Source organism: Dermacentor andersoni, chromosome 3, assembly GCF_023375885.2.
Source record: "Dermacentor andersoni chromosome 3, qqDerAnde1_hic_scaffold, whole genome shotgun sequence".
NCBI classification, from domain to species: Eukaryota; Metazoa; Arthropoda; class Arachnida; order Ixodida; family Ixodidae; genus Dermacentor; species Dermacentor andersoni.
In genome coordinates, this window is record NC_092816.1 from 70,822,083 (window position 1) to 70,961,528 (window position 139,446).

The following is a 139,446-nucleotide window of genomic DNA, read 5'->3' on the forward strand; positions in this document are numbered from 1 at the left end:
GGACGATTTAGAAATCACTGGCCTCCTTGAAGCCATTGGGTTCAGCGAGAGCAGGGGAAAAGTAAACATGTCCGCAATAGAGATTATAGTGAGAGGCGATTGAAAGATTGGTGGAAGGAAAGTAGGGAAGCGACCAACAACGGAGGTGTACAAAAACAAAATTCACAATAGGGGTTCAGAAACATTTGTTATGGGAATTCATCGTGGTGTTTTTTTTTTCTTTCTTGTTTTTCTTTTTAATATGGGTAGGACATTAGGCAATAAAATAAGAGCTTCGTGGTGCAACCGACCACCCCGTTCCAGAGAGGATCCTTCATAACATCCATCCATACATCCAGCATAAGTAGGCGTACAAGCTAAATAAAGAAATCTTAGGGAAGAAAAATATTGTGGAGATGCATAAATGCTGTTCTAATGAAAGACATGTATGGCATGCCTGATTAATTCAAGCAGGATAGGTGACTGTCTCACCATCCCGTTTCAAAGGGAATGCCAATAAATCATCATCATCATCATCATCATCATTACCATCGCATCATGTCATTTCACAAATGCGCTGCATAGTGTCGATACGTACAAACTTTGCACTGCAGTTCCATTATATTTCACCTACATGTAGCAGTTGCATATAGCAGTTGCACATAGCAGTTGCATGCTGCATGTAGCTGGACCTGGGTAAGTCATCTAGGCTAGGTGAGTATTTGTCATCATCCCGTTTGGAAGGAGCCGGATGCCAGTAAACCATCATTATCATCATCATAATCAACATCGACGTAGCGTGCCATGGATCAAAGGATATGACATGTGCGCCGCGTAGTCGGATACCTGTGGTTACACTTCGGTACCCGTTATGGCGCCTTCTCGCAAGGTAGAAACCACTGCTGAAGAGGCGAATCGTAGAGCTACACGCGCATGGCTGCAACCAGGCACCATCGGGCTCAATGTACCGCTGTGCAGAGAGCAAGTCAACCCCAGTACAAGCTGCAGCTCGCCGTCGACGTTAAGGCAGTTAAGAGCGTTCTCATGAATACGGCGCAAAGAGACTTCGCCGCGAAGACCTTGTAGTGCGTGGTGCCGGAAATGAAGCTCCTATATAGCCTCTGCATTGTGCTGCATGTGCCGCTCAGGCCTGTGACTTTTTATTCTACCATGAGGTCCTTATTTAAGGAAATTCAATGTTTTAATCCCCACCCTACCCTTTGTTTTTCTGTCGTTAATGATATAAATTTCAGTATGTTGAAGCTCTGTTCCCTCTTGTTGGGCCAGATTTGATCTTATATTTAAAATTGCCTTTAAGAGAGTTTGATTTCGTCATCTTAGGCTTTCTTCTATTTTGCCTGCTAAGTTTTTATTTGGGTTCGTCGTTCGGCTTCACCTCACATGAAATTCCGAAATTGCGGCTTATATTTTCACTAAAAACACCGGGCTGACTGTACAAGAATGTCCATATAATAAGCGCGGTAACTACTCGTAGTTCGCGTTTTCGAATGAGTGCCGGCGGCTTTGCTTTAATAAAGAAACGCGTCTACTAACAAGCGTTTTCTAATACTTCAATGTTGGCAGTTCGCTGTCGATTAGTACTTTGGACCCTCTCATATAAACGTCTTCACAAGTCTTGAACACAACCAGGAATGGTGCCGTGCGATATAGACCCGTCTCGGCTTGTGGGAGCTTCCGCGTTCGGCTCGAGTGGACCGCCGTGTGTGAAGTGCGTGTGCATGTCTGTTTCCTTCCCCTTTGTTCCGCTGGCAAACTGAGGCCGCAATTCCGCCATTCTGTCAAATAAAGCAAATCAATAAATGATTTCTTCTTTGTGCTTTAGTTTTGCCACGTATGCACTTATTGGCTAATATGCCGTAGCGGCACCATGTCACTGCTCGGGCGAGAAGAAAAAAGCTAGCGAAGAGCGCGCGAGCCCGAGAACGAAGCAGAAGAAGCTGGAGCCCTTGCAACGCAGTAATCGTGCTTGTCAGGTCTCGTCAGGTGTAGCCTGGAGCTTTACTCACGGACCGAGACGGACTCGGCTAGAGGTACCGCCGGGCATCGGAAAATCCCGTTTACTTACTGCTGTCTCCTGCACCGAGAGACGGCCATCGGGAATGAAGCGTCCCAGTCTAGCCGACGGTTCCGTGGCCACGAGCAGCAGCCCAGTGACCGAGAGCACCGAACAAACGATCGAAGAGGGCACACCGAAAGGCGCCAGAGGGACCCGAAAGTCAACGGCTTCCGAGCATGCCACTTCGACATCCGCGCGCAGTTCCGGCAAGGGTTCGCCACATCCCTCCAAGGTACACACTCCTACGTACACACGAGTCAAGTCTATGAGTGCACTCAAAAAAAGAATTTCTAATTTTGTTGCACATAGGTTGCACAAAGTAAGGAGAGCATATATTCTCGCGAATGTAGCACTAAGTGCAACCTACGTGGAACAAATGTTCTTGAGCGTCGGCTTTTTCGTCTGTGGAGCTTCTTACAGCTGCTAGAATATATTATTCTGAAAAGCATGGTTCTACAAAAGTTATATTAAAAAAAGTTTGACATCTTAATTTCGTTCCACATATATTCCATGTAATGCACGGAACATGTGACCGAAATGTCCCACTAGCTTAGTGGGACATACGAGGAACGAGACTATAATATGCATTCATGTATACAGAGAGGAAGCTGCAACCACGCATAGCGCATGCAGGCTGCTGCATCAGATTTTGCTCTTACATTCCAGCAAATATTTGAACCTTGTAATGATGAGCCTAAAGCCATCAGCTACCGCTCTGCTTTATCCTCCGCCCTTTTCATTTTGTAAATGATGAAAAAGACTTATTTATGCACTTTTCTCAAAGTACGACATACCCATTTTCCAGGCTCTTTCTAAAATTTGGCGCTGCGCTTAGAGACGGCGTCTCTTCCATGTGACGCCTAACCAAGTTACTGCATATTAAGGCCCCGTCGACAGCCCTTTTAATTACTTCTTGAGAGCGCGAACTGAGTGACACAAGCTCCAATAATACTTTCTTTGAAGCGAATGAATGGCGTTGCCCGCACTGCAAAGGCAATACCTGCCACCTCAATAGGGCTTAAAAGGGCCTCTTTAATTACCAAGCTGCTGTCAGACAGGCATTATGGCACTCAGACACATAAAGAACTGTGCCTTGCAACCTACGTAACTCTCAATAAATCTAGCATTGAATTTCTTTCTAGTTCATCCAAACGTGATTTAAGCCGCCTCGTAATCACAAATTTGCCGTACAGCATTAGATGGTATAAATGTTCCTTTTGCAATCATTAGAAAAAAAAAAAGGCTTCTTGAACGTCTCGAATTCCTTGCAGATCATTGCTCTACTGCTCTATTATTGTGCAATTCTAGCGAGATGGGCACTTAACAGCCATGACATTAAATGCAAAAAAAAAAAAATCTGTAAAGGTTGACGGTAGGTTACCCGGGCATGGCGAACATTTGCCTATAGTGAAACGCTAACAGCGTAGACAGCGGAGTTCGTGTTACGCTCCGCTTGAAAGATATGCTATTCTCTCTATTGAACTATAATGTCACACTCGTACTGCACTAAGTGACATAGTAATCTTGGCTATTCCCCGACATTACCTATTTTGCTTGATGAATTTGGCTGATTATGATCATGAAAGATCACTCACAATGGCTTTCTAAAAGCTCACCGGCATGTAATATCTCTCAAACAAGGCGTATGATGTTTCAGATAGCGCTGATCGTCAAATCATGGCGAGTTAGCGCACTTCTGGCGTTCGCTATAAAATATAATTATGAGCTCCTATACTGAGCCCAATACTGAGCTCACGTGAGTGAGCTCACAGGCATCCCTGAGGCACACCGACCTCTTGGTGCATTATACCCAGTAACTTCTTTGATTTACATGAGTTTGTATTAATTGGCCATTTGGTGCGAACCCATTCTTGGCTAATCTTACAGAACGTCCGCGTGTCCCATGACACAACACATACGGAAGCCATTAGATGTATTTACATGTAGGTACCGATTTTACAAAAGCGATATGTAAGGTGTGACCTTATCAGTTTATAAACATAATTTTTGCGTGAGAATGTCCATTGCATAAGACCGAAGTAAAAAGACTTTTACACATCGTCCTTACTCGTACGGAATTTATGTACTCGCTTTACTAAAACTTCGGGTTTCTTTTTTAGTCTAGTAATAAGACGAACAAGAATCTCCCGCCATCATTACGCGCTCAAAAAAAAAAAAAGAACGGGAATGATCGGATGCCCTTTTACGAAAGTTTGCACCATGACGTCTTGCTCATGCAAGCAACTTTAAGCCTGCTTGCACAATGAACAAAGTACTTGAAAAAAATTCAATTTCGTTCATATGTTCTCATATGTTCTCATTCGATAGAATCAACAGTATCCTAAGATGCGGTTGCATTTTCCTGACGTTCACAACAAATAGCATGCATTTTTTTTTACTTATAGCCAACAAAATGCATTTGGATTGCCCAACTGCAGGGGCCGTATTCCGTACAACTATTCCAATATGTTTATTCCAATCTCCTGACGTAAAATTTACGTAACCGCCGACGCAAGCATCGGGGAGTCATCCGCAGCGTTGTCTTAACAAACCAATCAAATACTCCCCTCGTTCATAGGAGGTCACTTTTGTTTGCTTGAAAAACGAATAACATTGCCTGCACTGTGCGGCTTGTCTTATCTACTTGGCTCACAAGAGGCGAGGAACATGCTCAAGTGGAGAGGGATTCGATGGGTTGGAGCCACTACACTGAATATCGATAACCGGATTAAGAAGGTGGTGCCGGCGTCTGTGATTGGTCCGCTTTCTCTTACTTAGCTTGCGGTGGCTCGTTGACAATCGCGGCGGCATGCAGTGGAAGCTTAAGAATGACGCTAAAACGGATCATCAGAAAAGAAGAATTGGCAGAACGAGGTCGTAAACGTGCGGAAAGTTCTCGAAAACGTTACAAGCCCATGCAAAAAGTTTTATTACACGCAAATAAACCCATGCTATCCGGCAGGTGCGAGTAGCCAGTGCCTGAGCGATCTGCGGCAGCCATCTTTTATTCCTTTCGGAACGAGGCAGCCTGCGGCTATTCAGAAGAAAATTCCGTTTTGTTAGGCATAATAATGCCCTTAACGCATGCGCGTCATTTTGACGCGGTAAGTTTTCTGCGGTTTTGTGACGTCGGGTGAGAGGCAGGTGAAGGGGGTGCAGCCCGAAAACTTTTGACCAATAGCCGAGGGCTAATGGCAAAAAGGCGTCGAGTCATAAATGACTATTTTGTTGCGTTCGGTCAAGTTATGCATGATCAGTGTGTACACGTCATATCAGATTGGGAGCTGTCGCGGTTTTCGTGACGTCGTGTGACAGGTAGGTGAAGGGGGGGGGGGGGGGGGGGTCCAAAAAAGTTTTTGACCAATCGCGAAGGGCTGATTGCAGAATTGAAATAGAAAAGTTTGAAATATCTTTACGTAATAGCGCTCCAGACGAATTACTTCTCCAAACGGATATCCTTTGCAACCAAAAGAAAATGAGTTCATTTCAGGTAATTTCAGGTAACCTGTGCGTGTGAGAGAGGCGCATAAGATGAACAGACATTGCATTTGGTTCGTAAGAACACTGCTCATGTCTGGCACTGCGACAAAGTTTCAGTTCTTAGCAATGGGCCCCAAGTGATATTGAGGGAAAGAATAATGCTGAAAGAGGACGCATTGACAGCGATATCAAAGTATCCGAATTTTATTGGAGTAAGCCTTGCTAGTTTATGGTCAGTGAAGGCATTCGCTTACTAAAGAAACACGGTTGCTGTCACGTCTTCGAAGGACACACGTGAACAGAGTTCACAAGACGGCTCGGAGCCGTCGTCGTCACTACGCTGGCGGGAACGAGGTGCGTCGGAAGCGAAGAGGGCGTGTGCTCGTTAAGTGGAAACGCTTCGTCTTGCTGCTCCGCGGGGGAAGGAGAAAATAAGAGGGAGCCCACCCCGTTGAAATTAAAGCGTGGAAATGTCGAGCCGGCACATGGTCATTTCACGGTATGTTTTATTGTCTTCCATGGCCGGTCCCAGCTCATGCTCTTCTCAAAACGCGATGGGTATGACACCAACATTGGCCTGACGCGCTCGCACGGTGGCGACTGAGATTAGAAATATACACGTTACAAGAAACGACACAAAGGTGCACAAGCATATCGCATGGAAGTGTCGGCGGAGCGGTTAGCAAATCAACCGAAAAAGTGCGTATCGGTTGAAGCTTACCGGCAACTACACATACTCTGCTGAGTAAGCCGAATCTACGGACCTATTTTGGGCTAACGCTTGAATGCACGGGAGATAAAAATTTAAGTGGATGCCTTCGCCGTTGGCTATTACGTTGGCTAGACGGGTAGGCGCACGGACTTCAGCATAGTTCACTGTTTCTCCGCGTTGTGGTGCCTAGCATATCCGCGTCATCACAGCAGGAGTGACGCTGCAGTCAGGGGCCTATCGCGAAGCGCGCGTCGTCTGCTTCTCAATGTGTCGTTGCTGCGCACCTGTTATATCCACCATAATTAGTTTTCACCGTGAAATCTGAAAGAAAATTGTTGGGTTATGTTGAAAGAGGGCATAAAAGTGTGATTCTTCTTGCTGCAATGAGTCCTTTTTAGAAGCAGTCATTCATATCGTCTGTTGAAGGGCCCCTCAATAGGTCTTGCCGTTTTTAGCTAACAAGCACACTTCATGCGATGCGCGCTAGCGACCGTGTTTGCTAAGAAGTACTTTCCTACGTGCCGCGGAAAGAGGTTAAATTCCAAACAAAACGCCATTTGCATTTCTCGTCGCGGGCGCCGTGCTCACAACCGGAGAGTCGACGTATATCGCGCATGCGCGCCTTTGTAAATGGCAGTGCTGTGATGTAGCTCAGAGTGACGCGTGACTTGGAGAGTTATTCGAGGAAACAGCAGTCTTTTGTGTGACCTGTTGCTAAACAGTCGAATCAAATTTCAGACGTATAATCAAACCTACAAACCGAATGCCTGCGTGTCTTTTGTTTTACTTTGTAGCGTAGTAAGAGAGATGTACTACCGTTTTGTCTGCTTGTTACCACGTGCTGTCGCGCGCGCAGAAAACGAAACTATGTCTACTTCTACCGTGTTCTAGCTCTCGATCTTGCGCTAAGATCATCCGTTACTGAGGAAGATCCAAGCGGATCTGTCTCAGTGTTCGTGTAGCACCGACTTATACCGCTAGTCAGGTGTTCTCGTGCACAACGCGCAAAATCGCGCGCGGCGCGAAACGAGGTAAGCTCCCGTGCGAGACCGTCCGCTGAAGTGCGCCGCGAAGCAGAAAGCGAGAAAAATAAAGAAGGCGGGGCCTGTGACCTATGTGTCACGAGGTCCTCCATCCAGCTCGGATATCGAATAGCGCAGGGAAGGAATTAGCTTGCGGAGGCTAGACGGGTCAGAGTGTCCATTCCGGCGGTGGCGCTCGCCTCCTGAAATCATGGGTTCGAGGCACTGAAATATTTCTATCTCTCCTACTAACAGACTAATTTGAAAAAAAGAAATCTTGCGGTAGAATGCTCCCTAGAGCGCACGTAACAACTTGCAGCATATGACCAAACATTTGTGTGGCTCGGAGGGGGGGGGGGGGGAGGAGGAGGTGGGGGGGGGAGGGCTTTGGCATGCAGCTGGCACGGTGCTATGTGCTCGCAGTCGCGATCGTTCTCTGTGTTCCCGTAGGAGTGAAGTGAATACTGTGGGTGCTCTTTGTGACTACGAAGCTTTTTGTATTTCGAGACAGAACGAAAGTGTCCCTGCACGGAAGAAAACTAACCGGGGGATGGGGCAACTCTTGCTTTGCGTCGCATCGTAAGTTCGGCTGTAAACATGCAAACCACGAGCTGAAATACCTCTGGGTTCGACACCGTGAGGTCCAGAACTTTGCCTGAAACGTCCACTATTACTTCGCCGGGCTGAGAAACAGATTGAATCACACTATTCTATTGCGAGCACCACTTCGAGGAGCATTTCATTGGGCGTATTGTGTAGATTCCGAGAGCGTATCTGTGGCTATTGAGTTACACTGCTCCTTCACTAGCCGACGCTCCGGATTAAAGACTTAACAAAAAAAATTTAGCAAAGATAACAAGCAAGATATTGACGTGAACCAAACTTGCACACGACTAAGGTAAATATGGTATCGGAATGAAAATGACGCGTGTTGAATAAGTGAAGAATAATAAGTATTTGTATGCAAGTGATCAAGTGAACCTGTCTAAAGACTGTCGGCAAAACGATTCTTTGTGAGAAGCTTAAATATGTTTGCCAAGTAGGACCAGAAATATCAACAAGCAATAGCAGAAAAAATTGAGCTTCAAGTGCAGTGGCCGCAATATACAAGAAAACGACTTCTGAATACACTATATATATATATATATATATATATATATATATGGGCTTTCTAGCCCAATCTCGAACTAAAGAACAGCATCACCAATCTAATCTACTGCACTCCTGCATTTCCTTGCGTATAGCAATGACTAGGCTGCTAAGGGTACTCCAGAAAAGAAAAAGCAACTTACGCTGCGCGATGACATGGATTGTAAGCACCGTAAAGCAGTGGTGAGTTTCATTTAAAGCTTTTGCTTGCTGTACGAGCTTGGCGTTAGTGGTTTATGCGTGCGACAGAAGAATTAACCTATTGCATTCAAATATACAGCTACCATGAGCAACAGTCCAAACTATTATTTTTGATGCTTCAACCTACTATCCTGATGGATTTAATCATGCATGACTGAACAAACTTTTTTTTCACAACATCAAGCTTATTTCCATTGCCAAAAACAGATTGTTGATCCATATTGCAAACGAGTACAGCTTGACACAAATGAAACTGCATCTCTTTCGTAATAGAAACCATACAGGCGAAGAAGTTAGGCCAGAGAGCAGTTCAGTTTTGCGGTATTTTTTTCGATTATACTTGAGATTCCTTCAAACCAAGTCATTTCATTGTGCATTTCGGGATATACGAAAATTGCCTATAACGTTCGCATACAGCACCTACATACTGTTTTGCAAAACAAATTATAATTTTCTCGCTTTAGAAGAACTGACGAAGGGCTACTTCGTCCGCGCCGCACTTTTGCTCCTGTTCACAGACTCAATTCTCATTTATTACCGAATGGAATAGTGTTAAGTGCTTTTCATTTTAGCCTTTCAAACCGGGAAGCAAACAGCTGACATACGACGCAAGTACGTTACCTCCTCAATTGACAGAGGTCTACTGCAGCCAGAAATCTGTAGCTATCTATGTTGTCACTGTGCAGCTGGTTTTCAGTTAACATTTAGTTATGAATGCGCCGCAGGCCTATTGTAACCCGGTCACAGAAGCACGCGACCCACTCCGCTTGTGACAGCTGGCCCTCTGACCGTGGTGCCACATTTGTCGTGATGAAGGGGAGAATCGCTGAGCTACCCTTCATATTGCGCAGACAGCCCACCTACCAATCTAAGTACCGTACCTATATTGTTCACTTAACTTTACCATGTAAAGGCGGCAAAAAAAAAAAAAACGAACTTGGAAAGGAATACGAGTTCAGCAGTCATCTTTGGCAAGGTACTATTCTGGTACTGGTACTGTTCTCTCCATGCTCTTCCTCGTCAAATGCGCGCGCGGCGCGTGGAATCTTGGGGACAGCACGCAGCTCTTTCGAGACATACCGCCGCAAGATTGTTTTGTCCTTGACGGATTTCCGTACAACTTGGCACAGAAGTTGGCGTCACTTCACCCAGCCCCTACCGCTAGCATTCAGCTCGTCGCAAATGAAGCCTTTAGTTCTCTACGTGGTCACCAGGAGCGACAACTTCTTCTGGTGAGCGCTCCCACGATTAGCTTCGCGTTACAATTTCCTTGTGACGCAGCAGACGGACGCCAAACACAGCTGAGCCGCACGCTGAAGAAACCGCTTGCCATAGCGTGAATGCATGGTCGCGCGCTTGGGTGATTTCACCACGAATCTTCCATATGTCCTTCCTGATTGTCTTCAAAATTTTCACGTGAAGTCCCCTCTTGAATTCTCGTTTTTTTATTTATTTTTTCGTCCACACATTTTACTATTAGGAGTTTCTGAAGCCCACCAGATCGCGTGACGCTAACCTTGTATTGGGGGCGCGGTAAGACAGCGCTCAACAAGGCACAAGCGTTCTCGCCCTATGGCTTAACCAATTGCACCCACCGCAGATCACGTAACTTACGACACTCATCGAGCGTGTGATATCGCACTCAGGAGCTCACTTTCATGGTACTGCTGTACTTTGAGTGCCCCCATAAGTGTTATGCTTTACGCAAGCTGGTTATCAAGCGGTACACAGCTGTGCACAAGTTTACGTGCTCGTTGGTTCGACATGTTCAAGGCAGCATCGCAGGAAGGACAAAGTACACAACACGCCGTAAAACTGATGGTCACAAGCGCTGAGTGGTACAGATATGAAGACTGAACGGCTCAACTTCACCAATAAAATTATCATATAGTACTGTCCCATTAACTTGCATGCCGAATCGATCGTACGGAATCGCACAAAAGGCGTAGCGCGATAACAATGGTGCCGCAGGCGTTGCATAGATAAACGGATTTTACAGCAAGCTCTGACTGCCAATTTCCTTGACACCAACTGTTTACATTCTCGATCGACATTCTTGGGGTGATTATTTTTATAGGCGGCAAATTTCAAGCAATGCGTGCAGTCTCATGAAATGTAATCATCTCTCTTTGAACATTTTCATTCCATCGAAAAACACATCTAGGGCCCTATAACGTAAAGCTATTACAATATGTTTTATTCAAGTCTCCGGACGTCAAATTTGCGTAACCGCCGACGCAAGCATCGGGCGGTGACCCGCAGTGTTGTCTGAAGAAATCCATCAAATGCTCTCCTGATTTATAGAAAGGTCACTTTTGTAGGCTTTAAAAACGAATAACACTGCCTACATTGAGCGGCTTGTCTTATTTAATTGGCTGACAAGAGGCAAGGAGCACGCTTAAGGGGAAAGGGATTCAATGGGACCGAGCCAGTGCAGTGAAAATCGATAACCTGATGAAGAGGGGGGTGCCGGTGTCTACTATTGGTCCGCTTTCCCTTACTTAGCTTGCGGTGCACTGGTCGGAAATCGCGGGGGCATGCAACGGAAGGTTAAGAATGCTGCTAAAACGGATCCTCAGCAAAGAAGAGTTCGCAGAACCAGGCCGTAAACCTGCCGAAAGTGCTCGAAAACGTTACACGGCCATGCAAAAAGTTTTATTGTACGCGAATAAACCCATGCTCCCTGGCAGGTGTGAGCAGCCAGTGCCTGAGCGATCGGTGGGAGCCATTTTTTATACCTTTCCGAACGGAGAGCCCGCGGCTATTCAGAAAAAAATTCAGTTTTGTTCAGCATATTAATGCATCTTCAACGTGTACACATCACTTTGACGCGTTCAGTTTTCGCGGTTTTGTGACGTCGCGTGACAGACAGGTGAAGTGGGTGCAGCCCTAAAACTTTTAACCAATATCCGAGGTCTAATGGCGAAAGGCGTTGAATCAGAAAGAACTGTTTTTCTTTTGTTCGCTGCAATCATGCATAATCACTACGTACACATCATATCAGTGGGGACCTATCGTGGTTTTCGTGACGTCGCGTGACACACATGCAAATTGCGGGTGGTCCTGAAAAGTTTGTGACCAATCCCGGAGGGCTGGTTACAGAATTGGAATAGAAAAATTTGGAAGAGCTTTACGCTATGGGCACTCCTAGTCTCGTTTCCATCGCGCAATTTTGGAAATCGAATTAGGTTAACGACATGCACCAAATGACAATATTCAGGCTGCGGCAAACATTTGGTTTTCAGAATACTCACGTGCAAGAATACCACGGAGAAGGAATGCCCAGCGCTATCAAGCAGCACCGATCGAGCAAGCGTAAGCGGCAACAGGGGCAAGCACGGGAAGGCGACCACGCCAAGTCATGGGTCCACTCTCAAGCATCCACGGAGCTCATGGAACGCGATACCGAAAACCATGTCCAGGGGAGTGTGTCGGCGTGTTATACAACACCACCTCCGGTAATAACTGGAAGCATCATTGAAACAATATCAGTTGAAGGCTTATGTGCAGGGGCAGTCGGTTACAACGAAACAAACGAGGCGCACGTGTCTACTCCCGTGTGCAACATTTTGAGCCATCTAGTAGATATTTCTTTCACCAACAGATAGAATATCATCAACTAGCGATTTTAATTGCTGTGCACTTCTTAATGTAACATGAACGAGAACGGTTAAGCTCCGCAGTGTTATTTGAATATGCTTCATTAGCTCAAAATATATCAGTCAGTGGAAGCCACAGATTCTAGGTGAGGACGAAAGGTGGGTAGCGGTGCCAGCTCGATGTTCCCGTGCCATGATTAAACGGCGTAGTACCTGGCGATAGAACATGAAGATATTTTAAGGGGGGGGGGGGGGGGGGGCAGCAGTTAAAGTACAGGAAGGAGTATGACTCTAGCTGCGAACGACACCACCATGTTCGCAACTCGCCTTTCAGTCGAACACACATTAACATAAGGTGATCTAACACAGGAACATGCTGCAGCGCATGGCAGCGTTTCAGCCGAGGCGGTGGAAGCCGTGTGCCCTTCTTGCTTACCACATGAGAAAACTTCGGGCGTACTTTTGCCGCTATATCGCAGTACACATTTTTCTGGTGTCACAATATAAGGAACACAAACTGCGCCTGCAGCCATTTTAATACGAAGCTTCCCTTGCCTTCTGGCCAGTGGAGGATTTTTACATACGGCTTGTCTACGCCCTGATTCCGTAACGCCTGCATGACTGGGGAGGTTTCGACTGAATCAAACGCTTTCTCGTAATCAATGAAAGCTATACATAAGGGTTGGTTATATTCCGCGCATTTCTCTATCACCTGATTGATAGTGTGAAAATGGTTCATTCATGAGTAGCCTTTACGAAATCCTGCCTGGTCCTTTCGTTGACACAAGTCTAAGGTGTTCCTCATTCTACTTGCGATTACCTTAGTAAATACTTTGTAGGCAACGGACAGTAAGCTGATTGGTCTATAACTTTTCAAGTGTTTGGCGTCCCCTTTCTTATGGCTTAAGATTATGTTGGCGTTCTTCCAAGATTCCGGTACGCTCGAGATCATGAGACATTGCGTATACAGAGTGGCCAGTTTTTCTAGATCAATCTGCCCACCATCCTTCAACAAATCTGCGGTTACCTGACCCTCCACAGCTGCCTTCTCCCTTTGCGTAGCTCCCAAGGCTTTCTTTACTTCTTCCGGCGTTACTTGTGGGATGTCATATTCCTCTAGACTAGTCTCTCTTCCATTATCGTCGTGGGTGCCACTGGTACTGTATAAATCTCTATAGAACTCCTCAGCCACTTCAACTATCTCATCCATATCAGTAATGATATTGCCGGCTTTGTCTCTTAACGCGTACACCTGATTCTTGCCTATTTATAGTTTCTTCTTGACTGCTTTTAGGCTTCCTCCGTTCCTGAGAGCATGATGAATTCTATCCAGATTATACTTTCTTATGCCAGCTGCCTTACGCTTGTTGATTAGCTTGGAAAGTTCTGCCAGTTCTATTCTAGCTGTAGGGTTAAAGGCTTTCATACAGTGGGGTTTCTTGATCAGATCTTTCGTCTCCTGCGACAGCTTACTGGTACCCTGTCTAACGAGGTTACCACCGACTTTTATTGCACACTCCTTAATGATGCCCTTAAGATTGCCGTTCATTGCTTCAACACTAAGCTCCTCTTCCTGAGTTAAAGCCGAATATCTGCTCTGTAGCTTGCTCCGGAATTCCTCTGTTTTACCTCTTACCACTAACTCATTGATCGGCTTCTTATGTACCAGTTTCTTCCGTTCCCGCCTCAAGTCTACGCTAATTCGACATCTTACCATCCTATGGTCACTGCAGCGCACCTTGCCGAGCACGTCCACATATTGCATGATGCCAGAGGTAGACCGCAGAGCATGAAATCTATTTCATTTCTAGTCTCGCCATTCGGGCTCCTCCACGTCCACTTTCAGCTATCCCGCTTGCGGAAGAAGGTATTCATTATCCGCATATTATTCCGTTCTGCAAACTCTACCAATAACTCTCCCCTGCTATTCTTAGAACATATGCCAGATTCCCCCACTGACTTGTCTCCAGCCTCCTCCTTGTCTACCCTGGCATTGAAGTCGCCCATCGGTATATTTTATTTTGTTTTGACTTTACCCATCACCGATTCCACGTCTTCATAGAAGCTTTCAACTTCCTGGTCATCGTGACTGGATGTAGGGCACCTGTACAATCTTCAATTTGTACCTCTTATTAAGTTTCACAACAAGACCTGTCACCCTCCCGTTAATGCTATAGAACTCCTGTATGTTACCAGCTGTATTTTTATTAGTCAGGAATCTGATTCCTAGTTCTCGTCTCTCCACTAAGCCCCGGTAGCACAGGACGTGCCCGGTTTTTATCACCGTATATGCTTCTTATGTCCTCCTAACCTCACTAAGCCCTATTATATCCTATTTACTGCCCGCTAATTCCCCGTTTGCCCGCTAATGCCCTGTTTCCGCTGTTGGTTAAACATAATGATTAGATTTTGTTTGATTCTCTTTTGAGCTTTTGGTGGGTCTCGTGTTTTCAAGCAGGAAAGGACTACCAACAGCGTCGACGTGTGGCACATGGCCTTGACCAACCGCGCCAATTCGCCAGTGGGCACATTGCTGGTGCCACGCGACGTGGCCTTGACCATGCAGCCACATAAGGCGCGACAGTCCGTGGCATCAATGTCCGACGGCACCACCGACGTCAACGCGGGAGAGGATCCGGACTCGCTGGGCATGATGGATCGCCACAAACCAAACATCCTTCTATTTGACTCTGCGGTCAGCCATGACAAAATTGCGACGAGCACGCCATTCCAATGGCGACTGGGTGACATCAGGGACATCGCCACAAATCCATTTGTACCGGGCTCCGGGGGCCATACGGAATCAAACAGGATGCGGAATAGTATGTTATTTCCTAACCACTGCATTACTAAGAACTTAGGAGTTAATAGTATCTTTTTCTTTTGCAATTTATTGCCGGAAATTGTCGTAATTGGTCGCGCGTCGCTACCAATTACGCGACGCGCTACGCAATGACGCGACCGCTTCCGACCAGCTGTGCTACAGACATGACGGACTTTCTACTTCGTGACGTCAATTTAGTGCATGGTACCGCGTACCTATACCAATATGTTACGCTGAAATAAACTAGGCCGGACCTATTTACACGATATATTTACAAGAATGACAAGCACCGGCCGAGGTAGAAGCCAGTTCAAGCAATACACAGGACACGTCTTTTTCTTCAACCAGAGGCCGCTCTGTTGTTCTTCGAATGTCAAGTAGCCGTATAAACTAAAGCCACCATCACAATGATTTCAAGCATTAAAGCACTAAAAGATGTCACAAATACGAAGCGCATAGAACGTCAACTTATCAAGTATATATTAACTAGGTCATTCAAAGTGCTTTCTGACTTTAATCCTACTTTAAACAATGCTTTCTCACGCTTTGGCTGAAGTTACTGAGTCTGAAAAAAAGAAAAGCTGATTATAAGTCCCTTCATTTCCTATGTTTCTCGCCCATATAATCCGTCGACAGAAGTGATTTCTCGGGATTATTCCAAGTACCACGTGACTTTAGTTCCAGCAGCTACAGCAGATTATGAGTGAAGCCGGCTGGATTCCCATCACTTGCATTAAATGACCTATTGCACAAACCCGCCGCATTGGCGTTGGCAGCATGAATGGTGCTCAGAAGTCCTTGCGAATCCTATGAAGGTACGGAAATTAGTCATATAGTGATAAGGCTTAGATTTGTGAAATGGTAGCCGGGCTACGCTCGGTTGATGTTCTCGTCAAATAATACCAAGTGAAATACAGTCATGTTAAAGTTAGCATATTTACCCTTTATTTCAGCTAAGGATGCGCATGAATAAAAAGAAGTACATGAATTGTACCACCTTGGTCCTCCAAGCCTTGGAAAGATGTTGAGTTAATTATCGCCACATGTGTTTTAATCTCTGCGATTCTAGCGCCTTAACAAACATTACAAAGAAAAAGTTGTATAGAATTAATTGTACGAGTATTCCTGCTGTGGTGATTACTATTAGCTATATTTATTGAAGCACATATCTAAAAGGCCGTCGTTCATTTTTTCGTTCGCTCAATTCTTTCTTATTGTCCTGATTATCACTTTACGTTGTTGCTAACGACAGACACATTAGGTGAGAACAAAATATTTCTCATGCCGAATTGTAAAGCAAATAGCTTACCTGTGTGCTTTGACTGAATATAAATTAGTTCACATCCCACCAACATTACCATTACACACCTCAGGGGCCACAGCGAAGCTAACAAACACACGACTACAACAAAGGCAACTGGAATAAAGAACAATAAAACTCACTGTAATCTAGGAACACTTCCTTCGTTTTGCAGCAGATCAGTTGATGAAAGTTGGCCCATATTAAAAAAACGAATTGAGCGCATTTCACGCACATTTACGCAGTTGAGGGATGACATAGATTAGAAGCTTTTATTGCTTGTTTGTTTTCAATGTCCATTTGAATTGTTCCACATAAAATATCCATGAGCATTATACGTTGAAATTCTCAGCCTGTCGCCATATTCAACTGGTTATTTTACTTATCACACGTTTTGAATGTTCGAGCGTTATTTGTCTTTTTTCTCGAACATGTACTATCTGATAACGCTTGTATCTTCTATTGTGTTCTTACTTAAAACATATGCCTAGCATTTTGTCTATATTTATTGGTGCCAGTATTGTTAATATAGAGTTAGTTCAAGTTTCCTGTTCTTGCGGCGCGATATTAGTGTACCTGCCCCTCTTACACAAAGCCTCAAAAAGATGCCTATAAGGTACTTTGAAATAAATAAAATAATTTTCGTGACCCGTGGAAGATAGTAGTGATTAAATGGATGGAATCAGGATGTCTGCTTGGCTCAATTAGTCCTTACAAAAGCAGCAGTTAGTCAATCAGACAAGAACTTATTAGAGGAGTAAAACTGCAAACGCACCTGTAATGTTCGCTTTATTTATAACCAACAGACGGGGAGCTATATTCAGGTCTACCATCTGAAGAGATCTTAGGTGGTCTACCCGAAAACTTGTTTTATTAAAAACATTGAGTTTACCTATTTAATATATAGAACTGCGTCTTCAGCTGTCCCTAAGAACAAACGCTATTGCGTTCCAGCTGCCAGCATTCCGGAGAGCTTGTTCGACATCGCATCTCCGAGATACACAGAGCTAAATACCAACCTTATCATCTGCGTCATTGTCGTCGTCCTGCTGGTTACCCTTGTTGCAGTAATTCTGTTCGCGTGGAATAAGTTGCACTTCGACGGTCCTTCAACTGCTACAGATTTCATAAACGACAGCGCCTGCTTCAACACAGCCTGCGAAATGGTCGTCGCACTGCTCGGCAAGTCTCAAGATTCTAATGTTCCGCCCTGCACGGACTTCCACCGACATGTCTGTGGCCGGTGGCATGCCAAAAGCTCACAAAGGGCGAGCTATGCCACTGAGAACCGTAACGACTTCCAGAGACGCGTGCGGTACAATCTGCAACGTCTGGCCAATGCTACCGAATTTGCCGACTCTGCTGCCTATCGCATGGCACTTTTCTATTCAAGCTGTCGACGATTTGCGCAGGGACATCGACAAATTCGCGTCGAAGACGTTCTGAGTATCTCGAGGGTCGACGTTAACGAATGGCTGGCGGCTACTTCGTTCCATGAGCTCTTCGCAACCATCGTAGCCGAGTGTCTGCGCACTGGTCTCGTGTCCGTCATCAGCGTCAAGTGGAGCGTCGGGCGGCGAGTTTACATAGACACGGGTGTGACCTTCGCGAGTGTCCTGAAAGGTCATAGCCACGAAGCACCGTCTTTCGTCAAAGATGCGCTTGCCGCCCTCGGCGCGAACCACAGCGTCACCTTGGCCACCGAAATCGTGACTCTCGACTCTCTGGTGCAATGGTCCAACGCTACTTCGTCGTCCGAGTACCGCACCGTCGCAGTCCACGAGCTGCCTACCCAGAACATGGCCCTGGTCTGGGTCCTAGGTCTGAATCGTGGATTGCAGAACCGCACGGTGGTCGATAGTGACACGCTTCTCTTCGCCCGTGAACTTCACAAAATCAGGAGTACTATCTGGACTCTAAGCTCAGTCGATATGAACTTGGCGTCCTTCTACAGCCTGCTGTTGCCCCTAGCGCAGATAATAAGCTATGCGTTCACCTTTGATGTGGAAAACTACGGGGGTGAAAACGACGACACCGACTTGTGCCTTCGAGAGACCGCGGAGCGCTTCTTTATGCAGTTCCCTGCATGGGTCGCGCGGACAATGGAGACCCCCGAGGTGCATGGCTACTTCAGCGTCATGGTGGCCACGCTCGGAAACGTAGCGACCGAGTATTCAGATATGCTGGAGGGCCTCATGCTTAACGCCACGGACATCATAGAACTGCAGATGAATACTATGTGTAAGATTTTTCTTTTCTTTACGTAAATAGCGCTTTCATAGTGTCCGGCGGATCAAAGAGAAATAACGATCTCGACAAGACCGCGGTTGTGCCTTCAAAACAAACTTTTTAACATTTGTTGCTACAGGCCGATTGGTGTTAGCTCAAGGAGTCTAAAACAATTTAAGGCCGTCTTGAGGGCCGTGCAACCACACGTGGCCGTCGTTTTTTCTCATGTCTTACCTGATTGAGCTGTCAGAATCTGTCATTCTGACACAGCCTAGCAGATGACTTTGCCTGACATTCCTCTAAACAGTGCCAAATTTTGAGAGTCGCAATGCTCTATGTATGTCCATTAACAAGCATGAATAAATGGCCAGGTGAACAATTTCTCCGCTAGAGAGGCAGTGCGCTCGGCATTTACGATAGTTAAGTGTAGAACGATAAGTATATAAGACATAAACTGAAGAATATTACATGAAGAGCGCGTGATTTTCGTATACTCTCGTTGCAGATATTACCACCAAAGTAATTCCGCAGGTCGTGCCTCAAATGGACCCCGACAACTTCTTGGACAACCTTGTTACGCTTATGGGCCAGACGGTCATTGAAAGCGACAAAATCTGGAAGCAGCTCTCGTCGCACCAGTTGAGCGGGAACCTTAATTACGACGGCAAGGTGCTGTTGGTGCCCACATTGCACCTCATCGGAGACTTGCTACACGCCGAAGCTTCCGATCCCGTGCTCGATTACTCCACAGTCGGCGCCCGGGTCCTAGCCGAGTGGGCAAGCATCCTAGTGGAGCGGGTGCGTCTGTTTTTAATCGCGCTAAGGCGCATTCACATCGGCGATTGGCAGAGGTTGCGTTGCGAGAGTGGCTCGCGACCAAGGAGAGATTTGATCTTGGCGACCAATGGTCACACCGGCAGGCTCAACCGATTCGCCGCCACAGCAGAATGCCTCGCCGTCGGTACCATTATCGTGTTCTAACGTCCTACTGCTGCGCCGCTCATTTGTTTAGCAGGTTTGAGACTATAGTCGCGAACTAAGAAACAAAGCAGCGAGCCAATTGACTAGGAATGGTCATTTTACGACCAACACGATCAGTTGTGACCGTGGCTATGCGTCGCGGCATGGACGCCGACATATTCACGCTCCGGCGAATGCGAATGGCGGACGCCGTTGCCGGTTCATGAATGGTAGAAACCCTGGAAAAGGGGTTTATTTGACTGTTCGCGTGCCAGAATTATGTTTTCTTGTACGTTCAAATTACAATCCGGGAGCTAGCCATCACGTCTGTAGGTAGTATGTAAGCCTTAATTTACGATTTTTGAACGTATTTTAGCTTGAGAAATACGATTAGTTCTTGCGCCACATGTAGGGCCTGGGTATGGGTGGTTCGAAAATATTTTTGCCGAAACGACGACCTACGCAGCACACCGAAGCGGGACGCCGACGCCGGATAATCCGCGACACGTGGTCCTTAACGCTGCCGCATTAAAAGTGTAGGACCGCAAGTGTGTCATTTATCAGCCATCTAGCATCCAATGCAGTGATTACCCCAGTGCCACAAGGCACGCAAGAGAAACTGAGAGAACCTGCCCATGAAATTAATCAGCGGATGTTGATACACTGTCCACATTTTATAATATGTTTTATTTTCATTGAAAAGGATGCTTTCTAACCAAAAACTAAACGGGAAAAAGCATTTGAAAGCGCACGTTTTTTTTTTTTTCGTTCATGGTTTTAAAATCGCTTTACTTCAAGAAGTCGATCGTAGGGTATGAGTTTCATGTTCGACACTAAAAGAAAGGGCGGACAACGTGTCTCTTTCAGAGTCCGTCACTGAGTTCTGAAATGGCAGCGCGCCAGGAATGTGTGAAGGGCCGGATGAAAGCCATCGGGGCAGTGCCAAGCGGAGGAGATCTGTCCGAGAACAGCATACGCTGGATGCTGATCATTCCATGGGCGCTCGACGTGGCGCTTATCGCCGCCCGCCGACGCCTTCCTGCACACACGAACAAGGCCGCGGACACTCAGTCCAGGGAGCAGCTCTTCTTCCGCCGCTTCTGCCAGACGACGTGCGGAGACGCCCGAGCGGCTTCGCTGTGCTCCTACGGCACCCGACAGTCGGTGCTCTTCGCCAAGGCATTTGGATGTCAAGAACCTTCGCCGCTCGCCTGCTAGCAAGCCCGACACTGCTCTGGCATCATTCGGCGTAGACTTTCATTACAGGCAACAGTGACGGTTGCTGGGGAAAGACAGTTATAATTACTGCGGTTATGATTTTAGTGCTACTTACGTTGATGGTGGTTTGCTCGACTCTCTCAGTGCATTTATAGTGTTTGTTACTCTTTAGCTTTGCACGGCCTGTTTAACCGTGATCGCATTACCTTGCTTCATAGAGAAAGGTTGGTCCCTTTGCCAATGATATAACAGTTTTACGTACACATGTGCTCTTTTCTTTTGGTCAGCGCTGGGGATGTTTTCTAATCTACACTTGTAAACTATAGCAATTTTTAAAAGAAAGTGGCGTATTCCTTCTTTGCAGATTATTAGCTTAGTGCAGTCGCTCTTGCTTCCCAAACGCAATGGTGTACACAGGTGTTTGACGGCGCTCATGAAATATTTTGTGCCTCGAAAATGAGAAAAGGTCTACCGAAGTGAGACCGAAGTGAGACCTTCGGAAGAAAAGGTCTTCCGAAGTGAAAAGGTCTTCACATATGAGACGTGACATTTGAGGCGGAGTAGCGTGTCTCCGGAGAGCGGCGCTTTATCGGCGAGCTGATTGCGTTTCTCTTTTTACTTGCCGTTACATCTCGGTACTGCGTTTCGCGTAACAAAACAGTAATGTTTTTTTTTTTTTTTTTTTTTCCTGCGTCTGTCAACTCATTTTCTCTGATAGCAACCGGTTGTTGTCGCTGTCGCCTCAGGCTCACTGCAGTTGAATGGCCAAGAAGCAAGTGGCTTTCAAAGCATTCGTCTTTTTATTTTTTGGTAATACTAACAAATCTAAGAAATTATGCGAATCAAATGCATATGTCGAAATGTATTCGAAGCGAAGCTCTTGTTAAGCGGTTAATGAAATGCGGCGAACTCGCCCATTTCATTCCAGCCTCGTTCTTTTAAAGGAAACGTCATCAGCACCCATGGCGCCACCCCCTGCAGTAGTTTGCTTGCGTCATCAATTTATCTTGCGCCGCCGTCCGCAGCAGTTCGAGCCGCCGCAGCGCTATCGCTTATACTGGTAGAATCAAGTTGCATAAGATTGATAATGCCACAGGGCTGCGTGATGATGAGCAAGTGGCACAATGTTTACGCATACTTAGACGACTGGAGGAGTGTCTGCGTGATTGTCTTTCTTTTTTTACGGTGACCAGTAGAGCTTCTTTCCGAGAATGGTTACTTTCTAGGTGACTAGCTTTTTTCCTTACCTTCGTAGGTCTTTAGTTCTACTTCCAGCTTCAATTCCAAAGCTTTCTTTTTTCAGCGTATAGGGCGCAGTGATGCCGCTATAAGTCTTCGTTAATAACAGAGTGATGGCTGTAATTGGAAGCGACAGCAATATTGCCGTGATATCATGCACTGCCTAATATGAAGTGACATATATTGCGATATTTTTTAAATGTTTCCTTGGCAACCTATCGTAGCGACGGACATTCATTATACCATTCCTGCTATCTCAAATTCTAATCTTTATGGGGGATTTTTTACTCTCTGGTTTGAGGAAACAGCCTCATCGCTTAGTAAGTTTCTTTGCGTTGATGTGACAGGTCTAGCCAGCGTTGGCGCTGCTCTTGCTCGCCGAGCCGGCGTGGCTACTTGCACAGCAACATAAAGAGCAAGTTCACAATATGTACTTCTAGATACTCGGGCGTGGTGAGGAAGTGTTCGCCTATATTCGATATTTTATTTTGATACGGAGAATCACCTTCCTTGAAAGTATTGTCGATCTGAAAACTTTCCACTCGCGAGTGCTCTTCGTCTTCAGTAGGACAGCTTCGACGGTAACGTGTTGAACGTCACTATTTATGAGCATCTCCTTTTACGATGAGTTCGAGAGTAACAACTTGTTTGTGGATAAGGGCCCAAGGGAACGAAACTTCCATTTCTCCGCACGTTGTACATGCAGATGCAAAATGTTTTTGTGCCCTTTGAGTTCTTCGACAAACTACGCAAGAAATTATGCCTGCTTCAACTCTGACAACACTACAAACTGGTAGAGCTTTGATTCAAAAAAATTATGGGGTTTTACGTGCCAAAACCACTATATGATTATGAGGCACGCCGTGTGCTCTGTGCTAATTTTTATCATCTGTGGTTCTCTAACGTGCCACCAATGCCTGGTACACGGGTCTTTTTGCATTTCATCCACATCAAAATGCTTTCAGTGCGCAGCGTATGTCGCTAGTGAGGGGCTACCATCTCCTTGTCCTGCGCTGCACGGCACTCGAATTTTTGTACCCCATCGGTTGTGCGTCTCGACGCGATCAGGCTCATCGTGTTCTACTTACTTTTCTAGAATTAACTTAGGTTCATGTTTGTAGCTCAGACATTATTTCTTCTATTTAACATTCGGTAGTAGCGTGAGCTGCAGTGACCTGTACCCGTGTTCTACTTAGTTCTTCGACATTCGTCATCCTGCGATTTCTTTCCTCTTTTACCTCCTCCTTGCTATCTTCCATTTCTATTTTTCTGTCCCCTCCTTTCTGAACAGTAGGCAGGCTTTCTGCCCCTTCCGGTAGCACCTTGCCAGCCTGCTTCTCCCTTTCTCTTTCCTGTCAGATGTATATAAGTTGTTAAAAGCATCGAAATGCGGCCGCCGCGGCCTGGATTCGATCCCGCAACCTCGTGCTTAGCAGCGCAACACCAAAGCCCTTACGCGAACACAGCGGGTTAGAGTATTGCTTTTTAAAGGGATGTTTGCCGTTTTATATATTGTCTGTTTCATCTCATGCCTTTCATATGCCGAATTCCTTTGATATGCCAGTGCCTACGATGAATGTAATCATAATATCAGATATGGGCATTTGAAACGTCCGAGTTCTATAGTCTTCGCTGACCTCTGTACAAGTTTCATGTCCTGATATTCAAGAAAATTCCTGCGAATGGAATTCGTCGCTTTCGTTGTTCTTGAACAAGTCGTAGTGGCACACACTTTAATAAATAAACTGAAGCATTAGCTACGAGTGCAGGTGAAATTCCATAGCTATCATTTACATCGCAGGTCTTAGTCGCCCGTCCCTGCGGCGAACGGCGAGCGTTGGGGACGTAACCTGCAGCGAACGAACACAGCGAAAGATGAAAACGAATGTGGAGCGGGAGTTGCAAAGACGCGAGCCGCGAACGGCGGAGACCAATGATACCAGCCCCTTCAGTAACTTGCACTTGGGAAACTGGTGTCCCGACCTCTCGATGCCTACTTGTATCTGGTCTCAGCCGCACTGCTCGTTTCGCACTATCCTCTGCTCGCGTCTGCTTTCGCTCGCTCTTGGTTGTTTAGCTTTGTTTGGTCTCGTTCGCGTTTGCTTCGATCGTCATGCTTCGGGATGGTTTTGGTATCGGATTGTTTGCGAGTTCTGTAGTACTTTCTCACGTGGCACCAGTGATTACGCTGGAACCTGCAACGAGTCGTGCACAAAAGCCGACACACTTCGCCCGCAGATCAAATTTTCGATGATCGCCAACTCACTACATATTTATGTGAAATTCTTTGCCTCAGTATATCACGAAATGAAAACACGTATAGAGCTGCGCTCGAATTCCAGGACTGGCAACTCAAGCACTCCCACTGCGCTCAAATTTCGCATTAGGAGGTATCGTAATCGTAGGTGAATTTCTTTTAACGCATGGAACTGTCTGCATGCAGTGTCCAGCTGCTTTCCAGCCCGAAAGCATGTCTGTGTACCACCGCCGTTCCCATCATTGCGGCCCAAGGTGCCTTCGTTAGCATACTGAAGATGGTCAAAGGGTGTACTCAGTGGACATTAGTGCTCAATTTACTTAACAAAATTAGCGGGAAGATTAAGCCGTCAGTCAACTTACGAAGTGGTTTTTCAAGTTCTTTGCTGTACGTACTGCAGGACCTAATCTCTGGCGACGAGGACTTCTTTAAACGTGGACCACATGTGATCGGGCACATTCTTACGACGTGCGAGCACTGAACAGATACGAAAGTGACAGCGGACACTATTTATTAGAGGCAAGAAAATGCTTTACGTTGCGGGGAAGCTTGTTATCTTGCCGTTCTGCAACCGTTTACTTAGTCGTAGAGAAATGAGGGGCAAAGCATGGGCACTTTCTGCGGGAAACTTACAGGGAAGAAAAGGATAAAAAGGGCACAGGAGCATCACCGACCTTTATTCTTTGCAGGAATTATCAGTGATTTATGTTCCTCGGCGCTGCGTGTTATGACAACGCTAGTCTCTTGTCAAGAGATTTATATTCGATATGAATACATGAAAATACTTGCATTCAAATGTTCACTCGTAGTTTGATGCACAGACCTATATATACAATGCCCAATACAATGAGACACATCCAGTGGGTAGCCGGCTGCAAACGTTGGATGACACTCATTTAGGCAAAAAACGATTGTTTTTCCGCTTCCCGTGAAATGTATAGATACGAAGAACAACAGCTTTTCGGACACGTTTGCAGGCGCCAGGTGAGGTAGCCCGCACAAGTCCAGCAAAATAGATTCTTAAACTATTACCCGCATACCTGTAGAGCCCAGCAAAAGTGGTCCAGATGTTCTGTTGGGACCACGTGGAGAAGGGCATTTGGCTAGTTTCTACGCTCAGAAGACCGGAACAGACGACTGGAAGCCATTTCCCACCACCTGCGTTAGCCTTAATTGTTCGTGTATATGTTGCATTGAGAACACGAAAAACGGTTGGAGTTTGCAAACGGGCGGGCATTGTCGACTGTCTTGAAACTGCACGTCAGCGCATTTGTCGCAGGTACGCATTCACATTTGCGTCGTGCAGTCCTCAAGCGAAATGGTTCCGAATTGCTGAGAATTTGACGTTGCTAAAGTGCTACGACGGTTGCTACAACGTTGCTACAGCGATGCTACAACGGTTCGTGAGGGATCATGTATTTGAGGGCTCTGGAATAATTTCAACCAGCTTGGTTTCTCTATCGTGAGCCCAAAGTACCCGAGCAATTCTGTAAACCAATCTATCGGAAGGCTGCTGCCACCACTGGAAATTGAACCCGCGACCTCCTGCTTAGGAAGGCGACCAGCTTGGTTTCTCTATCGTGAGCCCAAAGTACCCGAGCAATTCTGTAAGCCAATCTATCGGAAGGCTGCTGCCACCACTGGAAATTGAACCCGCGACCTCCTGCTTAGGAAGGCAATGTCGTAGTCACTGACCCATCATGGCAAGTCAAGTGATATGGTGTCGAGCAGAGTTCAAGTGAAATGTATAACGTATAAAACGTAGCCCTGGTAGAAAGAAATGTAAAAGGCCTTTAGTCGGCAAGACGCCTTCACATTTGCGCAATATATATGTACAAAAAAGTTTTGCCTGAGTTATACCAGGGGTCTCCCCACATTTAGTCATAGAAAGGTGCTGTAAACCAGTGGCGGTGTCGAGGGCCGGTGCCTAAACAACTAAATTTGAATCAGTGAAAATAAATTGGTAAACCTAAGCAACTGCGCTCGGCGTAGACTAAACATCTTATTCCAATTAATCAACTTGCCATAGTAAAAAAAAAAACATGATCATCATCAACACCCACCCGTGGGGGTTATCGTAAAGAGATAGTTGACATTCGTACGATAGCAGTATATGCGCGATTGTGACCTGAGGGTTAGGAAAGCAGGCGCAGCAAGGTTAGAAAGGCTTGCCACAACTAAGGAGTTGTGCTCCTTACGACGTATATTTGATGCAATGAAGATATTCAGTTATTATTTGTTCGATCAAAAAGTAATTCCCCAGAAAACAAGGCGCTTAGACACCTACCTATAAGGATAGTACAGATGGTAGCGTTGTCCTGTGTGAGAGCTAGTCAGCAAGACATCAGCAGCAACCACCCAGCCCGCAGCCACGGCCAGTAAAGTTGGGGAGCGTTCGCAAAATAATAAACTTGGGAACGCTCCCCAAGCTACACAAGAACTCGGAGCTACAGAGGAAACTCGGACGCGAGAGACGCGGATGCGGCGAAATACCTGACAATCTCAGCTCACGCCCTCAATCTCATAGGCGGCACAGAAACAGGAAGAACAGCGTCCACAATCCTCACTAGGGAATTGGCCAGAGCCAAAGTTTGGTCATCACGACCTGCAGAGAAAACGCCGTTATCCTCACCGGCTCCCAAGTGGCTTGCAGAAACTACCAGAAAGGCAAAATCTCCGAGCAAGCGCTACGCTGTTACAAATAAAAAAAAGCTGTGAAATTACAGGAGCATCCTGCGGGACCTCAGCTGCATGAACGACGTACCTACTGCGTCGTGTAACGGGCTTCAATGGCTCCGAACCCGTTTTACAACGGTATCTCTTTTTGGGGTACGATAAGCAGTTATATTTAGTGCGACTGGTGTGGTGAGTACCGTTATTCTCTGCGATTGCCTGGAGGCCCATCCTATATCCATTTCGCTAATACAGCATTAAAACTTCAATCGAACTGTCTTTTTGCTCAGAACTTGTGCGACGACGACACTGCGAGGAAGAACACAGGCGGGCCCACGCACGCCTGGTTTCTGTGGTGGTTTCAAAAGTGCGCGCAGCGGCGACTTGATCTCGGGTTTCATCGTTTCCCGCGTTTTTCGCCACTGCAAGGTCCACCGGTGCAGCGTTGTGGATTCTCCGGCTTCTGTCAAAAGATTGCACGGTAAGTTGAAATGAGCTTGAACTCTTTGTTGTGTCGGGAAGATATTGATCTACGAATCACTGATCCACCACCTGACCGTGCGCCTGTCTTTCTATATAACACGCTTCCTTGCTATAGGTTAATATTCTAGACCTCATGTGAGTGGTCTCGTGACGTTCAGCCGTCGCTATACTTTCTGATCATGCAACTTAATGACGTAGTTTGCTCTATCGCCCTTGGGAATTCAAAATTAGTCGCCGAATCGCCGGCCGGTGGTTGCTTATCACTTCGTCTAGCCGTTCACAAAGCCGATATATGTAGTCTATGTGCCTGTGCGGTGGCTATTTGCACAGTGTTTCGTTGAACGTGTTTGTATTGGCGTTGACGGCGTGCTCATGTCTCCTGCGTATACGTCATAACTGCTACAATAATAGACAGATTTAGTTAGGCGTGCGCAGCAGCTCTGCGTACGCAGGGAACCTGCGGATGCAACAGTGCGCATGCGCAGTACGCAGGAAAACGCCCGGTCTCTTGAGTGCGCCGCAGCTTTCCAATAGCTGCGTATACTATAGCGTTCGCCGCGGGCTCTGTGGGCTTAGCGGGACGTTCTCGCGTGTTCTCGCATGTCCACTATAGCGCATTTCCTTGATATGGCACTTGCCGAAGATATGACTCCGGCTTATGGTTTGGCTTCGTGGCGGCTGATATTGGCTACACAGTTTCAGGAGCTGGCATATGGAGGCGCTGAGGAGCACACTACCGGCTCCTGCGCGTGTAGGTCAGCGATCCCCTACTTAAGTTTTGCGTCCGGCCAACGATTGCCGTTTCGTGCGCACGCTCTTCGCTACGCACGCACGACCTCGCGCGCTGCGTACGTAGGTGGTTGCGGACGCCCGGCTAAATCTGCCTAATAACGCGAGAAAGCGCGGCTAGAGATGCCACCCGCGCCTTACCCTGTGGGCGCACCGGCGTTAGATTACGCGCTGCTGCTCCGGACGAGTTCGACTAATGCTGGAAAGAAATCCGTAAGTCAGCTGTGCTTACCATATAGCACGATTATCTTTTGTTGAGGCATCACACATCGTTTCCAATGCTGGCGGCCAACGGGGCGCTGGTACGGCTCCACTACTTCGACAAAAACATCACTCGTATAGCCGCACGCCAACCGCCACGGATCAGATATTGTGCTGGCATCGCCCCTGCGGAGACGATACGGTGAAAACCTTTCGTGCGTGGGTCGAACACACCCTGAGCATGGTCGCGTCCGCCAGATTAAATTACTTTATGAACGCCGGCGCTCCAGTAGAAAGCGCGCATGACTTCTCTGGCCACTTGCTCGCATGAAGTGGTTAACAGATGTGAGGTCTGTACTTCTGCGTTCTTGAGAGGCTCGAGGAACTGCCTGTCTGGTCGTGAAACACTCTTTACGGATGTCGTGATGAGAAATCCGCGGTAATGGGCCCGAATCGACAATATCTCTCACAACAGATATTCGATGTAGAAAGTGGGCCCGTGGCGCACTTTGGTTTGCCCTCACTACACGATCCTTATGACAGAAAGACAACCTTATTAATTTAAAAGACTTGCATACGTTTAGGAATATTTAGAAAGTCGTTGTGCTCGATTGAACAATTAACGTACAACATACCTGCACTGTGCATCATCCATGCACAGGACAGGAATCGATTGAGGGTTTTCACGTAAGAACAAAAATACAGGCGTCTCGAATATATTTTACAGCCAAGCCCCTGTGTACATCCCCCAAAGGCGTTCCCACGGGGGTACCCCGGCCGGTTAACGTTCATATGACGGAGCGTGGACATGAATGCGTGGGCCGATCCCGGAAATAGTGCAATACAGGGTTGATCCGCGGCGCAGGTGAAGCAGGCTTCAAGGGCTCCGCCAACTTCGCACAATAAGTTTATATCTGGGGTCTTAATAGAGCTACGTAATCTCGACGTTGTAAGAGAAGCACTATAATAGAATGTTCACTTAGTGTAGCAAGTTGGCCTTCATGCGCTTTATTTGTTTTAAATCTTGCTTTACGAATAATTAGAAGGACAAAGAGTGTGGCAACGGCACCTATGCATTTTGCCTCGGCTTCTGTGGTTATAACGTAATGCGCGTCGAAGCTGCGGCAGCGGCTGCGGCATAAGCATGCATGGGGCGGTGACCGCGGCGGCGCTTGTGTCAGCGTAGTTTGGGACCGTATATAAAAAAAAACATTTATCATTTCATAACCCATGGAGCCCATGTTGTATCCCAAAAAGCTTCGCTGGTAAACCATCGCCACATGAATGTTGCGACCCCACGAGGAGGAGGAGGAGGAATGAACGTTTATTGTGTGAAACAGCGAGAAAGTGTTCTTTCTTCGCCCTAGGTGGGCGGCTCTCTTAGTCCAGAAAGCCGTTGGCTAATGCCGCAGCCCGGGCCCGGTCCACCAGACTTCGCTGATCTTCCAGGCTCTGTGCCTTTAACATTGCCTCCCACGTTTCTTCGATGTCTTGTAGCCGTTCAGGGGCATCATCTTGAGTGTTGTTCTCGCGGTGTGGGCACACCAGCACCATGTGTTGTAGGGTGTCTGGTACCTCACAATATCGGCATAGGTATGAGAATTCGGTGGGGTGCATTCGGTGCATGATAATTCCATGGACATAGGTATTCGTTTGTAGTCTGCGGAGGGCGGTGGCTTCTTCCTTGCTTAATTTTGGATGTGGTAGAGGATATTGTCTTCTTTCCAGTCGGTAATGTTGCAATATTACGGCGTAATTGATGGGAATGTCCTCCACCCTCGTCGCTTTCCGGAGACCATGTGGCAGGAAATCCCGGCTGGTATGCTCTCGGGCGACAGCGTGTGCTGCTTCGTTTCCTGCCAGGTGTTCGTGGCCTGGGGTCCATACGACGTAGGTTTCGGGCAGTTTTTGACGTCTTGTTATTTCTTTCAGAATCTTCACTGCTGCGGCAGAAATGCGGCCTTTTCGTAGGTTTCTACATGCCGTTTGCGAATCGCTCAAGATGATTGCTGTGTCTTTGCATGTGGCGATGCCGAGGACGATGGCCACTTCCTCCGCCGTTTCTGGATTTCTGGCCGGTATGGTGGCAGCGATTAGCTCCTTCCCTTGGTTGTTGGTCACGGTAATTGCGTATGCTCTTCTAGCTGGGTATTTTGCCGCATCTGTATATCTCGTGTTGGGGTCCTTTGAGTATTTCTCCCACGAATTCTCGTTCTTGAATCAAATTATATTAGATAAAAAAATGTCCACACCAAGGAATAGACTGTGCACATAATGCTACTCGCATTAAAAGACATTGGATGAGGCGCTGTCGCCTAAACATTTTTACAGGCCTTGTAGTCCGTGTCCTTTTACGGCCCAAATACAGAGTCCCATGCTGCCTACTAGGCCACCCAGCAGCCAGGAGCAAGATTTCCATTCGGGCACATGCCCATTGGCCCATGTCAGCTCGGCAAGACAGCAGCCAGAACATACCCAGTGGCCCAAGCTAGCAGGCAAATTAGGTCACTAGAGGAAAGAGGTTGTATCATCATCATTATCACCAACAGCCTGGTTACGCCCACTGCATGGCAAAGGTCTCTCCCATACTTCAGCTACCCCGGTCATGCACTAATTTTGGCCATGTTGTCCCTGCAAACTTCTTAATCTCATCCGCCCACCTAACTTTCTGCCACCCCCTGCTACGTTTCCCTTCTCTTGGAATCCAGTCCGTAACCCTTAATGACCATCGGTTATCTTCCCTCCTCATTACATGTCCTGTCCATGCCCATTTCTTTTTCTTGATTTCAACCAAGATGTCATTAACTCGCGTTTGTTCCCTCCCCCAATCTGCTCTTTCTTGCAATTGGTCCCCCGAGTTACTAAGCAAGGTATTATCATCAGCGAATCGCAAGTTGCTAAGGCATTCTCCATTAACTCTTATCCCCAATTCTTCCCAATACAGGTCTCTGAATACCTCATGTAAACACGCTGTGAATAGCATTGGAGAGATCGTATCTCCCGGCCTGACGTCTTTGCTTATTGGGATTTTGTTGCTCTTTTATGGAGGACTACAGTGGCTGTGGAGCCGCTATAGATATATTTCAGTATTTTTACATACGGCTCGTCTACACCCTCATTCCGTAATGCCTCCATGACTGCTGAGGTTCCGACTGAATCAAACGCTTTCTCGTAATCAGTGAACGCTATATATGAGGGTTGGTTATATTCCGCACATTTCTCTATCACCTGATTGTTAGTGTAAATATGGTCTATTGTTGAGTTGCCTTTACGGAATCCTCCCTGTTCCTTTGGTTTACAGAAGTCTAAGGTGTTCCTGATTCTATTTGCGATTACCTTAGTAAATACTTTGTAGTCAACGGCAGTAAGCCGATCGGTCTATAATTTTTCAAGTCTTTGGAGTCCCCTTTCTCATGGATTAGGATTATGTTAGCGTTCCTCGAAGATTCCGGTACGCTCGAGGTCATGAGGCATTGCGTATACACGCTGGCCAGTTTTTCTAGAACAATCTGCCCACCATCCTTCAACAAATCTGCTGTTACCTAATCCTCCCCGGCTATCTTCCCCCTTTGCATAGCTCCCAAGGCTTTCTTTACTTCTTCGGGCGTTACTTGTGGGATTTCAAATTCCTCTAGGCTATTCTCTCTTCCATTATCGTCGTGGGTGCCAGTGGTACAGTATAAATCTCTATAGAACTCCTCAGCCACTTGAACTATCTCATCCATATTAGTAATGATATTGCCGGCTTTGTCTCTAACGCATACATCTGATTCTTGCCTATTCCTAGTTTCTTCCTCACTGCTTTTAGGCTTCCTCCGTTCCTGAGAGCATGTTCAATTCTATCCATATTATACTTGCTTATGTCAGCTGTCTCACGCTTGTTGATTAACTTGGAAACTTCTGCCAGTTATATTCTATCCTGTCTAATGGAGTTACCACCGACTTCTATTGTACACTCTTTAATGATGCATATAAGATTGTCATTCATTGCTTCAACACTAAGGTCCTCTTCCTGAGGTAAATCCGAATAACTGTCTTGTAGCTTGATCCGGAATTCCTCTATTTTCCCTCTTACCGCTAAATCATTCATCGGCTTCGTATGTACTAGTTTCTTCCGTTCCCGCCTCAAGTCTAGGCAAATTCGAGATCTTACCATCCTATGGTCACTGCAGCGCACCTTGCCGAGCATGTCCACAGCTTGTATGACGCCAGGGTTAGCGCAGAGAATAAATTTTATTTCATTTCTAGGTTGTATACATACCGCAAAGCGAGTAAAGTTCCCAAAGGATGCTAATCGCGGTCAAATAATGAGACGAGCGTAAGCGCCGACTACGAAACTGCTACATGAAGACCAGAAGTTGGGAAGGGCAATGATGCCACGAAAGTTATTCATTCATCTGAAAGTGTCCGTTATGTGAGTTGATAATGGAAATGGTATTGCTATACTGGCTGACTAAATGAAGCATTCTTTTTTTTAAATGTAAGATGCATTTTTATTAAATTAAGAACGTTTTACTCTGCAGCAATGATCCCGCAAGAAAATAATATTTTGCTGCCCATTTTATCTCACAAGTGACAATCAATTCCTGCTTTTGTATAACTTGCTGGGCACTGACAACACGTTTACACGAAGTTGAAGAACGTGCGTAGGTGAAATGCACCGGAAATGCTGTAGGTATAAAATAAAGTCACAGAGTTGCAGCGCCATCTCGTCAACGTCACAGGAAGCAGTTTCTTTGATTCTCTCTTGGCGGCGTCTAGGGGGCAGTGCTTGTCAAGCCACATTGTCTTTCACCGGCTCTGCATGAAGATGTGTGTTGCTTCACTGTGAAGTTACGGGTTCCGTGACGCACCAAAAATGCAGGCTCAGGTAATAAAAGTGCATAGAAAGAAATTTTCTCTGGTATCAAGATAGCTGGTTCCATCTGAGAGAAAAATAAAAGCATCCCACCAATTAAACGAGTTCTAACACGCTTCTAACAAGCTTTTTACTAGACCACGTCACATTCCTGTAGAGCAGAAAAACTGATTTTTTTTTGTAAAGGAATAAAGAAATGAGAGTCAGTGTTCGGACTTGTACATCACTTGGAGGATCAACGTAACTTAGGCATTGGGACAGTTACGGTTCAACTGCAAACTACTCGTCAACAAACGATTGTCATCAGCCTGAAAGCCAGCTCTTTGAAGGGGCAAGTAAAACACCTAGATATCAACCGTGCAATTTTGCAACCAAATAAATACACATGTCGGCCTGGGACTGCTGGCGTAGCGAGACGCCACCTTTTAATGCTGTATATACATTTTTATGCCGTATATGCAAATGTTTACTCTTTCAATTGCTATTCGTTTGAATGCAATATTGTATGTATGTATGTATTATGTTATCACTGAATGGTGACAGCGTTTTGGTTTTTATTCCATGCATATACTTATATTGGGCTTTCGGCGCATTCAAGCTACACTTTTATAGCTTTTATTCTGTGGTCCTTCCCCCAATTTCGTTGTATGGGAAAAAGAAAGGCAGTTTGCGATTTTCAATTTTCAGTTACATGTAACCAGTTACTTTAATGAAGAAACAAGCTCTGACAAGCGACGCACCTTCGACAACGTGAACATGGCGGAAGGAACAGTAGAACGCCGGAAATCGTGCAAGACTGCAACCTCCCAAATGCGCCTCTACAGCTAGGCAAACCCGACGGCTCAGTTTTAGTCTCCTCGTTGAACTGGCGCTGTTACTTCTCGATAACGAAGGCTACTTGGGACGTTCGTGCCATGAAATCACATACCGACAATTTTTGTTAGCTTTTCATTGACTCGACCGGGAGCTTCTTTTCCAAGCCTTCGCCGTCACCTCTCCCTCTATATGTAGTCTAACCAACGAGCACGTCAGACTTACTACTGACTCCCAAGCAGCTTGCCGTAGGTACGCGAGACGCAGAATATCTTCCATCACCCGCCTACTCCTGAAACAAACCTCCCAGTTACCGGACGTTGACCGTAGTATGGACTGCAGGACACGAGTCACTCCGTGGAAATCAGCGTGCGCACGCTGTAGCCCGAGCTCATGCCTCCCGGCCGCCATACGGCCGCATCTATGGAGCCCGCACCTTTAGAGTACAACGTCATACTACAACAGCACAGATTGCACAGACCACAATACCCGCGTCCATACAAGACCCCCTTACACGAAGACGCCGTAGCGTGGCGACAATTACAAACCAACATATACCCCCATTTAAGCAGACTACACGCAATATACCCTATACTGTACTCGTACAAATGACCCCTTTGTAATGACTACGCCTCCTGATATCACACAACATGGGTGTTCCCCGACATAAAGCAGCCCGTCAAATACTTAACTCCACCCCCGAGCAGTGGGAGGCCGTGCTGACTAGCTCACATTCTCGTGACCAGCAGCAACTGGTGCGGCCGGCAAGGCAGACAACAAGAGCCGCAGCCATGTTCTGAGGGCTCCTCCCTGCTCAAGTAGAAAGACACTTGCTTGTCCTTTCTTTTTCAATAAATGTTTTTATGCGCTGCATATTGCAATCACTCAGTTCAGCCCTTGGGCGCGGCCGGGCAGCCACCATAGGGGGTATGAGCCATCATAGTGGCTCATACCCCTACACTAGAGTTTTATGCGTTGCATATTGCAATCACTCAGTTCAGCCCTTGGGCGCGGCCGGGCAGGCACCATTGACCTTTAGCGCAACCACGTGACGTGACGTCACGACAGCCGGAGGAAAAGCTGGGCCCAAACTCGCGCGCAAACGCAACGTATTCTTGGCTTAACCAAGCTAAGCCTGGCCATTTTTCTCCTCCTCCCTCTTTCCTAGTCAAAGCAACAACGGAGCGCTGCGATTCAAAGAGGACCCAGACGCTGAGTTACCGCAATCTCGCACCAATATCTGTATATGTTGCAGTACAACCCTACCCCACATCGAGTGAACCATAGTTCGTTCTGGTTCTCGGGACACTGCGCTCTCCAGCGCATCTAGTACGAACAACTTTATTCTTTAAGGCTGTGACAGCAAACGACTCCGTCGCTGCAGGTGATGAAAATATAAATGTAATAGAGTACCCGCTATCCAAAGTAGTGGCAATACGAATAATATTATACTGAACAAACAAATTTTAGTGTCTGCTCTAAACTAATGCCATCAATATGCCTCCCGGCTTTCTCTTGAAATACCAGTAGTCTTTTCAGGCTAGTTTTTGATCTCGTGAGCAGAACAAGTGACAGTAATCAACATGACATTGAAGAAACTACGTGATGGGATATTAGCTTCGGTCGCGTAGCGAAATCAAATCGACCTCTACAAAGAAAACCAACTGGCTGAAGCAATCTTTTAAATATGACTTCTATAATTTTCGATTTCATTTGGGAATCAAGAACAATTCGAAGAAATGTAAACCTTTTTTTTTTATATCCATTCTTAATTCTTTTGAAAAGGACCAGGTGGTTACGGAAAAAAAGTCCTTGAGTTACAGTGAACATCACCGTGTAAACAAAGTAATCATTAAAGTACAATATTATCGAAAATATAATTGATTACAAATAAATAATTACGTGTAATTCGTTAGGTAGAAGTCTGGCTATGACTCATTGGAGGTGGCGTCTCGCTACGCCAGAATTACCAGTCAGACATGCGAATTTATTTGGTTGCAAGATTACGTGGTAGATATTTCGGTGTTTCACTTGCCCCTTCAAAGAGCTTGCTTTCAGGCTGGTGACAATCGTCTGTTGACGAGTAGTTTCCAGTTGGATCGTATATGTCGCTATGGCTGAGTTGCGTCGATCCCCCAAGTGATGCACAAGTTCGAACACTTACTCTCCTTTCTTTGTCCCCTGAAAGAAACTGTTTCTCTGCTCTACAAGAATGTAATGTACTCAAGCAAAAAGTGTATTAAATAAACTAGAGCTCGTTTTATTCGTGGGATGCCTTTACTTTTCTTTGAGATGGAACAACCTATCTTGACAGAAGAGAAAATTTCCTTCTATGCACTTTTATTATCTGACGCTGCATTTTCGGTGCATCATGGAAGCGTACTTCACAGTGAAGCAACACATATCTTCACGCACAGCCGCTGAAACACAATGGGGCTTGACAAGCAGTGCCCCCTAGATGCCGCCAGGAGAGAATCAAAGAAGTTGCCTCCTGTGACGTTGAGGAGATGGCGCTGCAAATCTGTGACTGTATTTTCTACCCACAGTATTTGCAGTGAATTTTACCTACACACGTTATTCAACTGCATGCAAACGTTTTTTCACTGCCCAGCAGGTCAGACATAAGTAGGAATTGATTGTCACCGGTGAGATAAAATGGGCAGCAAGATATTATTTCCTTGCGGGATCATTGTTATAGAGTAAAACGTTCTTATTTTATTACAAATGCATCTAAGATTAAAATAAATGCTTCATTCAATAAGCCAGTATAGCAATATCATTTGCAGTCTCAACGTGCGATAAGGGACACTTTCAGATGAACAACTTTCCTGGCATCATTGTCCTTCCCAACTTCTGGTTTTCATGTAGCTGTTCAGTAGTCGGCGCTTATGTGTGTCTCATTATTTTAACGCTATTAGCATCATTTGGGAACATTACTCGCTTTGCGCTATGTATACAACCTCTTCCCCCCAATGACCCAACTTAACGCCTAGCTTGTGCCACCAGGGGACCGGGGTTGTTGGAGAAGTATGGGAGAGGCCTTTGCGCTGCAGTGGGCGTAACCAGGCTGATGATGATGATGATGATGATGATGGGCCACCAGGCATGTTCTGGCTGCTGTCTTGCGGAGAAGACATGGGCCAATGGTATGTGCCCGAATGAAAAACTTGCTCCTGGCTGCTGTGTGGCCTGGTAGGCAACATGGGTCCCTGTGTATGAACCGGAACAGGAAACTGACTACAAGGTGTCTATCTATCTATCTATCTATCTATCTATCTATCTATCTATCTATCTATCTATCTATCTATCTATCTATCTATCTATCTATCTAGCTAGCTAGCTAGCTAGCTAGCTAGCCATCCAGCTAGCCATCCAGCCGGCCAGCTAGCCCAAATTTTCACCGACCCACTAGCCCAAATTTTCTACTAGCCTAGGCCACTAGGCGTCGTGATGCCATCATGGTCGTTCTGTTCTCGTCGTTACGAATTTTTGTGATCTGACTATCTTCACGCCATCGTCATTACGCCATCATCGTCATACAGCCGTCAAACATTGGTTGTCACACTGCCATCGTGATGCCTTCGTGGTCTGGGGTAACTTCTTGGGCGAGTTGATGTTTAGTAACATCATATTCATCATAGTCATTCCTTCGTCATTTTAACTTCTTCATCGGACATTCGAAATGCCGTCATCGTTGCGCTGTCGTTGGACCGTCGTCATCGGTTAAGTAACATCATCCAGTTGTCGCCATACCACCTACGTCGATCCACCGATGTACTTCCTTCTGCGTCATTGCATCGTAATTATACTGTCGTCATTCAATCGTGATTTTACGCACCCTTGTCATGCCATCGTCCTCATTGGGTCATCGTCGGACACTTGCTATCATGAATTTGTTGTCATAGCCCTGTAGTAACGCGATCGGCGTCAGACACTCGTCTCCATCCCAATATGATCACGTCACCGCCTTCACTTTAGTGCCGTTATAGCATCGCCATTATTTAAGAATAGACATCTCAATATCGTCATGCCGTCGCGTCATACCGCCTTTGTCGTTCCATCGTTGTCATTCCTTTTTCGTGATTCCATTGTCGTCACAACGTCAGCGTCATACAGTCGTCTTCATTGCCTCCATGTTCATGAGCGACCTTGCCAAGTGAGTGCCATAGCAAAGCGGCATATTACCGGAGTATGTTGCATGTAGCCGAAGCAACGCAAGTCCCGTGATGACCACTATGCATGTTAAATAAACGTTACATCAGAAATACCGTGTGCCGCTAGCGCTGGAATGCTGATCGCATTGCCATCGACAGCCATTGTGAGATCAGTTCTGCCATATTCCTTCCCATTTGAAAAGCACCACTTTGTCATTGTCGAGAGAATCAGGCTTTGTGTGTGTGTGTGTGTGTGTGTGTGTGTGTGTGTGTGTAAGTGTGTGTGTGTGTGAGAGAGAGAGAGAGAGAGAGTAAGAACGCTCGTTATTGAAATGCAGAGAATTCTTGTTTTTCTTCGTGTTCTTTTTTTTTCGCCCTTCTCCTCCTAGTGCCTTTCTGTTCCCGATACCCTCCCCTATGCAAAGTAACGCGTAGACGCCTACGTATGCACCCGCAAGTGACGCGGGTTAGTTTTAATCAGGTTTTCGTTTCTACAAGGAACAGATCGAGTAACTGGCATTCAGTATCCTCCAAACATAAAGTACTCGACACCACGGAGAACAGTGGTGCTCCTAAAAAGCATGGCTAGTAACGTAGAGAGCAACAGCCGTAGTGGGTTTACACTTTCCCCTGACACCGGCGCGACAGATGAATTATTCGGTTTTTGTTGACCTGAAAAACACAAAAATCCATGTGCATGCGGCTGCAGGTGAGTTCTATAATAAATTTATGCATTGTCGCTGCGTTGAATATTGTTGGAGCAATGCAGTATTTAGAAAGTAGCCCAAAAGCACATGCACGAAAGAAAAAGACGGGACACAGCAGTAACTAACAACTGAGTGTTTATTGCACGAGAGCAGATAGGAACACTCAGTTGTTAGTTAGCGCTGTGTCCCGTGTTTTTCTTTCGTCCATGTGCTTCTGCGCTACTGTGTAAGCAATGTCATACCAACTAGCGCCCCAGTCTGTCCTATTGGAGTAATACAGGTCTCGGTGATATTGAAAGGATCTGCAACCACCGCTTCCTCGACTTAATACACATAATCTTCATCACACTATTTACGTCCACTGCAGGACGAAGGCCTTGCCTGCGATCATCAATTACCCTTCTCCTACGCATACCGATTCCAACTCGGGCCTGCAAATTTGCTAATTTCATCCCCCCGCCTAGTTTTCTGCAGCACTCGACTGCGCGTGCCTCCTCTTGGCACCCAATCTGTGACTCCACTTGTCTACCGCTTATCCATCCTACGCATTACATGGCCTGCCCAGCTCCGTTCTTTTCTGTTAATGTCAAATAAAATATCGGCTGTCCCCGTTTGCCCTCAGATCCACAGAGCTCTCTTCCTTTCTCATAACGTTAAGCCCAATATTTTTTGTTCCACCGTTCTTTGCACGGTCTTCATACTCATGGCGTGCTGTAAACATTCAGCTTTCCCTTCTTAAATTTAGCGCCGCTTAAGGGCACTTCAAAGACTTTCAGTTTAAGGAATCCTGTCGTTATGATGACCGCACGCTGTTTGTTACCATTACGAACACCGCGCCACCTCGCGCGGCGATCTTCGAATTGCCGGAGGAGTCGCGTTCTCATTCTCCAAACCATTCCCTCCGAGATCGCGCGCTAACGAATCTCGGATGCAACGCTTTAACATATGCCAGAATGGTTGTGTGGCGGCGCGTTCCGATCGCCGGCGGTAGTGTTCCTGTATATGCTCCCGCAGGGAGCAGAGTTGCGCATAACTTTTCCGGCGCCGCTCGCACCGCTATTGGCCGAGCGCGAAAAATGACGTCAAATGATCCGCGCCGCTGCGAAGCCAACTTTACGGGCACATCGCCGACTCATGCGAACTCGTCGTTTCCGTCAGTGCCATCGCCATTGCAATCAGCGGACCGTCGATCGTGTGTTCAGAGGAGCAGCTGCGGGTTTCAGGTACGGTATTCGACGATGTGAAGTCAAGGACCTTGGTGAAGTGATACGAAACACATCGAAATGGCACTTGTATTCCAGTATGACGGGGTGCCGCGCACCACACTACACAAACCGCACGGAAGGCGGTAAAACTTGTTCAATTAAACATGCTGGAAATCTACGTTGTGCTTTGGTGAATGCTGTTTCCTGTGGGCGGGAGTGGAGTGAATGCACTGTTGAATGACGTAAAATTTCCTTGCCTCGGATGCGATAGGCCACGAAGCTTTGTAACCTGGCTTTTTGGCCAAAGCCTGCTTCAGTGATTTCATTGACTTGATACAGTGTCTTCAACTACTGGCTCTTCTCTGAGTGGTAAGAGATCAAGAAAAATGTGTTGTCATATTACAGTCTGCACTGTGTGAATAATTACTCTGCAAGTTTGCCATCTTGATGTCATTAGTGCAATAAAGATAATCTGTTGTTACTCTTAATAGCTTGTTGCCTTTCCAGTTTCTTTGAATTATGCCCCCAAGGTTCCAAGAACCAGCACACTTGGCCTGCTGCCAGCAGCCGTTCATGCATTCCCTTGTATGAAATAAATTTGATCTAGAAGCTCTTGCATCTTGAATCTTTTTCTACTTGCAGATTTGCTGCTACTAAATAGATGATTAGTCTGCGGTATGAATGAATCGTAAAAGTAAGCTTTGCTTAAAATGTGCGCATGTGAACATTTGAAATGCGCTTAAATCTGAGTTTGCACCGAATGTATCGAAAACGTGCAGCTGTTGCAATGTGAACGATGGTTAGTGATAAATGACGCTCTGTTAACGGTCACTGACATAAATGCAGGCACGATAGCTCTCTTGGCGACGGTCATTAATCGGCTGGTTTCGGCAGCCAAAATGCGCTAAGTGTCCACCTTACGTGTGTGAAGTTTTCTTTAACACTCTTTAAAACATTTCTTGCCTTCTGACCATGATAAGACAACTTCATATGCATGCTGAAAATTATTGCACCCCTTTTTGTGGCAACGTACTAGGCGTTTGCGAGTGAACTTTGGAGCTGTTCGAGCCACGGGAGTATTTTATTTTGGGGAATTGAAGGCAGTACTACCCCCTATTTGTACGTTCGTGCGTGTGTTTGTATATGCGTGTTTACATAGGTACATACAAAGTTTCGGTTGGTTGGAAGCCCACCCCCTTCGGCTGCATGAATGACTCGTTCGAGCGTAGCCTGTATTAAGAAGTGCCCTTTGCTAAGCGCCTGCGAACAATTGGCGCTTGTAGCTCGCGACCACTAGAGAAAAAGGCGGAACTCCGCGCGGCATTTGGCTCCTGCGCGCGCGAGGAGTGGCTTCGCTGCAGAGCTGGAGCACGACGGCGGACCTATGCGCAACTGTGCTCCCTGCGGGAGCATATACAGGAACACTAGCCGGCGGTGGCGGCGCCTGACAATGCGTAGGGTGCCTAAGCTTTGAGACGCACGTGTTGTCGTATCAGAATTTTTTTGGCGTCCGAAGTAGTGTGTACTAGTCCGAAGGCACGGACTAAATCTGATAACCGGGTTCCATTGTTGGTGTTGCGAGCGGAGACTTTCTCCACTTGCTTAACAGATGGCGATACTAGGTGATACTCCGCGCCAGCCGATAGATTTGGCGCGTTCCTTGGGCTTCTGTGTCGCCAACAGCAGTCGCCCCGTGTCCTTCTTCTCTGGTCTGATTCATCTACCGATACAGACGCTTGCGCTGTATGACAATCGTCACATTTAGGTGGGCGTAAACATTTGCCCTTTGCTTCGGCTGCCGCTGCAGACTCTCGCGTGTCGACGTTGGCTGGCTACGATATTATAATCTTGGGTAAATGTTCTCGCTCGACAGTCGCTAACTGAATTGGAACGTACTGATGGCGCAAACTGGTTACGTTTCAACCCCCGCAAACTATTTACACGAAGCTCTCAATAGCTCCACCGCACCTTATGTTCACACAATTATTAGGAAACTAACCATTGGGGCTATCAATGTTCTTGCTATATTTTGTGGATGTATATCATGGCACAATAACTATTTAGGAAGAAAGTATGGATGCGTAGTGCCGTATGGAACAGCATTTAAAGGAGAGAGAAAAAAAACGGGATCAGAAATGCCCTGGTGACCAGAATGGAAACATTCATCTGCATTTCGTTTTGTTGCTATATTCTTAAAAACAGAAGAACAGCGCTTAGGAAAATTCGTACTCAGCTCCCAAGAGGAAGTTTTTCCTTTCCTTTGCCACACCATCACCGTTCTCCGAGAGCAAAACAGTTCATAATCTCTCTATTCCACCATCGCACGAGCTTAACTGTTCCAGGTGTCTGGAATAAGTTCAGATAAGCAGCTGGCAAATGCAATCAAAACCCCCCTTGCAAGAAGCAATTGTGACAACTTACTTATAATCCCAGTTTTACTCCGCATCACCAACTGAGCCTTGCATGTAATCTAAACATTTCTGAAGCTTTTCCCAATTTGTGACAGATCTCAAGTCGATTCCTTGGCGTGGTCGTTCTTTTTTATCTAATAAAAAAATTGTTCAAGAACAAGAATTCGTGGGGCCGCAACATTCATATGGCGATGGATTATCAGCGAAGCTTTTTGGGCTGCAAACATGGGCTCTATGCATTATGAAATCATACATACTTATTTTTAATACGGCACCACACTACGCCGACGAAAGCGCCGCGGTGGTCAACACACCATGCATGTATATGCCTGAACCGCTGCGGCACCTCCGACGTGCATAACGTTATAACCATAGAAGCCCAGGCAACATGCATAGGTGCCGTTGCCACACTCTTTGTACCTCTCATTTTTCGTAAAGCAAAAATTAAAACAAATCAAGCGCATGAAGGCCAACTTGCTACACTAAGTGAACTTTCTAATATTTTATAGTGCTTCTCATACAACGCCGAAATTGTGTGGCTCTATTGGGACCGAAGATATTAAACTTATTAAAAGCCTCCTTCACCTCCGCCGCGGATCGGCCCGGTATTGAAATATCTCCGGGATCGGCGCACACATTCCTGTCGCCCAAACGGATGTAAATCGGCCAAGGTAACCCCTCGAATGACGAGACCCGCTGGTCAGAGGCGGTTTCACTTATTTTATTAGTTCTGATATGATGGACAGTGCAGGTATGTGCACGGTAATTGTTCAATCGAGCACAATGTCTTTCTAAATATTCCTAAGCGTATGCTAGCCTTTTGAACCAATAAGGTTGTCTTTATATTGCAAGGATCATGTATTGAGCCAAAAGTGCAGCCTGGCGTACATAGAAGGCAATTGTTCCGCCTGGGCAGAGATTTCAAGCCATTCGCGATTTCCTTTCGGTAGAGCAGCCACGTTTCTAAAGCCAAATAATGTAGAAAGAAATTCCACACAGGCGCAAAGCACGCGCTGTGGGCGGCGCAAAGAGCAGCCCTGAGCTGATCTCCGTTGACAGACGAACTGTTGAGGCGAGCATAGACTTCTTGCATCATATATTTGCGTGTTCTTAGCGCGTGTGGTCTGTCGTTGACGTCAATGCAAACTTAAGCAAGTTGGCGTTTCTGTAGGAAAAGAATTCTTGTATGACTTTTAAACCGCAGTTTGGCAGCAGTGCTCGCAGGATTCATGGTACTAACGAGTATTCTTTGTATGCAGGTGAGGACTCATTCCTCCATTTTAATTAAATTTAGCCAGCTCCGCTGCAAAACACCATTGACCCCTTTAATGTCTCTTTATTGTTGTTTAGTTAAAAGATGAGTGATGAGCTATTGTCTTTCAGCGAGAAATACGGACCGAATTTCGCGACTTCAAGAAATTTGTGGACTATTGTAGTTCAGTCTGTGGTGACATATAAGCCGCACACGGAAGAGATAAAGTCGTTGCGAAAAGAACTAGCAGAAGTACGGAAGGCTAATGATATTCTCGTGATAGATAGAAACAAAGAAATAACGCATGAAAGTCGAAGATTTGGAGGGGTATACCAGAGCCAACAACCTTGAAATCAAGGGTGTGCCCACTCAAGGTGATCCTTCCGAAGTAGTCCAGAAAATGTGCACAGCAGTTGGGGAACCCATCACTTCCGCAGATATTGATGCTTGTCACAGAACAGGAACTAAGCATCCCGATGCGAAGAATATCATTGTACGCTTTGTTCGCCGAGAAAAGCGATATGCTATTTTGACTAAAGCCAAGAGAACACGTCTTTCTGCTAACCAAATTAGATTTCAGTCCACTGGTCGTTATATTGTCATCGAAAACCTAACTCAGCTTGGGAAACAAATTCTGGGTGCTTCTTTAGCTAAGAAGCGTGATGTTGGATGGAAGTACGTATGGACAAACAATGGCGAAGTTCTTGTCAGGAAAACAGAATCATCGGAAGTACTGTGAATATCTGAACGCACTGATTTGGACAAAATGTGTCACTAAGTATCAACTCGACACTCCTAAATGGCTAAATCTGCCACGAAATGACTTTATTTGATAGTTGTCATTACTCTGATGCGGACAGTTTTGACAAAAGCTTTTGTCGCCGCACAACAGATTTTGTGCGGCGACGAAAGCCGGTGGCGCGCGGTGGTGTAGTTGGTGGACCCGCGAAAAACCGTACGCCGGCGTTGGTGCCAAATCAACACGATGCAGAGCGCTAGGCGTAGCTTGCACAGCAGTGCCGGAGCGGTCGTATGAGCAGACGGGTGTAACGCGCAGTCGGCATTGGTATGACAGGCAGAGATTACAGAAACGCTGGCCTATTGAAGCATCGCTCTGGTGAAGCGTTTCAAATGACTGGAGTAAAGCAGAGAAATGCTGGCGGATATGATGAAACGCTAAAAAGGCTTTGGCAAGATTTCGACCAACGGCAGATTACACTAGGCAAGCCGCTCTAAGCAAACCACGGGACTAAATTTCGAAGGATTTGAGAACGGCCTTAAGCAACTTCGGTATCTTTCATAAAAAATGACTCGTATTTTCATGCATGTGCGAACAATATTATTTGCTTGTGTTAAGGAAGTTGGCGAACTTAGCCTTACACATGTAGTACACAGTAATGTATTTACAATCGTACACATGTAGTTTTCCATATTTTTGAACCGCGGGGTCTGAATTTCTCGTTATCTTAAACGGGCGTTTTATTGTTTCAATTTCGGGACTCGCCGTGGTGTTGTAATGGCTATGGCGTTGCACTGGAGATTAAATGGGGGTTAAATAAAAAAAAAACGCCTATCGTGCGCTGAAAGTGCGTTAATGTAACCCAGGTGGTTGAAATTAATCCGACGTCTCACACTATGGCCACGCTTCAAAATGCTCTCTTTGTTTTGGCAAGTGAAATCTGATAATATCATTTTAATTAATTCGTTTCCGGGAACTTCTGCGCGCTCTAATCACAGTTCCAGAGGCTTAAAATTCATACAAGAATTTTTTCCTTCAGAAATGTCAGCTTGTCGAAGAATGCATTGACGTCACCGGCAGATGCCACGCACTAAGACAACGAAAATATATGATACAAGGATTCATGCGCTTGGCTCAGCGGTTCGTCTGTCAAGATGGATCAGCTCACAGCTGCTCTTGGCGCCGCCCACCGCACGTGCTTTGCGACTGTGTGGAATTTTTTTCGACATTAGTTGCCTGTGGAAACGCGGCTGCTCCACCGAAAGGGAATCGCGAATGCCTTGAAATCTATTCTGAGAAGGAACAATTGCTGACTATGTATGCCAGGATAACCCCACTTCTGCTACACCACCAGCACCTGAAATGTCTGCTTTCGCATTGACGACGCACCTCGAAGAGGAGAGATAACTTTAGATTCTCTACTCTATAAGCACCAGCGCAGGGTCTGTCTTCCGGAATACCGATGATACCACTCTATTATTGACTTGGCAGTATTTTTTTTTTTTTACCAAAGATGAAAGATTGCATCTCCGAGCCGTATACGCAATGTTTTAGTGTGTATGTGTGGGTGCGAGGAGACCATCGAGCACCTATTGTGTACCTGCCCCCACTGCGATGTACAACGCCTCTCTCTGCGGGAAACATTACACCGACTGGACTTCAGACCGTTCACCGAGTCAAAGATACTCGGACCGTGGCCACACCCGTCACTGGCACGAAAACCGAATCGTGCATTAGTGCAATACTTGAAGTGCACCGGCTTAAGAGACCGTTTATAGTGTCCCTGTGCATAGTGTCCCGCCCACACGCACTCAGTGCTCATTTTCTCCCCTTAGAAGTTAATTCCATAAAGTCACAATTCTAGGTGGCTCAAATAGGACTGTAGAGTCTGGTAAATGTAAGCAGGTAAATCTACTGACGCAGCAAAAAATGCTATGTCTTCAGCGTATACGTACGCATGCACATCCTGTTGTAAAGGTACAGCACTCAGTAAAACCTTAAACGGCAATGTCGATAGGAGTGATATTTGTGGTAGACCTCTTCACTTTTGATACGTTAATGAAGTCGATCCGCGTAAAGAGCAGTAAAATTCCGTGCCGTTTAAAAATTTATAAACACACGCTACAAAATAACTTGGTAGGCCTGCATTGTGAAGCACGCTTAATAGGCTTACATGTTCTACACTGTCATACGTACGCCTTAATAATATCCAAAGTGATTGAGGCTGCATAGTTTTTCTGACATCGAGCTAGTTGAATACGACTTTCTAGTTCGACATGGATACACCAAATCGAGCACGCTCGTCTCAAGTCAATTTTGCATGGGCTCAATATCATGTTCTCTCTTAGCCAATTATCTATGCGGTTCTGTAAGATTCTTTTGATGAGGTTTGCTAAGTTAAATGTAAGAGATATTGGCCTCATGCTAGCTAATTCGTAACAGGCACTTAGCTTTTTTAATAATGAGATAACTTTTGCAAGTCTCCGTTCCGGAGGAATCCAAGAATCTTTAATAGAATGGTTTACTATGGTATGTAATGCATGCAACGCTATCTTAAATAAAGTTTTCATTATTGTCACAGTAATGCCACCGGGGCCTGGCACGTAATTAGGCAGCTGGCTTAGCACATTTTTCAGCTCTGAAACTCTGACTTCTACGAACTCTTCACCATGAGTAGGTAGCGTAGCGTGATGGGGCAAAATTGACTCAAAGCGACATTCTAGACCTTTAGCAATATCTTCCAGTAATTTGGCGGATTCGCAGGCTGCTTGAACCACGGAGTCGACGTTTATGTGTGCAGGAAGAACCTTAGTATTTCTCTGAAATCCAAAGAGTGCTCTTATGTTGGTGGCCTCGGAAAGAAAGTCGAAGGGCCTACAATCAAAGCTATCTTTTGCTTTTGCAAGTTTGTTTTTAATTGTTGCTGCCGCGAACTTATATTCTCTCAAATTGCTAGGATACTGCTTATGAAGTACTCCTTTCAACACTGCGTTCCACCAAAGGTTAGAAGAGCCACTTTTAGTTGAATGCACAGTGAACTGAGACTTTCTTACAGAATATTTTAAAACATAAAATAAATTTATGGCCTAAAAATAATTTATAGCAGCGGAATAAATGGAACTGAAATTCCACTGTAATATTTTAAGCGTACCTGTGATCAGCTCAGACTGGCATCAGAATCTGCATTGCCTAGGATGCTATCCAGCAAAAAAAAAAAAAATCTTTTTCTTTTAGAAATATTCTCCTTCGGGCATATTTTTTGTCTTCATCTTATGTATCATTGTAGATCTCTACGCTACAAGACATGCGCGGCGTTTAAGAGCACTAGAGCCAAGCTCCATGTGCGTTTCTTGCTGGCCACAATCTGAGCGCCAATTTGATTTCTGTGCAGCATGATACACAGTGGAGGACTGTGTATATGTAACCCGGAAAAAAGGACTACGTGAGACGTATCATAGAGAAAATAACTCGATCGGTGGTTCCTGAAGGTGCTCTACAAATCTGCGTATCATACTTGGGGTACTCAGCCAATTATTAAAAATCTCGGTATAAAAACTTAATCAGTGACTTACGGGGAAAACAAAAAATTGTCTAAATTACTATATACCAATGCAAATAGTATGCGTTCTGTTCAATTCGCTTCCGACGTGCCTTTCATTTTAACATCTTGGCTATAGCTACGTGGGACAGCCTGTATGTATTTGTTTACAAAACAAACAATAGGAATAGTAATACTATTACGAATAACTCGTGAGGCTACTACTTCGTGGAGCTTTGACAGTTTCTTCACAAAACGTATTAAGGTACACAATGGCGTTCTGGTTGATATTTTCTCCGAAAAGCCACCCTCAATCAATGCAATATAACATTAGCTGTGCATTCGACTAGTCTCGTCCCGCTCCAACTGAATGCACAGCTCTCTGGAGAATGCAGCCAAGGAAATCCCGCATGATCCGAACGTTCAGTTGCTCCTAGTAACTCTGGAGCCCTGTTTCTGGTATTCTGCCGAATTTCGCCGGCGCTTCCCGCCACAACATGCAAGCTCCTCCGAGCTTGACCGCACCGCTCTGTATGACCCGGGCGAATGTGTTCTGAGTACTTAATTTCGACCAGCCGTATGTAACGCGCGCCGGCAAAGCACTTTAGAGTGCTCGAACGCAGCCAGCTGAAAGTATCACTAGTACCAAATGTGTCATGAGCGTGATGGTAGTTCGTGGCACGTTGTGGGAGCGATTACATTAAAGGGATCCTGAACCACCTTCGTTGGAAGCCTAAAAAGCCCCACGCAAAGAGTGTGGTCGTATATGTCGTCAACCTTGATTGAATAAATGTAGCTTCAAAATCTAATGAACTTAACTTGTCGGATAATTGGTTGAAGAGCTTGAACTAGAGAACCGCGCGAAAGAGGGAGAGGCAGAAGCGGCAGACAACGATTCTCCTTAATTCTTCAAAGATTATTTGTATCCATTACCACCTTACACTTTTACCAATTTTTGTATTAATGGCATCGTCCTAATACCACCCAAATCCTCGGCAATGCCCCGCAGTCGGTACACGCCATCGTAGAAGGATATCCTATCCTATCCTATTCTACCCTATCTTATCCATGCGTAGTGTGGTTCCTGCTCGGTCGCTGGCCCCACCAAGCTCTTCGACGGATCCTCGCCGTTTGACACTGCGAACCGTTTCACTGGAGAGGCTACTTCCCGGTGACTTGGTGTATCCTCTCGGGAGACGGCTGGATATTGAGCGGTGATTGATCTAGGCACACCAGACTGATGTGTACGTCTTCTCCCGGCCAGGCAAGCACCGCCTGGTCGACTTCTCTTGCGCCTCATGATTATCCGATTGAACTTCTCTTGCGCAGCCGACTGACCAACGATCCTGTGGCTCAGATACCGTCTAATGGAGTGTGAATTCGAATAAAAAAACTCCAAATTCATTCAGGAAGAACTTCAGAAGGCGACACCTAGCTACCAACTACTCAGCGAAGTAAGGCAGATTGGTCGCGTTCGCATTCTCTGGTGTTCGCCAGACCAGGCCTGTATCACTGACCTTCTCGAATGTACAGCGTTTCCCCACAGATCTGGTGAACTCCAGAGATTTTAGAAATGTTTACTGTGGCCCGAGCCGTGTCCATATTTCGTCGCTCTCGCTTATCTGAGAACAAGAAAATTCCTACAGAATCAGTCAATGTTACTTTCCCTGAAACAACTCATCCGACAGAGATCGAAGCATGGCCACTCGTTTACTTGGTTGAATCGCTATCTCCTCGCCCCCTTCAATGTAGTAAGTGTTGCCGCTATGGGCATAGCATTAAGGGATGGCGATCGGTTCTTTGCTGTCGCAATTATGGAGAAAACCATCAATTAAAGGTTATGCAGATTATGTCGATAAAAATTAGTGAGCAAAAGAGATGCACAGGACGGGAAGGCCGTTTTATTGTTGCATAGCGATATCGCAGGAATGCAGGCGCAGCAAATCGCCTATCTCACGCAGTAGACTCATCCCTTTCTGATGTCATAGGTTCGGCAGTACAGACGGCCATGAAGAAGGCAATGGCAATCGAAAATGTCTTTGTGAGTCTATCGGAGTCATTGGCACAAATGGTTTCCACAAAAGACTCAACTTCTTCTGGTGGTTGCCCGCCCAACCATCGCCTCTCAGCTTGCAGTGCTTTCAGATGCGAATGAGGCTGAAAGAAATACTCCAGACCCTTCTAAGATTATGCATGTGAACAAGGTCGGCTGCATCGTGACTAGCGACAGGGAAGCGGCAGGGCGTTATCGGCAACTCTCGGCCAGCGGCATGCATTGGCGCCGTCATCGGACGAGACCCGACCTTGTCAACCGAACGCACGCTTCTCTGCATGCACGATACCACTGCGCAACCGTTCAGTCACGTCGCTTATTTTTGATATTTCGCGGGCTTTCTTTGCAACCCGGAAAAAAGGAATACGTGAGGCGAATCGTACAGGAAATAATTCGATCGGTGGTTTCTGACGGTGCTCTACAAATATGTGCATCATACTTGGCGTCGTTAGCCAATAATTAAAAAGTTGGGCAAATAAACTTAATTAATTATTGAGTTACGGGGAAAATTTACTTGATTTACTATAGGCCAGTGCGAATAGTATGCTTCGGTTTAATTTGCTTACGACGCGCCTTCCATTTTTAAAACCTTGGCTCAAGTTACGTGGGACACCCTGTATACTTGACAGTAAAAGGGAAAACTAGCAGCGGGCTGGCAACTGCCACCGGAAGGAGCACAACAATAAATTGAAAGAATAACTAAAGCACTAAATTGCACGAACGTGTTAAGCAATGCGGAAAAATAAAAAACGGTAGAAAGCGAGGAGCATAAATAAGCTATCTATCACTCTCTCAGGTCAGCCAGTATCCACGTGTAGAGCTTCTTAAACGCCATATCCATGACTTTGTACTTCAGGCTGTTCAAGCCATCCGTCTTATAGCGCTTTTCCCAATCCTTAAGGATGCCATGCCTGTAAGTGAAGACAAAACAAGCTGAAAGGTTAGAGTGTCACAATAATTTATGCATGTAGGAATGTGCATATGTGTACGTATGTACTAAAGTGTCAAAAATTTTTAAAAATTGTGACGTTTTACGTGCCAAAACCACGATCTGATTATGAAGCATGCCATAATGGGGGACTCAGAATTGATATGTACCACCTGGGGTTCTTTAACTTGCACCCAATTCACGGTGCATGGGAGTTTTTGCATTTCGCGCCCATTGAAATGCTGTCGCCACGGCCGGGATTTGATCCTCAGGATTTGATCTTGCGACCTTGTGTTTAGCTACGCAACGCCGCAGCCCCTAAGCAACCATGGCCGGTCAGTGTCAGAATGAAAGGCGAACAAAAGAATGTCACGTAGAACACCTTTCTCAAGTAATAACCCGAGACGACGATTTCGCGCAGCCACGTTTTCTGTAATGAGACAGTGTAGGCCTAACGCAAGACACACAAGCCGGAATCACACATAAATTCCACGAACTGGCGAAAGCCTAAGTGAAGAAAGGCTCTTATTAAACTTTTGCGCGCACAAAGACAGGACGTTGAACGAAGAAGGGACACACAACAGTACGCCGTGGAGCCAAGGAAGAATGCACCTGAAATGCTGATAGTAGCAAGGCAAGTGTCGCAGCGTGCTCCCGTGAACTCAAGTGAAGCTTCCGTGTCACAAGGTGTAGATGTGCTGACGCGGTGTAATCAGTCAAAAACTTGTGCATCAATTCCGCAAATAGCAAATGCCCTGAAAGCACAGAGACTGTGCTTACTAAATTCCGACAAAGAAGGTGGTTTTGCTGTTTTTAGCCACAACCAGTTCTTGTCCAAAGTCACACTGGCAGGGGAAACTTTGTTCAACAGAGTCAACCACGCGTCCATCCCGAAGGCAAAATCCAGAGCAAAGAAGCTATGCAAACAGCTAGAAATTAGCAGACTGGTACAGAGCATAAAGAGAAGCAAGAAAAGCAGTTGAGATGTGTTTTTCACGGCTAAGACGCATAAAGTGACATGCCCTGTACGCGTGATAGTGTCTGAAGAAGGTACGTTGCAAAGGTCCAATGCACGATATTTGCGAGAAAATTTAAGAAGATTGGAAATAGACGACCCATTTAGGATTAAGCAATGTGATGCGGTTGTTGATGCTCTCGGAGCAAACGATGGAAGGCAGCTGTATGCATTTTCAGTCGACATCAAAGATCTGTATTATTCGTTGCCACATGATAAACTACTTTCCTGTGTTGAGGAGTGTATAGAACGTTTAGGTGCGGTAGCCTTCCAACATGCCTCGGGTATAAGCTGTGGCGCCTTTTTAGAATTATTGACTGCGTATTTAACGTCTACATTTGTAACCTTTGACAACAGTATTTACCGGCAAAAACAAGGCATTTGTATCGGCTCCTGTATAGCTCCTTTACTAAGTGACTTAATTTTAGTCCAGCTGTGGGTAGGAGTAGCATTCACCAACTCCTACAGCTATCGTATTGGAATGGCGGATTCACCAATGTGCGCAAAGTGCAAGTGTGAAGAGACCATCGTCACCTTCTGTGCCACTGTTCTCGCTTCGATAATCAACGTGAGAATCTCCAGTGTGCCTTGAATAGACTGGTTGACAGGCCATTTACGGAAGCGAAGATCTTGGGAGCCTGGCCTTACAGTTCATTAGCGCAGAAAGCAGTTCGAGCGCTTTTTCACTACCTGAAGGCAACAGACTTGAGTGCCCGACTATAGACATCCTACACTTAAGTTCTATTTTTCTCTCTCTTTCACTCCCCATTCCCCTACCCACGTGTAGGGTAGCAAACTGGACTCAGTCTGGTTAACCTCCCTGCCTTTCCTTCTTCCCTTCTCTCTCTCTCTCTCTTTAGCCCAGCATGACAGGGTCATATCCACTTACACTATTGGCCACGGTGTTGTAGAAGTGTTTCGTTTCGTGGATGATTTTTTAGTTATTGTAGACAGAACATTTAAGAACCCTGACGCAAAAATTGGAAATATTTTAACATGTTTCGAAAGGTGTCTAGAGCCTTTGAGTATGACTCGTGAAATGCCTGAGCGCAATAGCGTCGAGTTCCACAACATTAGAATTGTCTTTGAACCAAATCACCCGTGTTGGATGTATGAACACAGAACAAAAAAAGCCTCTGCTTCCATTTTCATCTGCGTGCTCAAAATTGTTTAAAATAAATATTCCGCAATTATGTTTATCGAAAGCGCTTAAAAATTCATGTCATCACCTAACGAAGCAAAGTTTTCACTGGCAAGTACTACGGTTGAAAGAAGCAGGTTTCCCGAAACAGGTTGTTGTAGCAGTCACTGAAAGCATGTACCGAAAAAAGAAAAATTAGGCAAGATTGAAAACAGAACAACGTGCTGCAGCAATAGTAAAGAAGGCAGAAGCCAGAAGAAAAAAAATGGTTGTTATTTCATACTTCCATAAAATTTCACATCCCCTATAGAAGATAGGATCCCGTTTTGACGTCAAAGTCGTGTTGTCGGCTCCCCAAAAACTTGGAAGACTTTGCAGAAAAAGCTGCCCAATTAAGAATGAGAAACCAAAATGCATGATTAAGCATGAAAAAAAGTTCGTTGCATGCAAAGAAGGTGTAGTATATCGGGTTCCCTTGTCGTGCGGCAAGTGTTATATCGGCCAAACCGGCCGATGCATAAACGAGAGGCTGGCAGAACATCGCCGCAAGATAAAGCAAGGCATCGAAGACCACATGGCGGAACAGTGCAAGTCATGCAATGGTTGTTATCCAATCTTTAACAGATTCAAAATATTATTTTTTCGCTTAAATAGGCTAACCAGGTAGATAGTTGAGGCCAGAGAAATTCTTCAGCATGATTAGAGTTGTGTTAGTGCCCCGTCTGCAGCATTAAGTGATACGGAAGTGAGGTTTCTGGATGGTGAAAAGGAATGACAGTGAGAAGGGTTAGTTTCGCCGGCACATGTGGCTACGCAGTTTTGCACGTGGTTTGTTTGTTTCTTGCCATCCTGTTTTTTCCCCGATTGTGAAAGCGTATATATATGTCGCTGTCACAATAAAAGCCAGTTGAAGTTTGCGCATGTTGCCTGTCCCTTCTTCGTTCGACGTCCTGTCTTTGTACGCGCAATAGTTTTATAAGAACGATGTACAACCGACTCGCCCAAAACGTAACGCTTTTGAAGAAAGGCGTTTGGACAAGCCTACCATGAATGGATGGATATCATATGCTATGTATGTATGTATGTATGTATGTATGTATGTATGTATGTATGTATGTATGTATGTATGTATGTATGTATGTATGTATGTATGTGTGCGTGTATGTATGTATGTATGTATGTATGTATGTATGTATGTATGTATGTATGTATGTATGTATGTATGTATGTATGTATGTATGTATGTATGTATGTATGTGTGCGTGTATGTATGTAGGTATGTTTTACGGACAGATGGAGAGACCGAATGATGGATGGATGGATGGATGGATGTCCTATGTGCGTTATGTATTTTTTTGTTTTATCGGACAAAATACAATCGCCGACGCCCCCAAGGAAGCAAATGTTTGGTTCAGGAGAGCTACTCAGAAGAATTGCTCATTCTGGAGTTCCTCACCTGGCCTCATTCTTCTTGCTTTGCGTGTGTCTCAGAGACTTGTACCTCGCAATGTCCGCAGGACGTCTCAGAATGGTCTGGTTGATATGCTTCAACCTGTGCTTCAAACAAATAATAAAACAAGGGCAATTAAGTATTACACAACAGCAATAATAAAGCCGCATGAAAAGGAAAGGATGAACGGCACAGTTCTCACAATTCCAATTTACTAAGTCGCGCTTAACTTCGAGCGCTCATCTAAGTAGCTGACGCCGTAAAACGGAAGACATTATCACATCTCGATCTTTTCAAACGCTGTAATCCTTGACAAAGATATATTAATTGTGATGTACAAAGTACAGGTCTTCTTAATTCTGTTTAGTCGCCCCAAAATCCGTAATTCTTTGTTCCATCGCTGGTTTCATAGGCCTAAATTTTTCTCGGACTTCTTTGTTAACCTCCAAGTTTCTGCATTATGTCCTAGTACAGAAAGGATGAGATGGTTGTACAGTTTTGTGTTTAAGTGTAGCGGTAGGCTGCCTGTCATTACCTGATAATTCTGCAACCGTATGGGAATGCCCGAGAGCCCGATGTGCGACTCCTGTGGGTGCGAGGAAACCATCGAGCACCTCTTGTGTACCTGCCCTCACTACGATGTCCAACGCCTCTCTCTGCGGGCAACTTTACACCGACTAGACTCGAGACCGTTCACCGAGTCAAAGATACTCGGACCGTGGCCACACCCGGCACTGGCTCGAAAAGCGATTCGTGTACTGTGCAGTAATTGAAGTGCACCGGTTTAAGAGACTCTTTATAGTGTGCTTGTGTATGGTGTCCCTCCTACACGTACTCAGTGCTTACTCGCTCCCTTTCTTCCTTTTTCTATTCCCCTTTCCCCCACGTCTAGTGGGTAGCAAACCGGATGCTGTTCTGGTTGACCTCCCTGCCTTTCCTATCCTTGTTCTCTCTCTGTCTCTCTCTCTCTCTCTATCTCTCTCTCTCTCTTTATATATATATATATATATATATATATATATATATATATATATATATATATATTCCTCATCATCCGAGTCCCCTGTTTCTAATTAGTCTATATAAGTCTACTGTTGCAGATGTCCTATCTGTTGATTGCCCTTCAGGAATTATCTTTGTCTTGGATCTCCCTATTGAACATTACTATAATTTTACGCCTGCTACTCTTCAGGCTAATTGTTACTTGTTGTCGCCAAAGGTCCTAGTTCATTTGTTGGAAGTAATCTTCAGGTTCCTAAAGCGGTCAGTGCTACCTGGCAACATCAGTTTGCTGAAATGTCCCCCATTTATAGACAAACCTACTCCTCCTCAGTATAACAAATTGAGTACTAAGCATGCAGTAAAGTAGCAGCGGAAAGTGCATGCCTCTTTGTCTGAGCCCGTTCTTAATTGGTAGTTATCATGTTCATATATGCCGAAATAAACGTAATAAATTATTCGAACTGAGTGACTAAAGCAGATTGAGCTTCACGCCACTTGTGATCATAACTAGAATGCTTGACCTAAGTAGTAAATAATGTAAACGATAAGCGGTCCTTTCCCATAAAAGGTACCAATGTGTTTTTTATTCCTGTTAGACTTTTGCATACTTTTGGCATAAGAAGCCCTTTTTCGTCCGGCTTTGGAATACATTAGAATAGTCGGCGATACTTTCAGCAGCACTAACATTATTGAACTGATAGAGAGCCCAAAATAAAAAAAAAAAAAAAATGGACGCCCTTCATCATCTTCACGTGGACTTTCATTATGAACCTAATAGCCAAAACTTAAAAGCTTTATTCAATAATGCAAGGAAATTATTGCGCAAGATACGAGTTAGAAAGTGAACTATACTAAATTAGTTTTATTGCGCGTATAACTGAAATATTATTTTTAGTCGCAATATTCATAACGGCAGAGTTGGTATTTAAGTCATGTTTGCGCACCATAAGAATGCCTGTTAACTATTTTTTCTTCCCGCACATTAGATTGGACATTCTGCAGCCTATTTTTCGTGGTTTGCGTGTTCAACATTTTTAGTGTTAATATTTTTTAAAAATTTGTATCGTGTATTTGTTATGAAGTCACTTGAATAGTGTATTGATTGGCCATTTCCTGAGGTGGCAGGCGAAAATGGTAGCGATGAACACGATATACAAAGGAAAGCTCAAGACGACGAAGGCACCTAATTACAGCTGACAATTTTTGCCTTGGTGAACATTCTCCGTTGCCCAAACGAGAGGAACAAGAACCCCTCTGTCAAAGTCAGTCACCGAGTGACGATTGTTCTACTTTGAAACGCCATGTGTGGTCGCGCATTTTTCTGAGCTCTGAAGAAGACAAACAGACAAACCTGAAGGTCATGTCGTCGTCCTCTGCTCCCCAACCCCAGTACACGTTTGAGTAGCCATTGACCCGTAGCATTAGCTCCTTGCTCAAGGCACTAACGCCACCGAACATCAAAACGTAGGGAACGCTGTAAAAAAGCAAAACAGAACATTCTATTGCTCTATTACGGTATATATTATAAAGTTCACATACAGTATAATTACAGTACATCTTCGGAAAACTACAGTGCCCATCTTCTGACGAAAACAATGCGGCTGATCTAATGCACGTTAGAATCGATAGGAAGCAAAGCTTTCGATGCGATGCGTACAGTTATTTGCATTTACATCCTATGCAACGTGCAATCTCAATCATTATTTATGTTTTTCTGCTTCTGCTCCTGCACTCTACTGTTCACAACTGTGCCTAAGTGTGAACAGCAGTCCACACGAACGGATAATTGGATACGCTGACGGCGTGTTGTCAACAGTAAAAAGGTGTCGTTTTATGCTTGTCGAAAAAATCGCGCACACTGCCTTCTGCTTCACTCCCGGTGACGTCGCTTGCAGAATTTGGCCAACTTATCTAGGCCAGACAAGGCGACAATCACGCCAGTGTCATTTCCTATCTTTTCTATTCTATTTATTGGCGAATAATGCTTACAGACATCATACCATGAACATTTTTTGGTATTAGAGTGCGCAGTTTCTGATTGAATATGTTTGGCGAACGCTCAATGAGAAGCGGCAAACGTCGTTTCGTGGGTGAGAGCGAAACGCTAGACGATGCAGAAGAAATTCAGCACGTGACTTGCTTTCTTTTGAAAGTGTGGTCAGAGGAGGCAGGCCGAAGCAAGATCTCAGGCTGCAGTGCTGTCGCACACATGATGTAAAGCAAATTATATTTGCAAGTATGTTTCACATATGTTTCACATATGCTTCTTACGTATGTTTCACATATTAAAAACAAATCCGTATGTAGGTTTGAGTGACGGCAATTTCCAGTTTTATGCGGGGTTTTTCCAGTGTTCCGAAAATAGATTGTCAATGTATTTATTGTTTTCATTGATTATGCTAACTTTCGATGTGTCCTGCTTATCCACATAGCAAATAAAATTTTTGGAGGGCCTATCTAGGTGCTGTCTTTGAAGAGTTAAGATCATCTGAAGTTCTGTGTAATAAGAATTAACGGCTGCACTTTTTCGATGACGCTTTTTTTGCTTTCTACGTGGGTAATCTTGAACCCGAACCATCTTTATCTCGGGCAGATTAGCCTTTGCCACTGATATGGACAAATGCTAATGGCAGCCTGCCAAAAAAAGATGGCTGAATTCATTCTGTGAACGACAAAGAAGGATCGTGTCGAAGAAAAGTCAAGCGAAGAACAAGAAGAGCATGGTCGTGAGAGGATGGCCGTCATTCCTTTCTTTCAAAGAGCTTCACGTCATCTTAAAAGATGGGAAATAACGCTGGCGTGAAAGTCGCCTTGTCTGACTAAGATGACCCAACTTTTAAAACTGACGGTAACGACAGCGAAGCAGAGGAGAGCGTCCAATGTGAATCACAAGAACTGGTTTGTTACATGCATCGCAGGTGTAGTATACACAACATTACTATCCTGTGTATCATGTGAAAAAGTGCAAGCGCGGGTACACTGACAGTTGCCTAGACGAATGCCTAAACGTCAGAGCCGGACAGAAATGTAATTAAAGGCGGGAAATGTCACCGTACAACTCATTGCCGTGATTATGAGTGTGTCCCATATTTGGACAATGCCGTAGTACTCTTCAGGGGTCGAGATCGCTGCACGCGCGAGATTATCTAAGGAACAGCATTGATAAGTGACGATTATATATGGGTGCGTCAGCTCGCCATCTGTTCCTTTAGCTAAATAAGTTGGCAGTTTCGCCCGCAGAGCGAAGCACTGACTGTGATAGAAACGTTTACCGTTGCGCTGGAACTTCTCGGTTGGTATTACAACTAAGGGCTGTCCGACTAAAACAGATGTGACATGCGAGGGTGCGCCAAAAGTTCTGGTACCCTTAAAGCTTTAACGCGCCGTGTAGTGCTTATAATGATATCGCACAGGCGGTACCACGCTACCCGTAAAGAGGCACGCCAGTAAAATTAAATCACTTTCATGTTTGGGCATTGATATTGTTTTGCAATTTTTGAGTATTTTATAGGCTGTGATGATTTACGATACAAGGCGTGTACTGTGAATTTAATGTTTGCTGATATTTTTTGGGGGGCTGCCATTCTCAAAGTTCTGAGGAATAACAAAGTGAAGACGTCAGACCTGGTATGACCAAGTTTTGTGATTGAACAGCGTAGCAATATAACCCGCATGGACGCCATGCGGGTTAACCCTTCCCCCTGCACAGGGTAGCCAACCGGAACTACCTCTGGTTAACCTCCCTGCCTTTCTCTGCATTATTTTCTCTCTCTCTCTCAGACATATACCTAAGTATATGCGGAGCTCCACTGCGGCACCGACGGTGACGACGCAAATTCACTTGGAGTGTCCATAAATTACCATCGCAATAAAATAAATACCTTTTCTTGATGGCAGCTTGTGACGGCTCTAAACTTGTGGACAGTCACACGAGCTACTTCTACTGTTGATTGGCTTGTGTCATTCTTATTGTCCCGTGTTCTTCTGCGGATTACTTCAAAGTGTTTGACATCACACTTTCGTTCGAAGTTAGCGGTTGTCCCTGTCGTTTTGTGTATTTCATTTCCGTCCTCAAACTGTTGAACGAAAGTCTAACCGTATGGATTATCAATTAGCCCGAACCAATGCTCTGCTAAGTTGCAGCAATTTCTAACCTGTTTGAATGCTTTAGTAATGGACATACGGATTGTTTCTTACAGAATAAGGAACACAACCATTGCTGTCGCAAGGTTTCGTTTACGTTATATATACTAGGTGTCAGAGAACACGTTAACATAAAAAAGAAATTGGCTGTGGCAGATAGCGCAATTCTAGTCCACGAGCTGGCCTGCTCCACGAAGCGAACATTACCCACTGAAAAAAATTGAAATGCAAACCGGCTAATTAAAAAACAGCAATTAAGCTTTTAACTAATTACTTTATGACACATATTGCAATTTACAAATTCTAGCCGGGGGTTTCGCAACGCAGGTCTACTTGAAACGAATTCTCGGGATGACACCAGTTTGGAGATATTAATTCCCGAACAGTTCGCAGAAATGCATTGGCTTTCGAGTTACTTTTGGGCTTCACTGCACAAAACTACGCTTTGTTAAGACAATAAATGGAACAACGGTGCCTTTTTACCGCAAGTTTGACGGCGCATGTCTCGTAAATGATTTCATCGACACAATTATCTTCAAGTGGATATGCCTTGTAGTCTCAGCCGCTAGAATATTTAAATTGTATATGGGCCATAAGACCATTAGATGAAAACTTTTGTTAATTAGTCGATTATGCATTTGAACTTTCGTGCAAGTAACGTCCCCTTCGTCGAGTAGAGCAGCTAATAGACTAGAATTGTGCTATCTACCCTAGGGAATCTTTAATATTTTTGAAATCGCGTGGGAACTATTCTCCGACTATTATTCCAGCGTGGCTTTCGAATGCTACTCCTGCGCGTGACAAACAGCATGTTGTCTAGTGCAGCCACAACAACAGACACATGAATACTTTTAGCCATGTACATTTTTGCCATTTCCATGTAGACTCGTATGTTTGTTTAGAATTTGTTTAGAATAACTGCATAGAATAGAGGGAAGTTATACGTTCTAGAATAGACAGAATTTTTAGCACGTGTAATAGAATGTGAAGAGCACTAAGCAAAAGCCGACTCACCCCGATTTTTCGTCTATTCTCACAGACATATGCCGTGGCTGCTGAGGACAAGTGTAGACATTGCGATCGTCGACTGGCACGAGATCTATATCGTGGAACACGAAGCACTGGTAATCGTACAATGCTGTAGATTCGACGAATCCAATGTTTAAGAGCTTAGCTCGGTTGAACTCCTTATTGTCTCCCTAGAAATGAAAGTAAGCATACAATGTCTAAGACAGCACCTCGCCGATTGCACGGCGCACGTAGTGAAAGTAATTTTCACCGTCGCTCTGCCAGCCTTACGTGATGAGAACACAAAATTTATTAGTTTATTTATTAATGTTTTACTTTCAAAGAACAATGGCATGTCGTATAATATACTGATAGTGCAGCAGTCTACGAGAAAATACTTCAGTAATTAAATGTATGCCTCCAAATTCAGAGATACAAGAAGTGCTCACCGAGTGAGGATAATTAGGACTGAAGTTCTAATTGTGTGTCAGCAAGTGATCTAAGTTTTACTGGCAAAGGTCCCACTTAGACCTACTACCCGCTGCAAATACTGTCACGTGTACTTGGTTATCTCTCTAGGGTGACCGCTTTTGACTGGCTAACAAATGTTAAACGTTATCGCTAATCGCAGGACGTGCCTGCATGTATCCGAAGTTTATTGAATGTCATCTATGATTCTATGCGGTGTCTGTTGTCCCCGAACCTTGTGCAATCTGACTGTATGCACGACGCAAATTGCAGAGTAATTTCTGGAAGACACACGGGCCCCAGCGATTACGCTGCAACCTTAGACGACTCATGTATAAAAGCCGATGCTCTTATCCGCTGACCAGATTTGCGACTATCATCGACATCGCTATTGTTTTGCTTGAGCATTACTTGTTTCGCTGGGCACAAGTTTGTACAATAAAAAGTTAAATGTGTAACTCACAGTTTTGACACTGTGTCGTTTTTCACAGTCACTACCACATGGCTATACGGTATGTGAATGAGCCACTCGGTCGCATTTTGCAAGAACACACAAGGACACTGACAAACGTAAACAATTTCACGCGTATTTGCATGGCGGCAGGGATAAAGGAGTTAGTGAGTGAGTGAGTAAAATCTTTATTGAATATAAATAAAATAAGGCATGATGGTTGGAGCCCCTATTCCAGTGCCCCACTGGCACGAGCGGCTCGCTGGGCTTGGCCCAGAAGAGCCAACTGGCACTCCCGACCCTCGTCCGCAAGCCTTGCCTCCCACTGCCTATTCCTCATTAGTGGATGTTGGTGTAATATGGGGCTGTCTATGTGCGGAGGCCTCCTGGGGCACTCCCATGTGATGTGTTAAGTGTGCGCGTGTCTGTGCCCCACGGGCACTCGTCAGTAAACCCCATGGGGTATATTCTGTGTAGGTGGGGCAGGTTGGGGTATGTATTCGTCTGAATACGACGCCAGTCCCTCTCCAGTTGGCTGTTTAAATCGGAGTGAGGATGTCCAAAATTTCTCCACTCCAGCCTTTGCTGTAGGAGGATGTCCCGAGAATTCCGTGGAAGGTCGTCGCTAGGCGATGCCGTTGCTCGGATGTTGAATCCTCGAGCAGTCTGGCCTTTGTCAAAATGTAACGGCCCCGTGCGGTCGACACGGAAGCATTGGACAACCGTTGCGAATCCGCTCTACGACATTAGGTTCATTTTCTGATACTGCCAGTGTACCACATTGTTTTTATCTGCAAATGAGACCGCAAAATACTTCAAAAATTTCTGCATACATGCCAAACATGTGTGACGTCACAGTAAGGGCCGACCTTTATTGTGCCTGAGAGACATGGCGAAGGAGCCTCGGCACAGTCCACTATGATGATGCGACTACCCGCATAATGAAGAAGGGCACACACATGATGATGATGATAATATACAGACGATGAAGAAGTGCACAATAAATGCCCACATATGATAGAATTAAAGTAAGCCTATCTTTTTTAAGTCTAACGGGATTGTGTTTGCTATCTCGCAGAAAAAATATTCTTATTCAACACACATGTTGGAATCTATGTAAAGCGTTGCTTTTGTTAGCTGGCTAAATGAATGCTACAAAACTGTACCTCATTTGCACCTTGTTTTTTGTATAGTTATGGCGTGCATGCACGCAAAGATGGCAAGACGCAGGTACCAGCGCCCTGTGATCCACCTGACCCATCGAGACCGTGGATTCTACTGTCTCTGTGATCCGCCTAGGTTGTGTCTATCTAGAGCGTCAGTATGACCACAGCATCGCTGCCAACGCTCAGCTGCACGCTGACTTTAGTGATGGGCTGTCATTAGGAGAAGCCAGCAAAGAAACCCAGCCCAGCAAACCATCGTAATGCGCATCCAGCCACCGGCATCGGTGAGGCAGCACAGCATACCCTAACGTACGCTGGATTTAGCAGACAACACAGAAATTAGTTAGTTAAAGTGGATTTAATGGCAGAAAATGGACTTATTGGTCATGCTGCGCCAGCCGCAGGGTGTGGAGAGCGTAAAACTAACCTCAGTTGTAGTGATGTACTTGAAAAGACTTGGTAAAAGTGAAGGAATCGCACCAGATATGAAGACAGACCCCCGTATGATAAAACACACCCCAATCACTGACGAACGGTGCGAGAATTCCGTTATACAACTTCTCTTTCCCTAATGTACCGGTTGCTCGAATCTAGCAACTTTTTCTAAGGAGATCAGCTTTCTTAGACTCTCTCACCCATTCTTGCGGTGGCCGGTGACGGGACTTTCTTCGCTACAAGCCCATGCTCTCACGCATACGGGTAGCTACACGCGGCGACCACTTTCTGCGGCAGCGCAGCCAAAGCTAAGGAGCCGAAGCACACATCTATTTGCGGCACATTTGCATGCAGTCTGCCAGTGAAACTGCAAGCTACATAACGTACGTAAAAGAAATATTACTAATGATTGCTGAATTTTCGTGTTCGAGATCAATTTCGTAACAAATCAAAAGCTTCTTTAGGAAAAGGATTTCCCTACCTTAGTGTTGCTAGTTTGGCTTTCCGGTGGGGCTTTCTTGGTCCTGTAAACCGCCACCGAAAAGCCGGCACTATTTGACGTAGTAACACAAAATCGGAAGTTCCACACGGGTGAACGCGTGTGCGTAGCTTTCGCTTTGTGGCCACCGGAAGTTGTCGTCACGTATAGCCGAATAGCGCGATGCCTTGGTCGCTGAACGCCAACTCGCTGTTTAAGACGTGCGTGTTGCTAAGAGAGATGCTTGTGGCATCTGAAGGTTTACATACAGCGGTCGGGGATAGCGTTGAGTCAAGTGTCTCCGCTACCTGGGCGAACAGTTGCCGAAGTCTGTGCTGTGCGTCTGTTGAACAGATGTGTCCTCGGGGCTCCTCAACTCACCGCTGCTTTGCTTAGACCAACTCTCGAAGTGCGCGGAATTTGCATCATCTTAAGCTAATAGTCGGAGGAGTACGTCCCCTTAGTCGACTAAAGGGGCGAAAAAGGAATTGCACGTTCGCAGCCCTTTCTTATGCCATCGTCATCACGCTGTCGTCATTTCGTTGTCCTTATGTGGCCGTAGTGGCACCGTCATCGTCAACCAGTAGTGCTTCCGTTGTTGCCATGCCGTCGCTGTCATCATGCCGACGTTATCTCTGTATGTTGTCGTCATCCAATCGTAATGCCATCGTCGTCGCGCTTTCGTGTTCTCTGCCAAAACAGACTTACAAATGTTTGCAGTTCCATCATCAAACACCTTCAGCGAGGTCAGCAGTATATTTGAAAGTATTGCTAGTGAGTTCATCTGATTTCTCCAAGGCGTATTTGCCAAGTCATTTCTTTCACTATCATCTTCGATGGTTTCTGGAATAGTTACGCCAGGACAGAGCGATCGTGATAACGGGTAATGCCTATAATTAAAGAAGGAGGAGATGCGGATAAAATGGCGGTTTTATAAAGTAGACAAAAAATAGCCAAGCCTGTACAGAGTATACCTTGCGTTCATTGAATGGTGAAAGGCCACGGATGACGCCTAGCAGGCATTTCATCGATGATGCGATGTTTCTACAGTGCGTGTTCTTACGAGGATGCTTTAACTCGGGCCCAACTTCGACGCGACCTATTCATATACATGGAAAACGGAAAAACACTTTTCTGAAATAACCATTGGACCGATTTTAACGAAATTCATTGCATTTCAGAAAGTTAAATTCTAGTGATTGTTGGAAGCGGAATTTCGATTTAGGGTCTGAATTTTGTTGAAAGACATCTAAAAAATATTAAAGTTCCAAAAAAATAGAAGCACGAAGTTTACAAATTAATAGCTCTCCATCAAAAGCAGATATCGCGGTTCTTTAAAAGGCATTCATTACATCAGTCAAACCGGACTAATTCGATATGCCAAATTATATATTACGTGAACTTGCCACGTCATGTGCAAGGATTCTGCAAAAGCTGCATTTACACGTTATAAAATTTTGTTCGATTCATGTGTAACATACCAATTTTGTTCGCTGTCGATGTACTATGATATGCGATTCAGAGAATATTGAAATCATTTTTCATTGCCGAGTAACGGAGTTGTAAACTTGATATTTTTGTATTCTGAAAATTTGCAATTTTCGCCAATTTTTAGTAAAAAATTGACGACCTATATAAAACATTCAAAACCAGCAGTCAGTCGATATTATGTTTTCCTTTTAAGCGTAAAAAAACCTCGCCAAGTTTGGTGCAGTGATTGCCGAGAAAAACGAATTCACCTTTTACATATATTTATATGGGAGCACCCGAGCTACAGCTTCCTCTTATTATGCAGAAACGCACCACCAGCTGTGAGTCCGTAATACAAAACTAGCAGCATTGTGGCGCTGCCTCGTGGTGCCGACAGGACACAAGTCCCGGTCTTGACAATATTATGCTAAAACGGCCGTACGTAACTGCTGGGAAAGAAAAGCAACACTTCGCAACAATTCATGAAAGCACCAGATAGGTGCACAGGAAGCCGTGCTGCCAAACTTGAGTTTCTTGCAAATATTTTCTTTTTCACGCTGTCATCACCGCCTCCACTCACATCGCTGGGCGAGACTGAGAAGCTCAACTTACCTGCTCAATGACAAAGACGCCATAGTCAATCTGCTGTCTCGCCAGCACCCGATGGATGTTGTATATGAAGATTTTGAGGTGTTCTTCCCGATTTCGATATGGTATGAGAATAGCCAATCTGTGTCGAGATGTGCATTCTTTGGGTCGGAAGCGACCGCCCGTCATTACGTCGGGAAATTCACCTTCTACTGCCTCTAAGGATGGTACATCCATCTTGGTGGGTATGTAACCAACTGAAATATTTGAAACAAGCATGTTACGAATAGGATCGTAAGAATAAAGAAAACAGGCCGTTCCTAATATTTTGATCTCCCACCCGAGCAGAGAGGCAGCTTTTAGAAAGCAGTATGGCGGGTGGACAGCGATGCTTTGATGTCTATGTTGTCATTACGCCAATCCGTGTCCCACATAGTCATATAAGGTTAAAACGAATCAGGTGGAATGTAGTCACATGCGCTTATTGAATGAAAAGTTTTGGGACATACGTGTTTTGAACTTTTTATATGATATAGAACTATGGTTCTCTGTGGTTCAGTGTTATTAACATGGAGCCGAGCTTTCGAGCCAATCATATGCATTTCAAGACAATGGAGCAGTCGCAGTATAGTTACGGGAAATGTTAGTGTTCATTTTTAAATTGAAGCAAATCATTTCCCCGACAGAAATAATTGTGACTTTGGCAACACCTGTACACCTTGTGGTGAGAGTCCTTTTGAGTATTTCTCTTTCCATGACCACGAGAAAGGTTTAAAATATAGATGCATGCCTTCGTACTTTCTTTGTACTTTCATCAGCTGCCAATGTGGGCGATTACGCACAGAAATCGTCTTCGTGTACCCAAGTTTGCTTGACGGCAGTGCTCTTGCTTTACTAATTCATTTCATAATGGCTCTTCTTGTTGTTCATAAAAGCACACTTTCAGCTAATCTCTAAGATCTAAGTCTGCCGACTGATATATAGGACAAGTGGAGATGCCCTTAGGCTTCATAGGACACCAATCTCGTTTTCTTGAACTCTTAACATTTTAGGAAAAAATGTCTGATTATTTTCGGCTACCAGCCCAACAGGGTTATTTTTGTTTTCTCTTATTTTAATAGTATACAATATTCTTGTAATAGTAAAATTAGGTGTGCCGGGACTGAATGGAATTTAAAAGCATGCTTTGAAAATGCTCGTACAAATTTAAATAAGACAATTTGCTATACATGCAAACCCCCCCCCCCCCCCCCCCCCATCAACTACTATATAAGACATAAACTGGGACCCCGAACATTAAGGCCTCCACTAGGAGCCAAAGTATAGACAAGAAATAACGTTAGTTTCGGCATGTTGGTGATCCATTACTGCATATAGCGCATAAGACAAGGGCAGAGTAAAAACGAAGACAGGCGCTGACAAGAGACTGCTCTTCGTTCATGCTCCGACGAAAGCTGTCGCCCTTGCAGAAACATTAGCTCCGGCCTGAGACTTGCCTCGTCAGACGCCTGTTAATAAATTCTTTTTATTCCTATGACAATGCAGTCTTCAAGTTGTAATGAATGTATGAAAGCTACTCATATCATAAACCAGGATAGAACGGCGGTGGACCAAAAAGATTTACAAAAGCTACACAAGCGCCGGCGAATCTTACTTTCTTGCGCGCTTATGCGTACATAAATATTTTGAAGCGATTTGGTAGAACTGTTGAAAAGTAACAATAAGTGCGCTTTGGTAAAATAAAAATAGAAACACTTCTGCATTTGCATGTAATGGTGCCTTGGCAGCTTTCAATACACGTTTTCCTGTGCGCTCTGCGCCACAGGTCTGAGGCCAATTTTTCTAAAACCACGCACCCTTAGCAACAATTTTCGAGGCCACAAGATCGCCTGCCTTGACCGTGCTTTGCCAGTTTCCAAAGGCGCATGCCATAACTTCGCGGTGGGACCGATAAAAAATAAACATAGCTGTGAGCGTTCGCGTAAATCTTCCTGTTCGCTATCAGTGTTCACATTTGTGGACGCTTATTCTTAATCCGAAATGTCCTTCAACGAAAATTACCGAGGCATTCAGATCGGTCGCGTTAAACGCATGCATCATGCTTTACCGTTTCCCGAGAATAGTTCCTTGCGTCCACTCAAGCGTCCGTTGCAAAAAAGGAAAAGAAAAGGTGAGCAGCTCACATGTTTTCGCAACTTGCGGCCAGATTTGCAGACACGTCCTTCGAAATTATTTTCATTTCACCAAATTTCTTTCGGTGAGCCCCGCAGATATATTAAATAAACTTTAAAAGGCAGTTACTCATTCAATTGCCTACATTTTTGACTCTGTAGTAAGGACGATATGTCTGAGGAAGTTTTCGGTATAGCTGTTATTAAGCGTAGAAGCGTTCAGAACCACGCGAATTTACGAATTTGGTGGCGAACCCTTTTATAACTTATAAACTTTACAACTAAACACGTATATTCCTCCCTTATTACAACGAATAAAATGGCTTAATGAATTTGCGTACTGAAACCTACCATTGAACAATTAGCCCGAAGCACAAACAAACGTAAAAGTATGTATTTTTATTCGCCCTATTGTAGGGTGCCAAACAATAGCTGAATTCCAAAAATCTTAATCCACCTTGCGCATTTTCGCAGAACTTATGCGCCATATTCACTTCCTCCTGTTCTTTCAGTTTTATAATAATTACTTCTCGCGCAGTGATCTGGTACCCTAGTGCTTAGATAAGGTGCAGAGTGCCACACCGGAAACGTGTTGGATCCGGGCTCTATCAGGCCAACATGGGCGAAACCTTATTCAACTTCGAAGGTTTCTTTCTTACAAGTTCGTGCGGTTTTCAATTCAATTCAATTCAATTTTTATTTTCCAGAAATAATGGGTCCCTGAAAGGGTCAAGAGCTAAAAGCTGTCTCGACAGCTGGACTAGGCCCATGACCCCCTCTACAAGGCAGTATTGGTTTACAGCAACAGGTAGTGTCCATATTAAATAACATCAGGAAATGCGAAGAACAATGAGTTATACAGTAGCATAAGGGCAATTAATTAATAAACCAACAGCATATGATTTCAAAATGTGTTTGCAATACCTTATGTATATTTCTGAACACATGACAATACAAACAAAAGAAGTTAAGACAACAGAATATAAAGAAAACTAGAATACATACATGTTCATGTTAAACAGCACTTGCAAACCAAAAGGCAAACACACATAGTCATTCATTCTTTGGATAGAAAATGCATTCTCAGTTCTTTTACGCCTTTTACGTATAGATTCGTGCTGCAGAAAAGTTGGATGCCATTTTTGCATTTCGTTTCCCGCCACATGCTCGTCGGTATGCGTCTGCATGACGACCTTTTGGCTACCAACCTCAAGGTTGGCATTATTCGGCGAATCAGTTCGCGCCTTGAATTTCGGCGCAGCACAGCGCGCATCCGATACGCTTCAAAAAGGCCTTAGTGCCGTTTTGTTTTTTTATCCCCATGGCAGGGTGGAACATTTCTTTCAGCAAAATTTTGTTAACTTCACTTTGCATTGCTTCGTGTAACCTTCGGTGTAGGACAGCATTTGTGCCTCTTAAAATTTTGTACCCTTTGCGTATTACCGCCAAACTGATTTGTCTGACATCCCAAGTAGCCACTTCGAGTTCTGTGATCCGAACTCTATAACAGCTCTGGTACCACGCGCTCCATGAAAACGCAGAAGGAATGGTGCGTGTTATGTCTTGCAAGAATTTTACAGAACACGAGCATGATCCCGAAAATTGGCTTTGGTTTGTCCTCTACTAAAACGTAGATTCACTACTTGGATAATGGTCATTGCATCTAGCACATCCCTTCGTCGCTTTTGTTTGTTTTGTTTTTACCGCCCAAGGAGTCTACGTCATGTGATGTTGGTGCACTGAATTTATGCAGTGCGGTGCTGCCACTCGTGCTGGTCATGCTCTTAAGAGAGTTGTAGCGCTTTTACTACATCGATGGCTGGCACGTAAGGTGCGCCACTCTCTCAAAAGCAGCGTTGGTAGTGCGCATCACATTTCTGTGCATATTAAAATTCGCTAAAACTTGCCAATACGCGGGACCCTATTCAAAACGCTGCTTGATCAAGCTACTGTAGAGCTGGTGGACTTTATATCGACTTGATATGAATATGGGCCCGATTTTTTTCGTGTCTAAATGCATTTTAATCTTCTTATCAGTCATTGAATGTCACGTGATAAATAGGTCTGGTGCGCACGAACGTTAGCAATTGCTGCATTTCCCGACCTCATCACGACGGTATTTTACATCGTTTTACCTCGTTTTTGTTGTCTTCGTTTTTGCAAAAACCATCTTCCCACCGACAGTGAGACATTATAATTTTTGTATACTGCTTCTTTACGTTCGTCGAAACGAACTATCGTACGAGCAAGGCTGTGTCACGTGGGGCCAGCGAGTGATCATTCCGGACGAACTTAAAGAAGCAGTATTAACATTGCTGCATGAAGAGCACCCTGGAATGCAAAGAATGAAAATGCTTGCTAGGTCGTTTGTTTGGTGGCCATCGATTGACAAGAACATTGAAGACACTGTCCGTCGATGTACAATGTGCCAAACGACCATGCCTGCGAAGGCACCACGACCATTGCATCCATGGACTTATCCAACCCGTGTTTGGCAGAGAGTCCATGTCGATTTCGCCATGAAGGATGGTTCCAACTTGTTCCTTCTAGTAGACTCTTACTCAAAGTGGATAGAAGCAAAATGCCTCCGCACTCCGCACAAACAATCGACTGTCTCAAGGAGATATTTGCAGCGTATGGCTACCCGGAGGAATTGATCAGCGACAACGGACCTCAGTTTACTGCGCAGGAGTTCGCCAATTTTACCTCTTCTCACGGGATTCGACACACACGTACGCCACCGTACCATGCTTCATCGAACGGGGCAGCAGAAAGGCTAGTCCAAACGACAAAAGCCACTCTACTCAAGAACACCCCGAATTCCGTAACAGGAAGGACGCCGGCTGAGCTGTTCCTGAAACGACAACCTCGAGTGAAGCTTTCACTTTTAAAGCCAAGTTTTGTGCAGGATATGCGCAGCCGTCAAGACAGAGACACCACCCATCGCAACGAGGGCCGAGGAAGGGACCCGCAGATGGAAGCCGGTGACACAGTTCTCGTAAAGACTACGAGAGGGGAAACCCTGTCATGGGAGGAAGCTGTCGTAGTGCAACGCGTTAGCGACTCTACTTTTGTAGTCAAAGTCGGTGACCATTTTCGTTTTGTACATATCGACCACTTGAGACCCAGCTGGAATACGGGACCAAAGACTTCATTCCATCCGGACGTCGCAAAAGAAGCGCATCATGAGTCCACTCCGAGTGCCCGTATTCAACGAGATTTTCTACCAACACCCTCCGAAGAAAATCCCCCTGCTGACTCCATGATTGGTGGTCCTACTGCGGACCAGCTTGAGGATGTTCGCTTAGATGACTCCACTTCAACTAAGGAACCGGCATCGCAGCCTGAGGCAAGACACTCAGCAGCGCAGCCTGCAAGTATCACCCCATCAACCATGGCATCACCTGAAGAGGTCCATCTGCGAAGAAGTAATCGCACAAGGCGTCCTCCTGATCACTATCAAGCCTCCAACTATGAGCGCGGAAAGAAACACGTGTAGCTTTAATTAAGGAGGAAGGAATGTTCTGTATCGGCCAGGCGGTCTGATAAGATTGTACCGCGAATGACGTGTGCCTGACCGGCATGCAGCGTTATCTATAAAAGTACGCTGCTGCCTTGAATAAAGGGCTTTTTGCGTTGCTGCCACCGAAGCGTCTGTCTGCTGCTTAGAATAGAACAGTACAGCCCCTTCATTTATGTTGCATTTGCTTGGAATACGATTTTAATATAACTTCGGAATTTCAGTGCTCAGCAAATGCATTGTTCGGTTTAACCAAGCTTTGAACCAGCCTTGTCCCTTCCTTAACTTTGGCAATGCTCCTATAACCCGTCTCAAAAACTGTAGTGTTATTAAAATTTCAAAAATATTACGACTGTCGCTTGTCGCGGCCAGCACTGGAATTAGATTCCTTCACAGGTCTTCGAATAATATAAAAGAACCGTATAAATGCAGAAAAAAATATCGTGGTAATGCGAGTGTCAAGCATCACGCACAAGAACGTCGTATCCTGTGTCGAGTTGGTGTTCAGTGATGGCAAAACTTTACGGCAAAGACTCGGTACGCCGGTATCCTCGCTGTTGTGGGAACATCGGATATTTACACCTACTTTGTTTAATAAGGACTCTTCAGCTGGTGTAGCTATAATAAAAATGCTATTGGTTACACCTTCCCCCCAATTGAGTAAAATACTAAGAGGAAAGTATGGCGGAAAACATTTTAAGGTATAACCTACGAGGACTGAGTTTCAACGATGTGTTACTTAGAAATCGTTCTAGAATATATGCACGCTCACCGAGATTTGGCGGTACAGGTGGGCACAGCTGCCTTGCAGAGACATTTGTTCTATTACTATCACTCAGGACGTCAGCAGGAACTCCTGCATTTCCACTGATTTGATTCGGTGCCAGAGTACTGATTCGCTGTTTCGCATCCGCCACAGATATTTTGTCCGCCATTGAGAATCTTTCAAACAACGTCTGCGGGAAAGAGGTTCACATGTATTAGTATTATTGGGGCGAAAGCTTCATATGAAACGGCTGCAGTGAGGTAAAAAAATATCAACGTACTTTGAACCGTGCTTCTTTGAATTCACTCGTGTCGAAGCAAACTTCCATGAGCACGTATACCAGAAGACAACCAGTGACTATCTTGAAAAAAGGGCTGCGTACTACTGCCCTCAATGCGGCTAACGTCCGGGCACTCCAATAGGCGCCGTTTAAGGCAGCAGCAACATTAACCTTCTTCATTGGTATTTGAACTGTAATCACCTCTCGAGGAACAGTCGTCACTGACTCCCAAATTGAATCACTGAATTCTTAGATGTGCTTCTACCACCGATTTGTTCATCAAGTCTGAAAAAGAAAGGACGAAAAAGTAGTTTGTGTTTGCTTATGTGTCAACGTGTAGAACATTTTTTTTGTAAATTCTTCAATAATTTAGCTGCATATGTATTGGTTTATTTACCAATATTTGAGAGAACACTCTTGCACACAGAGCAAGCGGAGTGACCAAGAAGGTAAAGGGGAAGAAGACCATGACTGGTATTTGGGGAGAAATTTGAAGCAACAACAACAAGAAGAAAACGAATAAACAGGCGGAGAAACAGAGCGCATCGCTTGTTCATTAATAGGGGCAGCACTACTGAAACAATAAAAACAAAATAAAATTAGTAACAGTACGTGCACTGACTCTCAGATTGGAAAAATCAGGTAGGCTTTAGGGAGGACCCAGCCGCAGTGGGGTACGGGAAACGTCTTGCGCGTGCTGCTCGGGGTGTATTGGCTACTAGAGTTCAGAAGCGACGTTAACAAGCCCCCAAAGAACATTTCTTCACGTATTACGAATGTTACACGCTAAATTATGATACAGCTACTGAGGCTCCTGTGCCTTAATCTTGTAGTCGTGCTCACTCCCTGTACGCTGTGTGCCCGCCAGGGCGAAAGGTAGTGGGTGCGGCTTGGCATCCTTCTTCCTTGCTGGTAGACTCTCTCCACGCCATTTCCTGACCCTAGGTGTCAAACGCAGGGGAGCCATAGCCGAGGAACAGTCAAGTTTATGCAACCGACTGCACATTTGAAAAGCTTTTAACATTTAATTAGCACAAGTTTCAGTTTGGTGAATTATACCTGTTATGGCCCCTAGACGGAGCCTTCTCAAACGCGACCACTGCCGCTAAGATCGACCAGCCTATTGCCGAGCGCGAACGCCTTCCTGCATGCCGAGCGAGAGGGTAAATTTAGCTCCTATTGTGTCATGCGGGGCGCGATATTGGCACGTGACATGTGCATGGTCGAGTAATGGCTTTTTTCCAATAAACAACACCATCAAAGTAATACGTGGGGTCAGTAATGTCGTAAAAGACATATTTTCGTTATATTTCATTCGATGCATGCAACGTTACGTGCGGTTTTAGCAACCGGCTCCTCTATGCTAACTAAGATTAGAGGCGTTTCAGGTAAAAAAAAATGAAGGACGCTTAAACTTCACCGTTAAGAGTGAAACGACGACAGCATTCAAATATATCTGACTGTTTCTCACGCTTCCAGGCAATTGCAGCTTACGTTAGCGTGATGTTTATTGTGAAACGCTGGCGGCGAAATCTATGGACGACGCTGAGCTTTCTGGTAGAAACGCGGCCTCTTTCAATGGCCGATCTTATGTTCTTTTTTTGCGCTTTTCATATTTCAGCCTCTGAATATTTATCATAAAATGCATGTGTCGTCGATGCTTTGTTTCATGGCATTTGTGGGCTGCCATTCTCAATATTCTTAGGGAAAAATTTGCAAAGAGCGTAAGACAAGTTAGGAGCAGCGTTAGTGATAGATGAAGAACTTTAACGCCGCATAGAATACGCGTCGTTCGGAATGATTTTTCGCGAGAAGGCGGAAGGCGATGCATTTTCCACGATCGGGGGCCCTTAACACTCTTGCGTTAAAATTGTGCAGTTTCACTATTGGTACAAAGTACCGACAACGATGGCGTTGTTCAGGGTCGCGTTTGAACTCTTCAGACAGTACCCTAACTACACGTGGACGCGTCATGGCACGACGCAGTTACCATGCAACAACTGCAAGCAGAATAAACAGCGCCCCCGGCTAACACGCGTTTCACAAAGCCGGCGTAATTAGGGGCGCTGCAAGTGGCGTTGTAGCGTCGAACCTTGATGGTGCACGTGATGACACCGAAAGAAATCTGCCAGTTTTTGTAGCTCGAAGGGTACTGTCCCTAGCACTCGGACCACTTTATGCACCATGGTGGGGTGTATGCGTGCAGCTGGTTAGCGAGAAAGCTATAGTGTTTGTGTGCACAACGCGCATGCCACCAGTGAGAAGTGGAAAGCTATCCTAGCTCCGCATCAGTGTCGCTTGAGCGGAGCACGTGTATACATATACTTTGATGACATGTTTTTGCAGCCAAATGCACTTCGCCGTCTCTCGCGTCTCTGGATACCTTCCAACCTTCTACGCGTGGACCACACATGCACGCGTCAACACGAGACAACACGACGTTGCCAATGGCACAAGCGGGAATTTGTATCAAGTGGCCGTCTGATTGCTATCGGGATAAACATGTTAGCTTCCATACAAATGAAACATATGCGTGTAAAAAGCATGAAGGCAGCACAATCTCGACTTCGCGGCAAAAGAAGTTGGACTCAAGGCAGTGAACATTTATATGTGTTACGCTTCAGTTACTTCGCCGAATAGCTGCTAACCTTGAAGGGACCTAGTGGTCATGTCACAAAAGAGGTGGCTGCACCCACACATACGTGAAGGTTTCGAAGCCGAGACTGCACGTCTGTGCTGTTGTGGTTTCAAGCTCACACATCTTTTGCTTTCGCTACTGTATAATTTATCGCAGGCTAATGACGATTGATACACGACGTCTGCACATAAGAAATGTTGAAACGTCACGCACGTTGCACTCAATAGCCCTGCTTCCATACAATGAGCGTTGGCTAACTGCCCCATTTGTGTGTTTTTAAACTTACCCTGTATTCCTTTGCAGTTTTGACGAATCAGTTATAATACAAAGTGACGTGCGTCGACGTTCGAACTGGCTGACACCAGGATAGACGCGTATATGTCCGGAGCAGCCAGATCAACGACGAAAAGCCAATCACCTAGGACCCAGCGGCCAGATCGACGGAGTCCCTCACCAGGGCCTCTACCAAATTAGGAACAAGTAAGGCAGAACTGAATAGCAGCTGATATCGTGGAGAAGACGAGACAGGAAAATCTAAACCCACACGAACGGTACGAGCGCTAACTTCGAACTTCTAACTTCCGTTAACTGTCTCGTCCTCAGCGCACTGTTCGATGCTATTCAAATCATGCACCAACAAGCCCAAAAAACTACGCGGCTGAAGCAGAACATTTTGCTCAAAGTACCGTGAAATTTCCTCGGCATGGAAAAATACTTTGACCTTCGAAGTGGCTGCCGTAAGAGTCGTAAAAGGCCTTCAGGTAGACATTACAGCATTAATTCCGTTGCTTCTTCATGCATAACGCTCACAATAAGACAACCAAACAATATTTAAATCTACTGTGGTGCAAGTGATGCAGCGTAATACCGTTCACAAGGTGACATCAAAGAGTAGGGAATTTCCTACTGGACATCAACAGTTCGACCTTCTTGCCGGAGCACCTACGAGTATGTTTGTTTACAAAAGCAATCTGTCATAGGCTGGCAATATCTACAACTTGCATTTCTTTCTTTAAGGCAAGGCAAGGAAGTGGTACGAAATTCGAGTCGTTTAACGTGCTAACTACGAGTGCTGCGATTGCAGTGAGCGCAAGCACGAACATAAATGGCAAAGAAGTTGATGTTCTTGCATACGTGCAGGTGTCCGTGGGTTTGATAAACTTGAGCTTGGCTGACAATATATGAATTCAAAATAACAATATCATTGCTTCGTACAGTTACAAAGGCAAATCCATGCTACTGGAGACTTGAGCAACATTTCTAGTTACATTACAAGGCGCTTGTATACATCATATTCATACTGAAGCTAAAGTAATGAGCGATGAAGTGGTCCTGTTCATATTGTCAATACGATAGTCTTGAAGGTTACCCTATCTTCGCAGGACGAACTGACTATTTGTTGCTAGTGAAAGCAAGATGAGAGTACAAGCAGCAGACACCTTTCAATCACAGAGACGTCATGGAATGCCTCAAGTATTTAGTTAGGGCGTTCAAAGTTATGTGCCGTAGATTTTGCCCTGCTTCAGCGTCAGATATTGAAGTGCCACTTAACTACGAGATATCGCTGTCACCTGTAAGAAACCTTAGAGTCTGTCACACGATAAATACAGAGTAACTTAAGTCTCCTTACATGCATTGAATGCGAAAGCAGTATCACTCTTCCACGCGATACTTTTCACTTGGTCATTTACTCGAATTGAACAGCATCAATTTTGGGGGTAGGCTTCCGAAATTTTCGGGTTGGGTGAAGACAGTTTTGGGAGTGGGCCAAGTCGGTTTGAACATAGGTAAACTCAATATTCGAATGAGGTAAAGTCAATTTTTTTGGTGTGGCCCACCAAAATTTTGGGAGTGCGCCAAATCAATTTCGGGAGTCGGGTGCATCGGTTTTGTGCGTATTTGAACTCAATTTACGAATTCGGTAAACTCAACTTCTTGGGTGATGGCCATAGCGTCCGTCCGACGTCGTGGCTGTTCACGTGGGACTCCGCAGTGCGAGCAGCAGAAGACCCAGCGCCAGGAACGGTACATTATTATTTGGTCATGTCAGTTTCCGTACCATCGGATGTTGGACGCTCGCCGGATTTTCCGCTTCATGGGGCATATAATGCTTTCGCATTAAGAATGCTGAAGGAAAAACAGCAGCAGGTATGTAGGCCAGTGTCCGTATGAGCATATCAAAACTGGGCCAGCTACTTCGAGAATTATCAGACCATCAACATCAACCTATGCTCCTATTTTCACATAAGTGCCAAAGGAAGATGAAATATCTGGGACTTCTTTTAAATGCAGCTAAATTACATTTGGCTGGTCACCCGACGGTTTAGCCACTTCTCGTTTGTGGAGAAATGCGTCAGTGCGATGCCGGGGCGTGTAAGCCCAAAGGTGAAAAATTTCATGTCTGGGAGCACTATATAGTGGCACGACTAGCATGCTTCTCAAGCAGAATGCAATGATAAGTTATGTCCATACACCGGACATACGACACCTAACACAAACATAACTCAACATACCATAACTAATTTTTCTGGTTCACACCAGTCCTTTAAGAAAAAAGTTAGAAGCACCTCCATAGCACGAGAGACTTTTGGCATTGGTACATGGCCCAACTATATTCTGTAGCTCACTGTCAGCCCCGTAGTACATTTAACGTGTTCATTCGTACGATCGTTTGCAGCGGAAATACGTTGCAATTGCGTATTAACTACATTATATCTTCTCGTAAATTGCATGCTTAGTGCACATCTACAAGAGATAAGAGAAAGCATGAGATACAAGATCGAAAGTAAGTCCCAGCAAACCTTTGGGGAGGACCTGCTTGAGGTATCAGATGCCAGCCTCGGCTAAGTAGTGGTACCTGCACGACAAAATAAACAAGCTCTCGTATGCTACATTCTTTGAACATTTTCCGTACCTCAAAAACATATGTAACGCCTATCTCGCTTTTTCGTACGAGAATGAGCACCCCTTGCCCAAAGATTATCAAGCACAATCAAAGCTCACCGCACATGTCTTCCGGGGTTGTCTACACATTCTTCAAGATCATTATTTGCTGTATGATGTCTGCAACAACCCAAATTACGCGTCTTTGTTATAAAAAGAAAGAAAGCTGTCCTGTACACATTCGTCCCTACGCAAATAAGTTTCCCAATTTTGCCTCAGTCCTACTCTGACCTAATCCATACACATTGACGGAACTTGCGCTCTGCTCAGCTCCGCCGTTCAGCTATTACACCCGTAAATCTATCGATCAGTGTTTAATATTTCTAATTTCATGAGGTTAGTGCTTTTTGTGCTCGCTGTCATCCGGGATGCAGGTCGTTAAAATACTTAAGGGCAATGTGTTTTATCAGCTCTTCACCGCAGGTCCTCCGAACAACTTGTATTCGAAGTGCCCGAAATGCACCACGAAGCTGTCGCAACGGTCACAAAATTTGCTTCCAATGAGTGCCAGGTGATTTCTATTTCGGCAACAATTGTACCGAAACAGCTGTCCCAGTAGCATATGATGGAAAACAGTAATTTGACTCCTCTGCCCAGAAGCAATGCCGCATGGTGCATGAGCATGTTTCGCCGCGATGCGACATTGTGGCAACGGGCTTGATGTTACCCATAATTACCTGCGCTCATTCGATCCTCCAGAGAAACATCAGTTGTTTGGTTTTTCGAGATGCGAATCTCTGAGTCGCTTGCACGTCAGCGTTCCTTTGGTTACTTTTACTCATCCTTAAACCTGAACAGCACAAATTTTTATTTTCTTGTGAAACAATCAGGCAGTCCTTTCTTTAGGCCACATATGCGAAAGACAACATAAATTTTCCAATGTAACTCTTGGTTGCGCCTTTATATGTTAGAGTTGTCGCATAACATGTATGATACTCCTGCAGTTAGCGTATGTTTGAGAGTGCAAGAAGGCATCTGAGTGGCAGAAAAATTGCAAAAAGCAGTCCCTGTGGAACCAACCTTGCTTGAAATCTTTGTTAGCGATAGCTGAGTATGCGTTCCCCAGCCTGCTATGTTAGGTAGTAACGCACACACAGCCTAGTAATTGATTATTACATGTTTACATATGCACATGTTTACTGCTTTTCACAACAGTTTTCATTAAATATCCACACGTTCTTATTTTGTTTCTTTCGTCTCTTTTTTTCTTCTGATACCTCTTAAATAAGGATGCTGATGATGACCTTAAGACACTTGGCAGATGTGGACTTAGGAGGATTAGCCAAAAGCCATGTAGATATTGAATACGTGTTGAAGAAATAGATTTAAAAATCAGTTTTTTGACATCCAACTTAGATGAAGTAATATTCAAGACGATTTAGTAAACCGTCACTGTCATAGAACACACAAAAAGAAAGATTATATATATATATATATATATATATATATATATATATATATATATATATATATATATATATATATATATATAAGAGACAATCAGTGAAAAATGACACGATAAATAATATTAACAATGCAATCGATCAGATTCCCCGATGAACTTGTCTATGGTTATGCGTAAATTCCTGTGTGAGTGTCCAAGCACAGCAGCTGCAAAATACCACAGCACCGGGCAGTTAATTGGCAGAAGGAGCGGTCGCATTGTTATTTACAATGACCATTTCCTCACGGAGGACAGACGCCGGCAGCACAGAAAGTAATGTTCAAGTCTTTAATTCGTTGCAAAAATCGCAAAAAGGAGAAATGGTCATGTCAGATCGATGCATGCGTAAATTGAGGGGTGAGACAAGACATTGCAGTCTCTTTATTGTGTATTATGGCTTTCTTGTATAGCAAAATTTTCTGCTGTACTGGAATTGTAAGTGCTGTAGTTTCGCGGCCCACGTTATACTTGATTTTAACGTCAAACGGCTATATCTTCGAAGCCTGACAGATGTAATGAAACCCGTCGCTGGAAGCAGAGTAAATACAGGAAGTTTTGGCCATCCTATAGGCCGCTTTGTTCAAAAAGATACCTTTGTGTCCAAGTAGCCATCCTAACCGTAGACACGACAAATGACTTCGAGCCGGTGAGCATAAAGTTCTGAATATCTGCGACTCTCTGGTAGAAGTAAGAGAGGAGCACAATGATAACGACTCTGTGATTATTCCTGCAGTTCTCATGGAAGGCTGTAGTTTACGCAGTTCTAGAACAGCTGGAAATTCCGCCAAGAATGTTGGAGTGCCCTGTTTACATTGCCATTCTTCTTCACTACAGCCGCTTGTCTCCTTAGATGGCACACATTCTCTTCCCTTTCCCCACTCCTCATACGTCGGCATATCGAATACGTTCGACCTCTGCACAGCGCCATTTACGATCATCGAAATCCGTTGGAGAGTCTTTATTCGAACGACTCATGTCAGAGAACTGACAGAAAACCACCCTGGAGTGCTCCTGTTATACACCGTGGAAGGCGTATCTATCTCTTTGGTAGAGACATTTGTGACGTGTACCGTGAGACGTTTGAACGCGTCCCGTAGCTTTTGTTTTTATTGCGATAGCAATTATATGGACACCTGACGCATTTCCGCCATCGGCATCGGCGTCACGGTAATATTCCGGATATAGTCCAAGAGCGATAACACCGTGATTGCGCCGTATGCTGTGGACGCGTGCGAGGGTGAGCCGAGGATGGTGGTTTGATCTCGCGCGCGCAAGGTAGGAAGGCGGCGAGGAAGCGCGCCGTGGTCGTGGAGAGGGCGGGGAGAGGATTGTAACTCTCGCGGCGGCCGCGCAGGCCCTATGTTGAAAGCGATCAGCGACGAGTGCAGAGTCAAGGTGCGCAGAGAGCTAACAGCTTTGCGTGCGCTGTGTTCTGGGCCCTCAGCCTTGAAGCGACAGACAGCACCAGGGTCAATTCTCTCGCTGCTGCTGCCGCTGTTTCTCACGCCAGCATTTTGACCGCGAGTGTCCGCGCTCATCGACTAAGATGTGGTTATATTGGTGTTTGCGCGCGTGATGCCATTCTTGTTAATTTGGTTACCGAGCAAATATTTACGAATTTATATGGCCAAGAACTGCTATATATCCTTACTTCATACAGCAGTCCAAAAATTTGCTGTCGCAATCGATGATTTGCCCTTGGGGCAAAACTGACTTTTTTTAAGACAAGTCTTAGCGAGTTACTACCACTTTTCCGTATCGAGTATGTCTCTAGCCTTTTACTGAGGGCCGATCCCAGAGATAGCGCTTCCTAAGAACGTGGGCCGCTATGTGCTACTGCGTATGTGCCGCTGGGACCACTTGTGGCTGTGATGTTACGAATATAATGATATATGTGTATGTCTATACATTATGTTCAACAAATAAAGACAAATAAAATTTCCAACGGCAGCATTAAAACAGATGATCCATAGCATAGCAGCCCATTGGACCACGGGCGCATGCACTAGAAGGCGCAGTAGAACATAAGCACCTCCCGCGTGCAATCCAGCGTGTTGGCATATTTTAATGCACTATCAATTACATATAAACTCCATGTGATTTCTCGCCGTAGTCGGTAATACTGATTTTATTCGTTTTATTAAGTTTTCTGAAGAACACTACTTACATTATCTGTGCACTTTCAATTTGCCCTAGAAACTGAACGCCAGGTGAGGCAAAGACTGGTGCATAGAAGCAGCTGAAATTTGCTCGTGTGACAGGAGTATAAAACTTCTGGTTAGACAGTCTTGCTTGCTACAGTGGACTGTACGACAGCTATGCCGACCCTGCCAGCTGGTGTCATCGTTTTCCTACACGTAGTAGCACGGTAGTACCTGTCGGCACGAGATACCTCCGAACAAAGCACCGCTATTCCAATCTCTTTTTATTCCATGTGGTCACGTCAAATTTAGGTAACGATCGACGCAAGCATCTGGCGGTAACACGCAGCGTTGTTTGAAAAGCACGATTAAATGCGCCCCTTGTTTATAGGAGGTCACTTCTTTGTTTTTCTTGCGAAGCGAATAGCATTGCCTACATTGAGCAGATTTTGTTATCGAATGGGCTGATATATACAGTGATATTTAATTGAAGAAGAGCCACTGGTTTCTAGGGTGAGAATAGGCGAGGAGCATCCTCAAGTGGATAGAGCTTCAATGGGGGCGGGCCAGCAGAGTGAAAGTAGATAACCGGAAAAGGAGGGAGCCGCGATTGTCTGCGATTGGTCCGCTTCCCCTCAGCTTGCGGTGGCTGGTCGAAAATCGCGGTGGCGTGCAATGGCAGGTTAAAAATGCCACAAAAATGGATCCTCAGCAAAGAAGAGTTGGCAGAGCAATCTCATATATGTGCCGAAAGGGCTCTATAACGTTATACTGACAGGCAAAAAAAAAAATATGCAAATATACCTGTGCTCCCCGGCAGCCCCTAGTTGCTAGTGTCAGAGCGATCGGCGGGCAATCATTTCCTATCCATTTTGGGACGGGGCAGTGCCGAGCTATTCAGAAAAAAATTCAATTTTGTTCGGCTTATTAATGCGTCTTTAACGCGCAAGCATCACTTTGGCACAGTGAGTTTCGCGGTTTTTTATGACGTCGGCTGACAGACAAGACAAGTGGGCGCAGCGCGAAAACACTTAACCAATACCAAAAGGCTAATGGCGAAAATGGCGTCGAGTGAGTGAAAACTTTATTCAACATCTCCGACGATTTGGGCGGGGTGGGGCCATAAGCACCCCCGCCAAGAAATAATCATTTTTATTTTATTTGGTTTAATTATGTGCAATCAGTGTGCACATACCACAACAGACGATGCGTTATTGCGGATTTTGTGAACTCGTGTGACAGACAGACGAAGTGGGGGTGGCCCGAAAATTCTTGGACCTACCGTGGATGGCTGATTGCAGAATTAGAATAGAAAAGTTTGGAATAGCTTTACGTTATAGCACCCCTGGTTAAGAAAAACACACTCACGTATGTTGTTGCCATTACGTATCAGATTACGTTTCAATGCGCACTCAAGGCACCGACAAAGGTGGCGGCACATTTATCAACCACGCCCTCCTACACCTGCCTTCGCCGCACGTAAGCCGTTACGGAGCTCCGATAAGCGCTCTCTACGCTTATCAGAGCTTTGTAATTGTAAAGCAATGAAACTTAATTCAAAGAAATGAAATGGAAAGGCAAAGAAAATGTGCAGACAAAGAAAGGGAATGTAGCGGCCACCTGAATGTTTATTTTCAACTAGCGATTGGCGGTACCTGTTACCTGTACCTACCTGAGGTGCGGTGACGACGGGCGATACCTGCGTCGCGTTAAAACGCATACGCGAGGGTGTATAACTGCACTTTACTAAATCGTCGAGCCGAGTTTTACCGTCGCTGCAAATTTGGGGCGCGATCGGAGATCTTTGTTCGATACGCGTTCTGTTCGGTTGCTCCAACGTCACAGAGTGGCAGTATGCAAAATTTCTGAGAACGGGCTGGAGGGAGCAGCCAATCGGCAAGCGATGATCTCCCCGGAACTTCCCTCGTTTGTCGTCTGCTTGCAGACAGTATACTACAAATCGAAATGTTTCTCGTCTTCTAATGAATGAAATCTTTATCTAAAATATGTATTCTTTTCTTCTCAAGCTCAGTTAAGTTCTCAACTAGTAGTACGTGTGATTATTGCAATTTATAACTATTAGCTTCTCTGCGTCGTTCCTAGGTGGTGTCGCGCACAGCGAGAAGAAACAAGAAAAAAAGGAAAGAGCGGAAAAGCGGCGCACATTTCAAGAGGCAGGAACAACATTCCAGTGGCTCCATCGCAACGATGATGGGGCCGATTTCGCCGTACAACCAAAGCACTATTTGTTTCGAGAAACAAAGCGACGCCGGAATTCGCTTTCTGACATTTCTTGAAACGCGTTTCGCACCGCCACCCGCTCTCCTTCCTCCTCGAGTAACGCCAGCGCAACAACCTAAGTTCCCAATGCGAGTGCCATTTTTCTCGAATTAAACAATGAATTGGATCCGAACGTGCTATTCAGCTGCCGAAGCCGCCGTTTGGATCCAATCCGATTTACCAGACGAGCCATGCGAAGCCGGTCTCGTAACGAGCGATGATCGCTCCAAACTTCCCAACTCCCGTCGCGTTCGGCGCCTAGCAGACAACGTGCTCGGTGGCAAGATCATTGACAGGAGCGTGTCGTCAGGCCAATCGCGCGCGCCGGTAACCGAACGAACGCGCCGAACAACGATCTCCGATCGCACTCTTGTCCTTCATTTAACCGCAGCTGCGCCGTAGCCTTGGCAACGCATCGCGTGACTAGCGGCGGCAACGGAGGCCGCCGCCACCTGACCAGGGTGGTGAATCTCCGCTTGGCTGCCATTGGCTGTTTTCGAGCAGACGCTGTTTCGTCTCTAGCGCCAAGGTCCCCCTCAGTTACGGCCCTAACCGCAGGGCGACGTAGAAGCAAAATGCTGGCGCACATGCTTGTTTACGTTGTCATGGCAACAGGAACAGTAGCTGCGTGGCGTCTCCTCTCCCAAACGTTTTTCTTTTGCTTTTTGTTTTTTGTCGTACCGACCCGCTCCGCTCCCTTTTTCCCATGCCGCACGCGCCGCTTACTTTTTTTTTGTTTTTACCTGTACGCGGTGCGTTTTTTCTATCGCGCGCGCGTGCTACGGCGCACCACGCGCCAGCTCGCAAGCAGTGCGCGCGCTACACCGCGCATTGGCATTGCTTGCGAGCTGGCGCGGGGTACGCCGTGGGCTATGCATTGGCCCGCACGCAGTCGTGTCCATACTTATATTATACCAGCATGAGCCGGGACATCAACAAATTCCACTTCCCACAGAACAGATCTTTGTTCTCGCTTTATTGACTTCGCTACGTAAAACAGATTTTTCTTATAACATGGTGTGATACACGCTCAAAAAATGAGCAAAAGTGAAAGGTGCATGACATATACAAGAGTACTGAACAAAAAAGTTCACAGACGGTGAAATAAGAAAAAAAAGTGCTAGAAAACGCGAAGGCCGTTTCTTGTACGCACACATAAAAAAACAAGATCTTTATATAATGCCGTCAAGACCGAAATGTAGACGAGCTTCTGATATATGCACTAAGATATTGCACAAAACTGGATGACATATATGACATAGTCATGACAATTATAGAAAGGGAAAACTCACTGGTAATGGCAAAAACAATGACACGCAAAATACCTAAAAATAGAATAAAATGCTAACATTGTTTGATCGACAGCCATACCAAAAAAAAAGAGCTTACTTATAAATCTGCACGAAAGTATATGAAATGCGTGGCATGTTCATTACTACTGAACAAATTGAATAAGACATGGCAGAACAAGAATAACATTGTACTAAAAACTGAAATACACATTATCACATTATATTGCACTTAGCCGCAACTTGAGTAACGGTGGCAAGTGCAAGAGAAGCTAGTCGGCTTTTGCAGCAGAACATAGAAAACATTCGCAGAAAGGTCTATTCCTCAATCAAAGACAAGGTAAAATAAGCCAACAACGCGACTTTTATTTCGACCCGAATGCAATGCTTAGCAATAAGATTACGTCATTTAAGGCACTAAGTCGTACCTACTGGGCACGTCTTTGTATAATAAACACGAACTGCAATAATCTGCGTGTAGGACACTTGCAATGTTCATGCTTTCCAGAAGAAAAAAAAAAACGTATCATGCCTACACATGAAGGTTGTTCGTGCGGTTTTCCCATCGGTGGTTACTGAGATAGTACACAAACACGAACAGTAATTTTTCAGCTGTTGGCATGTTTGTAGAACGTGACACACAGAAATAGCACTGAGGGTGGTATGGAAAGCTGGGCAAGTTACTGAAGTTGCAGAATGAGACTTGGCACAGAAAAACACAAGTCATAGACCAGGAGACAATGAGGAAGAACGTCGATTTGTCAGCTTTCTCTACCGGCAAGAGGCAAGTGTAGCACAATCAAGGCGCTACGACGTCTGGAGGCTCATGGAGCACACATATGGACAAGGCTGTGTTCGTATACATGCGCCTTCTGATGTGCTTGGGTCTGCGCGCTCACCTGTTCTTGTTCTTGAGGTATTTGTGCACCACTGCACGATGCACGAGCGGTACGAGTCGTGAAACGGGTGAAACATCGCGGAGCACAAGCACACAGCTACCGAGAACCACGAATCTGACGAAACTACCCACGCCGGTCAACGCACAGCATCGCACGCTTCGCGATAACAGCAGATAATGAAACATGCAACGTCATGCAGCGGGCTAAGCTGGCACCGGGCCTGCGGGGCCGCACGGTGCGCGCGCGGGGACAGTCGAAGGTGAGGAGGTGCGAGGGAGTAACGAGGGAGGGGGAGGAGAGAGGAGTTGGGGGGAAGGGCTCGGCCAGCTGGATAGGCACCCGTGCGCGCGACGATCTACGAGGCCATGCAAGGGAAACGGATTTTCGGCTTCGCCCTCTTCATAGATGGCGCCAATTACCTCTGCCACCGAAACCGGGGAGTTTCCCCCCGCTGGCCTGACCACGTGAATCGCCGCGCTCGCCTAGTCAGTGCGAGCAGGCTGCACTTGGACTGCGGCCTGGCTGGATGCCAAGAGCCATGCCACGTCACCTGCCTGCAAGAGGTGCGAGGACCCCGAGACTCTGGAGCATCTTCTCTGTGCCTGCCCATCCTTGGTGTAGGAACGCTCCATAGTAATCAGCACTCACAGACGTCATGGCCTTCCAGCAGCTATAGAGACTGACCTGCTGTTCCCGGTGTGTCCCCGGCTCCCTGCGCTGCGAACCCTGCTGGAAATTATAAATTCCACTGGAATCGACATCCTGTGAGCGCCCGCTACAACGCTGGCCACTAAACTGAGGACTGCCACCTGTCGCGCATAGTGGAGTCTATTAGGCCACATCCTCCCTCTTTCTCTATTATCTTTCACTCCCCACTCCATCTCCTCTGAGGACGCTTCGCCGTGCTCCCTCATGGGTTGCAAAATACAGCGTCTTTCCTTTCTTTAGATCACTGTCGTGATCATCAGTGCGAGCTTGGCCGTGGACGAGAGCGAGGCTGGGCCGTCTTCTCTGAGCGTTGCGCGGGAGCGGGACGCTTTGAGCAGTCGTCGCCAAGCGGCGTCTGACCTTCCCGCGGATATCGCCGGGCGAACTGCTTCACTGGAGAGGTTCCGTAATGCAACAAGCGTCGCGCCGACGAGATCATTGTAGCGACCGCGTTCCCGCTCTTTCTGTTTGCACTTCGACGCTCCGCGTGACCACGGCATCTCTTTGCACGTCTAGCACTTGCGCTTTCCTTGTGGCACAACAGGAATCGCACCGTCGAACGATGCCTGTCTACCCAAGCCTAATCACAGTCATGTCTATCCAGCGACCTAGGCACAGCCGTCATACCTGGCTTAACGATGATTGTATACCTAAGTATAATAATTACAGCTAAATCAAAGGTTAATTAAGCGAAAGCAAGACTTAACCAGGCTAACCCAAGCTTTCGCTTTGTATATCCAGGCTTAGCTGAGCTAAGCCGCAGCCATTTTTTTCATGCCCTCGTGCGATGTATCCAGTACGATAATTGCTATGCCACCATCGCATAAAAAAGAAATTGCTATCCCAGCCACGAATTTAGCTGTGGTTTTCTTTGTGTTTAGCTCGGCAAAATAAACAGAGCTCACTCAGACTCACTCACAAAGTATATTTTTTTGCTCAGGGCTCGCTCTGACTTGAGAATCAGTGTAACCGCTCGACGCTGTAGAGGTGGAGCTAAAATAGTTAAGCTGAATATTTACTATAAATAAAGTTGCTCGAGTGTAGTTGAGATGAGCCAGCTTAAGAATAAAACAAGAAAGTTTTGGTTATACCATAGACGGGCTCTAGCTATATACCGACATGTTTTTTTTTATCTTGATGTTTCCTTTAGATCATATGTCAACAAACGCTATCAGTGCCCAGAAATCCTCAAACTCAAATTTTTGTTCATTTACTCGCAATTATAGCAAGAAAAGGTATATTGCAGGGTGTTTACTTCGGATAAAAGAGTGCACTGGCCGGTGGTGGCCAGCGAGAGAGAGAGAGTAAACTTTAATGAAATTTTATCTCGGAGTGACGAAAAAGTCGCAGTCACTCTTCCCGCTCTTGTTGGCACTTTCAGTGGCTACAAATTTCAATACGTTTAGCTGCAGCTTAATACTGCCACTTATAGCTTCGGTCAGTTACAATATCGCTTGGGCGTAGACCTGCTCTAGAGAGATTTGCTGCCAGCGCACTTCAATACTTTATAGACTTTAAAGCCACCACTGTTAGATATGGGGCTGTTTCCTGTGCCTACTTCGAGTTCCCCAGACCACATCGAATCGCACAGCTAATTGAGAAGCGCAGAAAACCCGGAAAGCACATTCCAGAGGAGCGCCCGAGCAAACAAGTTGAAGGCCACAAGTTCACGTGCAAACAAGTTCGTACGCCGCCGGTGGAGCTATTCAATGCTTGAGTTTTCCAGAAAACGAAGGGATAGCCCGGCATTGTTGCAAGGAAAGTGGGTCCCGAAACAAGACGGCTGCGATGTACCGGGAAGGCCTGGCAGCGTCGCCCCCACCTGGCTTTTGTGACGGCGAGTTGCTAGTCAGCAAGGCAAGGGGGATCAAGCGATCAAACAAGGGGGACCAAGCGGCGACTCTCTTCGCCGGGTATGACACCATCGCACGGGCGCCTACCATTGGCCGAAAATGGCGTCATCTGAGCGGACTCTCCCATTGGCCAAACATGACGCGACTTCCAGTCCTCGAAGGGTTTAAAAGAAGCATTCCAGAGAGACCCGAGCAGTCCCTGATTCACCTCTCTCGAACTTCTTGCCGCGGGCCGCAGCGTCCGAGTTGCTGCCGGCCCGTAATGACTGTACGATTGTTACTTGACTCTCACCTCTCTGTATATAATGTAAAATAAACCTCCCAAGTTTGTTTTCATCCCGAAGTCCGTCCCCCAACCCCTACACCACGCACACGATCTGAGTGACCTTTCCGCGCATCAAAAATATGAATCGCCTTTTCCCCAACCTCACATCGTCACCGCACCCTGCCTCACCACCTCCTCACCGATCTTCCCCAAGGTGATTCTCAACTCCCCCTCACCCACCACATGAGAGTGAAGGCAGATGAGGGTGAGGAAGACTCTCCTGAGGGATCTCCTTCGTGAGGGCGCCCATGTCTGGTCAGGACTCTTGCCCTCTCTCGTGTCAACGCTCTCGTTGCGGCGAACGAACACAAATTCACTCACATTGTTCAATTCACTACTTGACCAGTTGCATTCAGTTTCCTTCAGCAACGGGCTGTTACGGCCTCTCTTATTCCCTCAGAATGGCGAAACGACAGAGCTTTTCCCAATATGACGTAATTTCTCTATGTCCAGAAAAGCACCCCATTAGTGATTCAGTTCCCTAGCGTGCATTTCACAGAGCGTTTGCTTATGACTCAAAGGATTCGTTATTGAATTCCAGGTGCAACGAGTAACGTTAGGTTTAAACAACGGTTCAAAATCAGGGTTCTGATCCATCTGATTCATTAGTAGTCACTGGCACCTTTCAGCCTCCTACCTTATGAACAGCGTAAGGGTCGTTTTCAGCGGAACTTCCAACATCGAGGGAGAAAGCCATCTAAGCTGCGCGGCCGGGGACTCTTCGAAGGCATTGCAACTAACAGTGGTTTGTGAATGCTTGCACTGGAATTAAAGCTTGTCGTCAAGTCTATTATTTCCAAGTTTTTGCAATTCGTGAGACATACTCGTTGAAATGCGGAGAGAGAGAGAGAAACGAAGAGGGAAAGGTCGGGAGGTTAACCAAGGACGTGCTCGGTTCGCTACCCTACACTTGGGGAGGGGAAAAGGGAAGAACAGATAAGGAGAGAAACGAAAAATAATGCTCAATCATTCACAGTCAGTCGCAGAGGAATCTCCCTGTCACAAGCGCTCATACAGTCCAATGTCCTTCAAGAAACGCAGAAGGGATCTTGTGGCCTTTTGCATGCAAGAACGCATATGCCATGGCCAAAGATCTTTTCATCTGAGAGCGTTTTGTTGTCTAACAGGTTGAGTTTCGCTTGTAAAGTACGTCTTTGAGTGTCAAAGGATGGGCGATGGCACAGAAGGTGCTCTAGAGTCTCATCGCACCCGCACAAATTGCACGCCGCACTGTTGGTAATTCCTATCAGGCATGAATGGGAATTTGTAACTGTGACGCCCAACCACATGTGACACAGTAAAGTTCTTTCGCGACGGGATAGTCCAGGTGTCAGGCGAAGTCGCAAGTTGGGGCCGAGAGAGTGCAAGTGTGATTTGGTGAAACCTGGTGAATTATACCGTAGAAGTGTGATGTCGCGAGCAAATGACTGAAGTTGTCGCGCAGCATCCGTTCTTGAAAATGGTATATAGGAACCCGTTGATGTTCTTGCTGAGCCGAACGCGCAGCTTCAACTGCGCTTTCATTGCCGACAATTCAGCAATTACTTGGTAACCATTAAAATACAATGTCGTGGCCTTTCTCGAGTGCGTGATTATGAGCGTGCCTTATTTCGTACACTAGCTGCTCGTGTAACCCATGACGTAGGGCAAGCTGCAGAGTTTGTAGGGCTGCTTTGGAGTCACAGAAAATGACCAGTGAGATCACGCCAGAGGCTGCTGTCAGATATGGTATGCACACGGTAACCATATAATTATTTTTCCTTGGGAGAATGATCTGCCGTTCTTCTATATCGAGCACGAAGGAGAACTTATCTACTACGACGTAAAATGTCATTAGTGATAACCTTTGCATAGCACGGTGACGCGGTAGGTCGAGAAGCAGCTGTTATGAGGAAGCAGGTTTTTTTTTTTTTTTTTTTTTTTTTACCGACGACTAAAATAAATGTCGTTTTACGCCACTTGAGGAACAGGGAGAGATGTCTAGTAAATATCAAGCGAGTTGCTGCAATAGCAAGCGAAAGCTCAAAAACAAATAATCGAACATGTTGACACAGGAGAGGCGAAGTTCTGATGTTGCTTTTAGAATGCAGCTCTTAAGGTCAAACAGCACGCACGCTAGCCGGCACGGTAAAGCTCGCGCCCGCGCGCCTTGCCTTGGCCGCGCCGCGCGAGCAATGGCCGTTTGAACTTTTAAGACGAGCGCGAACGCATGATGTCCACTTGGCTCATATTTTCGCCTTGGTAGACATCGTTTCCTATTTTTTGAGAGGCAGCCAGAGCACTGATATTTGTCTGGAGAAGACAAACAGAGTTACAATAGCGTTCGTCGCCTTACGTACATTAGACAGCGTCCGCAACAGCTCTGCGTACGCAGGAAACCCGTGGAGGTTACAGTGCGCATGCGCGGTACCCAGGAGCACGCGCAGTCTCTTGCGTGCGCCCACAGCTTTTCAAAAGATGGACTCTGCGGCCTTGGCGGGACGTTCTTCGCGTGTCCACGAGAGCGCATTTTTCTATATTGCGCAGGCTGAAGATAGGACTCCAACTGCTGGTTTGACTTGGCGGTGGCTGATAGTGGCTATACAGTTTCAGAAGCTGACATATGGCGGCGCTGAGTAGCCCACTACCGGCTTCTACACGTGCAAGCCAGCAGTCCCCTTCCCAACTTTCGCGTCGGGCCAACTATTGCCATTTCGTGCGCGCGCGCTTCGCTATGTACGCACAACCTCACGCGCTGCGTACGTGGGTGGCTGCGGACACCCAGCTAAAAGAGTCTATTAATTGCAAACACAATTACGGGACGTTTTGGTGTGCGTCCCTTCAAGGGCATTTAAATTAACGTACCGGTACGAGAACGCAAGGAAGGTTTATTGAGCGGGATGCTAAATAGTCATTTCGCTCAAAGAGAAATGCAGCAGCCGACCAACCTTGCCCTTCGAAATCCAGTGACCGAGCATGATGCAACACGTACGCGATGACAAGCTCCGCAAGCGGCGGCACAGAAATCTTGACGTCGTAATTTACCCAGGGTTGATTCGCAGCTTGTTGTTCTCGTCTGTCCTAGGGTTCGCGGTCATAACCACGTCGTGTGATCCCACTCCCCAAAAATATTCTCTTTCAAGAGGAAGCTTTAGCTCGGATGTTCCTTATATAAATACATGTAAAAGGAGAATTCGTTTTTCTCGGCGACCATTACACCAAATCTGACGAAGTTTGTTGCATTTGAAAGAAAAACTTAAAATCTAGTCACTGTTGGTTTTGAATTTTTTAGTTATATCGTAAATTTTTTATTAAAAATTGGCAAAAATGGAAAATCTTCAGAAAACGAGACTGTCAAGTTTACAAATCTGTAACTCAGCAACAAAAAATGATAGTGCAATTCTGGGAATTGCATCTAATAGTACATCTAAAGCGGACAAAATTGATACGTTACACATGAATATAATATAAACTTAATAATATGGAAATACAGCTTTTTCAGAACCCTTGTAAGCAACGTAACACATTCACATAAGATGTAAAATGACATACCGAATTTGTCCGCTTTGAATGATCTAATGGATGCCGTTTACAGTACCGCTATATCTGTTCTTCATGCAAAGCTATGAATTTGTAAACTTCGTGCTTCCATTTTTTTCGAACGGAGGAATATCTGAAAATCTTTTTAACGAAATTCAAGCCCTAAATAAAAATGTCGCGACAAACAGTCAATAGAAGTCAACTTTCTCTCTCAAATGCAACAAATTTCATTAAAATCGGTTCAGGGGTTAGCTCAGAAAAAACGTTTTTGCGTTTTACATGTATTTGAATAGGCCGCGTCGGAGTTGGGCCCAAGCTAAAGCTTCCTCTTATGGTGGATCCACACGACGGGCTAAATCTGTCTTTCCCGCGACGGACGGGGCATCACGTGACTACACGTTACGGATTCATGTCGTCCGCGCGTCGTCCGCGACCCCCACGGACGGAAAATGCCGAGCTATATTGCGCATCCGGATTTCGGCGGTCGAATGCTGCGGATTTAGCGTAGCATGCTCTACAGTCTGGCAACAAGCGCGGCTTTGGGATCTTTCTCAAACAGCTTCATCGCTGTTGACACCATTTGTGCCTGTCCGCGCGCGCGACTCGCGCAAGAGCGAATGCAATGAATTTGAGCGACGAGGTAACCTTTGTTACGACTTTGCACCGGTGCCACCACTGTTACGACTTTGAGGTGGTCCCGTAGCGCGCGTCACCCGTTTCGTGACAGAGCGTTGGTAGCGAAGACTCCGAGTCAGGCGTCGGTGAGAATAACAAAAGGGACTTTATACACTATATACAGGTCATTATACAGGACATGAAGGGATCGGCACTGGGGCCGAGAGCTCACAGCAAACGCGACTGTTCCCGCACGGCGACGTCCGGCGAAAACGCGTGACACATCTCACTCCAGTCGAGAGCGGCACTCAGCTCCCGGTGGGTCGGCGGATCCGGTTTTCCAGGCGGCGCGTCGCGGCTTATAAGCCCCGAGAAACCATTGTCACTCAAACGGCCCAATACAAAGCCAGCACTCGACGGTCGTCCGAGAGGTCCAACCAGCGACCGCGCTGGCCACCCCGTTCAGAGTTGGCGGGCGCGGTGACCTCTCGGCAAGGGGAGGTACGGCGCCGGGCTGTCTGGCACTTGGTGGCACGTTTGAACATGTTGCTCGCCGACACTTCTCCGCAGGACACCGCTGCCTGACGGCTGAGCATCTTGACTTGTCAAGGGAGAATTAGGGCGCTGTGCGTTTCGGCGCAGCCCCGAGTTTGTCCAAAGGGCGCTCGCAGGATAAATTCTGCATCTTGTAGATTCGGAATCTGGGCTGGTGGTAATGGCACAACACCTTCTACTTCTTGCATCTCGTGGAGCAGTTCCCCGCGTTGTGGGACATGACTCTCACCGATCAAGCGGACACGAGGGCGAAAAAGATTTGGCAGCGGAAGCCGATATTTTAGCAGTGATTTTAGCGCTTCGGAAACTCCCTTCAAACTCAATAAGTGCGGTCATTATAACAGATTCCCTTTCGGTCTGTACTTCGCTTACAACTTCATCCAATTCGGCAACTCTAATTACATTTCTAACATTAGTTCCTCCACAGTTGAATTCTCTAAAACTATTATGGGTACCTGGCCATCGTGGCTTACATTCAAATGAAATGGCAGACCTATAATGCCTGTTCTTCCTTTGGTGACGCACATAACAGCAATCAGATATAGAAAACATTCAATTCATAGAGCTGTAAATGAATCAATAACAACATGGACTGAATATCAGCACCTCAAGTTTCGGTGGAAAATTTAGTGGTGTCCATCAAGACAATCACTAGTAGCAATCACGAGATTACGCTGCCGTGTCCCTCCATTAAACGTATATTTACACAGGACTGGTCTTACGCTATCGCCTCTGTGTCTATACTGCAAAGAAACAGAACCACTAGATCATTATTTTTTGGTATGTAGACGATACAAATTGTTAAGAAAAAGACATCTAGAACTTCCGCTTACTAAATTCCCTTCCGCTTTCTTCCAGTTGAAATTTGTCAGCACCAGCTCCTTTTCCATTGGGTCTCCTCCATGCTCTTTTTTTCTTCAAATACAACCTCGTCATTGCCTTGGAAAGATTCGGCTGTCACTTTTCGGATGAAATTTATTGCCGCTTCTCCTTCCAGTCTGTTTTCATCTTCGTCTAGGATATGTTGTTGTATTGTTAACTTCCTGCTTAATAATTTTATGTGGTTCTAAAATATTCTAGGTGCGGCCTTCTTTTTCTCACGTTTTTCTGACAACCAACGTTCACTCTCACCTTTTAATTTTGCGTGCACAGTGTTTGAACCACAGACTTTTTCTCTCGGTATACTTCCCCTTTACTGGTTACTTCATCCGGCGGCAACTGCGCCTTCTTTGCCTGCGTGTGCTCTCGAGATGCTTTCTGTCGTTCGGCTATCGCTTCTCGTATCTCCCTGTTCCACCAGCTTCTTTTTTCCTTTCCACCGAACATGTTGTTTCTCTTTCCGTATTTCTGTCGTTATTACACTTAGAAGCTCACCATATTCCCACTCTTTACTTGGCCATTTGCCAAGTTCTTCCTCTACTCTAGTGACTATATTTGCTGTTTGTTGAGCGTTCAAATTTGGACTGGCCATTTTGCGCTAGTTGCTCTTTTTCCCAACAACATATCCCATTTTCAAAATGATGCGTTTATGGTCACTCCCTACGCTGCTAAACCCTTCCTCATGGATGACTATTTCTCTCAACCCATCATGAATTCCTTCTGTCATCAGACAGTAATCAATGGTCGATTGCCGGTTTCCCCCTTCCCACGTGATCTGCCCCTCACACTTAGGCCCTGTATTCACCATAACAAGGTTATGTTGCTCACAGAGGTCCAGCATTGACTTCCCTCTGTTGTCGGTATAGCCATCTATCTATAGCCATCTGTATGTGGACATTCACGTCACCTAATAGGACAATTTCAGCACCATTCCCGAAACCCTTAATATCAGCGCTTATGAATTCCACTAACTCTTTATTCTTCTCTGTGCAATTATTTCCGGTCCACAAATACCTAACGCCCAGCCAGGTTTTTTTTCCCCCACTCATTGTACCTGATAACCAAAGATTCTCTTGATATTGGGAATTTACTCTTTTCCATTTGGCTCCCTGATGGATGAGCATTCCGACTCCCCCTCCCTTTCTTTCCGACTTAGTTCTGTTGCACCCTTCCCAAACATACTTCGCAATAACTGGAGGCTCTTCTGAGTCTCTAAAGTGCGTTTCTGTAACCGCATACACCCTATTTGTTTGCTATTTGACTGCTCCTCAATCTCTGCCCACTTTCCTTTCTTCTGCCGCCTTGCATGTTTATGTAGCCTATTGCATGACGAGCTCTCTTTCTTGCTTTCCTCCTTTATTACACCGATGGTCTTTATTACACTGATGGCGCCATCTAGAGTGGATAGCAACAAGCAAACATTTGTAACTTACGACTACTGAGATCCGCCCGGGCCGCCGCAACATCTTCGAGGCCATGTTTAGCCAATACAGCCCCTCCAAGCCTACACGCCGAGAATCTGAATATGGCGTTCGGGAACGGTGCCCACTCATCACGAATACATTGCTGTCGAAGCTTCTGGACACAAATTTAAACCAAATACAAGCCTCAGCTTGAAAGTTACGGGCCACACAGCGGACGACAACGACTTGACAGGTTCGAGGCGGACGGCAGTCGCTTCGGGCGGTGCCGCCATCTTTATTTTTCCGGCACAGTCATCTGCTCACTCCGTCCGTCGTCTGAATGCGCTGCGCCACCGGACGGGCGGCGGAATAAGAGTCTGCGGAACAGATTTTCGCGGAGCCGTTCGTCGTGTGGATCCAACATTAAGGCGTAAGCCTTTAGTGGCTCATGAGTGTCAGGGCTCAGTCCCTGGTGGACGCAGGAAAGCGGTAATCACCGGCCAGGGAAGCAAGGGGAGGAGGCGTCACCGGCGAGGGGAGCAAGGAGAGGAGGTGCCATGCTAGTAGCGCTGTGCGAGTGGGCGCGTGAGAGAGCGTGGGGATGCGCGTGGGGATGCGCTGACATCGGCGACAAACCTTGCAGCCATATGGCTGCGATTGCATCCCATGTTCATGGCCACGGCGGCGTCCGTTCGCACAACAGCTGAGACAACAGCAACAGAGGCAATCATAGATAGGCTTTCGCCTATCGCAGTTTAGCTCAGCAATGTGCCCGTAGATATTATTTTCTCGGGCATCATAATATTGACGTGAGCGGAAACGCCGTATTACTACATCTTTGGTAAAGATTTCTTAGTCATTATAAAAACTTAGAGCTCTATTAGCTGACAGGGCGTACAAAAAATGGCTGTGGCTTAGGTCAGCTGACCCTGGATATGCAAAGGGATATCTTGGTTTAGCCTGGTTAAGTCCTGGTTTCACTTGGTTAACGTTTGATTTAGCTGTAATTAATAAAATCAGGCATACAATCATCGTGAGGCCAGGTATGACGGTTGTGCCTAGGTGGGTGGCTAGACATGACCCTGATTAGGCTTAGGTAGACACGCATCGTTCGACGGTGCGAGGCCTGTTGTGCCACAGGGAAAGCGCACGTGCTAGACATGCAAAGAGGCGCCATGAACATGCGCAGCGTCGAAGCACAAACGGACAGAGCGTGAACGCGGTCGCTACATTGACGTGGATGGTGCAACGCCTATTGCATTCCGGACCCTCTCCAGTGAAGCAGTTCGCCGGGCGATATCCGTGGGGTTGCCAGACGGCGCTTGGCGGTGACGGCTGAAAGCCTCCCGCTCCCGCGCAACGCTCATAGAAGACGCTCAGAGAAGAATAAAAAGGGTAGGAGAAAGAACAGCACCTTGAGGAGTGCCACGGGTGAGCGGGTGGGGGTCGGTCAGATGTGTGTCCCCTAGAAAACGAGCCACTCGGTTAGAGAGGAAGGAGCGGAGATAAGAGTACATGTGGTTGCCGCAGTCCAGGGAGGAGAGTTGAGACTGGATGGGATCGTGGCACACACTTTCGAAGGCCTTGCGGATATCAATAGTCACAAGAGCGTGGATCTGGCTGGAGGTGGGCGAGAGAAAGGTGTGCTGCAGCACCAGGAACATGTCCTGTGCACAGACGCGGCGTCGAAATCCGATAAGAGAATGGGGGAAGAACTCTCTCGCCTCAAGAAAATCAGAGGCGAGTCAAAGCCATTCGCTCAAGGGTCTTGCCAACACACGACGTCAAGAAGATAGGGTGAAGGTTAGCCCGGCTTCGGAATCATAGAAATAAGGGAGGATGTCCAAGAGCTCTGGAAGCAGATCTGCAAGCAGGGCTTTTGCTAGAGTGGGAGCAAGGGAAGGCTTCGTACCTAAGAAAGATTTTAAAAGGAACCACGTGGATTGCGAGTGCAATGCGGAGTCGAGGTCGTCACAAAGCGCACTCCAACGAAAATGCTCGAGGGACGCGCCGTGGGCGATTATCTCGGCCCGCAGAGAAGCAATCCGGGAGGAAAGTTGGGTATTTTGGGGTTAGGAGCGCAGGGAGCGTTGGAGACGTTTCCGCCGACGCCATAAACGCAGAAAGTGAGGATCCGGGTCTGGGATAGGGTGACGTGGGCGAACGCGACGGCTACTGGTCTAAAGCGCTGCGGAGATGCGCGACGTCCAGTCGTCGTAAAATTGAAAGGAGGCGGAAAGGAAATTAGTGCGAAATGCGTGCGAGTCAGTGCGAGTAGTTGAGTGCGATCGAGGGATGTGGGAAAAAGAGGCGCTAATATGAATGAGGAAATGGTCGCTGAGAAGGGTTTCACCTGTGATCTGCCCGTGAAAGGAACGGGATCCCCGAGAGAAAGAGACGTCGGGTGTCGTGGAGCGCTGTGAGACAGTGCCCGCTCAAGCAGGAGAGCCAGGAGTATTAAGAAGGGTGAGGTGGCGTTCCTGGGCAATACAGTGGAGAAGGCGACCGGGCTTGAGGCTCTGGGGGTAACCCCAGAGCGTATGAGGGGCGTTAAAATCACCTCTAAGGACGAGATGGGTCGTGGAGGGAAGACAATGAAGTAACTTGCCAAAGGCAGTGAATAAAGAGGATGTGACAGGGAGGAGGAGCAGATTTTAATGAAGAGAAAGGAGGAGAGGTCGGCCTGGAGAGCGTGTCTCTAGCCTGCTACTCCCCCTGGGGAAAGGGGAAGTGGGAAATACAGGGAAAGGTAGGTGGGGGTGAATATGTAATAGTACAATGAGATACTATATACATGTTGTCCAATATGCGGATGCGCACTGTAGACGCAATACATGCAAGAGTAATCTTGTCCACGCAAAAAGTAATCTTGTCACAAAAAGTTATTGCGCAAACATATTTCGCACTGACTGCACGTCTCACAGGTTCTAGAGGCGATCGTCTAAACCAGTCTCACTTAGAAAGTTCAAAAGTGATTTTATGGCACGTTGGGCACAGTCAACGCTCCTCCACGCGTCCAAAAGCTATTCTTCCGAAAAGGGGTGGGAATCCAAGCAGTCAACAGTAGACTTGAGTGTTCTTCATTCGCCCTCATATTGAGGGCACACGTAAATTACGTGAGCTATTGTCTCGGGAGTGGGACAGACGCTACAGTGAGGGTCCTGTGCTTGTCCAATCTTGTGAAGGTATCGGTGGGTGTATGCCACACCCAGCCGTAATCGATGAATGAGTGTTTCCTCACCTCTCCGCAACCGAAGTGGAAGCCGGAATTGTAAACCAGCGTCAAGTCTATGGAGGAGCTCTGGCCGATGTTCGGGGTTGTTCCAATGTCGCACCATAGAAGTTTTGATGGAGGGATAGTAGAAAGACGTAAGGGCGAGTGAGATGCGGGAAGAAGGTTGGTAATACACCCCACCAACTAAATATTTATGGAGGCTGGAGGGGATAGCCATTGATTCGACGAGGACGTCGCTGCGTACTAAATGGACGCAAGCGGCGTGCCCGTCGTGGCATGATAGGCGTGGTAACCTGGGACGGTGAGGGCCGTCCGCGTCTCCTGGAGAAGGATAAAATGGGGCAGGGAAGGGCAGGGTGAGGAGAAACTGGTGGAGGGGGGTCTCATTGTGGCGAAGGTTTCGACAGTTCCACTGCACAATCTCTAGGTCCTCTCCACGCGCCATATTTACGATAGGGTAGAGGTAGAAGAGCCCGAGGGGTGGTTCAAGGCCCCTTTAAAGGTACTCAACCCTGCCGCCAGTACCGCCACGTTATAGTAATTCTAGTTGGCTGTAAGTCCTTTACAGAAGTATGTGCCTCTTCAGAAGCACAATAACGAATTTCTCGCCATCTGGGACGTAAAGTTAAATAGAACGACACTACGCGAAGTTCCTGCGCAGAATGAGTGTAGAATCTACTACTAAACCATAACTAGCGTAAATATTCTGCGCTGGAAAACCACATATGTTGTAAAAGTGTTGCCTATAGTGCGTTGCTGTAGTTAATTACGCGTAAAGACAGAACGTACAACAAAAACTGACCGCGTCAATTTTCCCCAATCTCTTAGGTTGAGCTAATAAGCTCTTCACCGATGGAACAAACGTGCTACCGTTGTGTGCAGAAGCATTTTACAACAAAAAAAATAAAGTCGTTCATTTAGTTGAAGGTTATTCTCTGCTCTCGAACCTTACGAATCATCATCATCATCATCAGCCTGGTTACGCCCACTGCAGGGCAAAGGCCTCTCCCATACTTCTCCAACTACCCCGGTCATGTACTAATTGTGGCCATGTCGTCCCTGCAAACTTAATCTCATCCGCCCACCTAACTTTCTGCCGACCCCTGCTACGCTTCCCTTCCCTTGGAATCCAGTCCGTAAGCCTTAATGACCATCGGTTATCTTCCCTCCTCATTGCATGTCCTGCCCAAGCCCCGTTTCTTTTTCTTGATTTCAACTAAGATGTAATTAACTCGCGTTTGTTCGCTCACCCAATCTGCTCTTTTCTTATCCCTTAACGTTACATCCATCATTCTTCTTTCCATAGCTCGTTGCGTCATCCTCAATTTAAGTAGAACCCTTTTCGTAAGCCTCCAGGGTTCTGCCCCGTACGTGAGTACTGGTCCGACACACCTGTTATACACTTTCCTCTTGAGGGATAATGGCAACCTGCTGTTCAAGATCTGAGAATGCCTGCCAAACGCACCCCAGCCCATTCTTATTCTTCTGATTATTTCAGTCTCATGATCCGGATCCGCGGTCACTACCTGCCCTAAGTAGATGTATTCTCTTACCACTTCCAGTGCCTCGCTACCTATCGTAAACTGCTGTTCTCTTCTGAGACTGTTTAACATTACTTTAGTTTTTTTGCAGATTAATTCTTAGACCCATCCTTCTGCTTTGCCTCTCCAGGTCAATGAACATGCATTGGAATTGGCCCCCTGAGTTACTTAAGCAAGGCAATATCATAAGCGAATCGCAAGTTACTAAGGTATTCTCTATTAACCCTGATCCCCAATTCTTCCCAATCCAGGTCTCTGAATGCCTCCTGTAAACACGCTGTGAATAGCATTGGAGAGATCGTATCTCCTTGCCTGCGCCTTTCTTTATTGGGAATTTGTTGCTTTCTTTATGGAGGACTACGGTGGCTGTGGAGCCGCTATAGATATCTTTCACTATTTTTACATACGGCTCGTCTACACCCTGATTTCGTAATGCCTCCATGACTGCTGAGGTTTCGACTGAATCAAACGCTTTTTCGTAATCAATGAAAGTTATATATAAGGGTTGGTTATATTCCGCACATTTCTCTATCACCTGATTGATAGCTTGAATATGGTCTATTGCTGAGTAGCCTTAAGTCTAAGGTGTCCCTGATCCTATTTGCGATTACCTTAGTACATACTTTATAGGCAACGGACAGTAAGCTGATCGGTCCATAATTTTTCAAGTCTTTGGCGTCCCCTTTCTCATGGATTAGGATTATGTTAGCGTTCTTCCAAGATTCCGGTATGCTCGAATAACCTTACAAATTAGCATGCTCAAAGTCGTGTATCATCACTGTTAATCTGACGCTTGTAGAAACTTAATTTTGATTTGAACTTATACGGACTAATCTTTCTAAATACGCGACCCTGCCTGCAACGCCACACCCGCCCCTATGTTGTGTAAAGCAAAAAAAGGCGTTGCCGTTATCCTAGTTTAAATACTTGCCACGTGCTTTCCTGAGCAGTGAACTACTTTGAGCGTACGAACTACCAACAGCTGCTACTTTCATGTTAAGAAAGAAAGCGCATATTTTATGCGCGTTTCTCCTGTGTATGTTTTTCGTAAAGTTCACAGTCTGCTAGAAGCAGCCACACACAGAAAGAAAAGTTTAAACAATTCCCCGACCTGATTTTCATGACGTCATCAGTCATTGGCACGCCGGGGTGGCATCTGAAGTTTTCTGTAAAAAAAAAAAAAAACACCACTGTAAGTCTAATAGGAGAAGTTGCCGGCGTGCTTTATATGATACAGCATGCAGTGATAGACGTAGTTTCTGACCACAGCGTGCAGAAAATTCCAGTGCTACTTAAACAACTTAAAACATTTTTTTTTTTCAGAAAGTGTGGTTTATTTTCCGCATATCCAGTTAGTTCGTTTATAAACCTTTGATGAATTCGGCCTTGATTGACTGAATGCCAGCCTCAATATCTCAATCAGGTCCCTTAGCGCACTTCCATTAAGTGGATTTTTCCTTTGGGCAGCTTTCAGAGGTCGTCACAAGTAGCAATAGCCAGGTGCTTAAACTCCGTATACCACACTCGGTCAAGCTTCACTTCCGCCAATAGCGGTTGCCGGATATGCAACTGGAAATAATTCACAAACAAAACAATACCTCCATGACGTCACTGATGAGGTCAGATGGTAGAGACAGAGGGCGTGCCGCGAGGAGGATGAGTCAAGAAATATTCAAGCAAACATTTTTCTGCATACGCGTTTGCTGCTACATTATATACATCTGTAATAAGAAATTTGAGAATGTATCTAAGTATCTTAAGATACAAATGCAAAGCATTGTATCGGATACAAAAATCGCTGTAGCATCTTGTACCTATATGTTAAATACTTGTTGCCCGAGTATCTTGCATCGTATCATGATCTAACTACAACACCAGCCCTGGGCCAGCAAAGCGCGCTCATCTGCCTCCTTTCGTGCTCCTTAACGTGCGCTAACCCCCTCTTTTGCCCACAATGACTGAACGAGAAGACAGCGGCCATAAAGCCACCATTCTTCTCGGCTCACTCTCTCACGCTTCTCCTCGCGCTTGTAGCAAAACGACCGTCACCGCTCTCGATAACATCTTATCACACTTGTACTTCATGCAGAACATCACGGCGAAGCCGATGGCTACGATGATGGTGGAAATTTAGTTCTAGGGTCCTTGTAACTGTTATAGCAATAAAACAGCAACTCGTTGGACCGATTTCCATATGCGGCTGAGTTGCATCCATGGAGGTAGCGCCAATGAGGAGTGGCAATGGCTTGGTAGGTAGAGTGACTGGGGGTGACGATGCTCAGGACTGTAGCGGCCGTTGAAGACCCAGTGAATTCAAAGTCAATAATGGTGGAAGGTCGTGGCGTGGACCCGCGGGGGGGATGCAGTGCACAGTAGTCGGCAGCAGAGTTGGCAGTGAAAGGGGCCCGCGCAATGGCTTAGGAAGCTGACTCACTGGGAAACGGGGATGAAAGTTGTGGGAGATACGGGGTTCTCCTCCGTACTCTTGGGACAAAGGAACGACAACACAGTAGTGCAAACAGTCACAAGGGCATTTATTGCACCTTTCATGGATCAATGCCTGCTAGCCGAGTTCATATCCCCAAAACATGCCGATGGGCGCGCGACAAATCTAGAAGTCCGACTTACCGCGATCGCATTGCGAGCGAATATGTTCGCCCCATGCTGGATCCCAACGCCTGGTCGTTCGCGTGTACAGTCACGCCAACGGTGTCCAAGGCGGCCACGCGAGACGGTCTCGCAGAAGCATGGTCCGCGCGGCACGTCCGTCGCGCTCGCTTCCCGAACCCAAAGAGCCCAAGCGCCTTCCCTTTCGGCGCCCAAGTAACCCCGCAGCAGCGCGACAGTCGCGCCATCTCTCGCACCGCGCTCCGACCGCCAGGGCACGCGAGCCGTGCGGAAAAACAGCATATCAGGGGATGCGCTATGCGGGAAAAACATCAGGGGACGCGCGAGAGTCGCGCATCCCCACATCCCCCCAACCTTAAATCACTTCTTATTCCGGCGAAACATGTCACACGGTCTAACATTAACCCGTGCTTCGCGAACAAGGTGGTACATGCAACAGTGGCCGCGCCGGGGAAATGTCCACACGCTGTCTGTAACATGCGAGCCGACTGTCCTTGGGGTACACCGCTGGCGTCCGCCGGTCACAGCAGCAGCCTTGCAGACTCGACGGCATCGTTCCAGGCCAGGACTCCGGAAACGACGACGCAGTAGTCGGTACGAGCAAGTGTCGCTCGCGCCGACGCGCCCTGCTGGCAAGAGCCGCCGTAGCTGTCGGTGACCGCTGGCTCCTTTGTCCGCCGCCGAGGGTTGTGAGCTGGATGCAGGAGGCCGCCGAAGTCGCTGCGCCGAACTGGCCACAGCATCACCATCGCCCGGGGTGACTCGATCGTAGTCCGGGGCAGCAGCGCAGACGATGTGCAGGTGACAGCAAGCCAGGGGTGACTCCAATCACGCTGCGTAAACTCAACACACTCGGCAAACACTACAGTAGTGCAAGGGAGAGGAATTCTGCATGCGCATCGCCCACGTGGTACGATGTTCAACTCGGCTAGCAAAAGATCGGGCAGCTACTCAGATGCTAAGTTCACGTGAACGAAGCTCGCTTCCTTGAGCCGAACGAGTAATTTCAATTCGTGCGAGGCTAAATAGAATGAGGTAAGCAAATTGCAACGCCTCAACGCCACGGTCCACCAGGTTGTGTCCCTCCACGTGCGACAGGCAGCTTCGTAAAGCCATAGGCCTAAATCGTCGCTACCCTGACAACAACCGGCATCCAAAAACAACACCCAAAATGGGCGCAAAACAGGCAGCCGCGAGGAGACGTTAGCTCTGTGAGGTGGTCCTACTCCGCTCGGTGCACACAGCATCCGAGTTGACGGCGCCCACCGTCCCAGACGGTGTCGGAGCGCCCGGTGCCAGGCCGCAATACCAGTCAGCCCGTCGTGGCACCCGTGGCCCGCGGCCACCCGGCTCCCAGAGCCGCGACTTCATCCGAGTCAAAGAGATAGAAGAAGCTATTTACATAAGAAATTCGGACCACCCACGAGGCTTCCGTACTCACTCGCTTCAGGCTTGCCACTGCTCCGCGGGCGCTCAGCCTCGCTCTCCCAGGATGCAGACCACGTGGCTCTCGTACCAACGAATGCTATTAAAAAAAAACACTTGCGAAAAGGCTTAGCATGTTGACGTGTTCAAACACACTACAGCCACCGCCGCCTCGCTCAAGAAAGCACGCCGCCAACGCTAGCGATCAAAATCCACGCTAGCCCTACGCTTCGGTTCAAACAAAGGTCTCGAACGAAGCAAAACTGTTAAATCTATCGTCCGATGCCCCAAGAGGTCCACGTTGGGCAGCCAGATGTGGGAGATACGGGGTTCTCCTCCGTACTCTTGGGACAAAGGAACGACAACACAGTAGTGCAAACAGTCACAAGGGCATTTATTGCACCTTTCATGGATCAATGCCTGCTAGCCGAGTTCATATCCCCAAAACATGCCGATGGGCGCGCGACAAATCTAGAAGTCCGACTTACCGCGATCGCATTGCGAGCGAATATGTTCGCCCCATGCTGGATCCCAACGCCTGGTCGTTCGTGTGTACAGTCACGCCAACGGTGTCCAAGGCGGCCACGCGAGACGGTCTCGCAGAAGCATGGTCCGCGCGGCACGTCCGTCGCGCTCGCTTCCCGAACCCAAAGAGCCCAAGCGCCTTCCCTTTCGGCGCCCAAGTAACCCCGCAGCAGCGCGACAGTCGCGCCATCTCTCGCACCGCGCTTGTTTCTCTCGCACCGCGCTCCGACCGCCAGGCCACGCGAGCCGTGCGGGAAAACAGCATATCAGGGGATGCGCTATGCGGGAAAAACATCAGGGGACGCGCGACAGTCGCGCATCCCCACAAAGTGCAGCAGGCCGGTGACTATCAATTGAGGGGAAGAAAGACGACAAGTGACTTGGAGGTGCATCGTTCGGCGGACGACCTTTGCAAACAGCAGGGATATGGATCTAGGTAATTGGTGAGGTCGTAAAGGCTGGACTCCAGGAAGCCTGACTTTAGGTTGCCTTGTATCCGCCTTCGCTGTCTGTTGCTGTTCGCTATGCCGAGACCGGTAGGGTCCTTACCTGCCTTTCCATGCCAAAATACCCGCCGTGGTTGCTCAGTGGCTATGGTGTTGGGCTGCTGAGCACGAGGTCGCGGGATCGAATCCCGGCCACGGCGGCCGCATTTCGATAGGGGCAAAATGGGAAAACACCCGTGTACTTAGATTTAGGTGCACGTTAAAGAACCCCAAGTGGTGGAAATTTCCGGAGTCCTCCACTACGGCGTGCCTCATAATCAGAAAGTGGTTTTGGCTCGTAAAACCCCATAATTTTTATGCCAAAAGGAGCAGGCGCGTTATTTATCGACGATCGCTTTCGACGATAATATCACTTTTGCGTGACGTAGTACACGGCGCGTTCGACGATTCGAGCTGTTTTTCTCAACCAGCCAATCAGCGCGAACTGAAAGGAACATTCCGATAGCGATCGCCCAAGAATAGATCCCCAGGCGGGTACGGGCATTGTGCTAGTCTCGGGACAGGATATATGGAGCTGGCGAATATAAGAGCAATCGAGACCTTGTGGTCAACTCCGTGAATGGCGGTTGCGAGCTCCGTAAAGCGCCAGAAAAGTTGAGCGCAGATTGTCGTAACGCAGCAGGCTGTCGGACAACGCATCGGAGAGACGGCGCAGTTCGTCTGGGAGGGCGTCAAGGAAGATCACCGCTTGCCACGTGACGCCGTTAAGTTACACGATGGCATCGAGCCTCGCGAAATATCTTTACTAGTAGCGTCGCGGTGACGCGGCCTGGGGTGAGGCACTACGTGAGTGGCCTAACGATCGCAGGTGCTAAGCGCCGAAGAAGATATAAACCAAGGTCAGTGCAACTGGATCATGAAACTTCCGCGAAACGCGGTTCAGAACCAGTTGTCACCGACATCAGTAAGGGGAATTACGCGAGTAGCGATTGAAGTGCGTCTATGTCAGGAGGGAACAAACACTGAGAAAGAAAAAGTTTTTTAAACAAAAGAAGACGCAGTTAGATTTCATCCAACGAAAATAAAATTTTTACTCAATACAGTTTACATGTGCCAAGGAACGACAAGGCGTTTACTTTCTCATTGACAATAAATGTCTCTTTTTTGGTGACTTTTATAATACGCCGCTATCAATTGCAGTACGATGCAGCTCTTGAAGTGTGGAGAAAGAGGCGTTAACCTGCTATAGACGCCCCTTTCGCACGTTGTCTTGTTTTGCTTGTCAACGTTTGTTTGAACCCTGGTGGCGAGACGTTCGTGAGGTGTGTTTCCTCGTTATTCAACGTGTTCAGTCAAAGTGAGTGAGTGACAACCGACTTCTTGATCATTGTTTACTTAAGCTGCATTCTTGCGGCAGCGCTGGGCTGACGGGCTTGGCGACCGACGATGTGACAAGCACTACACATCAAAAGCTTTCTTTGGCATACAAAGAAACTATGTTCTGTGCATGTGTGCTACGTCAACACCCGCATGGCTGACGTTTTGTTGCATCGCTTTTCGATAAACGTTCAAAACGGTCATGGATCCGAAATACGGGGCATTCGAGAATACAGCTTTAACGGCATGCCACTGAAACAAACTTCGCGCATATGACAATAAAAATGGCGTCACTTCTGTTGCAACGGATATGGTGTCACATTTTTATTGCAATAGCAACTGCAGGGACACTCCAGGCACATTTCTGCCGTCGGCGTCCCCGTGATGTTCAGTATAAAGTCCAAGGACAATAATATCGTCGCCGCACACCATATGCTGTCTGTGCGAGTGAAAGTGTGCAAGGGTAAGGCGAAGATGGCGGCTCAATCTCTCGTGTGCAAGCGAGGAAAGCGGGCAGGAAGCGCGGCGTCTTCCGTCGCGCGCAAGGCACGGGGGGGGGGGTAAGGGAGGGAGGGGGCGTTTTGCTCCGGCAGCTGCTGCGTATGGCACAGCCGATGGTTGCACCGCACTGCACGCCGATGGCTGATAGTGCCATGTGCATTGTGTTTTCGCCGCTTAGTTCTCGTTGAAGCGAGAGGCAGCATGAAGGTGAATTTGCTCGCTGCTCTTGCCGCGCTTACTCACTTCACCGTTTTGACAGCGAGTTTCCGAGGTCATTGAGTGAGGTGTGTTTATGTTTGCTTGTGCACCCGTGACACCATACTTGTTGATTTAGTTAGTAAGCGAATGTTTAGCAATTTATATGGCCGACAAAATTAATATTCTTACTTTGACTAGCTGTCTACTAATTTGCTATCACCATCAATGCGTTACCTTTCGGGCGAAACTGCGACTTTCCTTTGTGTTCAGCCGGAAGTGTTCCCTCGTCGCACAGATGGTGCTAAGCTCCGTGAACCTCCGATGAACGGCCATGATTTCGACGTATGGTCTTCCATGGAAGCTTTGCTATCAGGTACATCTACCTTGTGTAAGATTTGGGGTCGGGCTTGTAGGACGATCGAAGGAACTTGGGGCGACAGGACTAGGCGAGCAGGATTTATTTACATTATTTACATTTGAACATGGGATACATTTACACAGTCTAGCGTGACTCCCGAATGGAGCCCGCAAGACGAAGCATACAGCAAACGAGCACACAGCTCACGAGTACATTGACGAGCACAGAGCACGACTACGAGCACACTCTAGCAGCCGATAACCACTGCTTATAAGCACTTAGGACAGGTAGTGACTGCGGATCCGGATCATGAGACTGAAATAATCAGAAGAATAAGAATGGGCTGGGGTGCGTTTGGCAGGCATTCTCAGATCATGAACAGCAGGTTGCCATTATCCCTCAAGAGAAAAGTTTATAACAGCTGTGTCTTACCAGTACTCACGTACGGGGCAGAAACCTGGAGGCTTACGAAAAGGGTTCTACCTGAATTAAGGACGACGCAACGAGCTATGGAAAGAAGAATGATAGGTGTAACGTTAAGGGATAAGAAAAGAGCAGATTGGGTGAGGGAACAAAGGCGAGTTAATGATATGTTAGTTGAAATCAAGAAAAAGAAATGGGCATGGGCAGGACACGTAATGAGGAGGGAAGATAACCGATGGTCATTAAGAGTTACGGAATGGATTCCAAGGGAAGGAAAGCGTAATAGAGGGCGGCAGAAAGTTAGGTGGGCGGATGAGATTAAGAAGTTTGCAGGGACAACATGGCCACAATTAGTATATGACCGGGGTAGTTGGAGAAGTATGGGAGAGGCCTTTGCCCTGCAGTGGGCATAACCAGGCTGATGATGAAGAACATACGTTTATTCACAGTGTTCGATAATACAAAATTCCACCAAGCCTGACCATCAGCCACCTACAACAATGAGCCTCATTGTGGTGCTGTCAGTCAAATGAAAAAAGTCGCAGTTTTCCTCGGCAGGCGAATCATTGATTGCGATAGGCAATTGTTAGGCAGCTATGCGAAGTAAGGTTATTTGTTTCACCTGCCGCATAAGCTGCTGTAAACATTCGCTTAATAACTAAATTAAGAAGCATGTTGTCACGCGCCTAAAGGCAAACATGTACACGTCTCACTCGATTACCACGGACACTCGCTGTCATAACGCTGGCGTGAGGAAGAGCGGCAGCAGCAGCGAGCGAACTGCCCCTTTGTGCTGCCTCTCGCTTTAACGTTAACTAAGCGGCGAGGACACAGCGCACACGAAATTATCAGCCCACAGCACGCGTAGACCCTTTACCTACCGCAGATCGCTTTGCACGGCGGCGCTCAGCCGCTCCATACATATCCGCCCCCTCCCCCCCTTTACTTCCTTGCGCCTGATGGAAGACAGCGCAGCGCGCTTCCTCTCTGTCTTCCTCTCTTGAGAGCGCGAGATCGAGCCGCCATGCTTCTCAGCCATGCTCGGTCCACTCTCGCATGCTTTCACTTTCACCCACAGCATACGATGTGCGGCCGTGGTTTTATTGCGCTTCAACTTTATACTGAACCCAATGGCGATGGCGACGCCGACGACGTCTGCGGGAACGCGCCTCGATTGTCCATATATTTTCTATTGCAACAAAACCAAAACACCGCTCCATCTTTCCCGAGATGGGCGAGATGGTGGAACTGAAGGTAAGAACCGTGAATGGTCACTGTGGCAGAAGGTGGCTCGGTTAAAGGTGCGATTCCCGGGTCACCACGGTAGTGCGACTTGACGGTCGCCGACAAGGCATGCTGTCGTCCTTAGATTTATTCGGACAGGCGAAGTAAAATTGGTCAGCGGAGCGGTGGCGACCGCGTCCAGCCCGGCCGAATACGAAAGCGCGTGTCTATTCATTTCCCGCGACACGAGCCCCGCGAGATGCACGGCGCTTTCAGAATTTGGGGGATTTCTCGAAACTCCGAAAAAAAAATCACGACGCAGCACGTACGTTGCCACAAAAAATTGTATCGGTCGTTTCTGAACCCCTTCTACAACACGTCGAAACGCACTAGGCCATAAAGCGAATATTAACAAAACATTGCATAATTCATCTTAGTAAATAACTGATCAAGCGGAATATAAAAAGAAATACTCTGAGGAGCGCCGCATGACGGCAATACATATGCCGATTGTTTCATTAAGATGCGGCTAACAGCTTGCTTGTATATCCTTGGTACAAATTTTGCCGCACAGCTATTTGACAAATGTAGCACAGGCTTTTGTATCGCACGGTAACACACGAGTATAATGGGTTGAATATATAATATTCCTTCCACTTTACCTGTTCATTTATCAGCAACAACGCCAGACGATGTCCTAACACAGTCAAAACTATCTCTAGAAATCCCGGCCACTGGGGCCGCAATTTGATATCGACGAAATGCGAAAACACCCTTGTACTAAGATTTAGGCGCGCTTTAAGGAGGTCCTCCCCCTTCCCCCTCCCCAAGGTGGTCAAAATTTCCGTAGTCCTCCACTACTACGCGCCTCATAATCAGATCGTGGTTCTGGCACGTAAAAACCAAAATCTTTCGTACCCGTGCCGGGTACGGGTGATGTTTGAAACTATCGAGTCGGGCCCGGGCGTGCCGGAGCATAGCACTTTCGAGCTCGGGCCAGTCCCGGACCTGAAAAAACGGCCCGTGCAGTGCTCTAGCGTGCCTAATGTTTCGTATCATTTCGTATCACTCGTGTATCAAAGAAGGCGCAACTCAAGCAGCTCTGAGGCAAACGACAAATGGAGATCTTTTAGAACATACAAACAATAAAAAGACACCTAATATTGCTTATCAAGGAGTAAGACACTTATCAAGCTACACAGCTCATAAAAACGCCACAAAGAACAAAATAAACCAGGCGTCTGAACCAGAATCAGCCCTTCTTCCTCGAAACGGCTCGAAGACCACTGTCTATCGTGTGACATGGTACGGATAGGCTGAAATTCGCAGAAAGAATCGGAATCCTCTCCCGGTAACGTGTCCTGCGTTTTCAAACTTTTCCTTTCGAACTAACATTCTCCTACGTTGCGTGTGATTCACGAGTCGCCGGAGAAAATAGAGGCGCCCTATTGAACCATGGGACTCCTGACTGTGATAGAAATGGCCAAAGGGATCAGTGCCGCGCGATGAGTTGCTCGTTCCGTCAGTGGCACCTGCCAGTACCAGCGCTTCTAATGCGAAACGTGCTGGGCTCTCCTTACTGCTTTAACCCTAAACTAAATCCATAGAGTGGCATTTAAAACCTAAAAAAATCTACACTATTTGCGCGCAAAAACCTTGAAAAAGAAATCCTTCTCCAAACGCGCTTCAGCAGATCAAAATTCTGCAATTGTAATCGATACCGCACCTACCCCATAAACATGAAATTGCTCAGTAATGGTTTGTCTTGACAAACCTCCACTATCAATGCTTATCTACAAAAAAAAAAAAAAACACACACACACAAAAAGAACGGCGTAACCACAAGTCACCACTGTCGCAAAACCTGCTTCGTTCTATGATTCGCGTAACTGGCTCGTACAAAATTAATAAAACGAATCTCTGAGCCCAACGCGCAATCTTTGAAATGAAAAGTAATACGTTCTTAAAGACTAACAAAAGAAAAATTGTATCGCGCATTAACTACAAAAAAAAGCTTATGGATGCACTCAATTCGACAATTACTCATGATTAATGAACACTCGATGCGGTCGCAGCCTGAAGGCCTTTGGGCCACGCACAAGACAAAAAATGGTGCCAGACATACACTGCCTACTGCAGTCATCTGCCACATTGCGTTCCCGAGGCTTGGGGTGCGATCGGAGATGGTTGTTCGGCGCGTTCGTGCGGTTACCGGCGCGCGCGATTGGCCTACTCCGCGCCGACGTCGCCAGCCGCAGGGCGTGGCCACGTCTTTGGTGACGTCAAAATGACGACATGCTCCTATCAATCATCCTCCCACCGAGCATTTCGTGTGCTAGGCGCCGAACCCGACGGGAGCTGGGAAGTTTGGAGCCATCATACGGCTTCGCATGGCGCGTCTGGTGGATTGGATTGGATCCAACAGGCGGCTACGGCATGGCACGTTTGAATCCAATCCATAGTTTAATTCGAGAAAATGGCGCTTCCGTTGGGAAATTAGGTTTTTGCGCTGGCGTTTCTAGAGGAAGAAGGAGAGCGGGTGGCGGTGCGAAACGCGTTTCAAGAAATGGCAGGAAGTGAATTCCGGCGTCGTTTTTGTTTCTCGAAACAAATAATTCGTTGGTTGTACAGAGAAATCGACCACATCATCGGTGCCAGCGAGCCACTGGAATGTTGTCGCTGCCTCTTGAAAAGTGCGCCACTCTTCCCGTCGTTTTTATTTCTTTTTTTTTCTCGCTGTGCGCGACACTACCTAGGGACGACGCACAAAAAACTAATAGTTATAAATTGCAGTAGTCACACGTACTACTATTTGAAAACGTGTTTGGGCTTGAGAAGAAAAAATACGTTTTTTAGATAAGGATTTCATTCACTTGGAAAACGAGAAACATTTTGTTTTGTAGTATACTGTCTCCAAGCAGACGACAAATGACGGAAGTAAACTTCCGGGGAGGTCACCGCTTCCTGATTGGTTGCTCTCTCCGCCCCGCTGTCACAAATTTTGCATACTGCAACTTTGTGACGTTGGAGCAACTGAACAGAACGCGTATCGAACAAAATATCTCCGATCGCGCCCTTGCTTTCTCGTCCCTGATGGGGGAGGCTCTCAACGCGGTAATAATAGCCATTCTCCCTTTGTCCTCGCTCTCCCGGGGCATTCCACTTCAAATAATGTTCGACTAGCCCGGTTCCGACGCGCATGTCTCAGCAACGTTGATGGGCAGAACTAGAACAAGGTAAAAGAGTGAGCCAACCTTTCGACAAGTATACTTCCTTTTTTCAAGAAAAAGACAAGTGCATTCTTCGAAACGTTGGGTCCCTCTTTTACCTTGTTCTCGTTTTGCCCATCGTCTTGAATTTCCACCTCTCGCCTTCCCCATGTTCAGCCAGGTTGAGCATTTCAACTGCACCCTTACTTGCAGAGGCGCGCCCTGTTCTCTCGCAGTTAGCCTTTGACGACACCTCCGTTTTCTGTACCACCACTCTGAACCCTTTCCGGTTCTGCGGGATGGTCTGTTTTTCTGTCTTACGATCTGGGATGTGGCGTTTTTCGCGAGCTTTCTCTGCGCTGAACACATAGCTCTTCTGATCGTGCGCCGTCTAAAAAAATTTTGCGTTTCCAGGTGGTCATCGAATGTGCCGCTGAAAACCCCAGCGTCGGGTTCCTGCACCGTTTGGCAACCATGGCTTTCTGCTCTACTTTTGCCGATTCCGGAAGATCAAGGTCGCTATAGTGCGCAGGTGCGAGGACGGTTCCCAGCATCTCGTTGACCTTAGTGCTACTAAAAAAAGCCTCGTCTCTGCAAGGAACGCTTTTCTGAATCGCCACCTGCTGTATTCTCTCTCTATTCTCGGCAATGTCAGGGAGTCGCTCAAGTGCTGAGGCACGAGAAAGGTATCCAGCCCTACACTGACCCTAATAGGCTTGCCGGAGCAAGCCTCGCCTCCGCAAGGAGGGCTGTTCGGATATGTGGCTGATTCCGTTTCGGTGAACACCTCCACTGTGCAGTCACCGAAGCTAGAGCCCTGAGCGATCTTAACTCCGTTTGACTGCGTCAAGTACTTTATTCGCTCGGCCGCCACCATATCCTGATCCACCATATCCGCCATATCCTAGACGATTCCGGAAAGTCCACCATGCGTTCAGATACGTGGAAGGTCTCCAGCGCCTCATGGCTACGTGAACAAGCCTCACCCTCCCAAGGGACGACCACGGCAATGGCCCATCTCTGTAGACCGGCAACGGCCTCGCTCTCGACGTGCTTTGTCTCTGAAGGCTTCGTGACCTCGCACATTTTGTGCTCCTCCTTCACTGGCGCAACCGCAGTCCCTTCCAAAGAACAGACTTCGAACTCGTCGTTCGGGCTCTCTCTCGCACTCAACAGGAATATCGAAATGCCGGAGTAATGCACGCTTAGCTTTATCGTAATTCCTGAAGTCTTCATCGGCGAGGCGAGCCAAGCAACATGACACGTTAGAGGGAAATACCCCCAACAAACTAGTACCCATGTCACACGGGAAGGTTTAATGTCATTCGAATAGAATGGCATTCGATGCATCGAATGCCATTCGGTCTCTTGCGGTGCTACACAGTAAAATATTGTGACGGTCTTAAGTGCATAGTGGGTTCACGAATGTGAACGAATGTGTGTTTGGCGACACCCACGCCAAACAGAAACGCGCCGAGAGAACACTTGCTCAAAGATCTCAAGCTCCTGGAGAAACATGCACTATATACATAGAGGAAATCCTCAAGCTGTGCAAAATCGTAAATCCGCAGATGTCCGAGGAACACCGAGTCGGACATCTCCTCAAAGGAATTGCAGAAGATGTGTACAATTTCCTCATAAGTCGGGAACACGTTGATTCCGTCTCAGATGTCGTGCGTCATTGCCGTACGTTTGAGACGTTGAAAACACGTCGCATTGTGCCAAAGTTTGGACGCCTGGCGAATGTGACAACCATTGCCAGCGTCGATGAGAGCCCGTCTGCCGATCTTTCGTCTACTATACGGCAGATCGTGCGTGAAGAACTGCTGCGGCACCAGGAACTTGCGCGCGACGTCATACGACAACCTGACGCTTATTACCCGCAACACATGGCGCCTGCCGCACCCTGCGCTTCCTGGCAACCGGCGGTATGTGTCACAGACGTCAACCACAGAGGTGCTCCATGGCCACGTGAGGACACATTTACGCCCGAACACCGACCAGCAGAACACCCTCGCCCCAGCAGGTTTGCACGCAGACCGACCGTTCCTCCTGTGCAGCAGGCTCAGCCGCTCCGCTCTGCTACACGACCCCCCACGGCTGAGCGCTTCGAAGGGCAGTTCATCGATCGTCGTTTACCTGTGTGCTATAGCTGTGGCGACTTGGGTCACATTGCCAGGTACTGCAATCGCCGCCAACCACCGAGGTTCGACCGATCGACGATGTCTAGGCGGTATCCGCGCTCCTCTGGGCGAAACATATTCGCCCTCGCACACATATTTAGGAAGCTTGCCTCACCAGCACCCGGAGCCGCTACGGAACCGTTCTCCAGCATCCGATCGCAGCTTGACACCACCACCCGCTCCTCGTGTAAGCCGGTCGCCCTCTCCGCAGCGTCGATACCCGTCGCCACCCCCGGAAAACTAGCCAGCGCGGCCGTTGGAGGTGAGGTCGCTGGACAATCTTCGATATCGACAGAGATACCTCCAACCATTTGTATGTTTAAGAATAAGGTGTTTGTATTAATTGACGGGGTTTCATCCATGGCCTTAGTGGACACGGGAGCAACCGTTTCAGTGATGAGTCTTGCGTTTAAAAGCCTCCTAGGACGAAAGGTGATGTTCCGCTGGGACCGTGCCGATACGTTTCGCGGAGTGAGTGGGGAGTTGTTGTATCCTGTGGGCGTGTGTAATGTAGACGTTACCTTGGGTGGTCAAATATTTAACGCGGAGTTCGCTGTTCTACCTCATTCTACGCATGACGTAATCCTGGGTCTTGATTTTTTGAAACTGTGTGGTGCCACCGTCGACTGCAAAACGGGTGAAATCAGTGTAGGTACGAGCTTTGCTGCGGCGTTTATGGAAGCCCCACCGTGTCGTGAAAGTGTGCTTTGTGTATCCCGGGATACAGTTGTGCCTCCATTATCCGCAACGTGTGTTTCAGTCGCCTGTTTCCCCACCACCGACGGAACGTTTGACGCTACCGAGGAGCCCGTTCACCTGAGTTGCATCAAGAGGAATGTACTGATACCGTATTGCACGCTGTCAGTTGTTCAGGGACGCACCAACTTATGGGCCGTAAACTGTTCGAGTGAACCTGCAATACTACCACAGGGTCTGAAACTTGCCGCCTACCATGAAGATCACGTGCTATCGCTCGCCATTCTTACAGAGGCCCTTGATTCTGCGGATGAGCGCCATTTCGCTAATGTCTGCCCTGCGGCGCACTCCTCATTTCTGACTATGGTAAACAAGTCGCTCAGCACTAAGCAGCGTCACGAAGTGGCGAATATTCTGCTAAAACATGCCCGACTGTTTGACTTCTTCCAGCAAGAGGGACCACCATTGTTTCCTCCTTCTCGTATACACCATCGCATCGATACGGGATCTGCCCAACCGCTGCGACAGAAACCATACAGAGTCTCACCGTCGGAACGCAAGGTGATCAATGACCAAGTCCACGAAATGCTAAATAAGAATGTAATCCAAGAATCCTGTAGTCCGTGGGCAGCGCCAGTGATCCTGGTTAGAAAGAAAGATGGTACATGGCGATTTTGTGTTGACTACCGCCGCCTCAACACCATCACTAAAAAGGACGTATATCCTCTTCCGCGTATTGATGATGCTATCGACTGCCTCTCATCAGCGTCTTACTTTTCGTCTGTTGACTTGAGGTCGGGGTACTGGCAGATTCCTATGCACGAGGCAGACAAGGAGAAAACGGCATTTGTAACACCAGATGGACTTTTTGAATTTAATGTGATGCCGTTCGGGCTCTGTAATGCGCCTGCAACTTTCGAGCGCTTCATGGACAACATCCTGCGTGGTTTGAAGTGGGAAGTATGCATGTGCTATCTAGATGATGTAGTGATTTTCGGGCGCACGTTCAGTGAGCACAACGCACGTCTCGATCTTGTGCTAGACTGCTTGGACAAAGCGGGTTTGGTGCTCAACTCGAAGAAGTGTCATTTTGGAGAGCGCCAAACACTCGTTCTGGGACACCTAGTGGATAAGGACGGTATACGGCCTGATCCAGCGAAGACTGCTACGGTGGAAGCCTTCAAGCAACCTCGCCATGTAAAAGAGCTACGCAGTTTCCTAGGGCTTTGCTCGTACTTCCGCCGGTTTATTCGTGGATTTGCCAACATCGCGTATCCGCTGACATGCCTCCTCCAGAAGGGCGTTCCCTTTGAGTGGACCCCTGAATGTGAAGCTAGTTTTCGTGAGCTGAAGTCTCGTCTGACGTCTCATCCCATTCTCCGACACTTCGACCATGCGGCTCCCACAGAAGTTCATACGGACGCTAGCGGTATTGGCATCGGCGCCGTCCTTATTCAACGCGTCGACACCAAAGAACACGTCGTCGCCTATGCGAGTCGTTCTTTAAGTAAGTCCGAGCGTAACTACACTGTTACAGAGCAAGAATGTCTTGCAGTTATTTTCGCAGTACAGCGCTTCCGGTCGTACCTGTACGGGCGCCCCTTCACTGTGGTGACAGACCATCATTCTCTCTGCTGGCTGGTTAATCTCCGTGATCCGTCGGGCCGGCTTGCGCGTTGGACACTCCGTTTACAGGAATATAACTTTACCGTTTCTTATAAAAGCGGCCGCCGACACGCCGACGCTGACTGCCTCTCGCGCATGCCGCTTCCAACGACGGACTGCGACGCGGACAACTTCGACTGCTATATCGCATCACTGGAGCCGGGATTTCCTGATATAAATACCTTCAAGGTCGAGCAACAAAAAGACAGAACTTTAGAACCACTGCTCATTACTGCAAGGCAATCAGCACCATCCACTCGTTTCTGTGTTCGTGATGGGGTTCTTTACAAAAAGAACTATTCTACTACAGGCCCACGATATCTTCTGGTGGTCCCGGAGAGTCTCCGTGTCTCCGTCTTGCGCGCTATGCATGACGATCCAACATCTGGACATTTGGGTTCTGCGCGAACTCTCTACCGCCTCCAAGAAAGGTTCTACTGGCCTAAAATGCGCCAGACGACCGCCCAGTATGTGTCCAGCTGCAGCGAGTGTACACGTTATAAGCATCCGACGAGTGCTCCTCCTGGTCAACTCCATCCAGTGCCACCCCCCAGCTCTCCCTTTGAGCAAGTTGGCATCGACCTCCTCGGTCCTTTCCCGCGTTCATCCGATGGGAATCGCTGGATTATCGTGTGTGCCGATCACTTGACACGTTACTGTGAGACAGCTGCAATACCATCGGCTACTGCAACCGAAGTGTGTATTTTTCTGCTGCGTTTTGTCATTCTCCGACTTGGACCTCCCAGAGTCATCATCAGCGATCGTGGGCGGCAGTTCACTGCAGATGTGGTCGAAGAGATGCTTCGTCTATGTGCTTCAAGGTTTCGACATTCCACCCCGTATCATCCCCAAACAAATGGCCTTACGGAACGCACGAACAGAACTCTTACTAACATGCTGTCCATGTATGTCGAGGCAGATCATAAGAACTGGGACAGCGTGCTACCTTTCATTACGTACGCATTTAACACCTCAAAGCATGAAGTTACGGGCTACAGTCCCTTCTTTCTTCTCTACGCTCGTCCGCCTCGTTATACACTAGACACTATCTTCCCGTTTTCCAGCCACGATAATCTTTGTATATCAGAGACAGTCTGTCTTGCTGAAGAAGCCCGACGACTTGCTTCGTTACGCACTCTTGTTTCACAAGACCGCTCGAAGGCACGCTGCGACCGCCGACGCCGACACGTGATATATGACCCTGGTGATTTAGTGTTGCTCTGGAAACCAACCAGGAAACGTGGACTATGTGAAAAACTGCTGGCCCACTATGTTGGACCCTATGTTATTACGGAGCGCATCAGCGAATTAACCTACCGCATAGCACGTCTCACATCAAATGGCCGACGGTCAGCAAAGACTGAACTTTCGCATGTCGGCCGTTTAAAGCCCTTTATTTCTCGACAGCCTGTTTGACTTGCCCGGCGGGCTTCGTCTGCACGGAGGGAAATGTGACGCTCTTAGGTGCATAGTGGGTTCACGAATGTGACGCGCTTAGGTGCATAGTGGGTTCACGCCTCAACAAACAGTATGTGGGGGCACCGAAGGGTAGTGAACGAGGACGACGACGTGTGGCTGGCTGGCTGAGTCTCGACAGGCGCTCAGTTGACCAAGGCCATCGCTTCTAACTATACCCGGCTTCAAAGTAACGCCTTTTGTGGGCGTAACAATATAATGGAATTCGCAAATGAAAGCCATGACGATCTGGAACGAAATTTGTGAAATTGAAAGAAATTGTGTGATTATTAAACGCATTTAAGAACTCTTGCGAGTACTTTAAAACGGACGACACATTTTGACGCCAATTATTCACAACTAAAAGCACTTCGATCAACACATCCAATATGGCCGACCGCCGCAACAGACTCCTGATGCTTGAGCACAGGCCTTGGTGAAAATATCATCGCGGTAAACATAATTATTCCTGTTTATAAGTCTAAAAAATATATTCTGACTTTGCTGATGCACGCATTAATTTTTAGCGTTGCCTGTCGCTGTTGTCTCTCTGGGGCCAAGATTATACATTCGGTTTGAAATCGAATACGAATGAGTTCCCCTAACTCATTTGATGGCAAATGTAATTCCATTCGAATGACATTAAATTTTCCTGTGTAAGGCCCGATTAGTGGGATTATATGCGAATGCCATTCGATTCGAATGACATTAGATCTTCCCGTTTGACAGGGGTATAAGAGGCCAAACTTCACGGTCGAGCTTTATCTTTGTGCATACCTGCTCGAAGGACAGAAAACATTCAATGCTTTTATTGTCCCTGAAATGGTGCAGGCTAAACCGTACCCGTTGAATCCTGAGCTGCTAGATTTCCCTTCGAATTTCTTTCATTTCCGTTTTGTACTCTTTGTCCCGCCTTATGCGTTCATCCTGCCCTTCCCTTCTGTGGTACTCTTTGTCCCAGCTTATTTCATCTTCTTTTTCGCGTTCGCGTTCCGTCTGGCCCTGGATATCTTCCCAAGCTTCCACGATATCCCCGTCATCTCTACCACTTGCCTCTATTACATCGATGACCTCCGCCTTCATTAACTGCTTCCTACAATCTATCCAGGATTCCCCGAATCTGGTGTTTAGGTCCGTTCTGCGCAACGTTTTGCTGTCCATGGCTAGCTTTCCTTTTCCGACAAGTTTCTCATGAATTTTAGTGTATAAAGAAAGTATCTTTCAACAACGCGTCTAACACCTTTGTTATTAGGACGAACCACGTTAAGCCTGTCAACTCTCAAGGGAAAAGGTCGTGCACTCACCACGCCGAAGTCGAGGCGCCGCGCAGGTTATCTCACCGCTGCCGTCCAATGTTGCGACCGGGGGTGCGAAGTTTTGTGGTATCCATTCAACATGGAGAGTAAGGGAACATGGGGCTGGACCCGATATCGAAGTCATTTGAATGCACACGTTCATATTATGTTATGTACAAGTTTTGCAAGCACAGAAAATCAAGAAGTTCGTAATCAACTTCCAGCTTCCGATCTCTCCAAGCGTCGGTCTCACTTCTTAACCGCTGCGTTGTCGTTTTCCAGTCGCCTTCCCCAAATCCGGTGTTAGGAGACACGGGTGACGTCATGTCCCACCAATCCAGAGGTTGGTAGACCTTTCGCTCTGAAGAGAGCTGCGCACATCACTTTGAACAAAAGCGGAGGTGGGGAGGGGGGACACACACTGACCCTTTCTCCGACACGGACGTGGCAGTTTGGGCGAATGACACGTGAAGTGAAGGAACGTTCCCTCCTGGCAATGCCACTCCTAGTTGAACTCGTCTTGGCAGTTTGTTCTATCGCAGAGCCTCCCTGGTGGTCACTAATCATCACAGAGGACAGTTTTTACGAGGTCGTCAGCCCGCTCACCATTATCACGTTCTCCTTGACCGACTGTTGTTGCGTGGTAAACGGCCTATCACAACAATATCTTCTTTCTGTACGGTTTTAAAATTCTCCTTTTGGACAAATTTTAACTCTATTCTCTTTGATGTTCTATTTTGTTCATACGATGCCACGTGGTTCTTCCAATGACAACGTGGCAAATAGCTATAGAGACCCTAGGTGGTCTCCAAATCCACCTTCCAGTGATCATTGCTAGTGAGTAACAATAACATGCATCGAAGGCTATTCCTTAGCGGACTGCATGCGTCGGAAATAATTGCGGAGTCCGAAGCGCGTAGTGGCCGCCATGCTTTAGAAATCAGCTTATGACATATACATATAAACGAAATTGTTCGTGTATTTTCATCATTGAACTTGCATATCATCTTTAATTTCAACTGCGCGACTTCAGGAACTTTTCCAAAGAAGCAATGCAACCATGCAGACACAAGATTTAGCTCGGTAAACTGCAAAATCTGAAGACATAATGTGTTCGAAAAAACATACTTACGGACGCCAGTAGAGAACACAGACGGAGCACGGCAGCGAACCTCTGCACTGGTCTTAGCAAAGGAAGGTGACTGACGTATACAGCAGGCTATGGCGTAGCACAACGACCTTTTCACAGCAGACGCAGCGAGAGTTAAACAGATGGCGGATGCATTCACACGCCCTTTCTGCGCCGGTGCGGTGCGAGGACACCTGCAATGTAAGGGAATTCTAGTACAACATCGCATTACTCTGCAGCAAAAATATGTTGGCACTCAAGCCACTTATCCATCAAACATGCAGAATACCTGTGGTGTTTAACGACCCGGGACACAGAAAAGAGGCTGAGACACACACAGCTGTGTCCCATCCTATCTGATGTGTCATGTGTCGTTAGCGCTGTTTCTAAGCCACCAACTCGCCCAATCTCCGTTCCTATGTAGAATATGCGGCGTAACGCACTAACTATACAAGCAATTTCTCTGCTCTCCCTATGCACGGGCTGGTTTGATGCCGGTTGTTGGTGTACTTATGCCATTGTGTAATTAAAGAATTGGATGATGCAATCGCGGCAATGCTTTATTGTATCATCGAGCGAAAATCAGCCCATTGTGCTCTTTAGGTTAAGCCGCGTTAAGCCGCTCATTTCTCAAACATGCAGAATAGGCGGCGTGACGAACAAAGTGTACAAGCAATTTCTCGGCTCTGCCTCTGCACGGTAATTGAATGCGCGCGAATCGTAGGAATGCGGGGTAATTACCTTTTGGTCCCTACCCATGAATGTGGGAGCGTTGACACTGCCACCAAAGACCAGGAAGAGCTGATGTCACGCCACCTTTTGTCAGTTCTAAATGCTTACGACGAAGGACAGACAATGGCAAGCACCTTTTACCTGCGCGGAGATGGGGCCGAGAATTCCCTCATTTAACAAAAGAATGTCAAATGCTCATACAGGTCAGCATAGTAACAGCCTAGGATTCGACATCGCTCCTTTGAAGAATGCTTGTTAATTTCCGATGCGCGTGCTAACTGATGGTATTCTATGAGAGCATGTGTGCGCACAAATTATGCAGAAACGGGACGACCGAAATCATCGGCGCCCATGCAGCGTGGTATCGCTAAGAGCGTGAGAATAGGAGAAACACAGAGCGATCATCTGAAAAAGTGTAACCACTCTGTTAATGACATTAGGCACAACCCAGTAGGTGGTTTAAATGCAGTAGTAACCACATTGTATAGGGGAATGTTGAAGCGGGTGAGCAACTGCCACCTCCCCATTTTATTGTTTACTGAAGTGGATTTAAAGGCTGTCAGGAACGCATTCCTTTGAGTCTAGGGTATAATCACTAAACTTATAGGTCAATAAGGGTCTGTACGATGCAACACTAGCCTGGACTGTAACCACTTGGTGGTCAAACAGGGACACGCGGTTGGTGGTAGGAATAACAGTTGTCTTAGGCTCTAACTTAGAAAAAGTAGAAGAGTGAGGCGCTGTTTACCTGGGTGTTTTTTATCAGTGTTCTTCTGCAAAGGCTGCATTTGACTGTGTAAATATTTTCATTGCAATATATCTCCAATTTTTTGTTACCTCCAACGTGCATGCTTCTTCATCAACGCCGATTGTCACCTTATGGAGACTTGACAAACTTCAAGGAGAACAAACAAACTTTACTGCACTTTCACTCGAAAAGGCAAGAGTCGATTGCCATAGCAAATTTGTACACAGCTATACGAAGTAAGGATATTAGCTTTATCGGCCGTATAAGCTTGTAGACATTCGCTTACTAACTCAATTACCTAGCATGGTGTCCACAAGGAAACACGAACAAATTTCACTCGATGATCGCCGAAACACGCAATCAAAATGCTGGAATGAGAAAGCGCAGCAGCAGGAGCACGCGAATCGACCTTCGTGCTGCCTCTAGCTTCAATGCGAACGAAGCGGCGACAACACAGGGCACACGAAGCTATCGGCCCTCGGTGCGCGTAGACGACTAGAATCTCTCTCCATCGCAGATCGCTTTCAAGATAGGTGCCCGCGCGGCCGCGCCATACACTGCCGCTGCCGGGATAGAACACCCTCCCTCCCTCTCCTCTCCCGTTGCCTTGCATGCGATGTAAGACGTGCGCTTCGTCCCTACTTTCCGCCCTTGCGCGCGCCAGATTGAGCCGTTATCGTCGGCGTATCATTGCACGTTTTCACCCGCAAATACAGGACATGGCACCCGCGTGCGATGTTAACGCCCTTCGATTTGATAAGAAACATTGCAGCGACGGTGACGACGACGGCAGAAATGCTCCTGTAGTGTCGACATAATTGCTATCGAAATAAAATTTATTTTGATACGGGACAAATACGGTGTGCTAACCTACATTTAGGGGCATGTCTGATAATATTATAACTACAGTCAATGTTACTATATATATATATATATATATATATATATATATATATATATATATATCGGGTGTCCCGGTTAACCTGGACCGAGATTTAAATCAAAGCCCTAGAGAAATTGTACCTACTGCATAGTAGTGGCAGTCGTTTGTACTCACTGCCATTATTTTTTCATCGCGAAATAAAATTATTGATTTTAATTAACGGACTTTTTAATTAGTGCTCGAATCACAAGCATGTCAATTACAAAGTTGTAGGGCACCTTAAGTAACCTCCGAATCGAGCATTTAATTCGCGCTGAAGTGTGCCTGATTTGTTCAAAGGAAAAACTAAATCCCGCGAAATACGCGAAATGTGAAATAGATGCGCGCTCGCGCGCCGCTACGCAAGCGCCTCCACGCAACCTTTAAAATATATACGGCTGCATTCGTTTATCGCCGCATCGTACAAGGCTTTGCCATGTAGGATGGCTCGAGAGGTTTCGCGTCCTAACTATAGCGTGATGCGACAAGTGTCAGCATCTGCGGAAGCAAGAATGTTGTGCTCGACAAAGAGACACTCGGGATAGCTTTAACCTTAGCGTATCATGAAACAAAGCTAGAAAAGAAATTCAACCAATGTGGAAACAAGAAATGCAGTGGCAAAAGGGCACGGAAAAAGAAAAAAAAAGGGCAGCTATCGGAAGAACAGAAAAGAGCTACTCAGGAGTTTACTTCTATAAAATATGCAACAATAGCATGTAAGGCGCCTCAGCCACCCACAAAGAAACTTCCAAAGGTCCAACAGGTTCAGCCATTTACCCTTTTTGTCTCTTGAACTCCGGAAAAGAGGCAGAACGAGGCAGTTTTCTACCTATTTCTATCTTTGTCACAAGCTTTTTTTTTTATGTAAGGATAAGGTGGCATCATGAAGGTGCGTTAAACACTCACTTTTTACACCAGTTCTGAACGGTTATTTTCCACTGCCACTTATAGCACGTGCTCAAACAGGTCACCATCTGAAGCAATGCAGTACTTGCTTCTTTCCAGCACATGTGCTGTTGCTGCTTTAAACAACTACGTTGGAATCTCGCGGCAGATTCTGCTTATTTTTACCTTAATTGCGTCCGGTGTGGTAGCATCGCTGCTATACACGTGATATTTCAAGTAGCCCCACAAGAAGTCCAGCGCGGTGTGATGTCCGGCGACCTAGCAGGCCAAGCTACAGGTCCGTGCCGGCCAATCCACTGTCCAGGAAAAAGCTTGTCGAGCCACGCTCGACACTCACTACTACTATGCGCAGGATTATCATCATGTTGAAACCAGATGTCCCGAATGTGCGCAAGTGGAACGTTGCAACAGACGTTGTTCATGAGGCCCTCGAAGCTGTCGTTGACGGAGGGTTGCGTCGTTAGTGTGTTGTCAAAAAAGGTGGGTCCGATGATGTTGCCATCAAAAATACCGCACCACACATTAAACGACCACTCGTATTGGTGTCGTGTTTGCGCCAGCCAGTGGGGATTCCGGTCACTCCAGTAGAGCGCGTTGTGGAGATTAGCTTGTGCGTTTCTGGAGAAATTAGCCGCATTCATCCAAAGCACGCGAATTAATTTGGTTCTGCTTCCCATTTCGTGAAAATCCAATTGGCAAAGTCAAGTATGTTTTTGACATCTCTGTGTTCAAGTTTTTGTTGAAGATCTTCTACGTGGTATGGGTGCATATCACGTTTTCTTAATATCCTCCACACTTATGACCTTGAGGTCGTGCTTGCGCCAGCCAGTGGGGATTCCGATCACTCCAGTAGAGCGCGTTGTGGAGATTAGCTTGTGCGTTTCTGGAGAAATTAGCCCCATTCATCCAAAGCACGCGAATTAATTCGGTTCTCCTTCCTATTTCGTGAAAATCCAATTGGCAAAGTCAAGTATGTTTTTGAAATCTCTGTGTTCAAGTTTTTGTTGAAGATCTTCTACATGGTAGGGGTGCATATCACGTTTTCTTAATATCCTCCACACTTGTGACCTTGAGGTTCCTGCCTCCGCACTGGCGTCGCGCACATACCGGGAGGGTTAGCATCACAAAAATGCCAAAACATCCGTTTCCGCTTCTTGAACTACCGTCGCAGTCCTGTGTCGCTGTCTTGTGTAGCTACCCATCTCGCCAAGGACGTCCTACGTTCTAAGTATTGTTAACGGACTAGGGCATCCTCCACAATGCCACATCCGGAATAGTTTGAGTGCCTTCCTCTTGTTGCCGTGCGCCACCGCCTTCTGATCATTTGTGAAGAGCATGACTGTCTTCTTGACGAGCAGGTCACTGGCGTGGTGCCGTTGAGATCTCCGATTATTATCTATGCACTGACACGTCAAGCAAAATTGATTTACGTAATCGACAACAGCATATGCTGGCCGTACAGAGACGCCAAAACGCATTAGACGGACATAGCTTGCACAAGATTTGTTTCCATTGCCAAAAGGCACGAAAGGAACATAGGTTCCGGGCACGCCTATCTACAGAACAAGAAGAGTGCACAAAATTATAGTCCCAATTGCGCCATCACTGTTTCCCGGTGTCGTAATCCACCCTCCCACCCTCCGTCTCCGCTACCCTTATCAATGCGTAAACGGGGTGTTTTCATGTTGCCGCGACCATCACATAGTGTTGGAATCTCAGCGCTGACACCCGTTGTTGCAAATGGGACGCAAGCCCCAAGGGTAGCGTTGGCCTGGCGGCCTGGGGCACAACTGGAAGCATCCGAAGGTCCCGGCAAAGCTTGAGTCGACTGGTAACAGAACAACTTGTTTATTCTAGCATCGCACAAGAGCGGGCGGTCAGGTCGACCGAAGTGGAGAGACGGGAGAGCACGTTACTCGACAGAAGAAATCGGAGCCTCCCTCTTGGCGTCCGGGGGCAGCTGCTTTTATACTCTCGCAGTTGAGGGCAAGAAGGAACGTCTCGTCAGAGGCGCACGTGACGGGGCACGGACACGCTGAGAGACAGGTTGAGACGAGTGTAGTGACGCATCCGCCGGGCCGGCGCCGGTCAGACCTCCTCGCTTCACACTTGGGGAGCTCCTCTCCCCGGCTGCCGCGCTTTGACAAGCGTGGGCACCAACATGCACACACACACACACGCACACTTGAAGACACGTGGCATTGAAACATGCCTGGACGCGCTTGGCGGGGAGGCGTATCGGCGGCGCTGAACGGGCCAAAATGTCCGCCGCTTTGAACGAAGCCCCGGCGTCCGTTGCATCCGCGCCGGCTATACCGCGCGTCGTAGGCGAAACGTAACAGACCGCCCCGCCGGGGGAAGGACATCCCGATGGTCAGGGGACTGCATCCGCTGTCCGGAGGGATGTCGCTCGATGATGCTCATATCCGAAGTCAGGCGTCCTTCGCGTTTCTTGAGCGCAGCGCACAGAGAAGGCCTCGTTCTCTCGTTCAGGTTCACACAGGACACTGCAAAGTGACTTCGGGAGAGTTGCTATTTTTCTCTCGTTCCCAGCAAGCGTTAGAACTACGCCGAAACTCAACCGCTCAGTCAGCAAGCCCGACACAACCCTCACTAAGCCATGCCAGGCTCTTTCCCCTTTTATGCTACTGCCTAGTTCCTTACAGTAGTCTAGCAGTACCCAGAACACGTCCACAAATTGGAAAATTGCACTAGAAAGCACATCATGACTTTGAAACACTAAACAAAAGCAATATGTTAAAAATCCTGCCTCAGGAAGAAAAACATCAGTAACAAACAACTCTGAGGCTGATTCCTACGTTAGGGGCTTCGACTTAAGCCATCGGCGTTACCGTTGAGACTCCCCTTTTTGTAACGCACCTCAAAGGAATATTGTTGCAAAGCGAGGCTCCAGAGCAGGAGGCGGCCATTTGTGGAAGAGATGGTCCGCAGCCATTGGAGAGGGCAGTGATCCGTCTCGAAGCATGCGAAGCGGAGATTGCAGCGAGCGACCGTACACTAGCTCAGCTGACGAAAACCCCGTAGCCGCATGCGGCGCGGTCCTCAATGCAAACATCACCCCAGGCAGACACAGCTCCCAGTCATTTTGTTGTGCAAACCACAATGCTCTCAACATGCGCTTCATGACGGAGTGGAGCTTCTCAACGGAATTCGACTGTGGGTGGTACACTGAGCTGTGTAACAGCTTTACCCCGCACCTTTCGAGAAAGGCTGTCGTCAAAGCGCTAGTAAACACTGTGCCCTGATCTGACTGGATTTCCGCAGGAAAACCAACTCGCGCAAATATGGACAGTAGTGCACTGACTATCTGAACTGAGCTGAGTTCTTTAAGCGGCACTGCTTCAGGGAACTTTGTCGCTGGGCAGATCACAGTCAAAATGTGCCTGAACCCCGTGGTTGTTACCGGCAGAGGTCCCACTGTATCAATAACGAGCCGTCTAAAAGGCTCCGTAATGATAGGTACCAACTTCAACGGCGCCCTCGATTTGTCCCCTGGTTTGCCCACCCGCTGACAGGTGTCACATGTCCTCACAAAGTGGTCTGCGTCCCGAAAACACCCTGGCCAATAGTACTCTTGCAAGAGACGGTCCTTAGTTTTCTTAACTCCTAGGTGTCCGGACCACGAACCCCCATGCGACAAGCGCAACAGATCCTGACGGTAGCACTGAGGCACGATCAGCTGATCGAACTCCACTCCCCTGCGGTCTAAATACTTCCGGTACAGGACCCCACCCCTTTCCACAAAACGAGCATTTTTCTTGGCGATACCTTCCTTGACAATGCAGCGTATGTTTTCTAGGCTGCCATCCTTCTTTTGCTCGGCTATCAAAGCCGCCATGCTGACTTTTAGCAACCTATTAAGTCCGTCTGACGTAGGCGCGATGAGCAAATCTGCAGATAGCTCTTCTAACTTTCCCGTGTCGGGCATTTCTTCTGCAGTATCTGGTGCCTTCAACGCTACAGGCTCAATTGTATTCAGTTCGGACGTGCTCTGAATATCAGCTTGCTGCGCCTCCGACCCTTTTTCATTGTTCGACAACGTCGGCCCCGCAACTACCGCCTTTGCAGCGAGCTCCCGAACCTTTGATCTGGTTAAGGCCTGAACGCTAGCCTCACCAAACAAAAGCCCCTTCTCGCGCAGGAGGTGATCGGACCTGTTCGAAAATAGGTACGGGTACTGGGGGGGCAGCATAGATGACACTGCGGCCTCCGTCTCAAGCGCTCCGAAAGGTCCTTCAATAAGCACTTTTGCTACGGGCAGACACACGCTATGAGCTTCCACGGCTTGTTTGATCCATGAGCACTCGCCCGTGAACATATCGGGTTCTACGTAAGAGGGGTGAACTACATCCATCGCAGCTGCGGAATCGCGAAGCACCCGGCACTCTTTCCCGTTCACGAGGAGGTCTCGCATGTAAGGCTCGAGAAGCTTCATGTTCTCGTCAGTGCTGCATAATGACAAAAACACGACTTTTGTTTTTGTTTCCGGACACTGCGCCGAAAAGTGACCCGGCTTCTGGCACGTATAACACACGCGCGCTTGCCTCATCTCGAACCGCTTTCTGAGTTCGGCTTCGGCTGCCGCCGTTTCCTTACGTTCGGTCGGACTGTTTTCACTCACATCCGCACTACGTGTGTCCACCCTTGCTCTCATGGGCGTGAACTTCGGCCTCTCAAACTTCGAGCCAAATTCACCCTTTTGACCGTCCTTAGCTCCGCGAGCCCGACGCGTCACAAACTCCTCGGCTAGCTCGGCGGCTTTAGCCACCGTACTGACGTCTGGCCTATCCAAGACCCAGTACCGCACGTTCTCAGGTAACCGACTATAAAACTGTTCCAGCCCGAAACACTGCAGAGCTTTCTCGTGGTCACCAAACGCTTTCTCTTCTTTGAGCCACTCCTGCATGTTTGACATAAGCCTGTACGCAAACTCTGTATATGACTCACTTTTGCCTTTCTCATTTTCCCGAAACTTCCGACGGAACGCCTCCGCTGACAGCCTGTACTTTTTTAGCAGACTCGATTTCACTTTGTCGAAATCCTCTGCCTCCTCTCTCTTCAAGCGAGCGACTACGTCGGCCGCCTCGCCGGGTAACAAAGTGAGCAAGCGCTGTGGCCACGTTTCCCGAGAGAACCCCTGCTTCTCGCACGTTCGCTCAAAGTTAACCAGGAACAAACTAATGTCCTCTCCAAGCTTAAACGGCCGCATCAGATCACTCATCTTGAACAATACTCGTTCTCCTGCACCGTGTGCCTGACTTCCATTACGAGCACGTTCCATCTCTATCTCGAGACGCTTCATTTCCAAAGCGTGTTGACGGTCGCGCTCTTTTTCTTTCTCTTGTTGCTCTCGCTCTTTCTGTTCTTTACGTTCGCGCTCATCTTTCTCTTTCTGTTCTTTACGTTCGCGCTCATCTTTCTCTTTCTGTTCTGTACGTTCGCGCTCCTGTCTTTTTGCCGTCTCCCTCTCCTCAATGGTCTCAAGGCATTCCGACAGCTCGTCATCCTCAGCTTCTAACTCAAGAATAGCCCTTAGCAGTTCTAGTTTTCTGAGTTTGTCTGAGACATCCAGACCCAACTCTCTTGCAAGCTCCAGCAATTTCGGTTTGCGCAACGACTTCAAATCCATGGCTGCTCTGAATGCTGCTTTCTCTACTGCCTTCTATTGTCTTGCCGCAAACTAACCCGGCAGCAACGACAACCACAATTACCAGCTCTGTTTCTGACACTAACAAAAGCCTGGCAAAACTCAGAAGAAGAAAGTCCCGCACTCACCAAACCTCGCAGCCAAGAATTCAGCGCAGTCGTTCCGCTGCAGGCAACCAGTCATCACACAGGGCTCGTTGCACTGCTCCCGGATGGTCGTTGTGCTGCTCAGCATACAGTCAACCGCATATCTTCGCTGCTGGCCTCCGTTGTCGCGATCTCACCGCTGGCAGACAGTTGTTGGAATCTCAGCGCTGACACCCGTTGTTGCAAATGGGTCGCAAGCCCCAAGGGTAGCGTTGGCCTGGCGGCCTGGGGCACAACTGGAAGCATCCGAAGGTCCCGGCAAAGCATGAGTCGACTGGTAACAGAACAACTTGTTTATTCTGGCATCGCAAAAGAGCGGGCGGTCAGGTCGACCGAAGTGGAGAGACGGGAGAGCAGGTTACTCGACAGAAGAAATCGGAGCCTCCCTCTTGGCGTCCGGGGGCAGCTGCTTTTATACTCTCGCAGTTGAGGGCAAGAAGGAACGTCTCGTCAGAGGCGCACGTGACGGGACACAGACACGCTGAGAGACAGGTTGAGACGAGTGTAGCGACGCATCCGCCGGGCCGGCGCCGGTCAGACCTCCTCGCTTCACACTTGGGGAGCTCCTCTCCCCGGCTGCCGCGCTTTGACAAGCGTGGGCACCAACATGCACACACACACACACACGCACACTTGAAGACACGTGGCATTGAAACATACCTGGACGCGCTTGGCGGGGAGGCGTATCGGCGGCGCTGAACGGGCCAAAATGTCCGCCGCTTTGAACGAAGCCCCGGCGTCCGTTGCATCCGCGCCGGCTATACCACGCGTCGTAGGCGAAACGTAACAATAGCTTGAAGCCTTGTATCGAGCTGCCTCCACTAGCAAAGCCGTGTATCTGTGGCTAATCGCATGGTAGCGTTTGAGTAGCGCCGAGTGAGCGCGCATCTATTTCGTATGTTGGATGTCTCGAGCGCTTTTGTTTGTTCTCGGAAAAACAACGAGGCAAAATTGAGCACGAGACAAATGCTTGATTCGGAGGTTATTTCAAGTCTCCTAAAACTTTGTCATTGATATGTTTGCAATTTAAGCAATAACTAAAAAGTTGACTAATTAAAAGCAATTAATTAATACTTCCTGATGAAAAAATACCCACTGTAAGTACGACTGCGGCTACTATGCAGCGGGTACGATTTCGCTAGAGCTCTTGGGTTTTTTCGAAATCTTACCCCAAGTTAATCAGAACACCCTATATATATATATATATCTATATATATATATATATATATATATATATATATGAAAGATGGGAAGCACAACTTCGCGGTTAGCTTCGGTTTATTTACGCAACAGTTTCGGTCGGTGTACCGACCTTTTTCAAGGGATACAGTCAATTTTCGCAAGTCTCTTTATATATTTAGGTAGAAAATGACAACACACAAAAAAGAACGAAATGAGAGAAAAGGGAGAAAGGCACAAAACGAAAAAGGAATTAAAGGCCTGAGGGGAGAGCCTAGTTACTCGTTGGTAACGGGGTTACTCACTAGACATTCGTCGCCCCCCTCATCATTTGCAGTGTACAGGTCGCTTACATGGTGCCCGTTACGCGTGCTTTTGTATAATCGTCGAATACGCAAGGCATATTGTGGTGTGCTGATCAAATTGAGTAGAATGCTTTATGAAATGTTAGGCGACCCTAATCTTTGACTTCATTGTCACTTAGTGGCACCCGTACACCGGCGTTGGAGTTCTTGAGGTTAGGCGAGCGAACTTCTTTCCCCTTGCACGATGTGCGGGTGAGGATAGAGGTAGGGTGAGGAGGAAGCGCAGCGCGCGCTATTTTGCGCGGCGTAGCCCCGTAGCAGGCGGCGCACGAAGTATAACTTCCGGTGCACTCTCCGGTGCCATCGTCAGAGCACGTAAGGAGCGGGCGCGAAGACGTTGCGATCAAGTGAGCGAGCGAGCAGGTGAACGCCGGGAGAGGAGAAGCGAGAGAGGAGGTAATGACGTCACATCCGCTCAGCGAGGCAGAGGTTCAGTCACTGTCAGGCAACTGTTTTCATTAATTAGCCGGTTAACTATCATGCCACTTCCTCGTGTGTGTGTGTCTTTAGTGACGTCATCATTTCCGCTTTCTACTTCAGGGTTTCCAGGAATTTCTCCAAAGTCGTGCTCACGTGGCGGGTCTCTAAAGTCTACGATTATGTGCTTTGGTGCGCGGTAATCAGTGATTTCTATTGAATTCTAATTCCGGACACTTCAGTAGCTCAACTTCTAACTATACTTATGCTGTAATATATATATAATAAAACCCATTAATTTTCTACTGTACTATCTTTTTTCATATTTTCGTTTTGTAATTTATATTGAATTTCGTCCCCGGTCGTCTCAGGAAGTGAACCGGAAGTGCTGCGTAAGAAACAAGAGTGTTACTCGGTGCTCGTACCACTAAACAGAAAAAGATAAAGAAAGAAAGCTTGAGGGCTAAAAACTTACTCCTTGGTAGTGGGGTTATTCATGGTGAATATGCGGGGTCATTCCCCTCATCATTGGTAGTGTTCAGGTATTTGACGCATTCCCTAGGACGGGCTCATGGGATGAGAAGCGGAAGAGTCGGCATGGAAGAGCAGAGTGGGCATGGAAGTGCAGCAATGAATGCAGCCGCCTTTGACATCATCCTGTTTCGTTATATAGGTTCTGCTCATGCTGTTCTCGTGTATGCGCCGTAGCAGCTGCGCATATGAACCAACATCTTTCCGGGGTGCCGTCACCTTACATCAAGAGCCACGTGCTGTAGCCCGACTTGAACACTGTGCGGAACCTCTGTTGCCGGTATGGTTCAGCGACGCTGACACGCCCGTGCTCTACGTTCCTTGGCAAACCTCATCACGCATCAACAGCGCTCTGAAGCATCTGCATGCCCGCGTTTACACTCAGTGGGCATAGAAAGGCAGCAATGATGCAGCCACTTCTGACACTGTTCCGTTTCGTTATACAGGTTAGGTCATGCAGTCCTTCATGACGTAACAAATTTAGCAATCCTTTCTTGCTTGTACTTCCATGCTCAAAAGTGTTATTTTCCTTGGTGTGCGAGTGCATTTATGTGACTAAACTTCTTTGCCTATCCGATAACAATCAGTTAAAACCTGGCCTCCCCAACGAAGAGGCAAGCAAAATACACAAACAACTCATTTCCCTTATAAAAGAGAGAGAGAGGTAGCAAAGAGAGGAAAGGCAGGGAGGTCAACCAGATGAGCGTCCGGTTTGCTAGCCTACACTGGGGGAAGGGAAAGGGGGAACAGAAAGAGGAAAGCGGCATAGAGGGAACACTGGGTGTGCATGCAGTAAAGCGCCTTGAAATCGCTCAAGTCCAAGCAAGTGGCCTGCTGATACATTGGACTAGTGCTTCCTCTGCCACGTTTGCTCCTCGTAAACGTGCTGCGATACCTTATGCTCCCGGTTCTAGCGAGGCCTTAGCCCGTATACTTCGTTCTTTTGATGTGCACGTTGCACATGTGCAAGCGAAAAAAGTGAAAAACGTGCTTGTAAATGTCAAAGACAAACTTCCGAAAGACAGGTATTCAGGTGCTGTGTGCAATATTTTGTGCAGACTGTAGTTATGTCTACATAGGCGAGACGGGCAATTTTCAAAGGCACATCAAGGAACATTGTCGTGACTTGAAAAATCAAGTTTCTTCTAATGCCCTTGCCCAGCATTTTGCAACAGAAGGAGATGATATTGACTAGGGTAGTGTGCATGTGCTAGCCACTGAAAGTAATCTAACCTCGCATTTGCATCTCGAGTCATTACTAATCCAAACTACTGATTCCACGCTGAACCGCAGTGATGGCAGCCTTGCTTCCATTTATGCCCGCTGTTTGCGCCATCTATGCACATGTACATAACCATCTCTTCGCTTTCGTTCACTTTCAAGGTGAACAAGGGCCCGTATGAGAGCCGAAACGTCTTGGTTTCTTTTCTTTTAATGCCTTCGGTCGGCGTCCGTTTTACCTTTGACTAAGACCGCCAGTCACTGAGTCAACTTCCCGTAACCGAACATCGTCCTAACAAATAGTGCGATACTTAGCTCATCCTCAGAAGCCTCTCTTTCTTGTTTACTAACGCCTGGAGCAACAACAATCAACGTGACACCTTATCTGTTCTAGATGCTCTGTTCGGCAAACATCGCTGTTATCACTGAAACCTAGTTTTCCTCAAGTGTAGAAAATGATGAACTTTTTGACTACGATAAAAAGTATGCTGTATATTGCCGCGACCAGGCCGTCAAATCCGGAGGCGGCGTCCTTATTGTTGTTACTGAAGTGCTTACGTCAAACATTGTTTTCCTTCATTCTTCGTTAGAATTCTTATGCGTTCGTTTTTAGCTCAAGCATCAAACTACGCTACTCTGTGCATGCTATACCGACCACCAAATGAGACCTCTAACATTTGCCATGAACTGCATGATGCGCTTGATTCTTTAGTGAGGAAGTACCCGCAAGCCCCCTATTTCGCTTGGTGATATTAATTACCCCAAAATCGGCTGGTCAGAATCTTAACCTGTCATCACGGAAACCCGAGCCGAAAGTACCGCTTTCATTATTTATGTTCACCTTTCAATTTAACACAAATGGTCACTGAAGCAACTAGAATATACAGAACCTCAGCAAACATATTCGACTTAGTCCTCACGTCAACGCCTAACCTTGTGAATCCACTGACCTATCTTCCTGGCATTAGTGACCATTTCTTGATTCCCTTAAGCTTAACATGTTACGTCCCACGTCAAACCGCTACACAAAAACAGTAAGAAATTACAGCGAAGCTTAATATAGAGAAATTAATAGAGAACTTGAAGTGTTTATAGACGAGTATGTGCCTGGGTTTTTTGATAGAACAGTCCAACAGAATTCGAACCTTTTTAAAAACAAAGTGGCAGGCTTGATTGAGAAGTACATCTCGCTTCAATTTACGTCAAACAAGAGACGTTCGCAGTGGTTTACAGCACAATTGGAAAGGCTTCTTTAAAAAAAAGCGACTCTTTTAGCAAGCTAAAAATCCGAATAATAATGTTCGCATGTGCGCTCAACGTAATGCCCTTTCCGACTATCGTACTGCTATCAGAGAGGCCGAGCACAATTATTTTAACAATACGCTGTCTTCACTGCTGACTACAAATGCGTCCAAGTTTAGGAATGTATTGGAACCCGTAAGACAAAATGTTAACGCCGTTACTGATTCCAGTGGCCACGTGCAACGCAGCGAAGCTTGTTGTTTTGCGCTAAATGACGTTTTTGTAATGTCTTTTTCTTCCTATTATGTAGCTTTAGTGCCACAGCTGCAGAACACATACTTTTGTCCGATGGATTCTATTGCTGTCGATTCTGCAGCAATTCTAATTTTAATCCACGACTTAAGTTGTTCTCTACCAGCGGTATCGACGAAGTCAACACTAAATTTCTCAAAAACACTACTATGTATTCTTCAATAATTTTATCTCAAATTTTCATACAGTACATCCAGTGTTCCAGCCTACCTAACGACTGGAAGGTGGCGAAGGAAATTCCTTCATTTAAATTCGGTAACACGCATTCCCCCGTTAATTACAGTCCAATATCTATATTACGTATGCCCTGTAAATTGCTCGAACATGTAATTTTCACTAATCTAATGAAAGTTTTGGAATCTAACTAATTTTTTACATACCTTCAGCATGGCATTCGCAAGAAATACTCGCGTGAAACACAGCTTCTCTCTTTCACCCATAAAGTAATTTCCTCTTTAGATCACGGTTTAGAGGTTGATTGCATACTTCTGGATTTCCCCAAAGCGTTTGACAAGGTGTCTCATCAGTTACTACTTATTAAAATGAGCGTACTAAATTTGGCTCTTACATATTAAAACGGATTGAGTGTTTCTTGCCTAATCGCACTCAATATGTGACGACTAATAATAGTTTCTCTTCTCCCTGCGCTGTTAAATCTGGAGTTCTAGAGGGTTCTGTGCCAGGTCCTCAGCTTCTTGTAATTCATGTTAACGACCTTTCTAACAGCCTTAACTCCTCCATAAAGTTGCTCGCAGATGACTACGTCATCTTTCGCCCGATACACAAGAAAAACAGCTCTTCTTTTCTTCAATCTGATCTTGACGCCATATCTGAGGGGTGTAACGAATGGCAAAAGACACTCAACGAAACTAAATATAAAGTAATCACTATTTCTCGCCTCTCCATTCCTTCCAGTTCTGTTGACTACCTTATTATTATTACAAAATTAGATCGTGCGTCATCTTACAAGTACCTCGAAGTACAAATAACCAGTAATATTTCGTGGTGTCATCACATAACCTACATAACACAGCTAATTGTTCACTGGGACATCTTTGTAGAAACTAACCAACCGCTGCAAACATTAAACTACTTTTATATCACACAATAATTCGACCTAAACTAGAGTATGCAGCAGTGATATGGGATCCTGATCAAAACACTCTAGTTGACTCAATAGAACATTTATAAAACAGAGCGGCGAGATTTATCTTATAGGATTGTAACCGAATTTCAAGCATCACCTGAATGAAACTTTTTCTCGGCCTTGGTTACCTGATAATACGACGACAAGTTTTTCGCCTTTCTCTCTTTCATAAGATTTATTTTCACAATCCAATTCGTCAAGCTTAATTGGTCTCAGCACCATCCTATTTGTCATCGTGCGTGGACCATCCTAACAATGTAGCCCTTCCTTATTGTCGCATTAACTTTTTCTTACATTCATTCTTACCAAAAAACATTGAAGAGTGAAATTACTTTCCCGCCTTCATTGCTGCTACAGAGCATAGCAAGTCTTTCAAGACTACCATCATGACTATATCTTCTAATTAGGTGTAATTAACTTTTTTTCAACCACTTCTGTATTATCTATAGGTGTAACTAGATGTTTTTAGCTTTCTTTGCGGATTTTGTTTTGTTTATTCTAGTATCTCGCTATTTGTTATTCTATTTCCTGTATATCATTGTGTATATTGAATGTATATTAGGATGCATACAAGGATGTTATTTTTCCTATTTTGCTTTTAATAGTATTTTATTGGAATGTAACCCACCACCTCTGTAACGCCTTGTGGTCTTGAGGGTAATAAAAAACAAAAAACAAATAAATAAATAAATAAATAAAAAATGAATTTGTGACATGTGCTTTTACATGGTAGACAGACACACAAGCCCTTTTATGGTGTCCTGATCAAACAAAGGTGTTTCAAAATTAGTAGAATGAGTAAATAATAAGAAGAAATAGAACAGACAGACAGACCGTGAACTTTATTTGATCCCGACGAGCTTCCGCGTGTCCACGTCGGGGCAGGAATACCGTGATGTTCCGCCCTTTCTTGGGCCCTCTGGATTGCCTGTAGTTTTCACTTTTGAAGCGAAAAGCTTCACTACGCTAGTCAACAACGCGCTTCGCGCGAGCCTGCGTATGTCGGATCACGAGTGACGTGACGCGCTGCGCAGGAGGCCACTGCCGCGCGCTATGCGTCATCGTTTCACGTTCGCCGCAAGCGCGTGTTTATCGCGGAGGCCGACTATGGACGACCGCACGCCAAGTTTCATCCTAGTGTTCCTGTATGTGCTCCCGCAGGGAGCATATACAGGAACAGTATTTCATCCGAGACGCCAGCGCTCGTTTCTCCCCTGGCGGAACGATTTCACCTCCAACGGGTGTAGGTTTCCGCCGCCGCTTCCCTTTGCGACGGCGCCTCTTCCGATGACTGGAAATTATTGTTGTGTTGTTAACTGTCACGACAGCAACGTAAATACGAAATGCTTGATGCCACCAGTGAAATTCTGCCGATTCACAAGACAATGGTACGAAAAAAGCAGACGACAGACATGAATTAGTGCGGTGCGCCGAACGAAGTAAACAACGGGCAAACGAAGGGAGCTCGTTCATTGATCACTCCTGAGTGTCCGACGGTTTTTATATGCAACCCACAGCAATTTAATAATTACTCGGTATATAATCCTTTTATTCATATAATAACCTTCAGTTGTTCGACCAGCGCTTGTCCTGTCTTCTTTCTCGTGTTTCGTTTGCGTGTGCGCTGCCCAAGAATGGAAACCACTTCTGTTGTATGCGCTAGCAGTGGCCGAAATTCACGCGTGCCGAGAAATTGAATATGTGCACGATGCATTTAACATGACCGAAGTTGATTCCTGCATCACCACTACACCAATCGATCGAGTTACTGGACGATACGCGCCCGCATCTTGGTGTCACCGGCGTTGCTGAAGCAGAAATGATTACTGATACTTTCAACTTCTGCCTCTTGAGCACTGTTAAAAAATGGCCAAGCTATTTACATTGCTGCCTCTATTCTATATTGTAGGGGATGCACTAGCTAAAGTTGTGTGCTCATGTCGTACTTGTGCTATGCAGCGATATATTTTGTTTATTTCCATGCAGTGTAGATGGAAGTCCGTTGTCGCCATCATAGACAACATGGATTTGTAGCAAACATTTTGTGAGCAACCGCAAAAATGACTTTAGCACGTATGTGCCGCATCGTATGTGCCGACGATTTTTCCGGCGGCACATACGGTGCCGTTTCCAATTACCTGCTCAGCGTCACTTACATGGCTAATCAGACGCTGCCCTTTCGCCGCATTGCAGCCATAAAAATATACGACAAGCGTACCGATATTCCTGGAGGAAAATAGAAGCGTGTACAGTCTGTTTCACACTTAGGGGAAAACTCGGAACGTATTGCATCGCGATGCGGTG

General features: G+C 46.6%; 1 protein-coding gene across 4 annotated transcripts; it reads right to left on the reverse strand.

The window, feature by feature from the left end:
* Positions 1-49,950: 49,950 nt before the first annotated feature.
* On the reverse strand, positions 49,951-121,692 carry LOC126545528 (beta-1,4-N-acetylgalactosaminyltransferase bre-4-like). 4 transcript variants are annotated; one of them, XM_055062151.2, is made up of 11 exons: positions 121,610-121,692; positions 101,981-102,035; positions 78,042-78,097; positions 77,173-77,367; positions 72,603-72,887; positions 72,329-72,512; positions 65,890-66,122; positions 60,816-61,000; positions 57,010-57,132; positions 54,663-54,758; positions 49,951-51,033 (listed from the first exon to the last, which is right to left on the reverse strand). In XM_055062151.2, the coding sequence occupies exons 5-11, from the start codon at positions 72,780-72,782 to the stop codon at positions 50,907-50,909; spliced, it is 1,128 nt and encodes a 375-aa protein (XP_054918126.2). In that variant the 5' UTR covers positions 72,783-72,887; positions 77,173-77,367; positions 78,042-78,097; positions 101,981-102,035; positions 121,610-121,692; the 3' UTR covers positions 49,951-50,906. The 4 variants fall into 4 exon arrangements, with proteins under 4 accessions (XP_054918126.2, XP_054918123.2, XP_050049401.2 ...); XM_055062148.2 differs by lacking the exon at positions 77,173-77,367 and adding an exon at positions 102,468-102,590 and having other exon boundaries at positions 121,610-121,688; XM_050193444.3 differs by lacking the exon at positions 77,173-77,367.
* Positions 121,693-139,446: the final 17,754 nt, after the last annotated feature.

What these genes read in the sequence shown, in the direction of transcription:
- LOC126545528 (XM_050193444.3), bottom strand. Translation starts at nt 72,782, where the DNA reads ATGAAGAAGGTTAATGTTGCTGCTGCCTTAAACGGCGCCTATTGGAGT. An exon ending in TCAAAGAAGCACGGTTCAAA is followed by an intron (nt 72,513 to 72,602) that starts GTACGTTGATAT and finishes TCTTTCCCGCAG; the next exon opens with ACGTTGTTTGAAAGATTCTC. An exon ending in ACCTGTACCGCCAAATCTCG is followed by an intron (nt 66,123 to 72,328) that starts GTGAGCGTGCAT and finishes CAAATATTTCAG; the next exon opens with TTGGTTACATACCCACCAAG.